Source organism: Coregonus clupeaformis, chromosome 28 (assembly GCF_020615455.1).
Source record: "Coregonus clupeaformis isolate EN_2021a chromosome 28, ASM2061545v1, whole genome shotgun sequence".
Lineage (NCBI taxonomy): Eukaryota > Metazoa > Chordata > Actinopteri > Salmoniformes > Salmonidae > Coregonus > Coregonus clupeaformis.
Window position 1 is genome coordinate 4455694 of NC_059219.1, and position 123742 is coordinate 4579435.

The 123742-nt window shown below is 45.5% G+C and overlaps 3 protein-coding genes across 5 annotated transcripts; 2 read left to right on the forward strand and 1 right to left on the reverse strand.

Moving 5' to 3' along the window:
- The first annotated feature begins 1538 nt into the window (after positions 1–1538).
- Positions 1539–104441, forward strand: LOC121542545 (protein O-mannosyl-transferase TMTC1). Of its 2 annotated transcripts, XM_041851940.1 has the most exons (19): positions 1539–1937; positions 6895–7072; positions 13373–13446; positions 13647–13823; positions 69192–69273; positions 69502–69605; positions 75789–75978; positions 82004–82125; positions 88313–88480; positions 90505–90618; positions 93668–93811; positions 96316–96424; positions 96934–97036; positions 97330–97465; positions 97636–97780; positions 98004–98141; positions 100740–100862; positions 103072–103149; positions 103295–104441. In XM_041851940.1, the coding sequence occupies exons 1-19, from the start codon at positions 1645–1647 to the stop codon at positions 103415–103417; spliced, it is 2601 nt and encodes an 866-aa protein (XP_041707874.1). In that variant the 5' UTR covers positions 1539–1644; the 3' UTR covers positions 103418–104441. The 2 variants fall into 2 exon arrangements, with proteins under 2 accessions (XP_041707874.1, XP_041707875.1); XM_041851941.1 differs by lacking the exons at positions 69192–69273; positions 69502–69605.
- Positions 48820–51388, reverse strand: LOC121542547 (E3 ubiquitin-protein ligase TRIM39-like). Its single transcript, XM_045208507.1, has 2 exons — positions 51295–51388; positions 48820–50737 (listed from the first exon to the last, which is right to left on the reverse strand). The coding sequence occupies exon 2, from the start codon at positions 50733–50735 to the stop codon at positions 49098–49100; it is 1638 nt and encodes a 545-aa protein (XP_045064442.1). The 5' UTR covers positions 50736–50737; positions 51295–51388; the 3' UTR covers positions 48820–49097.
- A 191-nt stretch (positions 104442–104632) lies between the features above and the next one.
- LOC121542308 (transmembrane protease serine 9-like) lies at positions 104633–121256 on the forward strand. 2 transcript variants are annotated; one of them, XM_041851702.1, is made up of 13 exons: positions 104633–104804; positions 104900–105001; positions 116333–116516; positions 116604–116679; positions 116792–116981; positions 117174–117313; positions 117457–117610; positions 117682–117723; positions 117923–118142; positions 118431–118588; positions 120356–120454; positions 120666–120802; positions 121050–121256. In XM_041851702.1, the coding sequence occupies exons 1-13, from the start codon at positions 104744–104746 to the stop codon at positions 121212–121214; spliced, it is 1728 nt and encodes a 575-aa protein (XP_041707636.1). In that variant the 5' UTR covers positions 104633–104743; the 3' UTR covers positions 121215–121256. The 2 variants fall into 2 exon arrangements, with proteins under 2 accessions (XP_041707636.1, XP_041707637.1); XM_041851703.1 differs by lacking the exon at positions 121050–121256 and having other exon boundaries at positions 120671–120759.
- Positions 121257–123742: the final 2486 nt, after the last annotated feature.

Sequence of the window (123742 nt, forward strand, 5' to 3'; positions counted from 1 at the left end):
CTTCTCTATTTTTAAGTGCTACATCAGTTGGAAGTCAAGTACATGTATGTATTTTTCTCCATTAGCCGTATTGTGTCAGCGGGGATGGTTATGACACTGGCTCTGGACTATCTGAGAACCGCTGTCTCTGTACTGGGATTGGATGATTCCTTCACCTATACCTCCTGCATATGAATGTAGCCCTTCGTTACTAGCCATCTTGACTGTACAGGTTTCTGTGGAGGATAGCAGCAGGAGTGTGTGGGGTTGCAGTGCCCAGCTGGTGTGCTTGTAGCAGGGCCTGCTGGATGGATGATCATCATACAACACAACAGCCGTTCCCACTGACCAGGCTGGCACTATAACTGCATTCTGCTGCTGAGGGCAAACTCAACACCAGCCTATTTAGGAATTATTAAAGTAATGCTTTGAAATCGTTTTTTTTTATGTATGGTGTTTTTGGAAAGTGTAGCTTAAACATGCAGACCTAGCAGATGTTTTTTAAATGGATTGATTTTCAGTAGGCCTAGTACAGTAGCCTACAAGGAAGTGGATGGATATTAAATATTATACTCATCATAACCTGCTATGGTCAGGTCAATATCCCACATCGTAACCATCATCATGGTTCATTGATTTATGATTATCTCTCTTGTAAACATGAGTTTATTACCAGTGTCTACACTGAGCTTACAAAACATTAGGAACACCTTCCTAATATTGAGTTGCACCCCCTTTTGCCCTCAGAAAAGCGTCAATTCATTGGGGCATGGACTACAAGGTGTCAAAAGCGTTCCACAGGGATGCTGGCCCATGTTGACTCCAATGCTTCAAACAGTTGTGTCAAGTTGGCTGGATGTCCTTTGGGTGGTAGACCATTCTTGATACACACGGGAAACTGTTGTGCATGAAAAACTCAGCAGTGTTGCAGTTCTTGACACTCTCAAACTGGTGTGCCTGGCACCTACTACCATACCCCATTCAAAGACACTTAAATCTTGTGTCTTGCCCATTCCCCTCTGAATGGCACACATTCCCCTCTTTAACCGGTTTCCTCCCCTTCATCTACACTGATTGAAGTGGATTTAACAGGCGACATCAATAAGCTTTCACCTGGATTCACCTGGTCAGTCTATATCATAGAAAGAGCAGGTGGTCCTAATGTTTTGTACACTCCGTGTATAATAACCCGCTTGGCTGGGTAAGAGTCAGTGACCTCGAGCTCGGGGTCAGAGAGACAGGGTGAATGTCTTTGTTCCTCGTCTCTCCCACTCAGACTGACAGCACACCGCCATGTCACTCTGTCACTCTATTAGCGCGTCTCCGCCCAGCCCGTCCTAGACAATCATTCGTTTATTATTGGCCTCGTCTGAAGATAAAGGTCATGTCGGTGCCATCGCAATCGGCTGAAACAGTACGCCGCGCGCTATTGATTTTCGGTCTAGGTGGTGCTAATGAATCTCTAGCTCCGGGGAGGACGGTACTGCGCCGTGCGCATGCGTCAAGAGGCGGCTTCTCCTGTCGCTGGCTGCTTCACAGTCAATCCTCGCAGCCCACAGTAGGCAACACAGTCGCTACCTGCCTGTCTAGCGGAACGGATATGGCTCCCCACTCACTCCGGCTTTTCCCCAGCCCCAAGCGGCTTGTTGCGAGGCGCGGGCCGACATGACAGTGCACGGACGAGAGAAGACTCCTGGCCCGCTCCGCCTGTCGGTCCCGTCAGAAGCGGGGAGAGGAGTGGGTCGGTATGCCGTGCTGCTGGCTCTGTGCGCGCTGTGCTACGGGAACTCTCTGCATGGGGAGTTCGTGCACGATGATGTGTGGGCTATCAGCAATAACCCCGACGTCCGGCCGGGGTCCAGCCTGCAGAACATCTTCACCAACGACTTTTGGGGCAAGAGGATGGCGGACAACACAAGCCACAAGTCCTACAGACCGTTATGCATCCTCACCTTCAAGTAAGTTCGCTCTCTCCCCTCTCCCCTAACTCTCTGTGGTTATCTTCCCAGCCAAGTCGCTGTAGTTAACTTGAACAGCTGGGTCTCGGGCGGGAATGAGAAACTATGTTGCTGAAGTTGGTGACAATGTCCAAAAATGCGCTGGCCTAGTCAGCTATCCAACCTGTGATCCCGATACAATTGATACCATGTATCGGATCTCCGAAATAGGCTGACGTCATAGGTTAGCCTACTGTGGGTTTCTTCTTGCTATGAGCTGGGTTGAGCTTGATCGATCGCCAGCGTTTATGAACGACGCACATCTGCACCTACCATAAACAAACATGTATGTAGCTTAATGGGTTATAAACAGACTGCTACCGTGGTCCGCTTGCGCAGTTAGCTAAACTTGCTGAAGCGTGCGATGAACGCTGCTCACTCGCAAGAAAAGCAGATCTTATTTGTGCTCCTTGATCTTAGAATATGCTACAGAAATTCAACTTGAACATTTCAAATAGCCTAGATTCGACATAAAGTATGTTAGCTGGCCCGGGCAGATGTTGACCGTTTTTGCCTACACACTTGTTGCTTGCTGTGGAATCCCTGAACGCGCACTCACTTTCACTTCAATGTATTTTTGGCGGATATGTTTTACGCTGCAGAACATTGATAGACCACATTTCGGGAAATGTGTGCTTCAATGTTGTTGCGTCAAGTAAACAAACAGTCGTCGTTCAAGGGAACTTTTCCAGCCAGTGTCAATTTAATGTCCGGGCAGCACACACTGGAGAGGGCGTGTCACAGGCAGCGCAATGGTACGCGGGAGGGGTCTGGCTCTAAGCGCCAGCATTAGTCAACCAGAAACATTAATAGCCTCAGATTGATGAAACACCTACTACAGACTTTTTGAAAGATGTGTTGATATGAAAACTACAAAAAATAATAGAAACGGAGCATACAGTTTTCTGTCAATTATCTAGCACAGGTGTAGGATTGATAAGATGGTGAAGTGAAGTGTTATAATAATACACTTTTCCAGCAGGTCTTTATGTAATCAGTGAGGGCCCAAAGTGCTTGGTTTTCTTCAGCAGGGCACTACAGTTGAAATATAAACAATATATAGGCGGTAGATACCCATTCTCTGCCTGGTAAAGCTTTGTGCTTTTTCTTTGCATAGGGCTGTGGACACATACACACCATCCTATGAATGGGACTTATCTATTCTAATACTTTGATTGCTTAGTAAGACATCATCTCCACTGTCAGTCTGTCGCTGTATCCTCTGACCTCTTCTCAGAGCCTGAACCGTCTGACAACCATGAGCTGCTCCTCCCCGACACCGTACGATGCGCCAGCCAGAAAATATATTTCAAAGAATTGTTTCTTTCTCAGCGCTACATTCCTCAGTGTTGAGCGTAGATATCAACATCGTCCTTTGAAGAGGGCATATTCAGAGCTGACATATTCAGAGCTGAAGACGCGAGATGCTGATTATGACAACAGAGACGTTGTCAGCTGCTGTGTGTGTGTGTGTGTGTGTGTGTGTGCTGAATCCTTAGTGCACTGGTTAGGGGGAGAGGGAAGGCTGATGTGCTGATGTTTTTAATAGGTTTCTCTCTTTGAGGAGACGGATGGAGCATCTGGTTGTGTAGCGCTCTCCTTCTGGTTCTGCAGTTGGTTAACCACACATTGCTGCCAAGCCAAGCAGCTGAATCTCAATCTACACATAGCCCAAAGCTGGCCAGATGCATTCTCTGTAGTGTGTACGCTCACGCACGAATACACATACACAAGCTACTCCTAGATGTCTGTCTGTCTCATGCCTGTAGTCTAATACTCAGTGACGGCACAGAGAGAAGGGAGGAGATGAGTTGTCAGTGTTGGTACAACAGTGTAAAGACACTCGTCATAACCTGCTGATGCCTCTGTCATATCCTCTGTCCCCTCCAATACAGCCAGGCTGCCTGGTGACAGTTACTGTGTCCTTACAGAGCTGGATACCTGTCTGTTTCAGCATTGACCAGTGTACCACTCTACCTGCACGGCTAAGCACTTCTATCTTGTATCACAATACAGGGACTATAGTGTTGTAGCTAGGCAATGGTAAAACAAATAGGACATCTATACAGTGGTGGGCCTAGTGTTTTTCCTGCTCAGGTGATGTGGTCTGGAAAACGTCCAGATCCTAGTCGTAGGCTATAAGAAAGGCCTCGTTTTTCCTGGTCAGTTCACATTGTCAGGAAATTGTCCACTGTCCAGCCTCTGGTCTCTAATTGAAATGTATTAGTCTTAATATCAGAGTGCACATCTGCCATGACTCACTGAGAAGGGCTATAACGAGATTACATCAGAGGTCTGGCTTACACATGTTCAGGGTTAATACCCTTTCCCCAGGGCATCCTACAACATCCACCATGCATGATCTATGATTTAACACAGGATATAGGAGGGGTGGAGCCTGCTTTTCATCATCACTTAATGGATTGGCCAATGGCTTATATGAGACGTCCCCATTATCGCTTATGTATGACAATCAGCTCTACAGTCTTTCCCCTATTAAAACCCATGTTATATTCTCTTCAGATTCCCTTCTGTCTAGTTTAGTTCTGTTTCAGATTCTCTAAGTCTTTCATCCTGGAAATGTATGGGTTTCTTCACATTAGGAGTCAGACTGTGTTTAATGATGAGAGAAACAGGCTGTTTTACAGAGATGGTGTAATACTGTAATTGAAATCATAATGGAGGGTTGGGATTCTTCTCTACTCTGAGACGGGGGAGGAATCGCTTAATATAATTTTGCAGGTTTTCCTACTTACAAAGCATGTAGAGGTCTGTCATTTTTATCATAGGTACACTTCAACTGTGAGAGATGGAATCTAAAACAAAAATCCAGAAAATCACATTGTATGATTTTTAAGTAATTAATTTGCATTTTATTGCATGACATAAGTATTTGATACATCAGAAAAGCAGACCTTAATATTTGGTACAGAAACCTTTGTTTGCAATTACAGAGATCATACATTTCCTGTAGGTCTTGACCAGGTTTGCACACACTGCAGCAGGGATTTTGGCCCACTCTTCCATACAGACCTTCTCCAGATCCTTCAGGTTTCAGGGCTGTCGCTGGGCAATACGGACTTTCAGCTCCCTCCAAATATTTTCTATTGGGTTCAGGTCTGGAGACTGGCTAGTCCACTCCAGGACCTTGAGATGCTTCTTACGGAGCCACTCCTTAGTTGCCCTGGCTGTGTGTTTTGGGTCGTTGTCATGCTGGAAGACCCAGCCACGACCCATCTTCAATGCTCTTACTGAGGGAAGGAGGTTGTTGGCCAAGATCTCGCGATACATGGCCCCATCCATCCTCCCCTCAATACGGTGCAGTCGTCCTGTCCCCTTTGCAGAAAAGTATCCCCAAAGAATGATGTTTCCACCTCCATGCTTCACAGTTGGGATGGTGTTCTTGGGGTTGTACTCATCCTTCTTCTTCCTCCAAACACGGCGAGTGGAGTTTAGACCAAAAAGCTCTATTTTTGCCTCATCAGACCACACGACCTTCTCCCATTCCTCCTCTGGATCATCCAGATGGTCATTGGCAAACTTCAGACGGGCCTGGACATGCGCTGGCTTGAGCAAGGGGACCTTGCGTGCGCTGCAGTATTTTAATCCAGACGGCGTAGTGTGTTACTAATGGTTTTCTTTGAGACTGTGGTCCCAGCTCTCTTCAGGTCATTGACCAGGTCCTGCTGTGTAGTTCTGGGCTGATCCCTCACCTTCCTCATGATCATTGATGCCCCACGAGGTGAGATCTTGCATGGAGCCCCAGACCGAGGGTGATTGACCGTCATCTTGAACTTCTTCCATTTTCTAATAATTGCGGCAACAGTTGTTGCCGTCTCACCAAGCTGCTTGCCTATTGTCCTGTAGCCCATCCCAGCCTTGTGCAGGTCTACAATTTTATCCCTGATGTCCTTACACAGCTCTCTGGTCTTGGCCATTGTGGAGAGGTTGGAGTCTGTTTGATTGAGTGTGTGGACAGGTGTCTTTTATACAGGTAACGAGTTCAAACAGGTGCAGTTAATACAGGTAATGAGTGGAGAACAGGAGGGCTTCTTAAAGAAAAACTAACAGGTCTGTGAGAGCCGGAATTCTTACTGGTTGGTAGGTGATCAAATACTTATGTCATGCAATAAAATGCAAATTAATTACTTAAAAATTATACAATGTGATTTTCTGGATTTTTGTTTTAGATTCCGTCTCTCACAGTTGAAGTGTACCTATGATAAAAAGTACAGACCTCTACATGCTTTGTAAGTAGGAAAACCTGCAAAATCGTCAGTGTATCAAATACTTGTTCTCCCCACTGTATATGAGGGCGTAATTACAATCTCATGGAGAAATGCTTTTATAGAACCTGAACTAATGGTTTTCAGTACCTGGGTGTGTAATGGAGATTTTAGTGTTGTGTTATAACTTTGTGTGGGTGGGAAAAATGTAATTTGAACAGTCTAATATCTACAGATATGGGATATATTATATGACATTTCCAAATTGCTTAACTCACCCTTATTACGCCATAAAAAAGCTGCTTTAGAGGGAGATCATATGTATTCCAATATACTCTGCTTCCTTCATGTGTAAAATAAATTGGGTGATTAAGGGAAGGGAATATATCCTCACCGAAAACAAAATGAATTTAATTGTATTCAATTCATGTTAGATACCCGTTCTGAATTTAATTGACTGAGGTCAAATGGAATCGACCCCAGCCGTGATTGGTCAATTGGACTGTAGTCATTGGTGATGGTGGAAACTGTAAGGGAGGGTCACAGTTCCCGAGACAGTGTGGCTGTGATACATTAGAAGCGAATGTTTCATATCCTGCAGTTTTAGTTTGTATAAGACTATTTTCTCTCTAATTATGATGGTAAAATGGTGATTACAATCCTATCTCTCTCTCTCTCTCTCTCTCTATCAGATTGAACATCCTCTTGGGTGGAATGACCCCTCTCTATTTCCATGTGGTCAATGTGTGTCTTCACTGTGCCGTGACCTGTCTGCTCATGCACACGTGTGATCGTTGCGTGTTCGACGACCCCCGTCTGGCCTTCCTCACCGCCCTCCTCTTCGCTGTGCACCCCATCCACACTGAGGCTGTGAGTATGCACACACACACACACACAACCCCCTCTAGCAGACATGACTCTTCTCAATGACTCCTCCCTCACATGTAAGACCAATGACATGGATTCCTTCACATACTGTGGAGTAACACTACCTTGTGACACATGCAGTCATCCTCTGACATGGTCATCTGGGACTAACTGTGCCTTCACATGTGAGACAAGCTCAGGGCTCTCACACACCCGTCTCACTACTGGGGAATCAGGTCCCTGTTCAATAAGTCCCGAAAGGCAACCTTCCCGTTTTCATATTACAGTTCCAGCTCCATGAATTTAGTTTTGAATGTTTGAAAAGTAGCGAGGCAAGTTTTACAATTTGGGAAATGTGTGGAGGAGAATTATAATTCATTCTCACAGGTGAAAGACTGATGTGTTAAAGTTAGAGCTCTGCAGAGGCAGTGGTTGAAACAGAGAGAGATGAAAAGGGTGAAAGAGAAACATGTGGAGAGAGCGAGGCAGAGGGGGAAGAGGAATGTATCAGACGGGGGAGAGAGCAATGGATAAAAGGAGGAGAGGGAGAGAAAGTGAGCAAGAGGGAGTTGAATGAAGAGCAGCAGGGGTGAGAGCTGTGCTATGCAGCTCTAGAGAGACAGAGAGAGAGAGAGTAGGGCTGCTCACAGTCTGTGTCTAGCATCCCAATCAGCCTTAGTCTTCTTAAGGGTTAATCCTACAGTTCCCTTCATCATTCCATCTGGCCCCAGTGTGAGCTTCAGCCCAGGCTTCATCGCCCAACCTCATCCCTAAACAATAAGCTAATCGTGGACAAACCAGCTCATAATCCCTGTCCACAGCCACTCGAATTAGTCTTTAGCTTCCTAGCTCATACCAGCACTAGCCTCCCTAGCATAGATTTTCAGGAGCTTCAGTCCCAGTCCCATTTCCACCCAGTGTCAGTCTGCTAGGCAGTCATGCAGTAAGTAGTCAGTCATTCTGAGGGCTGGAGCTGATGCTGGGGCTGTGTAGTGGCAGGTCTTTGGCAGTGTTGTGTCTCTGCAGTGAGTGACTGTGCCAGTGGTGCCAGAGCCTGATGAACTCAGTGCAGTAAACCGGTTACGTCATTAGCCAACTGGAGTTCACTTCACTTATACTGATGAGGAGGGATACACACACACACACACCCCACAATCAGACAGAGATTAAAAAGTGGCCTATCCCTCATCCTCCCTCTCTGTGAAGCTCCTGGCATCACACAGTCCCTGTCTCCCTATCCAATATGGCTGCCATAAAGATGCAGTCATTCAGTTCTGCAGCCAGTGAATGGAGGTGCTGTTCAAGGCTGAAAGCCCTCTATTCATCCCACTCTCCTCTCTTCTCAATGGTGGCTGCTGAGACAGACTGGTCAGGTCATGTGGGGATCCCACTGACCATCTGTGTGTCTCACTGTCCACTTAGGCACACACATGGTTGGCATGGCGAAGTAGATGTTGTTGGGAAAAGACAGGCCAGACTGACTAGCGTCCTGCCCAGGGGGTGTACTTCAAGCTGCCTCACACTACAGAAACAGGATGGGCCCAGGCCGTTCTGGCTTGGACAAGGCTAATTACTGACTCTACTGTACTAGGGGGTGTGTGGTGGCGTAGTATTTTACCGTAGTAGGGGTGTGTGGTGGAGTAGTACTTTACTGTATTAGGGGTGTGTGGTGGAGTAGTACTTTACTGTATTAGGGGTGTGTGGTAAGGTAGTACTTTACTGTATTAGGGGTGTGTGGTAAGGTAGTACTTTACCGTAGTAGGGGTGTGTGGTGGAGTAGTACTTTACTGTATTAGGGGTGTGTGGTGGAGTAGTACTTTACTGTATTAGGGGTGTGTGGTAAGGTAGTACTTTACTGTATTAGGGGTGTGTGGTAAGGTAGTACTTTACCGTAGTAGGGGTGTGTGGTGGAGTAGTACTTTACTGTATTAGGGGAGTGTGGTAAGGTAGTACTTTACTGTAGTAGGGGTGTGTGCGGTCAGAATAGAGTACTCAAATCCCCTCTAAGGGGACAGCATGCTCCTGAGTTCCAGTCATGAGGAACACTCTCGCCTCACGCCGTGCCTCATGCCAGGAAGGGTTGTGGGGTTATGTAGGGAGAGAGAGAGAGGGCTAATACACAAACACTCACACGTACACCTGAACACACACACACACACACACATACACACACACAAATCAGTACCAAATGTCCCATTAGACAGTTCCAGGGGGCAGGGTGTGTCTCTAAAGCACCTTCTATTAGAAACTGCTGCAGCCCTAGAGGGGTGTGGCACCGAATGTTCTAGAATGTGTGTTTCTGACTGCACGCAGGCGCGCACACACACACACAGCTGGTACTCCATGGGGTAGGACATTAAAGGTCTGATTTAGATATTTTAAGTGCGTGTTAGGGCTGGGAGTGTTTGTGAGTTTAGATATATTGTTAAAGAATGGGTGTTTCTGTCTGTCTGTCTGTCTGTGTGTGTGTGTGTGTGTACCGAGATAACACTGCTGAGTCACCTTCAGTCACAGTGGGAGGCAGGGATGGATGGAGGAAGATGAAAGGAGAGGAACAAGAGAGGTGGGAAGTGAAGGATGAAGGGCAATCGGATGAGGGGGTGGGAGAGAAGAGGAAGTTGAAAGGGATGAGAGCGAGGACAGGGAAGGGTGGAAGACTCTTCTCTTCTTCCTCATTAATTAAATATATAAGATGCTGAGCCCCTCCCCCTGCTTTACTGATGCGCTTCTACAGCACAGTTGGTTAGGAGCCTGTAGTCACTTTATCCCTACCTACATGTACAAATTACCTTGACTAACCTGTACCCCCTGTATATAGCCTGGTTGTTGTTATTTTATTGTTACTTTGTATTATTTTTTACCTTAGTTTATTTAGTAAATATCTTCTTAACTCTTTCTTGAACTGCATTGTTGGTTAAGGAATTGTAAGTAAGAAAATACAAAGTGTTGGTATTCCTGATTCCATATATGATCATGAGTCAAATAATGCCTGATGAAAGCACCATCAGGAATAATCCCAACACTTTGTATTTTCTTAAATAAAAACAAACGATTACTCAGTGATTACTCAACAACTACACTAAAATAAGTGCAAAATGCGTGTGAAATCAATATGTTACGTGAAATATGAGTGTGAAATCAATATGTAAACATGGCTCAGACATTGTATAGGCCTATGCTATAATATTTTCTAACAAAGAGAAGAATATGCGTTCCTGTGTGTCTCACATAAAGGAGGCGTGACTGTAGCATGGAAGGCTACTTCTCATTTCCCACTCCTGGTTAATGTGATTGGCTGTCACTAGCTATGTTTCCATGAACTTGTCCAGTGATATTTTTTTGTCAACATTTAGAACGTTTGCATAGAAAATAGACAATTGTCTGCTAGGGTGCGTTTCCATTTAACTATCTTGTGTCGATAAAAACAGCTGGACATAATGACGCCACACGAATTTTTTGTTGTTGTTGCAAAAACCTACAGTGTCGAATAAAATGTTTGTGGTTGTAGTGTTTCCATTACCCATTTAGGCAAAATGTGAATGAATAAATTGGTGACAGACTGTATGCCCTCCCACATATCTGTTTCATGTCTCAGGTATAACCCGCGAAAGCTAGCGTGTATAGAATGCAATCATTTACTAATATTAACCATATTCTAATAATTATCATGTGCCAACATATCGCCATGGTCCGTGCCATGGTGAAACTTGCACTACTGTAGATCTTAAATAAGTGGATGGTGAAACTTGCCAGCCAACCAGAAAAGCAACTCTGGCATTATTGAATGTCAGGACCCTTGAAGTGCAAAGATATTTTTTTTTATAGTTGGAAAAATAGGTTTTGCAAGCAGCAGGCATTTACAATTAAATGTACAGTGGAGCTTATACTTACATGATGACCTTCAAAAGTATTCGGCAATCATCATTTGTCGCAATAAAGAAAGTTAGACAAAATAAATATCCACCCTGTCAAACGAATACAAATGTTGTCGATATTTTCTGCTGTTTCCATGACACATGTCGCAAATATTGTTTTGCGTCATTGCTTTTGTCGAATAAATCTGGGCCAATGGAAACCTGCCTACTGTTAAGTAGCTCTCTGTAGCCCTGGAGGTCCATCCATCTGTAGTAAACGCAACACAGGGTGCATTGGCCAATTCATTGACAATTTCGGCTTTAGCTTGCTTATATAGAGCGGATACTACCGGTTTGCTGAAATGGGTGCGAGAGGGCGAAGTTTGTAGCGTGGCTCGAGCACTTTCACGGGGTGCTGAAATCCCCCATTCTCCTCAACATACTCTCTCTGTCCATCGCCGTTGTAATCTACTGGGAAGCCCAAATGTTACCAAACTGGAGATTTAAATGATGATGGAGAATCCTGGTTTAACGACCCCACCACTCGCCATCGTACAGCACTAGTTCCGGGCTGCGCCTTATAAAATGACAGTTTGAAATGCGCCAATTAACATTTGAATTGTGATTACAACGTGCGCATAGGTTATAGTTTTTTTTTAACGGAATAGCCTGATGTATTTTTTTTCCAGGTCAGATTTACGCAAGAGGCCTAAAACGCAGTGTAGGCCTAGTGTTTTGTAAATATATTTTGTATGTATTCATTCGGATTCACAGTGCGGACCGAACCGAGGTCCCAGTACCCTAACACCTCTACTACACACACACACACAGAGAGACATAGGTTGGCTGTCTTGCCAGTTAGATTAAAAGGTTCTGGGACCGACTGTTATATTTACCGACTCTCTGGAGGGTGGCAATCAATCTACTTCTTCCTGTCCTTCTCAGCTATTGCTATCCCCCTCCTCCTTATCCCTCCCTCCCTCTCTCCATCCCCATCTTCCTATCCTGGAGGTTTTGAGATTTATGATCTCACAACTCCTATCGGACCCTGTTCATCTCTGTCTGACTTTCTGTCTCTCTCTCTCTTCTCTGTCTCTCTCTCTCTCTCTCTCTCTCTCTCTCTCTCTCTCTGTCAATTTAAGGGCTTTATTGGCATGGGAAACACATGTTTACATTGCCAAAGCAAGTGAAATAGATAATAAACAATAACAAATTAACAGTAAACATTACACAAGTGCCAAAAGAATAAAGACATTTCAGGTGTCATATTATGTGTTGTAATGATGTGCAAATAGTTAAAGTACAAAAGGGAAAATAAATAAACATAAATATAGGTTGTATTTACAATGGTGTTTGTTCTTCACTGGTTTCCCTTTTCTTGTGGCAACAGGTCACAAATCTTGCTGCTGTGATTGCACACTGTGGTATTTCACCCAATAGATATGGGAGTTTATCAACATTTGATTTGTTTTCGAATTCTTTGTGGGTCTGTGTAATCTGAGGGAAACATGTGTCTCTAATATGGTCATACATTTGGCAGGAAGTTAGGAAGTGCAGCTTCAGTTTCCACCTCATTTTGTGGGCAGTGTGCACATAGCCTGTCTTCTCTTGAGAGCCAGGTCTGCCTTCGGCGGCCTTTCTCAATAGCAAGGCTATGCTCACTGAGTCTGTACATAGTCAAACATTTCCTTAATTTTGGGTCAGTCACAGTGGTCAGGTATTCTGCCACTGTGTACTCTCTGTTTAGGGCCAAATAGCATTATAGTTTGCTCTGTTTTTTTGTTAATTCTTTCCAATGTGTCAAGTAATTATATTCTCTCTGTCTCTCTGTCTCTCTGTCTCTCTGTCTCTCTCTGTCTCTCTCTGTCTCTCTCTGTCTCTCTCTGTCTCTCTCTGTCTCTCTCTCTCGCTCTCTCTCTCTCTCTCTCTCTCCGTCTGTCTGTGTGTGTTCTTTATCTCAGTCCCAGTTGGACATGTCAGTGTGCTCATCCGGTCTGACTAACTGCCTCACTGCAGCAGAGACTTAAAACCTGCAGACCTCACTGGAACATAACGTACCCCAGACCCAAACAGAACTGTAACACAACCTAACATATCACAACCTAATGTATTGCCACCTAACTAGGTCTCTCTCTTGGAAAATAGGCTCAAACATCAGGGCACTTTGTGGTAAATATACAGAAATGAATCTGAAGATTTTACGTAAACATGATCTCATACTGTCTCATCTCCAAACTGCCCTGAACTCCCTCTGGACCTCTGCTGACAGACTGTACCATAACACAGTGTTATGTAACATAGTTATGTGTCTCAGTGTAACCTAGCAACAGAATAGACTTCTATATGGACACCCACACTACTCTGTCACTAGTCTAGTCTACAGGTTGTCCGGGTCAGCTGAACCACAGGACTAATGTACACTCTGTGTGTGTGTGTGTGTGTGTTGCAGGTGTCTGGTATCGTGGGCAGGGCTGATGTCTTGGCCTGCATGATGTTCCTCCTGGCCTTTCTCTCCTATGTTGGGTAAGAAAACCCTAACCATTTATCTCTTTATTTCTCTCTCTCTCTCTCTCTCTCTCTCTCTCTCTCTATGGAGGACGGATTCGGTAGAGTTTTTGACACTGTGGGAGGCATTTTCTGTTTACTTAATAGCGCTCGCTCGCTCTCTTCTCTCCCTCCCCTCTCTCTCTCTCTCTCTCTCTCCCCCCCCTCTCTCTCTCCAGGAGTGTGGGTGTGTGTGGTTCTGCAGACTCTCTGCCCTCCACGGTGTCTGTGTGGGCACTGGGTGCCAGTCTGCTTCTGGGCACCTGTGCCATGCTGGTCAAGGAGACGGGCATCACCGTCTTCGGGGTGTGTGTGCTCTATGACGCCCTGGTGCTCTGCCGCAAGCCCCTCCTCTTGTAAGTCCACTCTCTGTGTGTGTGTGCGTGTGCGTGTCTGTGAGTGGGTGAGCTAAGATGGCTTGATTGCCTAAGAAGCCCTTTGTCACCTTTATCAGCTTGTGTGTGTATGAGCTGGTTATATGCAATTAGCTGTATGTGTGTGTTGGAAAGAAAACATATTTGTGTGTGTGTACCCTCCACCCAGGTCATTTCAGTATTCCTACAGACCAGGGTTCCTGTTATTCTCTCCTAACTGTTGACTGTTCTCCTAAAAACACAGTTAGACCAGCCAGTTCATTTGGTGGATCAGCCATCTAGAGAGACACAATAACGTGTGTACCGTAACAGCATGGCCAAATGTTGGTATGGGAATGTCCTGGTTTCTGCCTCTCTGGGGTGTATATTACAGAGGATTGTAACACAGTATCAGACAAAGTGAGAGACGGGTGACAACTACTGCTACATAGACAGCTTGTGTGTCTGTGAGTGTGTGTGTGTGTCTGTGAGTGTGAGTGTGAGTGTGAGTGTGAGTGTGAGTGTGAGTGTGAGTGTGAGTGTGAGTGTGAGTGTGAGTGTGTGTGTAGTCCACCCTGCCAAAGCCAGGTCCAGATGTTTTGTGGGCCTCCACCCCATGCAGTGTTGGAATGTGCTGGAATTAGTCTGTGTTCAGTGGGCTGGCCTCTGATAACGCATTAAAGGATTTTACATTGAGGGGTTATGTTTGTGTGTGTATTAGGGGGTTATGTTAGGGTAACTGCCACAGGCATCTATCATTGAGTCGTGTGGCTGCGGGACTTAAGTGTGTCTGTGTGTGTGAGAGTTTGTTTCTGAGTGTGTGTACGTCAATATCCATGTGTGTCTCTGTGTGTAAATTTACATGTTTCTTAGTATTTGAATGCTTTTTTTAGCGTTTGCTCATCACACCCCATCCTGTGACGAGACGTGACTTTAACATGAATCTGAAGACTTATCTCTAATTAACTAACTATGTTTAATTGTTACCTGATTAAATTAATAATGTAATAATTAACTCATTAGGATCTGGGGCACCACGAGAGTGGTTCTTTAAAGAGTTACCATCTCCCGAATTAAACTCTAAAAGGTCTTTACCAATCACATCTATAAAGAGTCAACTTATTAATCATAACCACATATCATATCATCATTCTCAACAGTCGTAACCTCCTTGCATCTGCAAAAACCCGAGCCTTACTTATGATTTAGTACTATACAAATTGGTTTAATTATTTATTTACGAGCTAATTAAATGGGAACACAGGATAAACATACACACTCTGCACCGGTTATTGACTGTAGAAAACAGGTCCCTAGGTGAATGACAACAACATGGCTTGTTAACAAGAAGATATGGAAAGGGAGAGAGAGAGGGACAGAGATAATAATTTGATACATTCAGAAACTACGCTTTTACAGTACCCATATACTTTGCACACGAACCGCCGCCCTCTTTGAGGAAGAAATCATGAATGTATTTACGTGGAATGTCAGGTTTGCCGTGTATCTCTCAGTGGACAGGACCGCCCTGGAAAGGGAGTTGGGCCTTCATCATTTTTCATATTTCATTCACAACGTATAGGATGGACATTTTCACATATAAAGGGGGTATACTTTCCAAGTTACAGTATTTCCTTTAAACATTTTTTAATGACATCACAAAATAACAACCCAATTGACATTAGTGTTCTATAGACCGCCTCTGACCATTCCCCACGTTCTATGTTAGAAATATTGTTCCAGTATTCGCTTTAGAACGTGTTAGAGTTTCGGCGGGAAAAGTCTGTGGAAACAAAGGCACATTCCTCTGTGGAACACTGGAGAGGGAGACCTGAATCTTCTCTCTGTGATTTACAACCGGGCGTTAGCTGTCAACCCCCCACCAGTTCCCTCCTCCCCCTCTGCGGGTGAGAGGGGGTCTGGTTGAAGTTATTCATTGCAAACCTGATCTGACCTATTTGGATCCTCACAGGACAGTCATGACACCTGCCAGAGATCTGCTGTTGGCATCGTCTCTCTCTAAGCTACGTCCTACGCCTTGTTTATGTCTTCCTCTGGATGGACACACTAATCTGATATAACCTCTTAATATGCCTGTGGAGCGTTCAAACTGTGTGTGTGCTGTGTGTGTACTGTGTGAGTGCTACCACTGAGCTGGCTGACAGACAGCCCTGGACTACAGGTCTCTCATAGAGACTCTCACCGCTAAGCCTCTGAAATAGCCTTTAGTATTGTTGTAGTATTACAACAGCTGTACTGATCTGATAGTGAATGAGTGCACCACTAACCCCTACTGTGGGCTGATGAATGGTGTATAGTACTAATGCTGCTACTTGCTTTTTGTGGCTTTGATTTTTCTCTGTTGCTCTGGACTAAAGCTGCCTGCTAAGTAGTTTGTGTTGACTTCAATGTAGACTCCTATAGCTTTAAGACACTGTTCTGTTGGCTAAGTTACAGTACAGTGTTGTCGCTTTTTCAGGAAATAGTGTTTTACTTGTTTTTTTGCGCTCTGCCATTGCGGTTCTATTCCCAACACACACACACACACACACACACACACACACACACACACGAACAGCTGTGTTGGCCTGCTGCCACAACTTCAACTCTCTCCAGCCACCAGAGAACGCCCAGAGTTATGGCCACAATCAGGCACCGTGCCTGGGCCACAACCCTGATCTCTGCCCCCTCTCCTTCATCAGCCACCAAAACCACCACTGAACAGTTATAACTCTTACACACTCACAAGCACTGCTCCTGGGCCACAGTCCCCTCTCCATCCCCTCCTTCATGTGGGGAGCTCCATACCTCCAACCACCACCCCTAGGCAGTGCAGTCTTGAGTCATACCCCAAACCAAGTACTGATCCTGGGCTTGGACTCTCTCTCATCCCCCCCAGACCAGCACCATCACTAGTACCATCTGCTACTCACCACATTACGACACATCAACCTCACCACCATCATGTGGTGTGTCTATGACATCATAACACAACACGATGGCGAGATTAATGGAGATAGAATTTGAGGGGAATGGAGAGATGAATTGGTGTGGGGGAGAGGGTAAGAGACAGAATAATGGTTGTGTGTGTGACCGTGCGTTTGTGTTCTTGGAGGGCTCATGTGAAATCCTGTCTTTGCCGTATGTTAAAGCCCCAAAGACAAGCCCAGAGCCCTATCTGAGTCCGCTGTCTCTCCACTGAGTTCTGTCTCAACCAGTGGTGACAAGAACTCTCTCTGAGGGATGGCGTGTGTGTTAGTGCAGGAGAAGGAATTTCTAATTTGACCGCATGCACAGCATATTTCTTCTCTGAAAGCCTATCTGACATAGGGCCTGTGGTCGGGAGACCTCGGACTGTGTGTGTGTGTGTGTGTGTGTGAGTGGAGCTGTGATCTGTGAATGAACCCAGCAGAAAGGGATGGAACAGAAAATAGTTTTATGTGTCTGCTATGACCTCCACAGGCCCTGTTAGAGAGCAAGTATGTGTATGGATGTGTTTCAGAAGGCATAGAGAGAGGAAGAGGAGAGGGAGAGAGTATTCAGTGAAAACACACTCTTTTCCGGCCTCTCGTCTCACTGTACTGTCTTTGATACTGGTGCCAAGGAACAGGAAATACGGATCACCTCAGGAATTCAGCAAGGAAGATCCAATAGCATTTCCAGCCAAACCCCCGCTTTTCATCTCCGTCTCCATCTCTCTCTCTCTCTCTCTCTCTCACTCTCCAATCTCTTATCCTCTTTCACTCTCTTTCTCCCCCTCTCTTTCCACCCCGCCATCTCTCTTTTTCTCTTTTCCCCCTCTCCCACTCTTCCCTCCGGTCACCCTTTGTTCTGGACTGCAGTAGCTGTCAACATGCATTAGATATGCATTGGAGATAGGTTAGTGATATGTTGGGTGCGCGTTAGATCTCTCCCCACGCCTGTCCCGTGCCTGGCTCTTTGATATGCTCGGAAGATTTAATAGATGCTGATTTAATTTGGGCCTTAATTAAACACCAACAGCTGTTAATGTATCTACAAGCTGGACTAACTGATGGAACTGATGGAGGGAGAGAGCGAGAGAGAGTGTTAGTTGAGTAGGGAGAGAGAGAGAGAGAGAGTGTTAGCTGAGGAGAGAGAGAGAGAGAGAGTGTTAGTTGAGGAGGGAGAGAGTGAGAGAGTGTTAGTTGAGGAGGGAGAGAGAGAGAGTGTGTTAGTTGAGGAGGGAGAGAGAGAGAGAGAGTGTTAGTTGCGGAGGGAGAGAGAGAGAGTGTTAGTTGAGGAGGGAGGGAGAGCGAGAGAGAGAGAGAGAGTGTTAGCTGAGGAGGGAGAGAGTGAGAGTGTTAGTTGAGGAGGGAGAGAGTGAGAGTGTTAGTTGAGGAGGGAGAGAGAGTGTTAGTTGAGGAGGGAGAGAGAGAGAGAGTAGTTGAGGAGGGAGAGAGAGAGAGAGTGTTAGTAGAGGAGGGAGAGAGAGAGAGAGAGTGTTAGTTGAGGAGGGAGAGAGAGAGAGAGTATTAGTTGAGGAGGGAGAGAGAGAGAGAGTGTTAGTTGAGGAGGGAGAGAGAGAGAGTGTAAGTTAGTTGAGGAGAGAGAGAGAGAGAGAGAGAGTGTTAGTTGAGGAGGGAGAGAGAGAGAGAGTGTGTTAGTGGAGGAGGGAGAGAGAGAGAGAGTTAGTTGAGGAGGGAGAGAGAGAGAGTGTTGATGAGGGAGAGAGAGAGAGAGGGTGTTAGTTGAGGGGGGGGGGAGAGAGTGTTAGTTGCGGAGGGAGAAAGAGAGAGGTGTGTTGAGGAGGGAGAGAGAGAGTGTTAGTTGAGGAGAGAGAGAGAGAGAGAGTGTTGAGTTGCGGAGGGAGAGAGAGAGAGTGTTAGTTGAGGAGGGAGGGAGAGAGAGAGAGAGAGAGAGAGAGAGAGAGAGTGTGTTAGCTGAGGAGGGAGAGAGTGAGAGTGTTAGTTGAGGAGGGAGAGAGTGAGAGTGTTAGTTGAGGAGGGAGAGAGTGAGAGTGTTAGTGGAGGAGGGAGAGAGAGAGAGAGTGTTTGTTGAGGAGGGAGAGAGAGAGAGAGTGTTAGTTGAGGAGGGAGAGAGAGAGAGAGTGTTAGTTGAGGAGGGAGAGGAGAGAGAGAGTGTTAGTTGAGGAGGGAGAGAGAGAGAGAGAGGTTAGTTGAGGAGGGAGAGAGAGATAGTGTTAGTTGAGGAGGGAGAGAGAGAGAGTGTGTTAGTTGAGGAGAGAGAGAGAGAGAGAGAGTGTTAGTTGAGGAGGGAGAGAGAGAGAGAGAGAGTGTTAGTTGAGGAGAGAGAGAGAGAGAGAGAGAGAGTTAGTTGAGGAGGGAGAGAGAGAGAGTGTTGAGGAGGGAGAGAGAGAGAGAGGGTGTTAGTTGAGGGGGAGAGAGAGAGAGTAAGAGTTGGTGAGGGAGAAAGAGAGAGAGTGAGTGTTGAGGGAGGAGAGAGAGAGAGTGTTAGTTGAGGAGGGAGGGAGGGAGGGAGAGAGAGAGAGAGAGTGTTAGTTGAGGAGGGAGAGAGAGTGTTAGTTGAGGAGGGGAGAGAGAGGGAGCGAGAGAGAGTGTTAGTTGAGGAGGGAGAGAGAGTGTTAGTTGGAGGGAGAGAGAGAGTGTGTTAGTTGAGGGGAGAGAGAGAGAGAGAGAGAGAGAGAGAGGGAGTTGAGGAGGGAGGGAGAGAGAGAGAGAGTTAGTTGGAGGAGGGAGGGAGAGAGAGAGAGAGTGTTAGTTGAGGAGAGAGAGAGAGAGAGAGTGTTGAGGAGGGAGAGAGAGAGAGGGTGTTAGTTGAGGAGGGGGAGAGAGAGAGTGTTAGTTGCGGAGGGAGAGAGAGAGAGTGTGTGTGTTGAGGAGGGAGAGAGAGAGTGTTAGTTGAGGAGAGAGAGAGAGAGAGTGTTAGTTGAGGAGGGAGGGAGAGAGAGAGAGCGAGAGAGAGTGTTAGTTGAGGAGGGAGAGAGAGTGTTAGTTGGAGGGAGAGAGAGAGAGTGTGTTGAGGGGAGAGAGAGAGAGAGAGAGAGAGGTAGTTGAGGAGGGAGAGAGAGAGAGAGAGAGTTAGTTGAGGAGGGAGGGAGAGAGAGAGAGAGAGTGTTAGTTGAGGAGGGAGAGAGAGAGCGAGAGAGAGTGTTAGTTGGAGGGAGAGAGAGAGAGTGTGTTGAGGGGAGAGAGAGAGAGAGAGTTTTAGTTGAGGAGAGAGAGAGAGAGAGAGAGAGAGAGAGAGAGAGAGAGAGAGAGAGAGAGAGAGAGAGAGAGAGAGAGAGAGAGAGAGAGAGAGAGAGAGAGAGAGAGAGAGAGAGAGAGAGAGAGAGAGAGAGAGAGAGAGAGAGAGAGAGAGAGAGAGAGAGAGAGAGAGAGAGAGAGAGAGAGAGAGAGAGAGAGAGAGAGAGAGAGAGAGAGAGAGAGAGAGAGAGAGAGAGATTGTTGAGGAGGGAGAGAGAGAGAGAGAGAGAGATTGTTGAGGAGGGAGAGAGAGAGAGAGTGTTAGTTGAGGAGGGAGAGATAGTTGAGGGAGGGAGAGAGAGAGAGATAGTGAGGAGGGAGAGAGAGAGAGAGAGTGTTAGTTGAGAGGAGGAGAGAGAGAGAGAGAGAGAGAGAGAGAGAGAGAGAGAGAGAGAGAGAGAGAGAGAGAGAGAGAGAGAGAGAGAGAGAGAGTGTTGAGAGGGAGAGAGAGAGAGAGTGTATGTTGAGGAGGGAGAGAGAGTAGTTGAGGAGGGAGAGAGAGAGTGTGTTAGTTGAGGAGGGAGAGAGAGAGAGAGTGTGTTAGTTGAGGAGGGAGAGAGAGAGAGTGTGTTAGTTGAGGAGGGAGAGAGAGAGAGTGTGTTAGTTGAGGAGGGAGAGAGAGAGAGAGAGAGAGAGAGAGAGAGAGAGAGAGAGAGAGAGAGAGAGAGAGAGAGAGAGAGAGAGAGAGAGAGAGAGAGAGAGAGAGAGAGAGAGAGAGAGAGAGAGAGAGAGAGAGAGAGAGAGAGAGAGAGAGAGAGAGAGAGAGATTGTTGAGGAGGGAGAGAGAGAGAGTGTTAGTTGAGGAGGGAGAGAGTGTTAGTTGAGGAGGGAGAGAGAGAGTGTGTTAGTTGAGGAGGGAGAGAGAGAGAGAGTGTGTTAGTTGAGGAGGGAGAGAGAGAGAGAGGAATATTGAGGAGGGAGAGAGAGAGAGAGTGTGTTAGTTGAGGAGGGAGAGAGAGAGAGTGTGTTAGTTGGAGGGAGAGAGAGAGAGTGTGTTGAGGGGAGAGAGAGAGAGAGTGTTGAGGAGGGAGAGAGAGAGAGTGTTAGTTGAGGAGGGAGAGAGTGTTAGTTGAGGAGGGAGAGAGAGAGAGTGTGTTAGTTGAGGAGGGAGAGAGAGAGAGTGTGTTAGTTGAGGAGGGAGAGAGAGAGAGAGAGTGTAGTTGAGGAGGGAGAGAGAGAGAGAGTGTGTTAGTTGAGGAGGGAGAGAGAGAGAGAGAGTGTTAGTTGAGGAGAGAGAGAGAGAGAGAGAGAGAGAGAGTTAGTTGAGGAGGGAGAGAGAGAGAGTGTTGAGGAGGGAGAGAGAGAGAGAGGGTGTTAGTTGAGGGGGGAGAGAGAGAGAGAGTGTTAGTTGCGGAGGGAGAGAGAGAGAGAGTGTGTGTTGAGGAGGGAGAGAGAGAGTGTTAGTTGAGGAGGGAGGGAGGGAGGAGAGAGAGAGAGAGAGTGTTAGTTGAGGAGGGAGAGAGAGTGTTAGTTGAGGAGGGAGAGAGAGGGAGCGAGAGAGAGTGTTAGTTGAGGAGGGAGAGAGAGTGTTAGTTGGAGGGAGAGAGAGAGAGTGTGTTAGTGGAGGGGAGAGAGAGAGAGAGAGAGAGAGAGAGAGAGAGAGAGAGAGGTAGTTGAGGAGGGAGGGAGAGAGAGAGAGAGTTAGTTGAGGAGGGAGGGAGAGAGAGAGAGAGAGTGTTAGTTGAGGAGAGAGAGAGAGAGAGTTGAGGAGGGAGAGAGAGAGAGGGTGTTAGTTGAGGAGGGGGAGAGAGAGAGTGTTAGTTGCGGAGGGAGAGAGAGAGAGGGTGGGGTGAGGAGGGAGAGAGAGAGTGTGTGTTGAGGAGAGAGAGAGAGAGTGTTAGTTGAGGAGGGAGGGAGAGAGAGAGAGTGAGAGAGAGTGTTAGTTGAGGAGGGAGAGAGAGTGTTAGTTGAGGAGGGAGAGAGAGTGTTAGTTGAGGAGGGAGAGAGAGGGAGCGAGAGAGAGAAAGAAGTGGAGGAGGGAGAGAGAGGTTAGTTGAGGAGGGAGAGAGAGTGTAAGTGAGGGAGAGAGAGGGAGGAGAGAGAGAGTTAGTTGAGGAGGGAGAGAGAGTGAAGTTGGAGGGAGAGAGAGAGAGTGAGTTAGTTGAGGGAGAGAGAGAGAGAGAGAGAGAGAGAGAGAGGTAGTGAGGGGGAGGGAGAGAGAGAGAGAGTGTAGTTGAGAGAGAGAGAGAGAGAGGTTGAGGAGGGAGAGAGAGAGAGGGTGTAGTCGGAGGGAGAGAGAGAGATTTTAGTTGAGGAGAGAGAGAGAGAGAGTGTTAGTGGAGGAGAGAGAGAGAAAGAGAGTTTTAGTTGAGGAGAGAGAGAGAGAGAGAGAGAGAGAGAGAGAGAGAGAGAGAGAGAGAGAGAGAGAGAGAGAGAGAGAGAGAGAGAGAGAGAGAGAGAGAGAGAGAGAGAGAGAGAGAGAGAGAGAGAGAGAGAGAGAGAGAGAGAGAGAGAGAGAGAGAGAGAGAGAGAGAGAGAGAGAGAGAGAGAGAGAGTTAGTTGAGGAGAGAGAGAGAGAGAGTGTTGAGGAGGGAGAGAGAGAGAGGGTGTTAGTTGAGGAGAGAGAGAGAGAGAGAGAGAGAGAGCGAGAGAGAGAGAGAGAGAGTTAGTTGAGGAGGGAGAGAGAGAGAGAGAGTTAGTTGAGGAGGAGAGAGAGAGAGAGAGTGTTGAGGAGGGAGAGAGAGAGAGGGTGTTAGTTGAGGAGGGGGAGAGAGAGAGTGTTAGTTGCGGAGGGAGAGAGAGAGAGAGTGTGTGTTGAGGAGGGAGCGAGAGAGTGTTAGTTGAGGAGGGAGAGAGAGAGAGAGAGTGTTAGTTGAGGAGGGAGAGAGAGAGAGAGAGAGAGTGTTAGTTGAGGAGGGAGAGAGAGAGAGAGAGAGTGTTAGTTGAGGAGGGAGAGAGAGAGAGTGTTAGTTGAGGAGGGAGAGAGAGAGAGAGAGTGTTAGTTGAGAGGGGGGAGAGAGAGAGAGAGAGTGTTAGTTGAGGAGGGAGAGAGAGAGAGAGAGAGAGTTAGTGAGGAGGGAGAGAGAGAGAGTGGTAGTTGAGGAGGAGAGAGAGAGAGAGTGTGTAAGTGAGGAGGGAGAGAGAGAGAGTGAAGTTAGTTGAGGAGGAGAGAGAGAGAGAGTGTGTTAGGTGAGGGAGGGAGAGAGAGAGAGAGAGGGTTAGTTGGAGGGAGAGAGAGAGAGAGAGAGAGTTAGTGGAGGAGGGAGAGAGAGAGAGGGTTGAGGAGGGAGAGAGAGAGAGAGGGATGTTAGCTGAGGGGGGGAGAGAGAGAGAGTGTTAGTGGAGGGAGAGAGAGAGAGAGGGGGTTGAGGAGGGGAGAGAAGAGGTAGTGGAGGAGGGAGGGAGGGAGAGAGAGAGAGAGAGTGTTAGCTGAGAAGAGAGAGAAGTGAGGAGGGAGAGAGAGTAGTTGAGGAGGGAGAGAGAGGGAGAGGGAGAGGTTAGTTGGAGGGAGAGAGAGAGAGCAAGATAGTTGAGAGAGAGAGAGAGAGAGAGAGAGAGAGAGAGAGAGAGGTAGTTGAGGAGGGAGGGAGAGAGAGAGAGTTAGTTGAGGAGGGAGGGAGAGAGAGAGAGAGAGTGTTAGTTGAGGAGAGAGAGAGAGAGAGTGTTGAGGAGGGAGAGAGAGAGAGGGTGTTAGTTGAGGAGGGGGAGAGAGAGAGTGTTAGTTGCGGAGGGAGAGAGAGAGTGTGTGTGTTGAGGAGAGAGAGAGAGAGAGTGTTAGTTGAGGAGGAGGGAGAGAGAGAGAGAAGAGGAGTAGTGGAGGAGGGAGAGAGAGGGAGTTGGAGGGAGAGAGAGAGACAGATAGTTGAGGGAGAGAGAGCGAAAGAAGAGAGGAGAGAGAGTGAGAAGTTGAGGAGGGAGAGAGAGGGACGAGAGAGAGTTAAGTAGTTGAGGAGGGAGAGAGAGGTAAGTTGAGGAGGGAGAGAGAGGGAGCGAGAGAGAGTGTTAGTTGAGGAGGGAGAGAGAGTGTTAGTTGGAGGGAGAGAGAGAGAGTGTGTTAGTTGAGGGGGAGAGAGAGAGAGAGAGAGAGAGAGAGAGAGAGAGAGAGGTAGTTGAGGAGGGAGGGAGGAGAGAGAGAGTTAGTTGAGGAGGGAGGGAGTCGAGAGAGAGAATGTTAGTTGAGGAGGGAGAGAGAGTGTTAGCTGGAGGGAGAGAGAGAGAGGGTAGTGGAGGGAGAGAGAGAGAGGTGTGTTGAGGGAGAGAGAGAGAGAGAGAGTTGGAGGGAGAGAGAGAGAGAGTTTTAGTTGAGGAGAGAGAGAGAGAGAGAGAGAGAGGAGAGAGAGAGAGAGAGAGAGAGAGTTAGTTGAGGAGGGAGAGAGAGAGAGTGTTGAGGAGGGAGAGAGAGAGAGAGTTTTAGTTGAGGAGAGAGAGAGAGAGAGAGAGAGAGAGAGAGAGAGAGAGAGAGAGAGAGAGAGAGAGAGAGAGAGAGAGAGTGATGAGGAGGGAGAGAGAGAGAGTGTTGAGGAGGGAGAGAGAGAGAGGGTGTTAGTTGAGGGGGGAGAGAGAGAGAGAGTGTAGTAGGCGGAGGGAGAGAGAGAGAGTGTGAAGTTGAGGAGGGAGAGAGAGAGTGTTAGCTGAGGAGAGAGAGAGAGAGAGTAAGAAGTTGAGGAGGGAGGGAGAGAGAGAGAGCGAGAGAGAGAGTTAGCGAGGAGGGAGAGAAGGTTAGTTGGAGGGAGAGAGAGAGAGGGTGTGAGGGGAGAGAGAGAGAGTGTTGAGGAGGGAGAGAGAGAGATTTAGTTGAGGAGAGAGAGAGAGAGAGAGAGAGAGAGAGAGAGAGAGAGAGAGAGAGAGAGAGAGAGAGAGAGAGAGAGAGAGAGAGAGAGAGAGAGAGAGAGAGAGAGAGAGAGAGAGAGAGAGAGAGAGAGAGAGAGAGAGAGAGAGAGAGAGAGAGAGAGAGAGAGTTAGTTGAGGAGGGAGGGAGAGAGAGAGAGAGAGAGAGAGTTAGTTAGTTGAGAGGGAGGGAGAGAGAGAGAGAGAGAGCTAGTTGAGGAGAGAGAGAGAGGTGAGGAGGGGGAGAGAGAGAGGAAGAGGAGGGAGAGAGAGAGAGGTGTGTGAAGGAGGGGGGAGAGAGAGAGAGGTAGTTGAGGAGAGAGAGAGAGAGAGAGTTAGTTGAGGAGGGAGGGAGAGAGAGAGGAGAGAGAGATTAGGTGAGGAGGGAGAGAGAGGTTAGCTGGAGGGAGAGAGAGAGAGTGTGTAAGTTGGAGGGAGAGAGAGAGAGTGTAAGTAGTTGAGGGAGAGAGAGAGAGAGAGAGAGAGAGGTAGATGAGGAGGGAGGGAGAGAGAGAGAGAGAGAGAGGTAGTGGAGGAGGGAGAGAGAGAGAGCGAGAGAGAGAAGAGAGAGAGAGGTAGTTGGAGGGAGAGAGAGAGAGAGAGAGAGAGAGAGAGAGAGAGAGAGAGAGAGAGAGAGAGAGAGATTGCTGAGGAGGGAGAGAGAGAGAGAAGTGAGGAGGGAGAGAAAGGTTGAGGAGGGAGAGAGAGAGTGTGTTAGTTGAGGAGGGAGAGAGAGAGAGAGTGTAAGATGAGGAGGGAGAGGAGAGAGAGAGAGAGAGAGAGAGAGAGAGAGAGAGAGAGAGAGAGGGGGAGAGGGGGGGAGAGAAGAGAGAGAGAGAGAGAGAGAGAGAGAGAGAGAGAGAGAGAGAGAGAGAGAGAGAGAGAGAGAGAGAGAGAGAGAGAGAGAGAGAGAGAGAGAGAGAGGGGGGAGAGAGAGAGAGGAAGAGGAGGGAGAGAGTGTTAGTTGAGGAGGGAGAGAGAGAGAGTAGTTGAGGAGGGAGAGAGAGAGAGAGTGGGAAGTTGAGGAGGGAGAGAGAGAGAGAGTGTAAGAAGTGAGGAGGGAGAGAGAGAGAGGTAAGAAGGAGGAGGGAGAGAGAGAGAGTGTAAAGGAGGGAGGGAGAGAGAGAGAGAGAGAGAGAGAGAGAGAGAGAGAGAGAGAGAGAGAGAGAGAGAGAGAGAGAGAGAGAGAGAGAGAGAGAGAGAGAGAGAGAGAGAGAGAGAGAGAGAGAGAGAGAGAGAGAGAGAGAGAGGAGAGAGAGAGAGAGAGAGAGAGAGAGAGAGAGAGAGAGAGAGAGAGAGAGAGAGAGAGAGAGATTGTTGAGGAGGGAGAGAGAGAGAGTGTTAGTTGAGGAGGGAGAGAGGAAGGAGGGGAGAGAGAGAGGTAAGAAGGAGGAGGGAGAGAGAGAGAGAGAGAAGTAGTTGAGGAGGGAGAGAGAGAGAGAGGGTAAGAAGTGGAGGAGGGAGAGAGAGAGAGAAATGAAGTTGAGGAGGAGAGAGAGAGAGTGTAAGATGTGAGGAGGGAGAGAGAGAGAGAGAGAGAGAGAGAGAGAGATTGTTGAGGAGGGAGAGAGAGAGAGTTAGTAGTGAAGAGAGAGGAAGTAGAGGAGGGAGAGAGAGAGAGGAAGAAGGAGGAGGGAGAGAGAGAGAGGGTTAGTGGAGGAGGGAGAGAGAGAGAGAGTGTGATAGTGGGAGGAGGGAGAGAGAGAGAGAGTGAGTAGTTGAGGAGGGAGAGAGAGAGAGAGAGGTAGTGGGAGGAGAGAGAGAGAGAGAGAGAGAGAGAGAGAGTAGTTGAGGAGGGAGAGAGAGAGAGGTTGAGGAGGGAGAGAAAGAGAGGGTGTTAGTTGAGGGGGGAGAGAGAGAGAGGAGTAGTGGCGGAGGGAGAGAGAAGAGAGGAGGAAGAGGGAGGGAGAGAGAGAGAGAAGCGAGGAGGAGGGAGGGAGAGAGAGAGGAGAGAGATAGTTGAGGAGGGAGAGAGAGTGTTATTGAGGAGGGAGAGAGAGGGAGCGAGAGAGAGTGGTAGTTGAGGAGGGAGAGAGAGGTTAGTTGGAGGGAGAGAGAGAGAGGTAAGTAGTGGAGGGAGAGAGAGAGAGAGAGAGAGAGAGAGAGAGAGAGAGAGAGAGAGGAGTTGAGGAGGGAGGGAGAGAGAGAGAGAGTGAGTGGAGGAGGGAGGGAGAGAGAGAGAGAGAGAGGTGTTGAGGAGAGAGAGAGAGAGAGTTGAGGAGGGAGAGAGAGAGAGGGTGTTAGTTGAGGAGGGGGAGAGAGAGAGGTTAGGGAGGGAGAGAGAGAGAGAGTGAGTAGGAGGGAGAGAGAGAGGAGTTGAGGAGAGAGAGAAGAGATAGAAGTGAGGAGGGAGGGAGAGAGAGAGAGGAGAGAGAGTGTTAGCTGAGAGGGAGAGAGAGGAAAGTTGAGGAGGGAGAGAGAGTGTTAGTTGAGGAGGGAGAGAGAGGGAGGGAGAGAGGTAGTTGAGGAGGGAGAGAGATAGTTGAGGAGGGAGAGAGAGTAGTGAGGAGGGAGAGAGAGGGAGGAGAGAGAGGTTAGATGAGGAGGGAGAGAGAGGAGCTGGAGGGAGAGAGAGAGAGTGAGTAGCTGAGGGGAAGAGAGAGAGAGAGAGAGAGAGAGAGAGGAAGTTGAGGAGGGAGGGAGAGAGAGAGAGAGAGAGAGAGTTAGTGAGGAGAGAGAGAGAAGAGTGTTGAGGAGGGAGAGAGAGAGAGGGTGAGGAAGGAGGGAAGGAGAGAGAGTGAGGGGGAAAGAGGAGAGAGAGAGAGAGAGAGTTTAGTGAGGAGAGAGAGAGAGAGAGAGAGAGAGAGAGAGAGAGAGAGAGAGAGAGAGAGAGAGAGAGAGAGAGAGAGAGAGAGAGAGAGAGAGAGAGAGAGAGAGAGAGAGAGAGAGAGAGAGAGAGAGAGAGAGAGAGAGTTAGTTGAGGAGAGAGAGAGAGAGAGTGTTGAGGAGGGAGAGAGAGAGAGAGTGTTAGTTGAGGAGAGAGAGAGAGAGAGAGAGAGAGAGAGAAAAAAGAGAGAGTAGTTGAGGAGGGAGAGAGAGAGAGAGAGGGGTAGTTGAGGAGAGAAGAGAGAGAGAGGTTGAGGAGGGAGAGAGAGAGAGGGTAAGTTGAGGAGGGGGAGAGAGAGAGTGTTAGCGGCGAGGGAGAGAGAGAGAGAGTGTGTGTGTGGAGGAGGGAGCGAGAGAGGAGAAGTTGAGGAGGGAGAGAGAGAGAGAGAGGTTAGTTGAGGAGGGAGAGAGAGAGAGAGAGAGAGGTTAGTTGAGGAGGGAGAGAGAGAGAGAGAGAGGAGTGGAGGAGGGAGAGAGAGAGAGAGTTAGAAGGAGGAGGGAGAGAGAGAGAGAGAGGTAGTTGAGGAGGGAGAGAGAGAGAGAGAGTGTTAGTTGAGGAGGGAGAGAGAGAGAGAGAGAGGAGAAGGAAGAGAGAGAGAGAGGTTAGTTGAGGAGGGAGAGAGAGAGAGTGTTAGTTGAGGAGGGAGAGAGAGAGAGTGTTAGTTGAGGAGGGAGAGAGAGAGAGAGTGTGTTAGTTGAGGAGGGAGAGAGAGAGAGAGAGTGTTAGTTGAGGAGAGAGAGAGAGAGAGAGAGTTAGTTGAGGAGGGAGAGAGAGAGAGTGTTGAGGAGGGAGAGAGAGAGAGAGGGTGGTAGCTGAGGGGGGAGAGAGAGAGAGGAAGTTGGGAGGGAGAGAGAGAGAGAGGTGTGTTGAGGAGGAGAGAGAGAGTGTTAGTTGAGGAGGGAGGGAGGGAGAGAGAGAGAGAGAGTGTTAAGTGGAGGAGGGAGAGAGAGAGTTGGGAGGGAGAGAGAGTAGAAGTTGAGGAGGGAGAGAGAGGGAGCGAGAGAGAGTGTTAGTTGGAGGGAGAGAGAGAGAGGTAAGTTAGTGGAGGGAGAGAGAGAGAGAGAGAGAGAGAGAGAGAGAGAGAGGGAGTTGAGGAGGGAGGGAGAGAGAGAGAGAGTTAGTTGAGGAGGGAGGGAGAGAGAGAGAGAGAGAGTTGAGGAGGAGAGAGAGAGAGAGGTTGAGGAGGGAGAGAGAGAGAGGGAGTTAGCTGAGGAGGGGGAGAGAGAGAGTGTAGTGTGGAGGAGAGAGAGGTGTGTGTAAGGAGGAGAGAGAGAGAGAGGGGAGTGGGAGGGAGGGAGAGAGAGAGAGCGAGAGAGAGGTTAGGTGAGGAGGGAGAGAGAGGTTAGTTGGAGGGAGAGAGAGAGAGTGTAGAGTTGGAGGGAGAGAGAGGTTAGTTGAGGAGGGAGAGAGAGTAAGAAGGAGGAGGGAGAGAGAGGGAGAGAGAGAGAGAGTTAGTTGAGGAGGGAGAGAGAGTGTTAGTTGAGGAGGGAGAGAGAGGGAGCGAGAGAGAGTGTTAGTTGAGGAGGGAGAGAGAGAGTTAGCTGGAGGGAGAGAGAGAGAGTGGGTAGTTGGAGGGGAGAGAGAGAGAGAGAGAGAGAGAGAGAGAGAGAGAGAGGAGTGAGGAGGGAGGGAGCGAGAGAGAGAGTTAGTTGAGGAGGGAGGGAGCGAGAGAGAGAGAGTGTTAGTTGAGGAGGGAGAGAGAGTGTTAGTTGGAGGGAGAGAGAGAGAGTGTGTTAGTTGGAGGGAGAGAGAGAGAGTGTGTTGAGGGGGAGAGAGAGAGAGAGAGAGTTGGAGGGAGAGAGAGAGAGAGTTTTAGTTGAGGAGAGAGAGAGAGAGAGAGAGAGAGAGAGAGAGAGAGAGAGAGAGAGAGAGAGAGTTAGTTGAGGAGGGAGAGAGAGAGAGTGTTGAGGAGGGAGAGAGAGAGAGAGTTTTAGTTGAGGAGAGAGAGAGAGAGAGAGAGAGAGAGAGAGAGAGAGAGAGAGAGAGAGAGAGAGAGAGAGAGAGAGAGAGTTGAGGAGGGAGAGAGAGAGAGTGTTGAGGAGGGAGAGAGAGAGAGGGTGTTAGTTGAGGGGGGGGAGAGAGAGAGAGAGTGTTAGTTGCGGAGGGAGAGAGAGAGAGTGTGTGTTGAGGAGGGAGAGAGAGAGTGTTAGTTGAGGAGAGAGAGAGAGAGAGTGTTAGTTGAGGAGGGAGGGAGAGAGAGAGAGCGAGAGAGAGTAAGAAGGAGGAGGGAGAGAGAGTGTTAGTTGGAGGGAGAGAGAGAGAGTGTGTGGAGGGGAGAGAGAGAGAGAGAGGTTGAGGAGGGAGAGAGAGAGATTTAGTTGAGGAGAGAGAGAGAGAGAGAGAGAGAGAGAGAGAGAGAGAGAGAGAGAGGAGAGAGAGAGAGAGAGAGAGAGAGAGAGAGAGAGAGAGAGAGAGAGAGAGAGAGAGAGAGAGAGAGAGAGAGAGAGAGAGAGAGAGAGAGAGAGAGAGAGAGAGAGAGAGAGAGAGAGAGAGAGAGGGAGGAGGGAGGGAGAGAGAGAGAGAGAGAGAGAGAGTTAGTTGAGGAGGGAGGGAGAGAGAGAGAGAGAGTTTAGTTGAGGAGAGAGAGAGAGTGTTGAGGAGGGGGAGAGAGAGAGAGTTAGTGGGAGGGAGAGAGAGAGAGGGTGGGAGGAGGGAGAGAGAGAGTGTTAGTTGAGGAGAGAGAGAGAGAGAGTGTTAGTTGAGGAGGGAGGGAGAGAGAGAGAGAGAGAGAGAGTGTTAGTTGAGGAGGGAGAGAGAGAGGAAGTTGGAGGGAGAGAGAGAGAGTGAGTTAGTTGGAGGGAGAGAGAGAGAGGGTGTTAGTTGAGGGGAGAGAGAGAGAGAGAGAGAGAGAGAGGGAGTTGAGGAGGGAGGGAGAGAGAGAGAGAGAGAGAGTGTTGAGGAGGGAGAGAGAGAGAGCGAGAGAGAGTGTTAGTTGAGGAGGGAGAGAGTGTTAGTTGGAGGGAGAGAGAGAGAGTGTGTTGAGGGGAGAGAGAGAGAGAGAGTGTTGAGGAGGGAGAGAGAGAGAGAGTTTTAGTTGGGAGGAAGAGAGAGAGAGAGAGAGAGAGAGAGAGAGAGAGAGAGAGAGAGAGAGAGAGAGAGAGAGAGAGAGAGAGAGTTAGTTGAGGAGGGAGAGAGAGAGAGAGTGTTAGTTGCGGAGGGAGAGAGAGAGAGTGTTAGTTGCGGAGGGAGAGAGAGAGAGTGTGTGTGTTGAGGAGGGAGAGAGAGAGAGTGTGTTAGTTGAGGGGGAGAGAGAGAGAGTGAGTTGAGGGGGGAGAGAGAGAGAGAGAGAGGTTAGTGAGGAGAGAGAGAGAGTGTTGAGGGGAGAGAGAGAGAGAGGTTGAGGGAGAGAGAGAGAGAGAGAGAGAGAGAGAGAGAGAGAGAGAGAGAGAGAGAGAGAGAGAGAGAGAGAGAGAGAGAGAGAGAGAGAGAGAGAGAGAGAGAGAGAGAGAGAGAGAGAGAGAGAGAGAGAGAGAGAGAGAGAGAGAGAGAGAGAGAGAGAGAGAGAGAGAGAGAGAGAGAGAGAGAGAGAGAGAGAGAGAGAGAGAGAGAGAGAGAGAGAGAGAGAGAGAGAGAGAGAGAGAGAGAGAGAGAGAGAGAGAGAGAGAGAGAGAGTTTGAGTTTTAAATAATCTTTATTGGGTCTGGGAGCCCACCACACAAATACTCATACAAAACCGTATTTACACATCAATTAAAAACACAACTCCAATTCCTCCTCCACAGTAACTGAACACAACAGCGTCTGAATGCCCCATATACTCATGAACAGATCAATATTGTTGACCAGTTTGTAATAGGCAAACTCAATTCTTAGTCTTGCTGCCAACATTCCTCCAGCATTCCCACCACATCCACAGACCCCTGTCCCCGAATACTGTTCTTTCGGGTCTTCCATATGGCTAATTTTGCTGCCCCTAACACAAAATTAAGCAACAAAACTACAGCTTTCTGACTAAACCTGTACTTTGGCCCCAATATGTACAGTTGGGAAGAGAAAACCTCTCCCAAGCGCTGAGAACCAGTTAGTGATCAGGTCAATCATCCCGACCAACCTGGGACACTGTAAAAACAGATGTGCCAGAGTTTCAGGTTCAGCACAGAATGGACACTCCTCCCCAACAGTAGGATCCAGGTGTACCAGATACATGTTGGTGGCTATGGCTCCATGTATTATCCTCCATTGGAGGTCAGCTGTCCTCTTATCAATAGGCAGTTTGTATAGTGTTCGCCAGCGGCCTTTGGGGAGGCACCTGGACCAAGCACACCCGCCCACCTCGTCGATTTTACCCCCTTCCAGGGAAGAGGCATGGGACACCTTTACACATGTTCTGTACATGGCCTTCTTTCCCACCTCCTTGAACTCCCCCAGCTCCGGGGTATCGAAGGAAAGCAGCATCCCCACGTCCTCCTCGAATGCCCCCGCCGCAGCACTAACAATCAGTGCAGGGAACACATAATCCAGACCCTCCTTCCACCGATCAGAGTTGGAAGTGTCAGTCACATACTGCAGATGAAGTACTGGCAAGGAATCACAGACCTCAGCGACGACCTTCCTCAGTAGGCGAGACGATCGGATCCCCGCTCTTTCTCCCAGCTCCTCCAACGACCTATTCCTGTTCCACATCAGATGACCCAGCTTAGTACATCCCACGCCTAACAGGCATGAACGTAGGCTAGCTGAACCCAGAACACGGGACTGGATGGCAGTGTTGTGAAAAAGAGGCTCTTCAAAAAGCCACATCCCTGGTGGCGTGCAGGCCTTACGGGACTTGACCAGAACTCTCCAAGCCTGCATAACAGACTCATAAATGGAGTCAGGCCAGGCAACTCACCCCCTCCAGCTTTAAGAGGAAAAGATGCTTGTCTAAGCCCAAACAGCCCGCTCTCCTCATCAATGCGTAGGCTGTGTCAACCCAGCTAGAACCGTCACTGTACAACAGTCTCTGGGCTGCTTGAAGCCGGAAAGCCATGATCCTGGAAGAAATGTCCACCAGGCCTTGCCCACCCTCGTGCAGTGGCAGGTACAGGGCTGAAGCTTTAATCCAATGTTGTCCAGACCAGAAGAAGTTGACAAGGGTCCTCTGAAGCTCTTGTATCAGACCCTTTGGTGGCTGTAAAATCATTAGTCTGTGCCACAGGGTAGAGGCAGCTAGGTTATTAGCTACCAGTACCCTTCCCCTATAAGACAGCTGGGGCAGCACCCATTTCCATCTTGACAGTCTGGCACACACTTTCTCCACTACACCCTCCCAGTTCTTTTTCTGAAAGACATCGGAGCCTAGAAAAACCCCCCAAAGTCTTCATCCCATCTCTGCCCCACTGAAGCCCCCCTGGTAACCGTGGAGCGGACCCCATCTGAAGCTGGCCTGCCCACAGCGCTTCACTCTTTCCCCAATTGACTCTAGCTGAGGAGGCCCCCTCATACACCTTTAAGGCGTCTGAGAGAACCTTAACATCCTCATCCCCTGTAATAAAAACTGTCACGTCATCTGCATACGCAGACAGTGCTATCGTGGGACCCTTCATTACACCTGGCACAGAGAAACCAGTAAGCTTCGCTCTTAAAAAGCAAAGCATTGGTTCAATCGCCAGACTGTATAACTGCCCTGAAATTGGGCATCCCTGCCTGATGCCCCCTTTGGACAGGGATGGGACAACTCAAACCACCCCCCACCTTCACCATACACGAGGCCCCAGCATACAGTAACTTCATCCAAGACAAAAACATCCCCAACCCCAAAGGCTTTCATTGTTTTAAACAAGTACTGGTGGTCCACACGATCAAAAGCCTTCTCCTGATCCAAAGAAAGTAAACCCACATTTACATCAGACAGTTTACAAATGTCCAAAACATCTCTTATTAGAAACAAGTTGTCAACAATAGAGCGATCAGGTACACAGTAGGACTGGTCCTTGTGGACCAACAATCCCAGATACTCTTTCAACCTGTTTGAGAGACATTTAGAAACAATTTTATATTCTGCACACAGCAAAGCAACAGGTCTCCAATTTTTATGAGAGCCAAATCCCCCTTTTTTGGCAACAGTGAAAGTACCGCACGTTGACAAGATACAGGAAGAGAGCCCTCATGAAAAGATTCACACACCACTTCATAAAAATCCTCCCCAATAGACCCCCAAAAGTGCTTGTAAAACTCAGATGGTAAACCATCAATGCCAGGGGCTCGGCCTGTTGAGAGCTGCATAACTGCTGTGGACAGCTCTTGCAGTGTAATGTCAGAGTCCAATGCGACTCTTTGCTCAGGTCCCAATTGAGGAAGACCGTGTAACAACTGTTCAGTACACAGAGAGTCACAATCCTCCGCCTTATAGAGGGCAGAATAGAAATCCACGGCATGTTGACGCATTTCACTGTCGTCCGTGGTCACCTTCCCATCAGGGAGACGAAGGCAGACCATCTGTTTACGTTGCAATGTCGACTGTCCTAGGTTAAAAAAAAAAGCACTAGGAGCATCCATATCCTTGAGGGAAGCGAAACGAGACCTAATCAAGGCACCCTTCACTCTTTCATGCAGAAACGACCTCAATTCATGTTTCTTGTCCTGTAAGCTCATGACTAGTCCGGGGTCATTCTGAGTGAGCAACTTCAATTCAATAGATTTAATGTTCTGCTCAAGGGCCCTGATAGTCTCTTTAACTTCAATTCGAGACAGAGCAGTATACTGTTGACAAAATAATCGTATTTGGGCCTTCCCAACCTCCCACCATTGTCTCAAGGACTCAAAATTCCCTTTGTAACCCTCCATTTTTCCCAAAACAACAAAAACCTTTCACAAAACATGACATCATGTAACAATTTAACATTAAAATACCAATAAGATGATGACCTTCGTGGACAGGACAAGTGAATATCAACAGTGACAATATGGTGATCAGAGAAACCCACAGGAGTAATGTCACACCTTCCAACCCTACTACAGTATTGCTCAGATACATACAACCTGTCTAACCTTGCTGCACTGACATGACCTTCATTAACTTTTAGCCATGTGTACTGCCTAACTTTTGCATTCCTTACTCTCCACACATCAGAAAGCTCAAACTCAGTTAATAGACCAGACAGATAAATTGCTGACCGCAGGTGAGGTTCTTCAGCGGTGCGATCAACAGTAAAATCCACTGTACAGTTCCAGTCCCCCCCTAAAACCATACACCCCTCTTGGTCACACTGTCTTAAGGTTTCCTTTATTTTATCAAAAACAACAATACGCTCTGTACCCTCATTAGGAGCATAAACATTCAAAAAAACAAACAAAAACCCCATAACATTCACCTTGACCAATAAAACCCGACCCTTGACAATCTCTGTTGTAGATACCACAGTCACCCCTAAGCCTGAAGAAAACAAGATTGCCACCCCAGCACTGAAATTAGTACCATGACTGAGTATATGCTGCCCCTCCCACCACATACCCCAGTCAGCCGCATTTTCCTCGTCACTATGTGTCTCCTGTAGGAAAACTACATTAAGCCTTTTCTGTTTTATTACTTCAATACCCAAGCCCTCTTATTCCTGTCCCTTCCTCCATTAATGTTGAGAGAACCTACCCTTAGTACCTCCATATAGAAAAGACAAAGGAAAAGCAGAAGATACCACAGAGAAACCAGACAAAGAGAATAGAACACCCTATGAGGCATAATCATCATCATTATTTAAATTTTCTCTTAACCTGACCACGTTTCCCACCACCCTTTGCTGCTGCAACAGCAGTAACAAATTTCCTCAAAGCGAAACCGCTTCTTCTCACTCAACTGGTCTAACCCCACCGTCTTCTGTAACATCACAGCTGACCTCACAAACTTATCAACATCAAAATAATCTGCCAATTTGACAGATTTCCCAAAAGTCTGATCCAGAAACCCTTTTACCTCCTCTAGATCGTAAATTGAGTCCTCACCAGCTGATACCGTATCAAGAGAGATATCCATATCCATATCCTTCTCCTGATCCTCCTCAACTGAGGCCACAGACCACTGACTCCCCTCTACCACATCCCTTTCAACACTCCCCCACTTGCACCCCATCACTCGTACCAGGCATCTCCTCCACTACCTGGGAGACTAGCCCCACCTGAACCCCATTACTCGTAGTGGGCATCTCCTCCACTACCTGGGAGACTAGCCCCACCTGAACCCCATTACTCGTAGTGGGCATCTCCTCCACTACCTGGGAGACTAGCCCCACCTGAACCCCATTACTCTTAGTGGGCATCTCCTCCACTACCTGGGAGACTAGCCCCCTGTAACCCAGCACTCATAGTGGGCATCTCCTCCACTACCTGGGGAGACTAGCCCCCTGTACCCCAGCACTCATAGTGGGCATCTCCTCCACTACCTGGGAGATGAGCTCCACATGAACCCTCTCCTGTAACCCATTACTTTTAGTGGGCATCTCCTCCACTACCTGGGAGATTAGCTCCACATGTACCCCCTCCTGTACCACAGCACTCGTACTGGGCACCTCCTCACCAGTCTGAGGAAATGGCCCTTCAGATCCATCCTTACCTTCTACAACCATTTTTTTCTGCTGCATAACATTTCCCTCTGGTACAAGTTGCACCTCTGTGCCCTCAACACGGACAACTTGTTCCTCAGCAACAGATGCGTGTGGCTGTTCTACCACTGTCAGCCCACCTCTTCCTACATCAGTGGGCCCAGGCGTTACGAGGACCACCTGCGCCCCTCCTCTGCCTTCTCCCTTTTCGGGCAAGCATGTCGCTTATGACCAACATCCCCACACTCAAAACACCGTTGACTACCCGTACTAGCATAAGCCATATACAGTCTATTGTCATACTTGACTTTAAACGATAACTCCAAAGTCTGCTCCGGTGAGTCCAAAAACATAAACACCTGTCGCCGAAACGACATTACCTGTTTCAACGCCGGGTGTTTGCAACCCAATGGGACAACCTTAATTGAACTTGCAAACTTCCCAAAGCGCAATAACTCGCGCTCCAATAGCTCATTTGGAATGAACGGCGGTACATTTGAAATCGTTACCCTTGTTGACGGAGAAAAAAGCGGCGTAACTTGAATAAACATTCCTTTAAGAAGTATGCCATGCTCAACCATACGATCAACAAGGCGCTCTTCTTTAAGAAATACCACCACCGCTTTATTCATCCGTGACGCATAAGCAACATTCTCATATCCTACCTTCTCTCCTACGGCGACCAGAACCTCTTCCACCGTGACAGTAGCTTCAGTAACACACCTAAAGCCGTGTCGAAGTGACAGGGACGGCGTCCCGATTCGGGCCGCCATCCCCACCAAAATCAGGGTAATTTCGACACGAAAAACAATATACTTAATTCTACCACAACAAAAAAATAGAAATAATAATCTTAATCATGCATAGAAGAAAAAAGGATATCACCAAGAAAAGGAAAACCCAGGATATCTAACTCTACACAACACTCGCACTTAGCACTCACTCAAACAATTCCCAGCACGCACCAAACACTCCCAGCATGCGAGAGAGAGAGAGAGAGAGAGAGAGAGAGAGAGAGAGAGAGAGAGAGAGAGAGAGAGAGAGAGAGGAGAGAGAGAGAGAGAGAGAGAGAGAGAGAGAGAGAGAGAGAGAGAGAGAGAGAGAGAGAGAGAGAGAGAGAGAGAGAGAGAGAGAGAGAGAGAGAGAGAGAGAGAGAGAGAGAGAGAGAGAGAGAGAGAGAGAGAGAGAGAGAGAGAGAGAGAGAGAGAGAGAGAGAGAGAGAGAGAGAGAGAGAGAGAGAGAGAGAGAGAGAGAGAGAGAGAGAGAGAGAGAGAGAGAGAGAGAGAGAGAGAGAGAGAGAGAGAGAGAGAAGAGATAGTTAGTTAGTTAGTTAGTTAGTTAGTTAGTTGAGGAGGGAGAGAGAGTGTTCGTTGAGGAGAGAGAGAGAGGGTGTTAGTTGAGGAGAGAGAGAGAGAGAGAGAGAGTGTTGAGGAGGGGGAGAGAGAGAGTGTTAGTTGCGGAGGGAGAGAGAGAGAGTGTGTGTGTTGAGGAGGGAGAGAGAGAGTGTTAGTTGAGGAGAGAGAGAGAGAGTGTTAGTTGAGGAGGGAGGGAGAGAGAGAGCGAGAGAGAGTGTTAGTTGAGGAGGGAGAGAGAGTGTTAGTTGGAGGGAGAGAGAGAGAGTGTGTTAGTTGGAGGGAGAGAGAGAGTGTGTTAGTTGAGGGAGAGAGAGAGAGAGAGAGAGAGGTAGTTGAGGAGGGAGGGAGAGAGAGAGAGAGAGAGAGTGTTAGTTGAGGAGGGAGAGAGAGAGAGCGAGAGAGAGTGTTAGTTGAGGAGGGAGAGAGTGTTAGTTGGAGGGAGAGAGAGAGAGTGTGTTGAGGGGAGAGAGAGAGAGAGTGTTGAGGAGGGAGAGAGAGAGAGAGTTTTAGTTGAGGAGAGAGAGAGAGAGAGAGAGAGAGAGAGAGAGAGAGAGAGAGAGTTAGTTGAGGAGGGAGGGAGAGAGAGAGAGAGAGTGTTAGTTGAGGAGAGAGAGAGAGAGTGTTGAGGAGGGGGAGAGAGAGAGTGTTAGTTGCGGAGGGAGAGAGAGAGAGTGTGTGTGTTGAGGAGGGAGAGAGAGAGTGTTAGTTGAGGAGAGAGAGAGAGAGAGTGTTAGTTGAGGAGGGAGGGAGAGAGAGAGCGAGAGAGAGTGTTAGTTGAGGAGGGAGAGAGAGTGTTAGTTGGAGGGAGAGAGAGAGAGTGTGTTAGTTGGAGGGAGAGAGAGAGAGTGTGTTAGTTGAGGGGAGAGAGAGAGAGAGAGAGAGAGAGAGAGGTAGTTGAGGAGGGAGGGAGAGAGAGAGAGAGAGAGAGAGTGTTAGTTGAGGAGGGAGAGAGAGAGAGCGAGAGAGAGTGTTAGTTGAGGAGGGAGAGAGGTTAGTTGGAGGGAGAGAGAGAGAGTGTGTTGAGGGGAGAGAGAGAGAGAGTGTTGAGGAGGGAGAGAGAGAGAGAGTTTTAGTTGAGGAGAGAGAGAGAGAGAGAGAGAGAGAGAGAGAGAGAGAGAGAGAGAGAGAGAGAGAGAGAGAGAGAGAGAGAGAGAGAGAGAGAGAGAGAGAGAGAGAGAGAGAGAGAGAGAGAGTTAGTTGAGGAGGGAGAGAGAGAGAGAGTGTTAGTTGCGGAGGGAGAGAGAGAGAGTGTAGTTGGAGGGAGAGAGAGAGAGTGTGTAGTTGAGGGAGAGAGAGAGAGTAGTTGAGGAGAGAGAGAGAGAGAGATTGAGGAGGGAGAGAGAGAGAGAGAGAGTGTTAGTTGGAGGGAGAGAGAGAGAGTGTTGAGGGAGAGAGAGAGAGAGAGTTGAGAGAGAGAGAGAGAGAGAGAGAGAGAGAGAGAGAGAGAGAGAGAGAGAGAGAGAGAGAGAGAGAGAGAGAGAGAGAGAGAGAGAGAGAGAGAGAGAGAGAGAGAGAGAGAGAGAGAGAGAGAGAGAGAGAGAGAGAGAGAGAGAGAGAGAGAGAGAGAGAGAGAGAGAGAGAGAGAGAGAGAGAGAGAGAGAGAGAGAGAGAGAGAGAGAGAGAGAGATAGAGAGAGAGATAGTAGTTAGAGTAGTTAGAGAGAGAGTTAGTTAGTTAGTTAGTATAGTTAGTTAGTTGAGGAGGGAGAGAGAGTGTTCGTTGAGGAGAGAGAGAGAGGGTGTTAGTTGAGGAGAGAGAGAGAGAGAGAGAGTGTTAGTTGGAGAGAGAGAGAGAGTTTTGAGTTTTTATAAAACCTTTATTTTATACTCAAGTGTTAACATAAATAATGGCACACTGCCTTTTCAGAAATGAAAAAAATGTAATTCCTAAATAAAATAAAAATACAAAAGAACATATACATTCAACTCATTTCATCAACAAAAAATAGTTTCCCCTCCTCCACAAAACAAACCGCTCTTTCGTAAGCCCACTTCTCCTCAAACAATGGGAGATCTTTTACAGCTGAGAAAAACTCAAAATCCACTTTTATTCTTGCTTTCACTAATCCTTTAAAAACACATCTTACATCCTGCCCATATCCCGTTTCTATCTTATGTTTCCTACTCAGAAAAATGGACATCTTAGCTTGTCCCAAAATAAAATTTAACAGTTGACATTTTCTTTTCTGATGCTTACTATATTGAAACCCCAAAATAAAAACAATGTTATTGAAAATCTCCCCTAGAGCTTTAAACAAAGACTCCAGCATTTCCAAGAGAGGTTTTATCCTCTCACACTCCATAAAACAATGAAAAATTGTTTCTCTTATATTACAAAAAGGGCATCCATCTCCAACATCTGAGTTAATAATAGATACAAAAGCATTAACTGCAATGATGCCATGCAAAACCCTCCATTGCATATCCCCAGTACCCTTTTGTAACGGTGGCTTGTACAGTGCTCTCCATGCTGGCTTTACCTTGTCATCAATGCACAATTTTACCCTCCATGGAGTGTCTTTTCTATTTTTCAATTTATCTTTATTCAAAACCTTGACACACCCCCTGTATAAGTCTTTCCCATTCACCTCATCCAAACCCACCTCTTCCAACCCTCTCAAATCCAGTAATAGCGCCTTTCTTTCTGACTCTGGGATATTTGGTGTAATCCCTAGTCTTGGAAATGAGACGTTTTCATCTTGTACATTCTTCTTGTGACTATTAAGCATACCCCACTCTTCTGCTGACATAGCCTTCCTGCAGCTTCCCAGCAGTTGTCCGACAATCCTTTCCGACCTCACCCCCAAATGTTCAGCCACCCTTCTTCCATCCATTAAGGCGGTCCCAGCCATGGCCATTAACTGTTTTAAGGTGATGATTTTGCCCTTCACCAGAATCTTGGAGAAATATGGAACAGCTGCAGTTGTACAATCCAGTCTTGCCCCGTACACCAGAGGTTCCTCCAACAGCCAATGCACTGACTCCGCTGACGTTCGTCTGGACACCTTCATAATGCTCCACACCCTAAGAAGGCCTCTGTAAAACGAAGGTACTCCCTCCCTAGAAATCTGGCTACTATCAACCAAAAATAAAGCTTTGTTTAAACCTAATCCCCCAACCTGCTGTAATACAAGACCTGCCACCCCTCTCCAAACCACATTTTCCGGTCCATAAAGCAACCTTTGAATAAACTGAAACCGGAAAGCAGCAGCCCTACTAGCAAGATGTACAAGACCTTGTCCCCCTCCTCTTTTGACAAATACAAAACACTTTGTGGAACCCAGTGATATTTATCCCAAAAAAAAATCCACAATAATTGCCTGTATCTTAGCCAGAAGGCCAGATGGTGGCTCTAAAACTGACAACCGATGCCACAGTGCAGAGGCAATCACATTGTTAACTATAATAGTGCGCCCCCCTATATGACATACGCGATAACAACCAACGCCATCTCCTCATCCTCCCTTCCACCATTTCAACCACCCCAATCCAATTTTTTTCCATTGTCCCCTCATCTCCTAGGTACACTCCAAGATACTTAAAACCTCCCTTACACCATTCCAGCCCCCTGGCAAAGCCATGATCCCTCCAGACCATTCTCCAATCTGTAAAGCACAACTTTTTTCCCAATTTACCTTTGCAGAGGATATTCCCCTAAAACGGTCAACCATTAGACTCAAACTATCCACCTCCGCTTGATTTTTCACTAAAACAACTACATCATCAGCATAGGCTGAGAGACGAATAGGAGGAATATCCTCTGAAAGGTACACCCCTTCAATGCGACTTCTAATGCTATTTAGTAGTGGCTCTATAGCAATGGCATATAACATTCCCGACATAGAACATCCCTGCCTAATACCTCTACACACTTTAAAAGGAGCACTCAAACCACCGTTAACTTTCAATACACTTTCAATGTCACCATATATCACCTTTATCATGGCAATAAAACCAGAGCTGAACCCAAACGCCTCAAAAGTGTGCCATAAGTATTGATGTTCAACTCGGTCAAATGCCTTTTCCTGATCAATTGAAATTAGACCAGCATCCAACCCAATAGCCCTAGAGACGTCCAAAAAATCACGAATCAGAGAAATGTTATCCCCTATCTGCCTGCCAGGAACACAGTAGGACTGGTCCGTATGTATTATTTGCCCCATCACCTCCCTCAGCCTGTTGGACAAAGCCTTGGACAGGATCTTATAATCAGTGCACAATAGAGCCACCGGCCTCCAGTTCTTCACCTCCCTAGGGTCACCCTTTTTGGGCAGTAGGGTGAGGACAGCCCTTCTGCAGCTTATTGGTAGTAACCCTCCGGTTAAACTATCATTAACTACTGCTAGCCAATCCTCTCCCAACATAGCCCAAAAAGACTTAAAAAAGTCAACGGGAAGCCCATCAATGCCTGGTGCCCTTCCATTTTCCATGCCTTTTAATGCAGTGTATAGCTCCTGCAAAGACAATGGTTGCTCTAGCTCAACCTGAGCTTCTGCAGCCACCTGTGGGAGCCCATCAAGGAACTGCTGTGTCACTGTTTTATCCTCTTTGTACTCACACTTGTAGAGCTCAGCATAGAACTCTACGGCCCTCTTTCTAATTTCACTAGGGCTAGTGAGCTCCTGTCCAACAGCTGATTTGAGACAATGAATAATTTTTCTTTGTCCATTCTTTTTCTCTAAACCAAAGAAAAATTTGGATGAGGCATCCATTTCAGAGATTCCCTGAAACTTACTTCTCACCAATGCCCCCTGTGCTCTGATACCCAGCAGGTCTGCCAATGTAGCTTTTTTCCTCTTGAGGGCCTGAGTATGGCCTCGATCTCCTGTGGTCTCAACCAACGTCATGAGCTCCACTATTTCAGTCTCTAGGGCTTTCATTGATTTGGTGATATCCCTGGTGACATTCCTTGTGTATTGATTACATAATTGTTGAATCTGGATTTTCCCTATATCCCACCACTGTTGAAGGGATACAAAACTGGCCTTTTGAGACCTCCACCTCTCCCAGAAAAAACTAAAACATTTCCTGAAGTGAGCATCACTCAATAAAGTTATATTAAAATGCCAATATGCGCTTTTGGGTTTTACATCGTTAATGAACACCACCTCTGTTATTAAACAATGATCAGAAAATCCCACTGGGGTTATCACACTTGATTTACAGACCTGAGATTGATGCTCAAAACAATAAAACCTATCTAACCTGGCCATAGAGATGGTGTTCTCTCTCACATGCGCCCAGGTGTACTGTCTCGTGCCTCCATGTTGACTCCGCCAAATATCACACAGTTCATGTGTTACAATGAGGCGTTTTAAAAAAGTTCTTGAGGCTATATGAGGTTCTTTGTGATTTCTATCTAAATCACTGACTGTACAGTTAAAATCCCCAGCAATGAATAAATAATCTTCATTATTACATTTCTCAATAGTATTTGATAATGTCTCTAAAAAACATACCCTCTCAACCGCCACCACTGGGGCATATACATTTATCAGACACATAGTGATGTTTTCATACCTTGCTCTAACTTTTAATAACCTCCCCTCAACTACCTCTTCAACCTCATATGACAAAGGCAAAAACCCTTTTGAGAACAAGATGGCCACACCCCCACTTTTTGAGTCTTTATGACTACACACCACTGTCCCCCCACTCCTGTTGCCACGTAACTTCATTTTCCAAATTACTATGCGTTTCTTGTAGAAAATTTATGTCACTTCCCTTTCCCCTAATTAACTCATACACTATGGCTCTTTTTTTAACGTCTCTTGCCCCATTTACGTTTAAAGAAGAAATCTTAAAACTGCTCATGGATGAAAAAAAAATACAGAGGAAGACACAGAAACCACATCTCTTTACAGAGTTAAGGCTGCGACTGAACTCTTTCATTTTCTTTAGAATTTGCATCACTTATCACTCTCGTGACCACTTTCTTGAGTCTAGCAATTTCAGGGCTTGTCAAACCTCCCCCTGTTATTTTTGACATCAGAAACTTTGCTGATTCAATAAACAATTCACTTTCAGGGAAAAAATCTGTTACATTATAATCCTGCATATATTTCTTCCCTTTTGTCAACTTCAGAAATTGACGTACTTTCTCAATCCCATACCTCCCTTCCACCCCATTTATCTCACTATTTTGTTGTGACGCATCAGATGACTCACTCTCGCTATCCTCCCCAGAAGAAAACTCCACCATCTCTACAACCTGTTTATCTTCAACTGATTTATCAATCTCTACCTTCTTCTTGGAATTAGACCCTTCACCACCCCTTACATTCTTCCTCTTACTCCTCGGTACTTTGAAAACAGCTGCTTCCTTTTCCATTATTTCAATCTCCTCCTGACCTCCACTTTCATTTTCCAGCACCACCTCAGCAACAGCAGTCGCAATCTCACCGACCTTTTCCCCTCCTTCTTTGTTCTGATCTACCACCATTGTCCCCGTATCCACACTGCCTTCCTCTCCTACTTTTCCTACCACATCTGCCCACCTCCTCCCATCCCCAGCACCCGCACCCTTAGCATGTTCATCCCTTCGCGGTGGTGCATTAGGTGCACCAGCACTAGAGCTGCTACCTGAATCTGCGCGCTCATTCTCGGGACAATTACGCACCAAATGCCCCTCTCTTCCACAGCCAAAGCATTTCATTGATTCAGTAGAAGCGTAGAAGACATAATCAAATCCATCAATCTTAAAACTGAATGCTAAAGTCAGTTCATCAATGTCCTTTTTTAAAATCATATGCACTTGTCTCCTATGAGACACGACATGTTTCAGCAACGGAGATTTGCATCCAAAAAGAACCTTCTTTATTGTTGATACAATTTGACCATGACGAGATAACTCTCGCTCCAACACTTCATCTCTAACAAATGGTGGCACGTTAGAAAGTATAACTTTCTTCGCCGGATTCATAAGCGGAAATACCGGCGTCTGCGTCTCCCGCAACACAACACCACTCTCAACTATCTTATTCACCTTTTCTATGGAATCTAAAAATATCACTACAGCGCTATTCATCCTTGAGGCTGATTTGATGCTATCATACCCAATAATAGCACCCACTGCCAAGCTACATTCTTCCACTGAACACCCGGCCGCAGCAGGAATCTTTACTCCATGTCGCCGACTAAGTTTTTCAAACTCCAAACTTCCGCGAGTGGCCATTGCAACCAGCCTCACCCGCTGGTTGTGCCCTCGCGAAAAATAACCTCAACAATCCCACCACCCCTATACGTGCTTAGTGATAGTTAGACAAGATAACCTTAAAACAACTAAACTAATCAATATAAATATATACACACCAAAACCCAATAGAGTGAAAAAAAATCCAGTCGCTCTCACACTCACTCCTGCTTCACGACTCACTCCCAGCATGCACTCCAACGAGAGAGAGAGAGAGAGAGAGAGAGAGAGAGAGAGACTGTGAGACTGTGTGTGTGCACTGTGTCTCCTCTCTGTAATGAGAGCCCATGGGCCACAGCACTCTGGCCTGTTTGGAGACCTGTCAGTGATAAGCAATGTGAGCGGTGGGAAATCCTGCTCATGGAGAGGTGCTTGCTCACCACTCCGGCGCTCCACGTCCTTTCCAACCGCTCCACTAAAAACCGCTCCGCGCTCACAGGAGAAAAAAAACTGACGCCACAAATTCGCTCCATTCATTAAAATCACAATTTAACCAATACCTATCTATTTTTTGTGGCTACTTGGACCTGCCATTTGGTTTTGAAGTATTGAAACAAAACCATATGGTTGGATTGAAATGTAGGCTATTTTAATAAACATGAAAAGGTGAATGTAAGAAGTGCTCATCATTTCAAATAGGCTACATGTCATATTAAACAGCATATAAACACTCTAAATAGGTCAGGAGCCAGACAGGGAGCCTAAGAAGGAACGGAATTACTCAGGCTGTATTATTTCTATTATTTCAAGGCTATAGCCTACAAAGAAATACATTGTGAAGCATTTGCGAGTGCGACACACTAGGCTGGTAGGGAGTCAGGGACATTAAGCGCTCAGCATTTAAATAACATTTTGTTGTATTAAATCACTATAGTCTATAAATTGCGCATAGCCTATAGGCTGTGACTTAGAATTAAATCCAAAATAAACGAAAAATGCCTTATTAGGCTCAGTGCCTTTGAATTCATTTTTAGAAACACGAGTTTGACCAGTTTGTGGCTTCAGGCTCTGCGCTTGCAGAGCCACTGGGGATAAAAGGTTTTTAGGCAAAATAAACCAATCAAAACGGAAAGCTCCTTGAAAGTGGGAATATGCCAAGCCTATTGGGCCAAAATCAATTATGCCTATTGTATAGAACAAAAATGAACGAGATCTGATTTTTTGTTTATGAATACTTTTTCTACAATGACACACTTAGTTATCTACCCACCTCGTTCCTTCCTTTTAGCATGTGCACGTAGTAAGTACACATCATACTTTCGGGATATGTGTCTTTTCAGATTCCACAATGATTCCTTAGTTGTGGACACTACATCACCACACTCCCTCTCTTGCTCTTGGTCCTCATTTTTGTAAGTCACCTTGATTTAGCACCTGTGTGTTTTATCAGTTTCTTTATGAAAATATTTAGCGAACTCCATGACAGTAGCTAAAGCAAGGGGCTATTGCAGCACACAAGTAGACTAAACATGCATGCTGGGCCGGGGATGCCCTGAGCTCGTGAAGTGAGCGAAATTGGAGTGGGCGAGAAGGACGCCAGCCTTTGGGAATCTCGCTCTGCGCTCCAGTCAAATTGGGCACTCTTCGCTCCGCTCCAGTTCTGCTCACAAACTCTGGTGATAAGCGGTCCGGAACTGTGATTTAACAACGTGACAATGGAGGGAGAGAAAGAGAATGAGGGGCGAGAGAAAGAAAGGAGGAAAGTAAAGGGAGCGTGCAACAGAGAGGAGGCACAGAGAGTGATGGAAAAGAGAGAAGAGAGAGAAAGAAAGGCTGAGAGAGTGAGTGAGAGAGCGACAGAGGGTATGAGAGAGAGAAAGATGAAGAGAGTAAGAGAATGTCAGAGTGATAGCCATCACGTCCTTCTCCTGTGTATCTGGCCCAGTGGGGTGTGAGGGCCTGTTTCTGGATGGATGATTGCCCTGCATTGTCATTCAATTAGCCCCAGGGACCCAACACATGTGCCAGCCCGCCAGCCCCACAAACACACAGGGCAGGGGCCTGAACACTAATTGGGAGATTGTTTTGTAAATGTCTCATCAAAAAGATGTGTGGTGATTGTTGTGAGCTTTTTTTCTCCTGCCTAATTTGTTTGGCACCCGTTTATCGCCGGCCCACGCAGCTGGAGACAACCAATCAGATGGGTTTACAGAGGTTTTAACCCCTTCCTGTCTGGGTAGAGAGCACAGTATTTTACATTTGACATTTTAGTAATTTAGCAGACGCTCTTATCCAGAGCGACTTACATGAGCAATTAGGGTTAAGTGCCTTGCTCAAGGGCACATCGACAGATTGTTCACCTAGTCGGCTCGGGGATTAGAACCAGCGACCTTTCGGTTACTGGCACAACGCTCTTAACCACTAAGCTACCTGCCGCCCCCATTTTACACTACAGTTGCAGTATATTTATCATACTGCATGCTCTTATTCCAAGCAACCTTATATACTGTATATGCTTTCTAAAAGTGCCCTGCATATGGAAATACAGAACTCCTATTACAGTGATCACATCTGTGCAGGGGCATTTGATCACTATAAGTGGTTGACCACTATAACCACATTCGCTATACTATATGAGTGTACTATATGTTTAATACAGTGCCATTTGAAACACAGCCGGAGCCAGTGTTATTATGAGCCGTGTCTCTGCCCTGTGAGTTAGCCCTCCTCCAGCTCCATTAGGTCTGTGTTAGCTCTGCCAGATAATGTCATCTCCTCCAGGCATGTTTACAGATGGCTAGGAGATATGAGGGGCCCATCACACTGGGTAATGTGTTTCTGACTGGGGCCCTCTGCTTTAAAAACATTCAGACAGAGAGAGCTGGGTTCCAGAGGAGGTTTGTGACGGAGGAGTGTGTGTGTGTGTGTGTGTTGTACGGTATGAGTGAAAGCATATGGCTGACCAGAGAGTTCAACTCTGAGTAGATCTCTCCATAACCCTGCATACCTACACAACTTAACGCAAGTTAGAGTGTGTGTGTGGGTTGTATGTGTGTGTATCTGCTGTATTTATGATTGTGTGTGTTTGATTGGAGACCGTGTCCCTCATTCTTCAGGGGAGGACCAGAACTGTCAGTTGAGTTTCTTGTTAGGATTGATCTCTGTCGCTTTCTGTAGGAGGTGTTCTGCTCCCCCTGCCTTGCTTGTTCTTCTAAAGATACCTCTAATTGACAGAGAAACACACACAATTTCTATTGTGACACATTTTCTCTCTCTCTGTGCAATGGCCTCAGAGGAATCTTTGAAGTCAGTGCATGTGCAATTCCATTCCTTACTAGATTTGTGTGTATTGGGTATATGTTGTGAAATTGTTAGATATTACTTGTTAGATATTACTGCACTGTCGGAGCTAGAAGCACAAGCATTTTGCTACACCCGCAATAACATCTGCTAAACACGTTTATGTGACAAATAAAATTTTATTTGATTTGATGTGGTACAATTATCCCAAGCGATTTTGTTGGTGTGTTTTTACTGTTTTTATGTGTATGTCTTTTCAAAGTTGGTTTTGAAAAGTCGATGATGACAAGACAGAGTATCAAGAAGTCCCTGAAGGTTGTGTGTCCTTGTGTAAATGTGTGTTGGGAGATATGTTTTTTTTATGTTTCTGTGAGTTCTTTTGAGATAAAATACTTTGAAGATTCTGTTTACTCAGACAGAACCCTTTGAAACTTCTAGAACGTGAAGAAGCTTCTGAAGAGAGTCTGTCTTTACCCATGAAATGGAGCACTGGAGCTAATAGTGTGTGTATGTTTTTGTGTGTGTGTGTGTGTGTGTGTGTGCTTGCGTGCGCTGCTGGGTAGCTTTCATGACTCGTTAGGCCATCAGGGCATGTCTAATTGGGAGATCTGCTAAGTGTTTTCCGTAGTCAAATATGGGGATTGACTTGAACAGTTTACACACTGACCTCTGGTTAATCCTATAGTGTGTGTGTGTGAGAGAGAGAGTGTGTTTATGTGCATGCCTGTTTGTGTTTGAGTGTGTTTTATTCAAAGGCTAACTCAGCTCTAATGCTTTTTAAACGCACCTGAACATTTGACACATCACCCTCTTAATCTTTAATGTCCATGCCTCCACTGTCTTTTGCCAATACAATGTTGAACAAAGACATGAAATATGTGTAGTAAACATCTTTATTAGCAGTAAAGATGGATTGTTTTGTCCCAGCAAACATTTTGAAGGAAACACATTTATATTGCAGGCATTGACATCTATTCTCGCTAACCACTGTTACAGTTTACTGACAGTGTAACAGAGGGACAAGGAGGTTGAGAGGGTTTGAGAGTGTTATTTGATTGCAAGGATATAAATGGAAAGTTAAATTATTCACTTTTTGATGTGACTTGACTTAATATAGGCTACTGATTTGTAAATGTTAATGTATGATACGTTACCAAAAATAGGTCCCGTTCCAACAATACATCTCAGAGACTTGTTTATCAGTCTGTGTGATTGACAGGAGAGATGATCAGAGGGGTAGAGTTTTTACCACCATCATTAAGACAGGGGTTCAAGAGTGGATAGAGTTTCTCAGTGAAGGTACAGCCAGTGAAAGAGTAGATATGAGACCTGGCCTCCACATCATAAAAGGAGACCTGACCCTCCTCATAATCCACAAACACCCCCACCTTCTGGAGCTTCTCTCTCAGGTGGAGCAGGACACTGGGCTCAGCATGAGCCTCGTATTCTCCATTCCTCAGCCACAGAGTCCAGTATCCATCCTCAGAGCTCAGTGTGATCTGCCCCTTCCTGTTGACAGACTCTCTGGCCACTCCTAAAATCCACTTAGTCTTTCCCTTGACCATCACCTCATAGTAAAATCTACCTAAAGAGAAGCCCTCCTTTCCAAGGACACAATTAGATATATCAAACCTCTTTGTGTTGTCAGGAAGATTCTTTCTTGTGTCTCCATGCCACAGATGTTTCCCATCTTCAGACAGGATAAGTTTGGGATGTGCTGTATCAGGGTCCAGAGTCACATCCACTGCAAACTGCTGAATCCTCTTCAGTTTGACTTCAGGCAGCTTCTCCATCTCTTTATTCAGTGTCTCCTCCAGCTGAGACACAGCTCTCCTCACGGTCCCCACACACAGATCACTGTGAACACTGATCTCAGACCAGTCTCTGATGGGTGGAGGGGTGCAGAGGGATGGGAAGCTCTGGAGGAGGTGGAGGTGGTCCTCAGTGTGTGAGAGCTGCTCCAGCTCAGTGCTTCTCCTCTTTAGCTCAGTGATTTCCTGCTCCAGCTCTTTAATGAGCCCTTCAGCCTGCCTCTCTGCTATTTTCTGCTTCTCCTCAATCACCTCAATGAGCTCAGCCTGGCTTCTCTCAATGGAGCGCACCAGATCAGTGAATACCTGTATACTGTCTGATATCTCTCTCTCTGTATCTCTCTTGCTGAGATCTACTGATTGTTTGATCTCCTGAACCTTCTGCAGTCGCTCCTGGATCTTCTGCTGCACTTCTGCCTCAGTCTTCCCCAACTGAGCCATCTTCTCTCCATACTCTTCCTCTAGAGGGACAGTGTCATGAGTCGTGTGGTCTGTTTTAAAGCACAAGACACAAAGACACATCTGTTCAGTCCTACAGAACAGCTCCAGGAGTCTGTCATGATTCTTACACATCCTGTCTTCCAGGTTCTCCACAGGGATGATCAGCTTATGTCTCTTTAAGGCTGCAACTCTCTGATGAGGCTCCAGGTGAGTCTCACAGTAAGAGGTCTGACACATCAGACAGGACTTCAGGGCCTTGAGCTTCATCCCAGTGCAGATGTCACAAAGGACTTCTTGGGCTTTGGCTTGGCGTTGGTCTGGGCTTCTGGTAGCTTTCGCTTGAACTGACTTCCTGAACTGAGCAGCCATCTCAGAAATGAAAGTATTTATGCAAAGCTTGGGCCTCCTGTAGAATTTCTCCTTACACATTGGACACTGGCACAGGTCATTGCTATCCCAGTACTGTCTGATACAGGCCTTGCAGAAGTTGTGTCCACATGGAGTGGTGACTGGCTCAGTGTACACATCCAGACAGATAGAGCACAGGAACTGCTCTTCAGACAGGAGACTGCTGGAGGTGGCCATATCTAGACAGAAACCAGAGGTGAAACAAAGAAAGAATTTTCTGATATCTGTCAGCTCTCGATTGTTTCAGCTTTAGAGTTGTCAACATGGCCTTATGGGATGATATTAACCAAACCTAATACATGGTTTAAACATAGAAATCAGTAGTTTTACACAAGAGAGTTTTTAAAGAAGCAATCTGCAGTAGCTTCAGTCAGATTTGGACTTATAAATGAATGATATGTACCAATTGATTCTTGAAGAATATAACTTATAAATACGTCATGAGCTTAGTTCAACTGTCCTTCCCCATCAGAACCCAAAATATAAGCTTGTTTTACTCCAATGTTTGTAAACAAAGTAAATGTAAACAAATACTGTATAGCCTCAAAACATGGTTAAAACTATAATTTTTATATCATGAATGTTCAGTCTCAACTATCATCATTGTCTTATGGGATAATATTAACTAAACGTAATACATGGTTTTATTATAGAAAGCCGTTTGACAAAATATAGCTTAACATACTAAAGATAAGAAAGTTTAAATTCACCTATCCATGTAAATCGCTCTACTCACCTGTGTCTATGTGAGTATCAGTGCTGTCTCTTCTTTCTGTTTGTGATATCAAATCTAGCCTGGAGACGCTGAAGTTGTTTAAGAGAGAGTTTGAGATACACAGTATGTCTCTCTACTTTACTTTAGTTTCAGTTCAATAAAGTGATGTTGAAATGCTCCTCCCCTGATTCTGCCATGTGCTTTTCTCTTCCGGGAACAGAGTTAACCCTTTGCATGGTTGAACTCTCGCTCAGTTCTCTTAGACCAAAGGTACAATCATAATAACCGCTTGAAATCTTTAAAAGATAAATGTATTCAGCATAATTATTCAGCCATAAACTATGTAGTGATGACAAACATTGTTGATGCATTATTTTACCATCTCAAGTCAACCAAGACAGAGTGACATCAAGAGGACAGTTTAAACAGGGCTGTTCTCATCATTTTCGCCGGTCTAGATAGGAAATACCATGATCACCAAAGTGGTTTTTGTGTTGTTATTTTCACTGGTGTATTTTTTGTTTCTGAAGAGCAATTGTAAGTTTGACACGGTGTCACAGTTTCGGCCGAGGCTGCCTCTCTTCCTTGCTCGGGCAGGCTTCGGCGGTCGTCGTCTCCGGAGTACTAGCTGCCACCATTGCATGTTTCGATGTTCGTTTGGTTTTGTCTTGATGTTGTACACCTGTTATCGTTTAGCGTTCATTAGTTGTCCTATAAGTTCTCGTTGTTTGTCATGTGTTGTGTGTGATTGCGCTACTGTTGGTTGTCTGTGCTTCGTTGTTTTCCTCCTCTGTTTGGGAGGGCTCTCGCACATGTTAGTGCGCATTTTGTTTTACGCCTGTGTGCGTATTTTCTCGCCTCCGGGCTTTCTGGCTCGTGTTCTAAGTGATTGTTCACTAAAGTCTTTTGGACTAAGTTTCTGCGTCCTGCGCCTGATTCCTGCACCACACCCACCTACAGCACCCTCTGACACGCGGTTTGTTCTGCTGTTAAACAAATAACTCTCTTCTTAAGATGACCTTAAAGTAAAATTACATTACTAAGCTCCTTCCTTCGGTGTTTACTGCACTGTAAGGTTAAAGTTCTCTTACACTGTTTTTATTTTTTATTGTTTTTCAACCATCATTGCTTTGACCTCTTAATAACTGTATTCCACATGGAGATGAGCTGTAGACAGACTGTTATTAATGAACACATGGTATTCAGTTCCTACCTCTGCTTATTTATTATCTGTTCTCAAACATGCACCCCAACTCTCTCTACATGACTAACTGATATGTATTCAGTGGAAAGGATCTCCTCTTCCTCTTTTCCATTCACCACAGAATATCTGTTAGCATAACAGTATATACAAAGTGATGCATCATCCACTTAAGCTTTGGAGTGTATATGACCCCATTGTCTTTCGCCTATGGAGTGTCGAATATAGTGGACATACGAATAATCAAAGTCGTGCAACTTTTATCACTGTTTTTATTCAGGTTTATTTCATTTGATAGTTTTACTTTTCAGTAAATAGAATGAATTATTTGTAAGGTGAAGACAGAGATCAGAGTAGGGCTGACCCCATTTAGTCGACTGGCCGATTGTTTGGTCGATAGGCTGTTGGACCGAGATTTCTTTAGGTGAGCAGTAGCAAAAATAATAATAATTTCATGGTGTACAAGACACCTGTCTGATTTGCGCCTGTCTGAGTGGACTGATCAATTGTGGAGGCCGTGGGGATGGCACAGTCTATCACTAAGACGTGCTACTGAAATTGTATATGGTTATATTACGTAGGAACAATGGTGCAACACGAATAACAATAATATAATTTTATAGCAAATGCGCTTTCTCCCGCGTTGGATAGCTGCCGCTGTCCGCGGTTCTGAAACATCAGTGCATTGTTGCTATGTGCATAATAGCAAAGTTAACCAGCATATTGTTGTTGAGGGCAATGCTGTGGAGGCAGCAGCGGAGTTAGGAGACGAGAAAACAGCCCTTGCCTTTAATTGTCTGAGAAAAGTGAGGAGAGGGGAAACCCCAACTTAATTAGGTCTATAATCAATAGCCTGGCTTTATCCATATATATCTACAGAAATAAGACAGATCCTGCTTCTGTTTGAGTGTTTGTGTAATAGCCTACTAATTCTGTGAGCACCAAGCCTCCGTGAGCACCAACCACAACATGTCGGATAAACAATTTCACAAATTCGGCTGTTTTTAATCTTTACTATGATGTAATAAAAGCTTTAAACATTTTTCCGTTAGATCAGCCTCTCTGGTATTACTTAATTTATTTAGTGTTGTTTACACTGTTTCAAATAGTCAGAAAAAGTATATTTATAATAATAACTCTCCTTCTTATTGTTATTATTATTATTATGATCATTAAGTCGTCCAGGTCCTGAGGCAGCAAAGCAACCATCACACCACCACCACCATGCTTGACCTTTTGGTATGATGTTCTTACTGTGGAATGCAGAGTTTGGTTTTCGCCAGGCATTACTGGAACCATGTCGTCCAAAAAGTTATAATTTTGAATCATCTGTCCATAGAACATTCTTCCAAGAGTCTTGATGATCATCCAGGTGCTTTTTGGCAAACTTGAGTCAACTTTTTGGATGAGATGGGTCCCATTATGCCTGGCGAAAACCAAACACTGTATTCCACAGTAAGAACATCATACCAAAGGTCAAGCGTGGTGGTATTGGTGGTGTGATGGTTTGGGGATGCTTTGCTGCCTCAGGACCTGGACGACTTGCCTTAATAGAAGGAACCATGAATTCGGCTCTGTATCAGAGAATTCTACAGGAGAATGTCAGACCATCCGTCTGTGAGCTGAAGCTGAAGCGCAGCTGGGTCATGCAGCAAGACAATGATCCAAAACACACAATCAAGTCTACATGAAAATTGCTAAAAAGCAACAAATTGGAAGTTTTGGAATGGCCTAGTCAAAGTCCAGACCTAATCCCAATTGAGATGTTGTGGCAGGACTTGAAACGAGCAGTTCATGCTTGAAAACCCACACGTCACTGAGTTAAAGCAGTTCTGCATGGAAGAGTGGGCCAAAATTCCTCCACAGCGACGTGAGAGACTGATCAACAACTACAGGAAGCATTTGGTTGGAGTCATTGCAGCTAAAGGTGGCACAACCAGTTATTGAGTGTAAGGGGGCAATTACTTTTTTCACACGGGAATTGGGTGTTGCATAACTTTGTTTATGAAATAAATATGTAATTGTTGTGTTATTTGTTCACTTATGTTCCCTTTATCTAATATTAGGTTTTGGTTGAAAATCTGATAACATTCAGAATCACAAATATGCAAAAGTAGAGAAAATTAGAAAGGGGGCAAATACTTTTTCATAGCACTGTACATTTTGTCATTTTACCAAAGAGAATTTAACCCAATTACTGTAGCTACTCTAAATTAAGAAACATCCTAGAGTTGGTCTTTACTTGAAATCTCTTTACTCACCTGTTTGTGTGTGCGATCGTGGCTATTTTCTTTGTTCCTTCTGTCCTAAATTATTAAAAGTTGATCAAGTTTAGCGTTTTAAGAGATTTCCAAAGAGTTTGAGATACTGTAGTATGCTCCAGTACACAATATACTGTATGTCTCTCCACTGAAGTTTCACTGAGTAAAATTATGTCTACAGTACAATTTCTGCCTCACATAATATTACTATGCACTTTGGAACAGTAAGGAGGATGGAGTTAACCCTTTATATGGATGAACTCTCTCTCAAGTGCCCTTAGACACTTCAGAGACAAAAATTAACAAACGTTAAATGATAAGAATAGCTTGGAATCTGTTAAAACATGACATGTACCTTTTTATAAGATTGAGATGTTTTTTTCTCTAGTGTTCAACTTTAAAGTTTTCCTTCAAAATGTGCATTACCAGTCCTCCCTGTACGATATTGCTGTATCATTTTTACTGCACTGTAATGTTTAAAGGGGTGTTATTAGATTTTATGAAAGGGGTCCAGAGAAAGCTGCAATATGATATATGTGATCTGTCTATGAATTGTCATTAGGTTATTGGTTTGTTGTGTATTGTAAAAATGTCCCCTCTCTTTTTGTATTCCCTCCCTCCATCCCCTTCACTGTAAACTGAGTCTGTATGTGGGTGACTGAATGAAAGGTGGATGGATAGGGACTGGTGGTGCCTGCTGAGTGATGGAGCTGCCATCTCTCTGTTACTCTATTAATATTAGATGACTGTGCTGTCACTTTGCCTGCCCAGCTGTTCACACAACAACACACCTGGGCAGAGATAGAGACCCCACTCTCATCAAATCTTAATGATCTTGAGTATGTGTGTAAGTGTGGATATGCCTTTTGAGACAATGTTCTGTGACTCAGCACAATTGTGTGTGTGTGTGAGAGTGAGAGTGTTTTCATAGCTCAGCGGAGCATCTGCTCAATGTATCTTCTGGACGTTCCTAATTAGCAACTAGGGAGCCTGTGTGTACATAGCTCAATGATTTATGAATATGAGTATATCTCCCTCTGCACTCCCCTCCTTCCTTATCTTCCTATGCCTCTTCCTCTCTGCTCTCCTTTCTTAGGGGCGTACTGTGGTTTAACCACTCTATGGAGCCCAGTTGTTTGTTACTTCAGTGGTGACCGTAATACTATAACTAACACACACACACCTTTCAGTGTACCCAAACCAGACCATGAGTGGCTTAGAGTTCTCTGGGCAGTGAGGTTTCATTGGTCGTTGATTAGAGATGATGGTTCACTCTGGCAGATAATTGAATTGTCATTTGGCCTCTTGTTTTAGAGAGAGCCTGGGCCAAGTCAAATAAAGCCAGTAGGCTCATTTCAAAACAATGAGGCCAAACATAATTGACTTTAACACACTGACTAGGCCTCGTTATTGACTGATTAGAACAGAGTGTGTGGTCTTACAGTAATGCTTTTACTCCTGGTGTAGACATTCAGTAAACCTATAACTCTACCTCAACACCTTCACTTTGCTGATCTCAGATTTGACTTGTAATCCTGCCAACTCAGCCTCAAGTTCAATGCTCAAACATTTTTCTCTGCTGTACAACCACACAATGTACAGGAAGTTCAGTTATTGAGTGTCTGTGTCTGTGTGTTATTCAGTTTGTGCAATACAGGAGTGTTTGCATACATATGATTTTGGAATGGTTGATCACAGCCTCTGTGCCTCTATCTTTGGCTGATCTACGGTGCCTTCATAAAGTATTCACACCCCTTGACCTTTTCAAAATGTTTGTTGTGTTACAGCCTGAATTTAGAATGGATTAATTGAGATTTTGTGTCACTGGCTTACACACAATACCCCATAAATTCAAAGTGGAATTATCTTTTTAGACATTTTTACTAATTAACAAAAAATGAAAAGCTGAAATGTCTTGAGTCAATAAATATTGAATCCCTTTGTTATGGCAAGCCTAAATAAGTTCTGGAGTGAAAATGTGCTTACAACATCACATAATAAGTTGCATGGACTCACTCTGTGTGTAATAATAGTGTTTTAACATGATTTTTGAATGACTACCTCCTCACTATACCCCACACATACAATTATCTGTAAGGTCCCTTAGTCGAGCATTGAATTTCAAACACAGATTCAACCACAAAGACCAGGGTGGTTTTCCAATGCCTCGCAAAGAATGGCACCTATTGATGGGTAAAAAAAACACACAAAAAAACAGACATTGAATATCCCTTTGAGCATGATGAAGTTATGAATTACACTTTGGATGGTGTATCAATACACCCAGTCACTACAAAAATACAGGCGTCCTCCCTAACTCAGTTGCCAGAGAGGAAGGAAACTGCTCGGGGATTTCACCATGCGGCCAATGTTGACTTTAAAACAGTTACAGAGTTTATTGGCTGTGATAGGAGAAAACTGAGGATGGATCAACAACATTTTAGTTACTCCACAATACTAACCTAAATGACAGAGTGAAAAGATGGAAGTCTGTACAGAATAAAAATATTCCAAAACAAGTGAACTTCCCAAAATTTGGCAAAGGAATTAACTTTATGTCCTGAATACAAGGCGTTATGTTTGGGGCAAATCCAACACAACACATCACTGAGTTACCACGCTTCATATTTTCAAGCATAGTGGTGGTTGCATCATGTTATGGGTATGCCTGTCATTGGCAAGGACTAGGGAGTTTTTATTATGATAAAAAATTAACGGAATAGGCTAAATCCTAGAGGAAAACTTGGTTCAGTCTGCTTTCCAACAGACACTGGGAGACAAATTCACCTTTCAGCAGGACAATAACCTAAAATAGAAGACCAAATATACACTGGAGTTGCTTACCAAGATGACATTGAATGTTCCTGAGTGGCCGAGTTACAGTTTTGACTTAAATCGGCTTGAAAATCTGAAAATGGCTGTCTAGCAATGATTAACAACCAACTTGACAGAGCTTGAAGAATTAAAAAAATAATAATTAGCAAATATTGTACAATCCAGGTGTGCAAAGCTCTTCCAGACTTACCCAGAAAGACTCACAGCTGTAATCGCTGCCAAATGTGATTTTAACATGTATCGAATAGGGGTGTGAATAAATAAATTTCTGTAATTATTTATTTGTATTAAATTTTGAATTCAGGCTGTAACACAACAAAATGTGGAATAAATCAAGTGGTATGAATACTTTCTGAAGACACTGTACTGATCCTATTGGCCAGGGCTGAGGCTCTGTAGCAGACCAGAATGCCTCTCTTTCATTCCCACACAGCTGATTGGCTGGTCTGTCGCAGGTGGGGGTGTGTGTGTGGGCAGGTGTAGTGGGAGGGTTAGTGTTGAAGCGTACATCAAGTTCACATGCGCAACTGTCGACTGGTACGAATGGTGTGTGCTCGGAAAGCTGAGCACCTGTGTGTTTTTGTGTGTTGGGTGTACAGTGCGTATACATATGCTGAGCTTCTAGATTCCCATGACAACCTCTCCCCGTCTCTTTTTCTTTCATTTATTCCTCCTTTCTTTTCTGGTCCACCACTTCACTTCCCTGGTGGTTTCTATCTTCTCCTGGTGGATGAGCTGACTGTCCATTTCTCCTGCATAAGTCGTATCCCAGAGAGAGAACACACTGCAGGAAAACCCTCTGCTGCTCCATGTCAAGGAATCTGTTATCTCCTTTAGGACAGGCACGCTGAACGCGCGCGCGCGCGTGTGTGTGTGTGTGTGTGTGGGATTTTATGCATGTCTGTCAGTGTGTGTGTGTTTGTCTTCATTCGTGTGTGTGTTGTGACGTCACGAGAGGCTACACAGCTTTCAGCGGGATTGCTCAAGTAGTGCAAGGAGACAAGGTTCAAACAAAACAAGGATTTTATTATAGGTCTTGGGAAATTAACGAAATATAACAAAATTCTGTTCTCTTGTGGCTCTTTAAGGGTTAACAGTTCAGGGATGTCTCTTCCACATCCAAAATCATAATTCTCACTCGCTCAGATAACTTTTCCCCAGCCTTACTGTAGTCCACGTTGCAGCTAGTGGCCAACCCAGCAAAAAGTCCTTCCAAATGTCTCTCACGTATTTCCACAGGGGCATATATCCAAAGGTGAGTATTTCCCAAAGGTAAGTATCTCCAAATCCTTATATTCCTCATGGAAGTGGACGTGCAGCACTCTTGTCCTCCAGAGAGCCCAGCTTGGAGACTGTGTCTCTTCCCTTCCCAAACCTTCAGCTCATCAGCTCCTCATTTGTTTCAGCTGCGTGGGAAGATTGGCCATAGAGGGGTGGAGTTCCCGACCATACCAGCAGATGGAGCCATAGCTGTCTGGGTTTGCAGCCACCTCAGGGGGGATGTAACGTCCCTCCAGGACACAGCCTCTCGTGACATCACACATCCCCCTCCTCGGGACCGACGTCCTCGTCGGGGTAAAGGCAGCGAAGAAGGCATCACGCCGGGAGAGGGCGTCCGCATTGCCGTGGTGCTTGCCAGACTGCTCTCTCTTCAACTCCTCCAACTCTAGGACCAGGGACTCAGCCTCCTGTTGTCTCTCCTTGAGTTTCTTACTGAACGCATCAGCCTTGGTTTTAGCAGAGTTTAGCTTCTGTTGAGCAGCTTTCAGTTCCTTCTCTCTCTCTGCCTCCGCATTCTTCATCTTGTTCTCCAACACCTTGTACTTCTCCTCTGCCTTCTTCTGGACCTCCTTACTACTGCGCAGGGTCTCCTCACACTCCTCGATGGTCCTGCGCAGCCTCTCCAGCTCCTCCTGTTGCTTAGGAAGGAGCTCTGTTGGAGTTTAGCCTGGAGGATATCTAACTCTTCTGTCTTCATGTCTAACTGTTGCTTTAACAAACGATACCTCTCAGCGGTCCCCTTCAGACCAGACAGTTCTTTGTCCAGATTCTGTAGCTCCGTCTCTGTGTCGGTCTGGGCACCTGCCATCCCTATCAGAGCCCGGGCGGGAGTGAGTAACTCGGAGGATTGCACCGGAGCCTTCCCAGGATGAGTCTTGCCTCTCCGTTTCCGAGGTACTCGGGTTATCCTCTCCTGAGACTCTCTCTCCAGAGTGGGTAAAAGGCTGGGCAGTCTCGTCCAATTAGGACAGGGACGGGGAGGGAATCAACCACCCCCGCCGTCGTGTGTATGGTTCCCCGTGTGCTGGTCATTGTAAGTTCAGTAATGGGGTATTCTCTGGTGTCCCCATGGACACAGGAAACTGGGAGGACTTTCCCGGGGTCAGACACGTTGGGCCCACCAAATCCTTACGCACCAGGGTGGCCCGGCTACCAGAATCCAGTAAGGCCTCCACATCATGGTGATTCACAGTTACCGGGCAGGTGGGGGTCGATCTGGGCCGCCATCTACGACTCCCAAGAGCGAGGCAAAACGGTGTGTGGGTGCTGAGCTGGAGGACTCGCAGTGGGCATAGGTTCATCGGCTGGTTTCCCACACTGCCAGGAGATATGTCCCATCTCCCCACACCGGTAACACTGTCGAGTTTCCCCTCCTGGTGTACTCTTCTTGGACCCGCCTGGTTTCTGGCTCCCCCTGGAGCCGGGATAAGTCCTGACGTGGCTGGGTTCGAGACCTTGGGGGTCCTTTGGACGGGTTCTTCCCATTTGTGGTGGGGCCGCACTCCTGGGGTCTTTTCGGGAAGCATTCAGCATCTCCGCTGTGGCCTGGTACTTTTCCACAGCTTCCACGGTCAGATCAGCCGTGGTCAAGGCCTGTTGACTGATGAACCGTTTTGCCTCATAAGGCAGGGGCGCGTAGGTAACGATCCACCACAACGGCCTCCACCACCGCCGCTGCTGTATTCCTCTGCGGATCCAGCCATTTCCTTGCGATTCGGACAAGTTCATGCATCTGCGCCCGAGGAGGTTGGTCTGGTTGGAAGGTCCAGCTGTGAAAGCGCTGGGCCATACCAAACTTTGTGAGTCCATATCTGCTGAGGATCTCAGACTTCAGGGCATCATAGTCAGTAACCTGGTCAGGGCCCAGGTCCCGGACAGCATTCAGCGATTCCCCGGTTAGAAAGGGGGGCTAACAGACCAACCCACTGTTGCTTGGGCCAGGCTTCCCTAGTGGCCGTGGCCTCAAATGCATGCAGGTATGCCTCAATGTCATCGGTAGCTCCCATCTTAGATATAAAGTCACTTGCCTTTATTGGGCGGGTATTTTGGACCACCCTCTGTCTCTGCAACTGCAATTCCTCTGCCTTCAGAAGGTTGGCTTTCTTTTGCTCCTCCAAGAGAGCCACGTTTGCTTGCATCTGGGCTTGCTGGCCAGCAACAAGGGCTTTCAATATGTCCTCCATTTCAGTCGGCGGGGAGCCTACGGCCAACTTGGAAAACTGGGTGATCAAACCTTCGGTATCCTCCTCTGACATGCACTATTAATGCTTGAGCGTGCCCGTATTCTCCACCATCTGTGACGTCACGAGAGGCTACACAGCTTTCAGCGGGATTGCTCAAGTAGTGCAAGGAGACAAGGTTCAAACAAAACAAGGATTTTATTATAGGTCTTGGGAAATTAACGAAATATAACAAAATTCTGTTCTCTTGTGGCTCTTTAAGGGTTAACAGTTCAGGGATGTCTCTTCCACATCCAAAATCATAATTCTCACTCGCTCAGATAACTTTTCCCCAGCCTTACTGTAGTCCACGTTGCAGCTAGTGGCCAACCCAGCAAAAAAGTCCTTCCAAATGTCTCTCACGTATTTCCACAGGGGCATATATCCAAAGGTGAGTATTTCCCAAAGGTAAGTATCTCCAAATCCTTATATTCCTCATGGAAGTGGACGTGCAGCACTCTTGTCCTCCAGAGAGCCCAGCTTGGAGACTGTGTCTCTTCCCTTCCCAAACCTTCAGCTCATCAGCTCCTCATTTGTTTCAGCTGCGTGGGAAGATTGGCCATAGAGGGGTGGAGTTCCCGACCATACCAGCAGATGGAGCCATAGCTGTCTGGGTTTGCAGCCACCTCAGGGGGATGTAACGTCCCTCCAGGACACAGCCTCTCGTGACATCACAGTGTCTTTGTACATCCGTGTGTGTGGTGTGTCATTATTAATCTCTGTGTGTGTGTGTGTGTGTGTGTGTCCGTGCGCACATTTGTGTGTGTGTGGGTGTGTGTACATCTTGGACCGTGGAGGCTGCAGAGTTACTAATGAAGGGGCTGTTCTCAGCACTGGGCCGCAGTATTAATAACCAGCAGACAGAAATAGAGCTGAATACCATTAACATGCTAATACAATCAGCATGGAGCCCTGTCCATTCCCCTACCAGGCTATTAACTACCACTCCGTTACCACACTGCCACTCTGTAGAACATCATTATCCTACCTATAGAGTACTGTGTGTGTGTATGTTTCTTGTTAAAGCTGTTAGTATAGATGTGAAATGATGGAGATGATAACATAAGTGGGTTAGGCACTTACCCTAATTGCTCATGTAAGTCGCTCTGGATAAGAGCGTCTGCTAAATGACTAAAATGTAAATGTAATGTTGGTAAAGGAGAAACTGAGTGAACCTTGCAGTGTGAGGGGGAGTGTGTTCAGATGATTGCCTACCTGCTATACCTTATAGGATGTAAGAGACATGCTGTTATTAGAGACATTATAGAGGGAAGTTAGAGTTACACGATCACATAACACCACTTACTGGGACTGCCTACATGGATTCTGTAAGTAGAACTCATGCCTGAGTGAGATGATTGCAAAAGCATAGAGTATATAGGACCCCCACCCCCAAGAGATCTGCTGGTGATATAGAAAGGGAAACAGACGAGGAGGGGTCTTATGCTTTAGCTATCAACTCAAGTCCCTGAGTTCTATCTATGGTAGACATACTGAATGCACAGATGGGAACATATTTGTCAGTTGAATTCATGGGTGACCATTTCCTGAATGTTCTAGTCTTTTGGTTTTCCTGGCACGTTCCTCCGCCTTCCTATTCCTAAAGAGGACTAGAGAGGGGCTGACCCTGGCCCTCAACACCATCACCATCCTCTGCATTACAATTTCTCTTTCTCTCTCTGTCTCTGTCTCTATCGATCTCTCTGTCTCTGTCTCTGTCTCTGTCTTTCTTGCTCTGTCTCTCTCTCGCTCTCTCTCAATTTAATTCAATTCGCTTTATTTGCATTACGTAACAATGTACATATTGCCAAAGCTTACTTTGGAGATTTACAATATTAACATAATTAAAATAATAATAATCAATATTGTCAATGGGACAACAGTAGCAACAATAATCAAGGGTGAAAATAACCATACATTGAACAATAACAATAAGCATAGAGGACATGTGCAGGTTGGTCTGTCAATCTCTCTCTCTCTCTCTCTCTCTCTCTCTCTCTCTCTCTCTCTCTCTCTCTCTCTCTCTCTCTCTCTCTCTCTCTCTCTCTCTCTCTCTCTAACATCTAATTCCATATTGCCATGAAATGCGGGGAGCTTTCCAGTGGCTTATGGACAGAAGTGAATTAATGCGGACATCAGACTGATGTGAAAAGCGTTTTGTTTTTAAATCCCAGGGTGAACGAGGTGAAGGGGAATGGTAAATATATTCCTGCACTCTTTCCCCCTGCGTATTATCTCAGAGCTGTGATGGGCTGTCATTGTTAGAATCCTGCAGCCACACAATGGAGCACATAGTAACCCTCTCCCTATGACAGAACCTCCTCACTGGGAGGAAACTGCCTAAATCAGAGCCAACATTGAGCCCAATGTCCTAATGAGCGTGAAGCAGCAGGCTCAGCATAGCAGGGCTCATTCAGAGAACCCATTTCCTGGTCTTGCGTGATTTTGAGCTGTGTGCCTTTTGACATGAGACGTGCACTAAGCGGTGTTAATTTCAGTTTAGCAGGCTAGCTCTGAATGTACGCTGATTGGTCAATAATGGAACTGATTAGCAGTAGAGCGCTGAGTGTGCTATTATGAATTGGATTTGTGTGTGTGTGTGTTTAGTTACACTACAGCATTCACTTCCAGCCCCCGTGAGGAACTGGAGTGATTAAAAAACAGCAAAGCAAGAAGTTTCTTAGTAAACAGGCTGATTGTGAGATTGAGGCTAAGCTGAGGGAATATGGGAGAGATGTGTGCAGAGAGTTGATAGGTAAGCAAGGTGTGTGCGCATGTGTGTTTGTGTGTGTTTCTCTGTGTATGATAAACGACTGGTCAGCATTGGCAGTCAAGCCTATGGCAGACCTCATGTCTCACACACACACACACACACACACACACACACACACACACACACACACACACACACACACACACACACAGTCTTGTACAGCTAACCTTGTGGGGACACACAATTCAGTCCCATTCAAAATCCTATTTTCCCTAAACGTAACCCTAAACCGTACTCTTACCCTAACCTTAACCCAAAAACCTAACCCTAGCTCCTAACCCTAAACCTAACGCTAAACCTAACCCTAACCTTAACCTTAACCCAAAAACCATAACCCTAAACCTAACCCTAGCTCCTAACCCTAAAACTAACCCTAGCTCCTAACCCTAACCCTTAACGTAATTCTAACCCTAACACTAATTCTAACCTTAACCTTAACCCCCTAGAAATAGCATTTGACTTCGTGGGACTAACAAAATGTCCCCAGTTGGTCAAATGTTTGTTCGTTTACTATTCTTGTGGGTGGTCCCCACAAGAATAGTTAAACACGTCCACACACACACACACACACACACACACACACACACACACACACACACACACACACACACACACACACACACACACACACACACATACACATACACACACACACACACACACACACACACACACACACACACACACACACACACACACACACACACACACACACACACACACACACACACACACACACACACACAGTAAAACACACATAGTAAAACACACTCAATTTTGTATTTCTGTAAGGATGCCCAATCCTAATCTTTCTCTTGGGGATGATATCATTCTGACTTTGACCCCTTCTAGCAGAGGGATGAGTGTTTCGGGTACTGCTGCAGTTATTTCTGTGCTCCACTGCTCTCAAAGCCCTGCAACCTAATCTTGATTATGAAATAATGAACATGGGGGGGGGAAACCCTGACTGAATCACATAACGAGAGTGTTTTAAAGCAGCGGCAACAGAGGAGATTGTTTGGCAGGACATCTCCTGCAGGATTTGAACAAAGGAAACATTCATCATGGATTTAAAAGCTCTCGTATTACTGTCCCCACTTCTCCAATCCCCCTCTCCTCTCCTCCTCTCTTCCTCCCTTCAGGATAGTCTGCTCTGTCACTGCTCAATAATTCAGCATCCAAACCACACTGCTTTGCTGTACTATCCCTTTCTTGAAGGATAAAAGTGGTCCCTTGGGTGAGTGAGACTGTGTGTATGGGTTTCACACACTCCTTCTCTTCTCTGCTCTATCGCGTTCTGTTCCTCCTTCACTCCAAAGCTATTTTGTAGTGTGTTTGTGTACTCCCTATCCAGCTGCCTATCTTTTTCCTTCTACTCCTTGACAAGTGGTATAACGTATACTCCTAAGGTACATTGAGGACTCTGGTTGACTGTCAGGTTACCAAACACTGGTATGACCTCACACCATTGATACAACACCTAACACTGCATGACACATGTCTTTCCTTTCTCCACCAAAGCTTCTTACAGTACTTCCTTTCCTTCTGTCCAGTTAATAAACCGTGAGCCTAAATGAGCGCTGTGGGTTGGGCCAGCCCAGCGGGGGGTGGTTGCCGTAGCGCCCAGCCTCTGATCTCCCTTTCTGTTTGAACTCAGCGCTGTAGTATAATGAAGTAAAGAACACATCACTTATTCAACACAGAGAAGCGGCAGGAATGTAGATGCATGACTGCTGTACAAATAGCACCTAGTCTGTGTCAGCCAACGCCCCCGGACCAGGGACAGACTGAGAGATGGTGTGTGATGCTTTTCCCAGGGACAGACTGAGAGATGGTGTGTGTATGTGTGTGATGCTTTTCCCAGGGACAGTGCCTTTTTTCTATGTGTGCTAAATAATCGTGTGTGTAAAAGCGTCTGAATGTATGTGCATGTGTGTATGCACCTGTGTGTGTGTGTGCCTGTCATCCGTGTGTGTGTGTGTGTGTGTGTGTGTGTGTGTGTGCGTCTGTGCTGAACAGGCACAGGGGGACGGTGTGTTTAGATATGTTACAGAGGCTACTACATCTACTGTGTCCTTTCCTGGAAGCAGTGCAGCAGGGTCCAATCAGATGACCTTATACAGTTTCACTGGACTCCTGTTCTATTGTGTTTGTGTTATGGGATTATTTATTTATGCCCCACTTGAGGAGAATAGCCTGGGAGATGATTGTGTTTCTGTAGACAGTGGGGGGGGGGGGGTGCAGGAACTACTCTCTGTAGTGAAGGAATGGGATGGGGCGGGGAAGACATAAGGGAGCAGACACAGGGAAGCGGTACCAAGAGATTAACACACACACACACACACATTGCATGATGCGACAAAGGCCTGCCTGTATTGGCCTCTTCTTGACTGTAGCTGGGTGAGCGGCCCTTCACAGTACATCACACCACACCACACCACAGGAACAGAAGTCCCTACGGCCCATTTGACCCAGAGGAGACCTGAGGTGTGAGGCAGGGCATACGCTGGGGACCACTTTGTCCAGTCGCCCCTGAGAAGGAGAGTGTGCCAACCAAGCCAACACACACACGTCATCAACCATGAATGCTGCATGCTTGCCCTCTCTTATACGCAAACACACACCTCCCTCGTGCAGGGCTGTCATCTAAGATAGCCCTGTGTAGAATCTAATCCATTGTAACATGAGACCGTGTAAAGTGCCAGGGTATCATCATGTCTACTGGGGATTAACAGGAGTAGGTACACACACGCACACGCACACACACACACACACACACACACACACACACACACACACACACACACACACACACACACACACACACACACACACGCACACGCACACGCACACATGCATGCAAAGAGGCATAACACATTCCTTTTTGCTGTGTGTGGAAAACAGAACTCAGACCTGTATGTATGCGTGTGACAGAACATAATTCTTCCCTCTGTACCTTAAACACAGTGTGGTTGGTTTGAAGGTCAGTATGAAGGTAATGAGGCGCTGCCATTGATCCAGAACTCCTGTACAGAACACTGGGGGGCATAAATAACAGTGGCACGTGGGGACGACAGACTGAATGGCTAGGGAGGAGGAAGAGGAAATACCACATCCGAGCAGGATAATTACAAAAATGACTGGAAAGGAAAGGGGATAGCTAGTCTGTTGTACAACTGAATGCATTCAACTGAAATGTGTCTTTCGCATTTAACCCTCTGAATCAGGGGGGGGGGGGCTGCCTTAATCCACTTCATCGGTTACCGTGGAGCAGTTGGTGGGGGTTAACTGCCTTGCTCAAAGGCAGCTCGGGGTTTCGACCTTTCAGTTACTGGCCCAACGCTCTTAAACGCTAGGCTACCTGCCGCCTGGAGCATAATGTGTTGTGAATGAACTGTTATTCACCCAGCAGAGAGTAGCTATACAGTGACGGTTATTTATGTTATTCAGTCCTTAGGGTTTTGGAGGGTTTTTCCACTGCAAGCCCATGTGTGTGTTTCATATAGAGACGTGTGTGTGTTGTCTGTCTAAGTTTCCATGGTGTGTAACTGATCCCTGGTGTATAATGTCTAAGACAGTGAGACAATACACGCACACACTCATGCACTCACACACACACTGCATCACTAAGCAGTGTGAGGAAGGTCACTCCTAGCTCCAACTCTACTCTCAAACAATTGACCCAATCTCAATTTCTCTCCCCACCACCCCCTCCACCCCCAAACTACCCCCCTAGCCCCCCCTCTTCATTCATCCCTCCCTGTAACCACGGTCACAGTTGTCATGACAAATTAACATCCTGTTGTGTGGATGCGTGGCGACGTCTTGCCCATCAGGCCTTTGGGGAGAGGGAGAGGCCCAGGGCTGAGAACGCAACAATACCTGTCTGTGTATGTGTGTGTCTGTGTGTGTGTCTGTCTGTGTGTGTGTGTGTGTGTGTGTGTATGTGTGTGTGTGTGTTTGTTTGTTTGTTTGTTTGTTATCTCATTCCTCTACACAGCGTGAAATCTGTCTTTTCAGCGGAGCTCAAATCCGTAATGTTTCCCAAGGTCGACATGTCTCTTTACGTTCCGTGCTGGGAATTCTGTCTGTGTGAGCGTCACCGACTCTCTGAATCTCCTGCCCCCTTTCTCTATCTGCTTTCCCTTCTCGCTCTTTCTTTTTCTCTCTCTCTTTCTCTCTCTCTTTCTCCCCCCCCCCCTCTTTCTCTCCTCTTGTCTCTGTCTGTGTACCTCTGTTATATAATTAAGCAATAAAGCCAGAGGGGGTGTGGTATATGGCCAATATACCACGGCTAAGGGCTGTTCTTATGCAACGCAATGCGGAGTGCCTGGATATAGCACTTTATAAGACATTACATACTCTTCCCCTCTCTCTTTTCTCCACCTCCCTTCTCCTTTCCTTTCCTCTCATCCTCCTCTGTCCTACCACCCCCCATCTTTTGTAGAGAGATATCAGCTCTACCCTTTATGGATTTTCAATGCCACTAGTGAGTGTACATGTACTTTAATGTACTGAATAAATAAATGGATTGGTGGATTGGTGAACAAGTAAACCGATGAAACTAAACATGCCATTAACCCTGGTGGAGGATTACTATAGGTCAGTTCTCTGACCCAAATACTATAGGTCAGTTCTCTGACCCAAATACTATAGGTCAGTTCTCTGACCCAAATAATATAGGTCAGTTCTCTGACCCAAATACTATAGGTCAGTTCTCTGACCCCAATACTATAGGTCAGTTCTCTGACCCAAATACTATAGGTCAGTTCTCTGACCCAAATACTATAGGTCAGTTCTCTGACCCAAATACTATAGGTCAGTTTTCTGACCCAAATACTATAGGTCAGTTTTCTGACCCAAATACTATAGGTCAGTTTTCTGACCCAAATACTATAGGTCAGTTCTCTGACCCAAATACTATAGGTCAGTTATCTGACCCAAATACTATAGGTCAGTTTTCTGACCCAAATACTATAGGTCAGTTTTCTGACCCAAATACTATAGGTCAGTTCTCTGACCCAAATACTATAGGTCAGTTCTCTGACCCAAATACTATAGGTCAGTTTTCTGACCCAAATACTATAGGTCAGTTTTCTGACCCAAATACTATAGGTCAGTTTTCTGACCTAAATACTATAGGTCAGTTCTCTGACCCAAATACTATAGGTCAGTTCTCTGACCCAAATACTATAGGTCAGTTTTCTGACCCAAATACTATAGGTCAGTTTTCTGACCCAAATACTATAGGTCAGTTTTCTGACCCAAATACTATAGGTCAGTTCTCTGACCCTAATACTATAGGTCAGTTTTCTGACCTTTCATCTCTCTGTGTTGTTGTGTTCCAGGCACCTCTCCAGCTCCAAGATGAAGGATCTTCTCAGAATCTCTGTCCCCTTCCTCAAACGAGCATGTGCTGTCTCTCTCTATGTGAGTATCAACCACAACCATGCAACTAAGACTATGTCTATATCTCAGTACGCATCTTTGTGGTATAGTAATCATGCTGAATGTGTAGGTTCAAGCACAAGTTTGATGTTAGGTTTTGATACATTGCACTGTTAAGTTTGTATTTGTAAATGTAGGTCTAGTTTTGGGTGTGGATGTAATCTGCTGCTTTAATAGTATCGTCCTGCGGTTCACTCCTCCCTCCTGTAGGTGGCGGTCATCATGTCCTTCAGGTTGTGGCTGATGGGCGGCTCCATGCCTCTCTTCTCTGAGCAGGACAACCCAGCCTCCTTCTCTCCTCACCTGCTCACCAGGTTATTCTTAGCCCTAACACAGACACGTTAAATCCATTTCAGTGCTAAAACGCTAAGATACTGTATTCAGTCATATTCAGTCTTATTTCCTGCTGCTCTGCTACATGTAACCACCATATTAAAAGTTGTATAAAAGAGTATGAACATAAATAGACTCACAAATAGACCCAAACATCAGCCTCTCTCCCTGGGTCTGCCTCCTACCCGCTTCCCCAGCTTCACGGCCTACCCCAGGGCTGTAGGCCTCAGAGTGCGCAAGCCATAGTGCTCTGGTCCCTATCTGCAGTGGCAGACACTGTAGCTGTCATTAGCTCTTGCAAGGCCACCTGGGAAATGTAATCCTAAAGTCTTCATACCCTACATCCAATCCTTCTTTCCCTCCTTCCCTTCTTTCTTCCTGGCATTGTTTCAAGGATGCTCTTGTCATTGAGAAAGGAGAATGTCAGTCTTAGTGTTAAAAACCTTTCCATTCAGCCAGCTATCTATCCATCAGTCAGTGTCCTCCATTATGTTTTAATGAAGAGATGCATCTCCTAGTGAATACTGAGGATTAAGACTAACCTTGAAGATTGTGTTTGTCCTTTTGATACTGAGAATCAGTCAGATATGGATATGTGTGTATGAGAAGTGTGTGTCATCCTTGCTGCGTGTGTGTGTGTGTGTGTGTGTGAAGAGTGTGTATCGTCCTTGGTGTGTGTGGTCTGTGTTTATCCATTCCCCCTCCATCTGTGGTGATGCAGTAGTGATTATCCATCATGTCAGCGGTTCTCTGCCAATCCATTTAGAATTCATCACAGCAGCCTCCCTTCTGTCATTAATCTCCCTGTGTGTGTGTGTGGGAGTAAGAGTGTGTGTGTGTGTGTGTGTGTGTGTGTGTGTGAGGTTGTGTGTCTGTCTGTCTGTCTGTCTGTGTGTGTAGGTGCTTGAGTGATTTATTTGAATAAACAAGCGGACTGCAGTTACAGCTTCATATTACAGATTTATCAACCGCGGGTGACTGCGGAAGTAGCTGTGTGTTTGTGTGCGAGTGTGTGTGTGTAGGTGCTTAAGTGATTTATTTGAATAAAGATGCGGACTACAGTCACAGCTTCATATTACAGATTTATCAACCATGGGTGACTGGAGAAGTAGCTGTTTACTATATGAATTATATGCAACAGTCTAGCCCAGCCTGGTTAATGGCACCTTTGTGTGTGTGTGTGCGTGCGTGCTTTGGAGTTTTTATCTTCAACTAACCATGTTGCAGACCAGTGACATTTCTGTTGATTTAGCATTTGCTATTCCTCTCTCGTTTCTCATAAAGGTCAGGTGTGTTTGTGTGTGATTGTCTAGTTGTGTGTGTGATTGTCTAGTTGTGTGTGTGATTGTCTAGTTGTGTGTGTGTGTGTGATTGTCTAGTTGAGTGTGTGCATCAAATTCAATGCTGAAAGCTTTTTGAGAATGTTGAGTGTCGTACTGCAACTCACATTCTAATCCATTAAACATCAAGTGCCATTGTCTGTGATTGCCTGTTTCTGTGTGTGCATGTATTTACCTGTGTGTGTGTTTGCCCATGAGCATGCCTGTGTGTGTGACTGTGTGTGAGGGTGTGTGTGTGACTGTATTTCAAGGTATTTGTCTATCTGGTGTGTCAGTGTCCTCTGCGTGGTGTGGAGTGCTCTCCTCACATCATGGCTGTGTGAGCCTGTAAGGCTGTGAAGCTAAGTGGTTTGACACCTGAATTCAGGACTCTTGATCAGGGAGAACATGACGGCACACAGGAGACAGAGGAGACACAGCTACAGCCCTCAAACCTCCCATCACAAACCTGTCAGCAACTGCTATTCATTTTCTCAATTATTCTTTCTCTCTGTCTCGATGTCTCTCTTTCGGTGGCTGTTTCTCTCACTTTCTCTCTCTCTCTCTTTCTTGATTACGCTGCCTGTTGCTTCAATATATCCCCATAATCTTCCTTCCTCATGATGCCATCTATTTTGTGAAGTGCACCAGTCCCTCCTGCAGCAAAGCACCCCTACAGCATGATGCTGCCACCCCCGTGCTTCACGGCTGGGATGGTGTTCTTCGGCTTGCAAGCCTTCCCCTTTTTCCTCCAAACATAACGATGGTCATTACGGCCAAACAGTTCTATTTTTGTTTCATCAGACCAGAGGACATTTCTCCAAAAAGTACGATCTCTGTCCCCATGTGCAGTTGCAAACCGTAGTCTGTCTTTTTTATGGCGGTTTTGGAGCAGTGGCTTCTTCCTTGCTGAGCGGCCTTTCAGGTTATGTCGATATAGGACTCGTTTTACTGTGGATATAGATAATTTTGTACCTGTTTCCTCCAATATCTTCACAAGGTCCTTTGCTGTTGTTCTGGGATTGATTTGCACTTTTCGCACCAAAGTACATTCATCTCTAGGAGACAGAGCGCGTCTCCTTCCTGAGCGGTATGACGGCTGCATGGTCCCATGGTGTTTATACTTGCGTACTAGTGTTTGTACGTGGTACTTTCAGGCGTTTTGAAATTGCTCCCAAGGATGAACCAGACTTGTGGAGGTCTACCATTTTTTTTCTTGGCTGATTTCTTTTGACTTTCCCATGATGTCAAGCAAAGAGGCCCTGAGTTTGAAGGTAGGCCTTGAAATACATCCACAGGTACACCTCCAATTGACTCAAATGATGTCAATTAGCCTATCAGAAGCTTCTAAATCATTTTCTGGAATTTTCCAAGCTGTTTAAAGGCACAGGCAACTTGTGACTCACTGGAATTGTGATACAGTGAATTATAAGTGAAATAATCTGTCTGTAAACAATTGTTGGAAAAATTACTTGTGTCATGCACAAAGTAGATGTCCTAACTGACTTGCCAAAACTATAGTTTGTTAACAAGAAATTTGTGGAGTGGTTGAAAAACGAGTTTTAATGACTCCAACCTAAGTGTATGTAAACTTCCGACTTCAACTGTACGTCCCGTTCCAGTCTGATCATGACAGTTGGTGAGCATACTCCTCCATGTTAAACTCTCTGGCTCTGTCTGTCGCCAAGTCTGGGGGAGTGTGTGTGTGCGTGTGTGCGATCCTGTGTGTCTGTCTGTCTGTCTGTCTGTGTCTATCTGTATGTCTTTCTCTCCAATAGCCAGCCTGACTGGATGTGATGAGGTGATTTCGAAGGAGTCAGACGCAGGAGGGTAAATCACAGAATAACAGGATTTATTCTGAAACACAGAGTTACGCAGTAATGCGTCAAAACACTCCAGTGCGCAAAACAGGCGCACTGGAAAATACAAGGCACACAGGGAATTATCCCGGTGATACAAAATACACGGAGCTCCACCGAGCTTCTCTATCCTCCACAATAAACAATCACACACAAAGACAAGAGGGCAGAGGGAACACTTATACAGGTACTGATGAGGGGATATGAACCAGGTGTGTGTAATAAACAAGACAACAAATGGAATGATGAGATGAGGAGTGGCAGTGGCTAGAAGGCCGGTGACGACGAACGCCGAAGCCTGCTTGAACAAGGAGAGGAGGCAGCTTCGGAGGAAGTCGTGACACTGAATGGCAAAAACAGAAAGAGATAGTTGATATTCTGTACATCCATTGCACATATCTAGCCACCTATTCAACAGGGATTTCTCCTCAATCTATTATAGCACTAGGTTAGGTGAAGCTGTCAATAGATCACTTCATGCCGTCCCCCGGCGTTAATGTTCCTCCATAAATCGATGATATACCAGCAGTTCATATTCACTCTGCATCCCCTCTCAAATCAACAGGCGATCTGAACCCGCCTGTCCAAATCAATGGAGAATTGAGTTTCCCCATCTATTCTATGGAAAGCTTGTTTCGCTGCAGAGAGAGAATCAATGTGTAATCTATGCATATCTCTGAAGCTGCTGCTCTTCTGAGTGGGAGGAGAATACTGATAGGGTATCACAGTGGGATATCACAGTGTTCTCATGTGCTCATGCACTTCTGACCAGAGATAGGGCTGGGTGCCATTTGGATGCAGAAACACACACCCGCTAATTATTTGCATGGGGGGGCGTGTGTGTGTTTCTGCCCATGAGTGTTTGTGTGGGTGTTAGGATTCATTTTCTTCAGTGCACTGAAGCACACAAATATGCCTTTTCCCGTTTGCAGTCTTGTCTAATTAAAGTTTCATTTCACTTCAAGTCATATCGACTATGTGTCCATTTTGAAGAGTTTTGTCCTACAGTACACCATCCCAAATACCGAACTCACTAACTAATCTCCAATCATAGCTTCAGCTACAGAGCAGTTCGTACAGAACCATTCCTTACAGCTCTGTGTTTGTTGTTCCAGTTAGTCCTTGAGTAGAGAAACGGCCACCCACTCAGACTGGAGCTAAAGCCTTTCCATTTCTATTAGAGAAACCAGCGGTTATCTGTTGTAAAAGATAAGGGACTGTAATGGAGAGTCATTTAGTGATTTGACAGAGCTGGCTAATGGTGTTTGTTTGTGTGTGTGCGTGTGTCCGTGCGTGTGTCCGTGCGTGTGCGCATGATTATACATGCGTGCATTTGTGTCCTCTATTGCTTCCCGCTGAGCTTGCCTGTGTGTGTGTGTGACTGTATTTATGTGTGTGTGTGAGTGTATTTCAAGGTATTTGTCTATCAGGTGTGTCAGTGTCCTCTGCGCTGAGTGGTGTGGAGTGCTCTCCTCACATCATGGCTGTGTGAGCCTGTAAGGCTGTTAGCTGGGTGATTTGACACCTGAATTCAGGACTCTTGATCAGGGTGAACGTGCCGGAACACAGGAGACAGAGGAGACACCCTCAAACCTCCCATCACAAACCTGTCAGCAACTGCTATTCATTTTCTCAATTATTCTTTCTCTCTGTCTCAATGTCTTTCTCTCTCTCCGCTCTCCCTCTTTCTTGATGGCTCTCTCGCAAGAGCTGTTTCTCTCTCTCTCTGTCACTCTCTGTTTCTTGATTACTCTCCCTCTCTCTCTTTCACTCCCTCTCTCTCATTTTCTTTCTCTATTTCTCATCTATACATCACTTTCCTCTCTCCCTTTACGCCTCCCTCACTCCCTCCCTGCACTGTCTTTTCCTTTCTGGTAGGAAATGCTGTGCATGTTGTGCTTAGTGGGGATAGAGGGGGTTGTGGGTAGTGGGGGAATTTAATCTATGTGTGTGAGCGTGTGTGTGTGTGTGTGTGTGTGTGTGTGTGTTTCTGCACGTAAGCGTTTGTGTGGGTGTCAGGATTCATTTTTATCAATGCACTGAAGCACAAAAATATGCCCTTAACCATTCACATTTTTGTCTAATCAAAGTTTCATTTCACTTCAAGTCACATCGACTATGCGTCCATTTGAAGAGTTTAGTCTTACAGTACACCACCCCAAATACTTAACTCACTAACTCATCTCCAATCATAGCTTCAGCTACAGAGCAGTTCGTCCATTCCTTACAGCTCTGTGTTTGTTGTTCCAGTTAGTCCTTGAGAAACGGCCACCCACTCAGACTGGAGCTAAAGCCTTTCCATTTCTATTAGAGGAACCAGCTTATCTGTTCTAAAGGATAAAGGACAGTCATTGACAGTAATGGAGAGTCATTTAATGATTCAGCAGAGTGTGTGTGTGTCTGTGTCCTCTATCGCTTCCCGCTCCCCTCTCTCTGTTTTCTTTCATTATTCGTTCTCCTCTCTCAGCCACCAATCCTTTCACTTTGCTCTCCTCCCCCGCTCCTCCCATCTCCTCCCTCTCTTCTCTCTCTCCTGCTCAGTCAAGCAGACTCCTCTTTCCTCTCTTTCAGTCCTTGGCCATGTAATGGTCTCAGATAGCTCCCCCAGTGTGACAGAATCAATTGCACAGCCACTCGGACGCAGGCCAAGCCAGCATCCCAAATGGCACCCTATGCCCTTTATAGTGCAGTACTTTTGACCAGGGCCCATAGAGCTCTGATCAAAAGTAGTGCACTAGAGGCAATAGGGTGCCATTTGGGATACATTCCATATCCATACTCACAGAGGGCATGATGACCAACAGAACAGGAACTGGATGTTCTTTCATGGCTGTTTGCAGTAAACAACATAGAGTGTGATTGAATACAGTGTGATTCAACTTCCTGTAAATGTAATGTAAGAATGTGACCAATAGTTAACATTTGAACCCTCTCTCTCCTTCTATCTGTCTCTTTTCTTTCTTCTTCTCTTGTCTTCTCCCTCTAGGTTCCTGACCTACTGTTACCTGTTGGCGTTCAACGCGTGGCTGCTGCTGTCTCCCGTGGTGCTGTGTTATGACTGGCAGGTGGGCAGTATACCCCTGGTGGAGTCACTGTGGGACATACGCAACGTCGCCGCCCTGCTGCTGGGAGTGGTCATGGTCGCCCTGTGTCTGCACTGTGTCATGTCGTTACAGGTGAGATGGACATGGAGATTAGGTGGGATGTTAGCATATACATACACCCCCGCCCCCCTCCTTTTGCCCCCAAAACAGCCTCAATTCATTGGGGCATGGACTCTACAAGTTGTTGAAAGCGTTCCACAGGGATTCTGTCCCATGTTGACTCCAATGCTTCCCACAGTTGTGTCAAGTTGGCTGGATGTCCTTTGGGTGGTGGACCATTCTTGATACACACGGAAAACTGTTGTGTCAAGTGTGAAAAACTTTGCAGCGTTGCAGTTCTTGACACAAACCGGTGCGCCTGGCACCTACTACCATACCCCATTCAAAGGCACTTAAATATTTTGTCTTGCCCATTCACCCTCTGAATGGCACACATACACAATCCATGTCTCAATTGTCTCTAGGCTTAAAAACCCTCATTTAACCTGTCTCCTCCCCTTCATCTACACTGATTTGAAGTGGATTTAACAAGTGACATCAATAAGGGATCATAGCTTTCACCTGGATTCACCTGGGCAAGTGTTCTTAATGTTTTGTACACTCACTGTATTGCTTATATCTGTCTAGTATTTTGCTGTCTACATTAGAGGCTAGAGGTTTCTGAACTAGGCCTGGTTTTACACACTGCTATGAAAACTCTCACCTTCTAATCACACCACACTCTGTTAGAGGAGTTGATCAAACTCTCACACATGATTTGCCCAACCCACACCATGAACATACAGTACACACTTTCTCTGCGTTGCCGTGGTGACAGGCAGTGTTTAGAGAAGGATACTTATTATGTGTGAAAAGTGTGTGTACTAGGTGTGATCATGCCAGGTGGGTATTGGCTATGCTCACACATAACACCCTCGTCTTAGTGCATCCACACTCCCTTCTTCTCCCTCCCTCCTTCTCTCTCTGCACTGACATTAACTCAATCGAAAAGCCTTATTCAATCAAGCCTGCTTGTCAAAAGCATAATTCATCCTTTTTGAATAGACACTTAGTCTTTGGTCCCCACCCCACTCAGACAGAGGGAGAGATGTCTCTGCTGCTATTGTCAGCTGTCAACACTGAATGGCATTTGTGAAATTGATCTCTTTACCCTGCTTGTCCTTCCCATAGTTTGCGTCGGTATAATTGTTTTAAGCTGAAAGAATTGTGAAAGCTCTTGCTCTCTTCCTGTAGTTTGGTAGGTCACTTTTCTCAATATGCTGATCTTCTTGTAGAAGATGAAGTAAAACTGGGCGGCAGGTAGCCTTAGCAGTTAAGAGCGTTGGGCCAGCAACCGAAAGGTGGCTGGTTCGAATCCCCAAACCGACTAGATAAAAAAATCTAGCAATTAGGCACTTCACCCTAATTGCTCCTGTAAGTACTATTTCTCAATTCACTTTACCCTTAACATGGCCTCAACCCCAGTCATCCAGAACAGCCCACTCAAACAGAGTTCTGTGATCATGTGTGAGTGATGGGAACAGGAAGCGTATTGAAAGGGAGTCAGGTGTGTGTGCGTGCGTGTGCGTGCCAGAGCAAGATGAGGAAAGACAAATGCAAGTGAGGAAAAGCTAGATAGATGGAGTACGAAAGAGAGGGAGAGTAAAAGAGAGTGGAAAGAGCGTGAGCATGAAAACTTTTCCATTAGCAGGGAAGTGAGGTAATTAGATTAACATTTAATTGGCCAGCCCCTGCTGGGTGGGTACAAGATTACTGTAGGAGAAGCATCACTGACTCATACTCTACAATACAGGAATGGTTTTCTGCTGTCCACTAATCAGAAAGGGGTAAACTCATTAGGCTGGTTAGTGTCATTGGTTGTTAAGACAAGTTATCACTGCTTTGATGGTTTTATTTTGAGAGAGAGAGAGATGTAAAGTAATATGCAGTACAGGGTCATTCATCTTCTGATGAGAGGGGAGTCGTACAATGATGGAGGGTTCATATTACTAGAAATTCCATCTTTCTCACACCTGTTTCTTCCTTTACTGCTTTCTTTCTCTTTCTCTCCCTATTTCGATCTTCTCTTTTTCTCTCTTTCCCCCTTTCTCCCCTGTCTCTCTCCCCTGTCTCTCTCCCCTGTCTCTCTCCCCCTGTCTCTCTCCCCTGTCTCTCTCCCCTGTCTCTCTCCCCTGTCTCTCTCCCCTGTCCCTCTCCCCTGTCTCTCTCCCCTGTCTCTCTCCCCTGTCTCTCTCCCCCTGTCTCTCTCCCCTGTCTCTCTCCCCTGTCTCTCTCCCCTGTCTCTCTCCCCCTGTCTCTCTCCCCTGTCTCTCTCCCCTGTCTCTCTCCCCCGTCTCTCTCCCCTGTCTCTCTCCCCTGTCTCTCTCCCCTGTCTCTCTCCCCCTGTCTCTCTCCCCTGTCTCTCTCCCTGTCTCTCTCCCCTGTCTCTCTCCCCCTGTCTCTCTCCCCCTGTCTTTCTCCCCCTGTCTTTCTCCCCCTGTCTCTCTCCCCTGTCTCTCTCCCCTGTCTCTCTCTCTGACATATCACTTTGCTCTGTCTGTTTTGCTGAGGTTTGCGTGCGGCTAGGTTATTGATAAATGATGAGTGTAATCGCTTTCTCACTTCCTCGCTCTCTGCCTCTCCCTTTGTCTCTCGCTCTCTCTCTCTCCCTCTTTCCCGCCACACTCCCAACCTGCTACAAAGGCCCCTGGGAGATGTCCCATAGCCCTTAACCTTGACCTAAGGAAGTGATTGAAGCATTTAAAGCCCGGTCTGTGGGCGCGTTCCAGGCCGGCTACATTGCAGTTTCCTACTAGATCACACAACGACTGGATGAATGCAGCCCATGCTGCCATTGCTTGATGTGGGCATTGTGACTGCTATATACAGTAGTTTGTGTGCAACATGGTCAACCACTTCCATGGTCGGTCACTTCCTACTTATATCCCTGACCATTGACACGGGGGGGATTGAGTTCCCTTTTTTGTCGTTACATCATCAGCGAAGGCATACGGTATAGCAAACTCATGGAACCAACTGCTGCCTGAGAGGAACAAGTACGTGAGATGGCAGGGAAAGCCTGAGAGGAACAAGTACGGGAGCGGGCAGGGAATGCCTGAGAAGAACAAGTACGTGAGAGGGCAGGGAAAGTCTGAGAGGAACAAGTACGTGAGATGGCAGGGAAAGCCTGAGAGGAACAAGTACGGGAGCGGGCAGGGAATGCCTGAGAAGAACAAGTACGTGAGAGGGCAGGGAATGCCTGAGAGGAACAAGTACGTGAGAGGGCAGGGAAAGTCTGAGAGGAACAAGTACGGGAGCAGGCAGGGAATGCCTGAGAGGAACAAGTACGTGAGAGGGCAGGGAAAGTCTGAGAGGAACAAGTACGTGAGATGGCAGGGAAAGCCTGAGAGGAACAAGTACGGGAGCGGGCAGGGAATGCCTGAGAAGAACAAGTACGTGAGAGGGCAGGGAAAGCCTGAGAGGAACAAGTACGTGAGCGGGCAGGGAATGCCTGAGAGGAACAAGTACGTGAGAGGGCAGGGAAAACCTGAGAGGAACAAGTACGTGAGAGGGCAGGGAAAGTCTGAGAGGAACAAGTACGGGAGCAGGCAGGGAATGCCTGAGAGGAACAAGTACGTGAGAGGGCAGGGAAAGTCTGAGAGGAACAAGTACGTGAGATGGCAGGGAAAGCCTGAGAGGAACAAGTACGGGAGCGGGCAGGGAATGCCTGAGAAGAACAAGTACGTGAGAGGGCAGGGAAAGCCTGAGAGGAACAAGTACGTGAGCGGGCAGGGAATGCCTGAGAGGAACAAGTACGTGAGAGGGCAGGGAAAACCTGAGAGGAACAAGTACGTGAGAGGGCAGGGAAAACCTGAGAGGAATAAGTATGTGAGCGGGCAGGGAATGCCTGAGAGGAACAAGTACGTGAGAGGGCAGGGAAAACCTGAGAGGAACAAGTACGTGAGAGGGCAGGGAAAACCTGAGAGGAATAAGTATGTGAGCGGGCAGGGAATGCCTGAGAGGAACAAGTATGTGAGAGGGCAGGGAAAGCCTGAGAGGAACAAGTATGTGAGAGGGCAGGGAAAGACAACTCCTTACAGTGTTTGTTGGTTAATTTGCTCTATTTACTGTTCGAAATGAAGGGTCGGATCCCATTATCTATCTATCTGTCTGTCTGTCTGTCTGTCTGTCTGTCTGTCTGTCTGTCTGTCTGTCTGTCTCTCTGTCTCGCGCGTGTACATGTACGCACGTGCATGTGTGTGTCCTAGCCATCTGTTGGCCTGGCAGGGCTGGTGAGTGTGTGTGTGGGCTGGGACATATGTCAGTGGGCCAGTTCTGAAGGGTTCTACTGGGAAGGACTAACGGATGTGATTCCAGAACCAGAGGGGACTGATCTGGGAGGGATGCCATGCTGCTGACCACCCAGAATAGTCCTCTGGAGCACTGGGCTATAGCACCAAATATTCCTCTATACCAGGGATGAGAGAAGAGGAGAAAGGAAAGGAGGGATGGTGGAAAGGGAAGAAAAGAGGAGAGGAGGGAAGAGAGAGGAGTAGAGTGAAATGGACAGGAAACTAGAGGACATTTGAAATGGAAAGGAAAGAGTTGACAAGACAGTAGAGAACTGAGGAGATGAGTGGTAAAAGCTGGCGAAAAGAGATAGAGAGATTGACAGGGCGGAAGAGATGAACAGATGATAGGGAGCACGGATCAGGAGAGGAGGAGGAGGAGGAGGATGGAGGGAGCAAGGTTGTGTGCAAGGTTAAAGCAGCTGTATCACCGCCTGACAAATTGTGACAGACGTTGTACAGGCGCCCACTGCCGTCACCATGGTAACGGAGAAGCGGTTGAGCCCTTGCTCTCTTCTACACTTCTCAACTCAGCCAAGCAGAGTTAAGACATACAAGGAGGATAGGAGAAGAAGAAGAAGAAGAAGAAGAAGAAGAAGAAGAAGAAGAAGAAGAAGAAGGTTAGATGACTGAGAGTGGAAGATAGAGAGAAAAGGAGCTGACAGAGAGGATGAGATAGGGCTGCAATTTATTTATTATTGATTCCTACAGTTCACCCAAGTGTGTTGCTCTAAATCGCAAATAAAATCATAAAAATTGCAGAGAGAGAGACTCTGACTGACTGACCAACCGACCGGACGTCCCCTGAGGGGGCTGTGTTGGAATGACATACAATCAACAACCCAACCTCCCCCATCCATTCACTAGTCCACTCCACTGCCTACTGTATGGGATCCCACTGCTTACACCAGCACGGTTGAATGGGAGAGAGGGGGAGAGTGTGTGTGCTTGTGTTAATTACTGTATGATCCTATCTATGGCATAATGTCTAGCCCCCAGTGTGTGTGTGTGTGTGTGCTTCAATGCGTGTGTGTCTGCCGTATGTGTGTATGTAGGTCTGTAGTTGACAAGTGTGTGATCCTATCTGTGTGTGGCATGCAGAGTGTGGCATGTAGAGTCTGTACCGCGGTGTTTAGGCGGTTGACAGGAGAATGAGGCATGGATTGGACCGGCAACTTAATCAAGACGCTGCGACATTGTAACTGTAATTTAACGAGGGAATCAACGCCATTACTGAGGATATAGTCATTAGACCAATTAGCTTCTGTTTGTTATAATAACTACGCCGGCTATGTTCAGATTGGAAAAATACAGAGGGATTTTTTTACACTTATTAAAAATGAATAGCTTAGATGCAGAGTTGATATAAAATGAATTAACTGTGTTTAATGATGTACTCAATCGGAGTCGGCTAGAATATTTCAGAGCATCAGTCAGATATGCTCAGTAATTGAGTGTGTTGAGTGCGAACGGCAGAAATGTGACATGTAAAATGAATGCCATTTCTATATTTCCACTGCTGTTTGAAATGGGCATGCTTAAATGCACATCATGTAGTCAAACACTGTACAGTATGTGTGCTACTGCAAACAAGATGAAGGCAACGGGCGAAATGATTAAATGTGGGAATTTTAGGCTCTGGTTTTCTTATGGATGTGCTAACCGCTCACACTTTCTCTCTCCCCCCATTGCTTTCTCTCCCTCTCTCTCTTTCCCTCCCCCCTCTCACTCTCCCTGCATCTCGCCCCCCTCTCTCTGTCTCTCTGTAGAGGTTGGAGAGTAGGGAGGTGTTGGTGGGGGTGTTGTTCCTAGTCTTTCCCTTCATCCCGGCCAGTAACGTCTTCTTCAGGGTGGGCTTCGTGGTGGCAGAGAGGGTCCTCTACATGCCCAGGTGGGTCGTGTGTGTGTTTGTGTGTTATTGTAGGTAATGTGTGTGTTGTGTGTTATTGTGTGTGTTGTGTGTTATTGTAGGTAATGTGTGTGTTTTCCCACCTCTAAACCGCTCTGGGTTTGGATGGTTTTTAATTAGATAGCTGGTGTAATTATCCTGTGTGCAGTAGTGTGTAGACTAGCTTGGTTGCTCTTAATGCATGTGTGTGTGTGTGTGTGTGTGTGTGTGTGTGTGTGTGTGTGTTTTAGGACTGACCCCATTTAGTTGACTGGTCGATTGTTTGGTTGATAGGCTGTTGGTCAACCAAGTTTTTTTTAGTCGAGCAGTGGCAAATATATAAAAAATGTATGGCACACGAGACACCTGTCTGATTCACGCCTGTCTGAGTGGACTGATCCATTGCGGAGGCCGTGGGGGTGGCACACCATTATCACCAGTAGGACATTTACCGTTAATTCCCATCATTTCTAATTACAATGTTTGTTACGGTAAGTTCTGTTAATGCATTCAATATATTATTATTACAGTCTTACCATTGTCATTGTAGGAGTGGACACGTTGTTTGCAGAGTGCACAACCTAGGTTACACTTGTGAGAAAAAAGTTTATTTCATTCCATTTACGAGTTGTCAATTTATTCATTGTCTTTTGTTTGGAGCGCTCCTGTCAATCTTGAGTAAGGACACACACCTGATTACGCATAGAACTAGGCTACCTGGCCTGCGCGCAAATGTAGGCTTATAAATGTACCCATTTGGGGATCTGATACTATTTCTCACCATCACTGTGGAGCTTCTCAAAGTAACTTTTTCTTCGCCTCAAAACAGCAAGTAAACGAAGTCTGTTTTTACATCTATTGAGAATGACAATAGTTCCTCAACGTAGCCTATTTGAAAAATCTTTCCAGCTCTCTCCCTTTAGATATCCACTTGGCATGACAGGAAAAAAATATGGAATGCTCTGATCCAGTGGAAACGTCATAAAATAGGCCCACCTGATTACTTCTTATCCCTTGCGCAAATAGCCTACAGCTGTGTCTGTCCAGAGCTCACTGGCACGGGAAACTCTGAGGGCCCAGAATATTTTATACAATGTTGCAAGTTTGCTAGCAGGAGCTGCTTCGGGCCAGGGCCAGACCAAATTAATAGTTGATACAATGTTTCAAGTTCCTTGCAGACAGGCCGTGCGTAGTCAATGTGATTTATAGGATATTTATTTTTATCAGGATATTTTCTATCTACGGGCTGCAATGTTTTTATTTGTTGGCTTTATGTAGGCTATTTTTACATAATGGCAATATAATTTACTTTTAGATTTGTGTCATTTTCATTTAGCTAGAATTTTGATTACCCACATGACATTGATTTTGAGATATGAAGACTTCATTATAAATTAAATTAAACTGTTCCACGAAAATGTGCGTATGAAAATCATAACTGGCACGCAGATCAGTAGAAATGGTACGATAACTTGGCACTCCAAATGGAAAAGGTTGCCGACCGCTGGTGTAGCCTATTACCGGCAACTTCAGCAGCGTAACGGCTGCGAAGGCCAGAAACAGTGGGCAGCAGGGGGAGCAGCTTTTTTCTCTGGTTAGGCTATATTGATCTCTGGCTCCCTCTTTAGTAATTTGTATGTCATCGTTTTTAATCGCAGTGCTTAAAGCATCAGACAAGCTCAGTAGCCTACATATAATTTAGTTGATTTTATTCAAACATAGGGTGTGCCTATAAAAATACACTTAAAAAATGTAAACCAATCGATTGGTCGAAAGAACAGACGAATCTCGGGCGACCACGTTTTTTTTTTGTCAGGGACAGCCCTAGTGTGTTTATGTGGGCGAGAGTTTACAAGAGTGTGTACGAGTGAGTGATTGAACATATGGAGAGAGCATCGCACCGCACGCACACAGACACACACACACACACACACACACACACACACACACACACAAGGTTATTGTCTTTATTTTCTGCTGTGCTTCACACTTCAGTCAAGGGCCTCTCTTGTACGTCCTTGTAGTGGATCCTATAAAGTGCTCTCTCTCTCCTCTCCTCTCTCTGCTCTCTCCATCAGTCTGTTCTCTCCCGCTGCCTTGCATCACTCTAAGGGCTCTTCCTCCTTCAGTGCATTCAAGGGCTTCCCAGATAATATTTATCTATTTATTTTTCCTGATGCTGGTATCTTATAAGAAAATCATATTCTGTTTGTCTGTCAATGCTCTCTCTCTCTCTTCTTCTCCTTCTCTCTCACTCTCTCTACTTTCCATTTTCCATTTCCCTTTCACACGGCCTACCCCCATCTCTCTCTGCTAATCCGGTCCCTGTGTGTGTATATGTGTGTCTGTGTGGGTCTGTGTGTGTGCATGCGTGCTTGTTAGCGTGTGTGTGTGTGTGTGTGTGTGTGTGTGTGTGTGTGTGTGTGTGTGTGTGTGTGTAAAGGTATCCTGAAAATTACTCCATGGCCGTAGGGGCCTGGAACCCTGATCAGGCTCAGATGGGCCCTTCGGGGCCTCTGTCCTTTAAACACATGCGTGTGCACATGCATGCACGCACACACACAGACACACACATTCACTCCTGCAGGTTGAGAGTTTAGAGTGTATAGCCTGGAGGAAGCCTTGGGGAGCAGAGCTGTGTAAAATCCGCTCACTTCATCTCTCTCCACTCACTTAACCTCCTGCATGTATAATGACAGAATAAAGTGTCAACAGACGCTTCTCAAATATGTATATGATCTGCCTCAACGTATTTCCCAGTGCTGTGATAGGAGGACTAAGGGAATGAAACTGCTACTGTACTGTGGGAGAGTTGATCAAACAGAAAACATGCAACTGTTTTCCAATGTGTATGTGTTGTATCATTTCATGCAGGTATATGTACTGTACAGTACAGTATATGTCTGTTATTACAGCCTCAGTGTACTAACCAGCACAGTGGGATACTTGTCAACGAGGCAGAGGGCATGCTGGGATTGATTTAAAGTGAAGGGAACATGAGACGGTGCTAAAGAGAGATCCCTCATCTCTGCCTCGTTGACAAGTATCCCACTTGTATTACCTGTTAGGCTAATAACTAAATGTAGTCTAGACACATGGCTGTGCACAGGGTTTTTACTTACATCTAAATATAGTTTTAGGGAGGTTTATGCTCATACAATAGGTTTTTTCCTGCTATATATCCCCATTTAACCTCCTCCTACCCCCTTCCTTCCTTTTCCACTCAAATTCTTCTAATTCCCCCTCCCTCCATCCCTCGCTCGCTCCCTCGCCTCCTCCCTCTCTCCATCCCTCTAACTATTAATTCTGCTAATCTTTCCTTGCTCGGGTCTACAGGGGACTTATACTCCCTGAGTCATCTGCGTAGCTGAGCGCAGGATTAGTAGTGATTTCCATGCAGACAGGTTCCCCTTCCCAGGCTTTAATATCGCCCACGCACTGCTCGACACTCGGCCGCTAAATGAATTCCACCCCAGCCTAAGGTATTAGAGATACATCGCTAACCCGCTGCAAATGCAAAAGGCTACTGAGATTGTGTGTGACAGAGAGAAATTGCAATTATGTGAGCTTGCATTTGAGTGTGTGTGTTTGCGTGAGAGAGAGGTGTGTGATTGCAATTGTGATTGTGGCTAGAAAGACATAATGTGGATAGGTGTGGGTCTATGAGAATGTATTGGAAGAGATTGGAATCTTGTGTAATAGCACATTTCCACTAACCTTTTTCACTTTGCCGCGCCTGCAGAGAAAAGCTTTGTGTTTGCTTTTCAAATAAACATTTGCCAGGTTCTCAGTTAGCATTCTGTGTGTTGTTAATTGATTTTCTCCGATGCTGTATACCTTCCTTTTGTCTGGCTTTCTGACGAACGCGCTAGCCGAACTTTTTAACGAGGTCCCAAGCGTACTAAGGCGTCTCCGGGGAAACGGAGTTCCGCTCCGTGTGTTTTTTTGAGAGCCTTCCGCTGCCTGCAATCACACAACCTTTTTACTGCACAACAGAGCAAGAGAGAATGCTGGAACGTTATCATGGCAGGCAGGCTTGGTGTGTGTGTGTGTGTGTGTGTGTGTATCTGGCAGGGTTATACAACTGACAGAGGCGCAGGCGTTTCAGCTGAATCCAGTGGCGGTGCTTTTCAGAGAGAGGAGAATTAGCGCAGGGTAATCTCATTCATGGTAATGCTGATTCACTCAGTTTACGGTCTGCTGTCTGAGATCACCGTCACAGTGCCTGCTCACACACACACACACACCGTTAAACACTGTGTCATTCTGAGACTGCACTTCTCTCATATGTCACACACTTTGTTTCACACAGGCCTCAAGACTTATTATGCATGTGCACGCATACCACACCACACACACACACACACACACACACACACACACACACACACACACACACACACACACACAGTACCCAGATGGGAGTTGTGCAGTGTGTGTGTGCCTGCATGCAAGCGTGTGTGTGTTTGTGTGCGTATGTGTGTTTTATGTGTGTGTGTGTGTGTGTGTGCCCACCCCCCTGTGTATTATCAACCAGACCCCATGTAGTTTTCTGCTTAGTGAATTCCAGCGTGTGATGTCGAGGTCGCATCCCCACTTAGGCTGGCATTCATCCCTGTCTGCCCACCCAGGGCTCTGATTGGTGGGTTGGGCCGCGCCGTGCGCCAGGACAAATATTAGCACTGGCTAGGCCGTTAGCTCTGACAGCAGAATGTCTAGAGTATGAGTGATGGCTGCCGGGACTGTATGGGTGCTCTCTCGCTTCTCTCTCTCTCTCTCTCTCTCTCTCTCTCTCTTTCTCTTCTTTCTTTCTTTCTTTCTTTCTTTCTTTCTTTCTTTCTTTCTTTCTTTCTTTTTTTTTTTCTTTCTTTCTTCCTCTTTTTTTTTTCTACCTCTCTTCTTTTTTTTTTTCTTTCTCTCCCCCTGTATCGCTCTCTCCCCCGTCTCCCCCCGTCTGTCTATCATCGTCTCATTCTATCACACCTGTATTTTTAACACTATATTTTCTGCCTCCTTTCTGTTTTCAACCTGTTCTCACATTCTGTCTCTCTCTCTCTAAAGCTGATTTTCCTCAGTGTTACTTTCTCAGAAAATCTCCTGGTTTCATTGTGTCCACCCACTCTCCTTCCTTCTGTCTGGGTTTGTAGTGGAAACTGTGCAATGGTGTGGAAGGAATGAGAGAGCCCTGTTTGCCCTGTGCTAACACACACACACACACACACACACACACACACAGGGGTGTGAGATAGCGTTGGTGTGGGAGATGGGGTTTGTTCAGTCTTAGGTGTGTGTGTGTGTTTGGGGAGGTAGGGTATTGTAAGAGATCTAGGAAGGAAGCAGCCAAATGTTATATTTCCTGTGAAAAAACTGGGTACTGGGGGATTGGAGAGGGGGGATTCTTGGATAGACTTCTAGGACTTCTTGAACTCCTATTCTGGATAACTGAAAAGCACTTCATTTTCTTGGGTGTGTGTACATGCACATTGTTGTGTTTGTGTGACAACTGGCTGGCCTGCTTTTCTCTGTGTGTGTGTGTGTGTGTGTGTGTGTGCACGTTCATTGGTGTGTGCATGCATCATGTGTGTGTGTATGCCGTGCTGTTAAAGCCATCAGACTCCTCCCACTAAGGGAGCGGCTCATCACGCTATGTTTACCTCTCCACGGCGACCAGAGACGTCTTAACCATAAACAGGAAGTGTATGAGCGGCCAATGAGAGCTTCCTGTTCTAGAGAGGGGCTACTACGTGTGGTTTTCTTATTGAATCATGATCAGGGAAAACACTAGAGAAACACATTGGTCTCAGAGTAGTGAATGTCTTAGAGAGTAGGATAGAAAGTCTTATTAATGTGTGTACTCACTCTGCAGCACTAGGCTGGAGATGATTGAGTGAGAAATAATTGACAGACATCACTCTTTCTCTCTCTCCATCCCCTTCATTTCGGCTCCACTCCTCTGCTTTCTCTTTCTTCTCTCCTTCCCTGCACTACATCTCTCGCTTCCCCCTCTTTACTTCTACCACTTTCCCTGCCTCCCCTCCTCACTCATACCTTTCTCCACCTTCTCTCCTTCCCCCCACTCCTCTCTCCCTCATCTTCACCCTCTTCTTCTCTCTGACCCTTCTCCCCATCTTTCTTCACTCCCCTCTCCCTCTCTCTCTCCTTTACCCCCTCCCCCTCCCTCCTCCCCCAGTATGGGTTACTGTATCCTGGTGGCCCATGGCCTGGGGAGGTTGTGTTCTGTGGTGGGTCGCTGGGGCACCACGGCCCTGACCGTCTCCACGCTGCTGCTCCTCCTGCTCTTCTCCTGGAAGACCGTTCAGCAGAACCACATCTGGCTGTCCCGGGAGGCCCTCTTCAGGTCAGTGGTATGGGGTGAGAGGTGGGTGGGGTGTGTGTGTGTGTGTGTGTGTGTGTGTGTGTCAGGCCCTGATTAATGTAATGGCTTGAGTTATTCATCACCAGTAGCACATTAGAGAGGCTCGCTCTTTCCACACACATTTTCTCTCCCTCTCTCCTACCATTTACCCTTCCTCTCTCCTTCCTTCCACACTCTCTCATTTCCATGTTGTTTTACAAGCCAGATTAATGGGTGTGAATATAAAGCTGTTTATTAGAACATGGCAAGGTCAAATTACATGCTAACCATGCACACACACACACACACACATACACACGGGTGCACGCATGCACACTCCCTGACCCCATCTATATGTCCTCAGCGGACGTTATCGCTCTCCCAGACTCGGCCGCATGCTGTTTATCGATCCGTTTATCTGTCCATTCCTCTTTCTGTCTCGCTAACAGATAAGGACAGGCTGCTAAGACACCTCATTTCATCCTACCTCCATCCCTCCATCTCTCATTCTGTGCTCTATGTTCGGCAGGTGTTCAGGACGCACTAGTACCAAACACACGTTAGTTTGCAATTTCATCATGTAAAAACTGGTGCACAGGTATTTTCCAGCCCTAACGCCAGGTTAGGCAATTGACTTGTCTAACATCAGCTAGCTTGCACTGAGGTGGGAGGGGTGGCAATATTTGAGGTGTGTCCTTAAAAACAAGCCCAAAAGGGGCAATTTCATGCAGTGCAAAAGGGACGCTTTAAGACCCACCAAAAGCAGGTCTTAACTATAATGCAGTCGGTATTGGCATGGATTTTGAGAGAGGAAGCGCAGCCTATCCAGCCATGGCACAGTTCCTTTTGTGCCGGTGAATCTCGTAGTTAGAAACGATTGGTTTCCCTCCAAAACCAAGCATAGCCTCCTCTTAATCAAGGCTGGTTTAGCAGCATCTCATAGGTGTGTCTGTTCATCCTGGCCATTAGCCAAATAGCCTATGATTAAAGGGGTTTTAAATGGTCTACTGAGAGTGCTTTGAAATATTTGCGAGATTTTAGCCCTCATGCTTTTCATTATTCATAATTCACATAACTGCATAATTCATTTTGCTTGTTCGAGTAGGTTATCCATCCCCATTTTCAAAGAGCGGCCCTCGTCCGCTTACCAAAGACACGCTCCTTCAAACTATTCAGTCCTCCTATAATGCCATATCAACGGCAGATTTCTTTGAGACTCTGCCTCGCACATAGGCAACGCTACAATTGACAGAAGCCTCGTATTTCGTATAGACGTGCAAATGTTATGCGTAAATACATTTATTTTGGCCTACGTGTGCAAACAGTGCATTGGAACGAGAGAAGCGATTTATGATATCATGTTTCTGACCCCATCCTATGTAGAAATATTGTTGATGTTTTAAAAAACAGATAGCTTATTTTCCATGTCATATGATTAAAAACCAAGCCCTCCATAGGCTACCCTTGGCCTAGGCTACTAACGTAGGCTGGTTCAACGGCAATACATCGTCTTTTTTTATCCTTGCATTGCAAAGCAGCCTATCCATAAAAGGTGTTTAAATGGTCTATTTGTCAGAGTGCCTTGAATTAAAACTATACTGCACATCCTAAAACATTCACACATATGACTACATGCATACTTCATTTCATTTGTTCAAGTATCCATCCCCATCTCCAAACAGCGCCTCTCATCCGGTTACCAAAGACGCGCTTCTCCAAACATATTTCAATTATTCAGTCCTATAATGCAGTATCAACGGTAGGCCTAGGCTATATTTTGCTTATTGAGAACGTGCCTCACACAAACAATACAATTTACAGGAGCCTAGTATTTTTTATTTGAGGAGAAGTGTGATGTGGAAAAACATGTAGGCTCGTTGAAGCCAATCATAACAATGTTGACTGTCAACACTCCAAACATATTGAGCCAACACTGGATTTTCACCTCTGAAGTTTGAGCAAGTGTGTGAGCGCAAGCACACATCTGCTTCTCCTGCTTATTCCTCATCCTCTCTCTCTCTTTACAGGTCTGGCATCCAGACGTTGCCTCACAACGCCAAGGTTCACTACAACTACGCCAACTTCCTGAAAGACAGAGGGCGCCACCAGGAGGCCATCCACCACTACAAAACTGCTCTCAGGTCAGTTATAGTGTCCATAATGTCAGCGCTTCTGCTGTTTACACCACTACAAATCTGCTCTAGTGTCAGTAAGAAAGTAAAACTACAGTAATATGAGGGGGTTTAGGTATTCCATCCTGATCACCATGTCAATGGGACACAGTCCCTCCAAACCACGGTCATTCCTCGACCACAATAACACCATCAGCTTTCAACGTTCAGGGATACGGTCATTCTGCCAAAACCACAGTCTAGGTTCTCAGAGCATGTTTGGAACCTTAGGTGACCTCACTCGCTCCAGGACCTGAAAATAAAGAATTTAAGTTAGTCAAAATTACGGTTGAGGTAAGAAAACCCACTGAGAAACAGTGAGAAACCCCGTTGAGAGTTTGCGTTCATGAAACGGCTAGGTAGGTCTCAATGGAGAACAGTTCAGCCCTTCGCTCATGCACCATGTGTCCTTATTGTGTGAGTTCAGGACAAAGAGAGGAGATTTTTCTTAATATGGCATGTTGTCCCTATAATGTCTAGACTATACCTCCAGGCCTAAGTAACGAGAATTCATTAATTGAAGTATGAGACGCGTTATTGATTGTCTTTGGTTGATTGTCCGCCCACTCAATTAATTACAAAACGCTATTTTATTAAATCAGGAGGAACTCTGTTTGCTGCACATAAATTCATAAAGGCACACACATACACACACACACACACACTAGAGCGCATATTCTCAAGCATGTAATGGTCTTGTCTCAGCTCGATGCTTGCACCCCATTAATCTCAGTGAGTCACAAACACACAGCACTGTACCTAATGAAAGAGGGGATCCATTTGTTCTGCCTGTCACTGGCAATGGCTCCTATAGACCCAGAGGGCTATATATTTATCCCCCCTCCTACAGACCCAGAGGGCTATATATTTATCCCCCCTCCTACAGACCCAGAGGGCTATATATTTATCCCCCCTCCTACAGACCCAGAGGGCTATATATATATCCCCCCTCCTACAGACCCAGAGGACTATATATTTATCCCCCCTCCTACAGACACAGAGGGCTATATATATATCCCCCCTCCTACAGACCCAGAGGGCTATATATATATTTATCCCCCCTCCTACAGACCCAGAGGGCTATATATTTATCCCCCCTCCTACAGACCCAGAGGGCTATATATATATTTATCCCCTCTCCTACAGACCCAGAGGGCTATATATTTATCCCCCCTCCTACAGACCCAGAGGGCTATATATATATTTATCCCCCCTCCTACAGACCCAGATGGCTATATATTTATCCCCTCTCCTACAGACCTAGAGGGCTATATATTTTTTCCCCCTCCTACAGACCTAGAGGGCTATAAATTCCCCCCTCCTACAGACCCAGAGGGCTATATATTTTCCCCCCCTCCTACAGACCCAGAGGGCTATATATTTATCCCCCCTCCTACAGACCCAGAGGGCTATATATTTATCCCCCCTCCTACAGACCCAGAGGGCTATATATTTATCCCCCCTCCTACAGACCCAGAGGGCTATATAATTATCCTCCTCCTACAGACCCAGAGGGCTATATATTTTCCCCCCCTCCTACAGACCCAGAGGGCTATATAATTATCCCCAGTCCAGCTTTCCCTTTTTCCCGTCCCCCTACCCTCCTCCCTTCTTCTTGAGTCATAACTGATGATCCTTACTGTGCTCTGTTTATGAGTGGTTGTGCGTGTGAATGTTTGTTTGTTTCAGTCATCAGTATTTGACTGACAGGAGCAAGGAAATCGTGTGTGTCTTCTACTACTGTATCTGAGTCTCTATTCTCTCCCCATCCTCCTCCTCCCCCCCACCCACCCACCCACCCCCATCATTCTGGACAAGTGCGAGTCAATTGGGCCCTAGCTCAAAAACCCAATATTAGCATGAATTACATGAACAAGAAACACAACATTACAAATATTACCAAGATGTGAGATAATTTACTTGTTCTCTTAAATACTAGATAGCTTTGAAAAAGTGACAGGACATAGGTAGAAGGGATTGCGTGACGATTAACCTAGCAACTGCGTGACGCAGCATGACAACGTGAACGTGATTGGTCTACAGTCTGCTGGGCGAGGCATTGTACGTTACTCCATTCATTGGCCAATGACATTACCATCTCCTCATTTCTTAAAGTATTTCTGGAATAGGGTGCCTTTTTTTCAGACACTGAGAAAGTTTAACCCCCGGGCACTTTACCTCCACTTCAAATGATTTTCTTAGCTCATTTTTCTTGTTTTTCATTTAGGCTAAAGGGTGATAAAATAGAGAAGCGATGTTGTTACCCTGGAGTCGTGGGTTTTACTGCATTCATTAGAGGTTGTTTTTATTCGTTTGTTTTTCAGGTTTAAGTGTTCTGGTAATCCTGCTTAGACATTAGATTGGGTGATGGTGTGTGTCGTGATCAATAGTGTGCTTACGGCAGAGTGCGTGCCACTAAGTCCACACTGTTGTCTTTCTAGGAATTTTCACACTGAAAGGCGATGTAAACTGTGACTCATTAGCCAATGGAAAGGAGGTTGCCGTAGCATCGTTTCACCTCTTGCCCCGGTGTTGTGATGGGTGTGTCTCATAGTTATGGCACTAATAATACAAATGGATTGCAATTACTTGTCATATTTTACCCAATCCTTTCAAAAAGCACTTAATGCTCTTTAAGGGTGTTTCATGCCTTATTCGGACACTCTAGAATGATTGATTTACAGAAGCCATTTTGTGTACGATAACCGTTATCAGGATAGCAACCACTTATCCTAATGACAGTATCATGGGTGTCATGTCGTCTTCTTGTAGTGGTATGGGGTCATCTAAAGATACATGAGAAGGGTCACATGTCCCCAAAGTGCTAAATTGCTTCCTATCATCATCACTAATTTCAAGGACCAGACCAATCCAGCCCTTTCAACAATTAGCGGTCATCACAAAATGTGATGGAGGAAGAATGTTTTCTTACAGATTGGAACTTAAAGATACTCTTCTGTTTTTCCTTCTCCTCTCCTCCCTTCTTCCTCCTCCCTTCCCCCTCCTCTACCCTCTCCAGGTTGTACCCTCGCCATGCCAGTGCCATGAACAACCTGGGTACTCTGACACGCCACCCAGAGGATGCTGAGCACTACTACAGAACAGCCCTGGACACCAACCCCCAGCACAACAGAGCCCTGTTCAACCTGGGAAACCTGCTTAAGTAGGATACATGCACATACACACACATGTATGCATTCATGCATGTGAACAGACATGCATACACACACACACACACACACACACATAGTGCATGCACTCAGAGATCTCAGCACAATGCTGGCACCACATTCATTTGTACACACAGATGCACGAACACACACACACTTTCCCTGCAGCTCACATACAGTGAGGGAAAAAAAGTATTTGATCCCCTGCTGATTTTGTACGTTTGCCCACTGACAAAGAAATTATCAGTCTATAATTTTAATGGTAGGTTTATTTGAACAGTGAGAGACAGAATAACAACAAAAAAATCCAGAAAAACGCATGGCAAAAACATTATAAATTGATTTGCATTTAAATGTATTTGACCCCCTCTCAATCAGAAAGATTTCTGGCTCCCAGGTGTCTTTTATACAGGTAACGAGCTGAGATTAGGAGTACACTCTTAAAAGGAGTGCTCCTAATCTCAATTTGTTACCTGTATAAAAGACACCTGTCCACAGAAGCAATCAATCAATCAGATTCCAAACACTCCACCATGGCCAAGACCAAAGAGCTCTCCAAGGATGTCAGGGACAAGATTGTAGACCTACACAAGGCTGGAATGGGCTACAAGACCATCGCCAAGCAGCTTGGTGAGAAGGTGACAACAGTTGGTGCGATTATTCGCAAATGGTAGAAACACAAAAGCACTGTCAATCTCCCTCGGCCTGGGGCTCCATGCAAGATCTCACCTCGTGGAGTTGTAATGATCATGAGAACGTTGAGGAATCAGCCCAGAACTACACGGGAGGATCTTGTCAATGTTCTCAAGGCAGCTGGGACAATAGTCACCAAGAAAACAATTGGTAACACACTACGCCGTGAAGGACTGTAATCCTGCAGCGCCCGCAAGGTCCCCCTGCTCTGAAGTTTGCCAATGAACATCAGAATGATTCAGAGGAGAACTCTTTGGCATCAACTCAACTCGCCGTGTTTGGAGGAGGAGGAATGCTGCCTATGACCCCAAGAACACCATCCCAACCGTCAAACATGGAGGTGGAAACATTATGCTTTGGGGGTGTTTTTCTGCTAAGGTGACAAGACAACTTCACAGCATCAAAGGGACGATGGACGGGGCCATGTACCATCAGAACTTGGGTGAGAACCATCTTTCCTCAGCCAGGGCATTGAAAATGGGTCGTGGATGGGTATACCAGCATGACAATGACCCAAAACACACGGCCAAGGCAACAAAGGAGTGGCTCAAGAAGAAGCACATTAAGGTCCTGGAGTGGCTTAGCCAGTCTCCAGACCTTAATCCCATAGAAAATCTGTGGAGGGAGCTGAAGGTTCGAGTTGCCAAACGTCAGCCTCGAAACCTTAATGACTTGGAGAAGAGGAGTGGAACAAAATCCCTCCTGAGATGTGTGCAAACCTGGTGGCCAACTACAAGAAACGTCTGACCTATGTGATTGTCAACAAGGGTTTTGCCACCAAGTACAAAGTAATGTTTTGCAGAGGGGTCAAATACTTATTTCCCTCACTAAAATGCAAATCAATTTATAACATTTTTGACATGCGTTTTTCAGGATTTTTTTGTTGTTATTCTGTCTCTCACTGTTCAAATAAACATACAATTAAAATTATAGACTGATCATGTCTTTGTCAGTGGCCAAACGTACAAAATCAGCAGGGGATCAAATACTTTTTTCCCTCACTGTAACGAGTGACACACAGCGCCCTACCTGAGGATGAATGGCTTACATTAGCGGAATGCTCTGTCTGTTCTCTCACACAGTCATAGCACTGAGGGGAAATAGTTTGGACACGCAGTGGCGAGACGTTCTGCTAGTTGTTCATTAGGGCTGTGGCTGTGTGTCACATCATCGATACTGCTCTACTCTGCTCATCCCTGTCACTCTGGCAGGAGGCTGATTGGACAAATATTTGTTTAACACAGAGATAAACAGAGCACTCATGAAATCACTGGGTTGACACAAAGAGGAGGGTCTGAGGGGGGCTCGTTAGATAAACAAAACACTTTCATACAGACACACACAGACATACGCGCACACACCGGCTCGGATACGCCAGGACAGCAGACTTGGCGGTTAGTTGGGACAGTGGGAGATAGATGTATTCTGTTACTGTTTGTTTACTGTCTGCATGATAGCCCCCACCTCCTCTATTCTCATTGATGGGAGTGTAAAGTGTTTGTAGTACACACACACACACACACACACAGCAGCATTCCTGCTAGCTCTAATGGAGAAACACAAATCAACTTCATTATTGCGCTACAGATCCATCAGGTCTATATTTTCAATTACGACCTGTGAACATACAGCCTCAGGCCTAGAGACAGACCCAACATCGATTCCCATTACTCCTGCTGGACCTAGCACCGTTTCCAGGTCATCTACTGTATTGATACACAGCGGGGGGTTGTGTGTGTGTGTCAGCAGAAAACGGACACAACATAGCCATATGATGATGTTGACGATGATTATGTTATTTCAGGTCCCAAGGGAAGAAGGAAGAGGCAGAGGCTCTGTTGAGAGACTCCATTCGGTTCGGTACACACTTCGCTGACGCCTACTCCAGTCTAGCATCACTTTATGCAGAGCAGGTAACACACACGTACATGCACACACACACACACACACACACACACACACACACACACACACACACACACACACACACACACACACACACACACATGCTTTGCAGGTAATACACATGGTTGGTCTATGCACTGGTTGCATACACACACACAAAAATACACACATTCTCTCACGCACATACTTAGTATGCACTCACTCACACACTTCTGTAAGAGCATGTTAGGCAATGTGAGTTCTGCTATCTCTACCATTCCCATTCCCCCCTTTCCATGGATTCAGAATTCAATTAAAATTTGCTGTAGATCGTTAATCTTGCTCCCGGGAACTCCAGTCAGTGCGCCATTTATTTTGGCTTGTTCAATTAAACACACTCACTGACTCCCTAACCTTCTATTACCGCAGGCTCTCTATAACCTTATCTCAGCATAGCCACAATTTCACACATGACATCAGCTCATATTCAATAATTCAATATAACCATTTTATTGATATCATATTCTTTTTTTTATAGAAGCGGTTTGCGGAGGCCAATGACATCTATCTGCAAGGCATAGAGAGCTGCCCAGACAGCTCGGACCTGCATAATAACTACGGAGTGTTTCTGGTTGATACCGGTGAGTTCAGTAGGGTGGATAGGAGAGGAGAGTGTTGATCTGTTTGCAAATAAAGTTTTAGCTTACCACTCTCTCTCTCTCTCTCTCTCTCTCTCTCTCTCTCTCTCTCTCTCTCTCTCTCTCTCTCTCTCTCTCTCTCTCTCTCTCTCTCTCTCTCTCTCTCTCTCTCTCTCTCTCTCTCTCTGTCTCTCTCTGTCTCTCTCGCGCTCTCTCTCTCTCTCTCTCTCTCTCTCTCGCTCTCTCTCTCTGTGTCTCTGTCTCTGTCTCTGTCTCTCTCACTCTTCTCTCATTAGGAGAAGGGGCGCTGGCGGCAGCCCACTACCAGCATGCCGTGCGTCTCAAGCCGGCGCACTACGTCGCAATGGTGAACTTGGGCCGCCTCCTTCGCTCCTCCAATGAGAACAAAGAGGCGGAGTCTTGGTACAAAAAGTGAGTTAAGAGGTTTTGGGAATATGGAAGAGATTCAGAGGTCGAACGAGAGCAACACTAGCCATGTGCCCATTGTCCAGAGAAGAGAGTCATGGGTGGCGCTATCCTGTTTGACCTTGTATGAGGTCTTGTTGACCTTCCATTGACTCCTCCTTGACCTTTGACCCCAGGGCCCTGCTGGTGACAAGGAAGGTGGACATCCTGACGCCACTAGGGGCGCTGTACTACAACACAGGACGCTATGAGGAGGCTCTGCAGGTGTACCGCGAGGCGGCTACGCTACAGCCAGACAGCACCGATATCTGGCTGGCTCTGGTGAGTCACAACACACACACGGGCATGCATGCAGGCACGCACACAGACGCAGGCACACACACATGCACACATGCAGGCACACACACACCACATGCTGTAGTCATACCAGGACAGCACCAATAGATGTCTGGCCCTGAATTGCACTCTCCCTTTCTCCCTCTCCCTCCCTCTCCCTCCCTCTCTCTCCCCCTCCCTCCTTCCCTCCCTCCCTCTCTCTACTTAGGCACAAGTGTTAGCCATGGCGGGCCGCTCTAAAGAGGCAGAGAAGATGACTCTGGGCATCATATCTAAGCAGGGGAGCTGCATCGAGTGTTACCGCCTACTGTCTGCCATCCACAGCAAACGAGGCAACTACACAGAGGTGTGTGTGTTTGCGTGTGCGTGCATGCATGCACGTGTGTTGTTGGGGCTGTGGTGTCTGCATTTGAAAGAAGGAACGGGACTGAGAAAGAATAAGAGGAATAGCGAGAGGGATGGGTGAAGGACAGAGACAGTCAAGAAAAACAGAACAAACCGTATCACCTCAGGGTCAGCAACAGTGATCACCGCGGAAACAACGGTTGCCATGGAAACCATCACATCTAGATTCTGTCACCTCCGAGTCTCACAGGATCACATCCCCATCTGTTCACACTGATCCTCCATCCTTCACTTCATTCACTTTATCTCTCCATCCTGATTACATTCTCCTCCTTCTCCTCCACCATCCCTTGTTCCATCCCTACGTCTCTGGGGGCTCATCTGTAGACACACTAACAGAATGGATGTAATCTCTGTGGGTGTGTCCCAAATGGCACCTTAATCCCTGTGTAGTGCACTACGTATATGGAATAGCGTGCCATTTGAGACTTAGCCTCGCTGCTAAAAATAGTATTTCCTTCCTAAAATAACACAGAGGTGGTGTGGGGGGCTGACTAGAGCAGCAAACTTTTTTGTGCCAGGGACCGGCAAGGTATGGCCTTTTTCCTCTGGGGACCGCTTGGATATAAAGAATATTGACAATCGCTTTTTTATACAGAACACCAATTTTTCGATGCATTTTCTCTATTATATTTACTACCCTAACACCAGTGGAGGCTGCTGAGGGGAGAACGGCTCATAATAATGGCTGGAATGGAGCAAATGGAATGGCATCAAACACCTGGAAACCATGTTTGATGTATTTGATACCATTCCACTGATTCCACTCCAGTCATTACCACAAGCCCGTTCTCCCCAATTAAGGTGCCACCAACCGCCGGTGCCTAACACATAGAATTTGTTTAGGATAGTAATAACATAGTCCATCAAGCTATTTGATTCTCTATTTTAGGACACCTGGTAGTATCATCAAAAAAATCATATATATATATATTGATGAAAATGTTGAATTTGGCCTTACTGCCATTATCTCAATAAACATAATTACACACAAAGATATGCCAAATCAGGGAGGCCACACTTCAATCTGAAAGATTTATGGTATGTAGTCACTAAAATGCTTGAGAAAGGTATTGGGAAGAAGATCTGCATTGCTTTCAAATGCGATTTTGTCACAGTCCGTTCTAACGTGTCCTGCGCCGCTTGTGAGCGCCGTAGAGGGAAACAGCAGGCACGTCCGCCTTCCTGAGAGTCATGGCTTTCGGTGATAGGGTCATAATAGCTAATAGCTCCAACCGTTCAAAAGTTAGAGCCGAACTTGTAGTGGGGAAAAGGAAAGTGCTCTGTTTGTCACAACTGCATTTATCGGAGATCGGAGGTTACTTGCGTAACCATGGTGCTATGAACTAAGCGCCACATTTAGTAGATTGAGACGAATCCAGTGCAATCAGTAGGGCTTTTTCAGGCATTCCTCCATGGACTGGAGCCGGTCCTCGGACCTGGGTTTGAGAAAGGCTGGCCAAGAGGACGTTTATTTTCTCTCAGCCTCTCAGACAGAAGACAGAGTGAATATTACACCGTCCTCCCTATGGAAAGTCTTGGTGTGTTTTTGTCTAGTGTCTATAATAATAATAATAATAATATGCCATTTAGCAGACACTTTTATCCAAAGCGACTTAGTCTACAAAGTCTACATACTAACTCACCAGGGATACTGCTACGCTTCCAGATATTACTACGCTTCCAGATCTCTCGATATCCCCTTAATGGGGGTTCTATACATGCTTTTTTCCCTCTCTCTCTGTCAAAGGGAAGGGAAAATAGAAGCTATTGATGATATTTCTGTCATCTAAAGGATGAGACTTCTCTCTCCCAGAGGCAAAAGTAAATTACATTAAATGCCTCTCTCTTCCTTGTCCTTTTTTATCCCCTTCAGACTCTCTCTCTCTCTCTCTCTCTCTCTCTCTCTCTCTCTTTAAATCTCTCTCTCTCTCTCTCTTTAAATCTCTCTGACTGCCTTTCCTATGCTCATCAGCCAGTGAATGAGAGCCCGGCAGTAAACGACTAGTCTGTCTCGTTCTCTCTCCCTCTCTCTCTCAGCAGCACCACAGAACACTGTCATGGTGAATTTCCACTGAGGATTGACCCTGGTGTTTTACCAAAAAGCCTCAGACTTTTGTGTTTCCAGCTCCATGGCCCGGCACCTGGGACTCACTGGACCATGGACCTGCTCTGACTTGAGGCCAAGGCAAGGCCACTGGGGCTTTTAGGTTGAAATGACATAGCAATGGCTAACTGTGAACATGGGTTCACCTTCTCACAAAGCAACTGTTTTGATTATGCAGAGGTTGTTGATTCTTCTCTTCACAAGTCCTCACTCTCAGCCCTAACTATGGAAGTATATCCCTAGCTATGGAAGGGTGTATACTCTAGTGTAACACTGGTGTTACAGTCGAAAACAGCATTAATGTCATGGTTGCGCTTCACTCATTAAAACTCTCTAAAACTGGCTCGACACGCGTCTCATCAGGATCACAGTGTGTGTGTGTGTAAACCTCTGTCTGTAAATGTGTACTAATTCTCTCCTCTCTTCCTCCAGGCTCTGGATGCTCTAGACAAGGCCCTACAGCAGAACCCCGTAGACATGTCTGTCAGGGCAGAGCTTCACTTCTCCAAGGGCAACCAGCTCAGAGAGATGAACCAGCTGGACAGAGCCTTCGAGGTACAGGAGTCTCCACACACACACACACACACACACACACACACACACACACACACACACACACACACACACACTCCTTACTCTGCATACTTTCTGCATACTGCTCTCTCTTCTCCCTCCAGACTCCCTCTCTCCTCATCCACTAACATTTCAACCTCTCCAACCTCCACCTAATTAAATTTGTCTCCTGCTTGATGCCCTCCTCTCTCTCCCTCCTCAACATTACACCCTCCTCTCTCTCCCTCCTCACCATCATACCCCTCTCTCTCCCTCCTCACCATCAGACCCCTCTCTCTCCCTCCTCACCATCAGACCCCTCTCTCTCCATCCTCACCATCAGACCCCTCTCTTTCCCTCCTCACCATCAGACCTCACTCTCCCTCCTCACCATCAGACCTCTCTCTCTCCCTCCTCACCATCAGACCTCTCTCTCCCTCCTCACCATCAGACCTCTCTCTCCCTCCTCACCATCAGACCTCTCTCTCCCTCCTCACCATCAGACCCCTCTCTCTCCCTCCTCACCATCAGACCTCTCTCTCCCTCCTCACCATCAGACCCCTCTCTCTCCCTCCTCACCTTTAGACCTCTCTCTCCCTCCTCACCATCAGACCTCTCTCTCTCCCTCCTCACCATCAGACCTCTCTCTCCCTCCTCACCATCAGACCTCTCTCTCCCTCCTCACCATCAGACCTCTCTCTCCCTCCTCACCATCAGACCTCTCTCTCCCTCCTCACCATCAGACCTCTCTCTCTCCCTCCTCACCATCAGACCTCTCTCTCCCTCCTCACCATCAGACCTCTCTCTCTCCCTCCTCACCATCAGACCTCTCTCTCCCTTTCCCTTCTCTTTTCTTTTCTCCTTTCTCCTCGGGGAATAACTTTAGAAGCTCCTATCACCTCAAACTGTACCTCTTACAAAACGAGACCACTAATTGACTCGTATATCCCAACCTCCCCAAAAGCAACTATGAATAAAGAACATCACTTAATTTGAGGCATATTCCCTAAAAACAACCAGATTTGCATCTCCTGCATGAAGTATATTATCTGCAGGGGTTTCAAAAGCGCCAGATTCTTTTTTTCTCCTGTTCAAGCAGACACACTTGAGAGAGAGAGAAGAGATACAAAGTCTGCAAATAAAATCACATCAAACAGCGTTCCAGGCCTTTCGCTGCCTTGATCTCCACCCCATCTCTCCCCGGGAAAATACGCTGATACTGTCACTAAATTAACACCATATCTCCTCCGCTATCTGCATCAACAAATAAGCCCATTTTCCCCCAACCACACTTCTCACAAGAGAGAGTGTGTGGCCTAAGATAAACTTAATTCTCTTCCCTCTGTCTTTCTTTCAATGTTTCCTCTTGTGCCCATCTCTCTCTGCTGATACAGCAGGTCTCTCTTTCCACTCACTCGTGATCTCTCGCTCTCTCTCTCTTTACTTACAGAGCAAGTCTCTCCGTTTTTCCACTCCCTCTCTCGCTCTCCCTTTCCACTCTCTCACTCCCTTTCTCTCCCTCCATCTCTCCCTCTTTCTTCAGAGTTCAGGTAGTCAACAAAGGACTGCTATGTTGAACAGTTTATTCTCAGGGTTTCCTTCTGAGATAAACTCAGCTCTCTCAGATAAACTGGCTCTCTCAGCAGGGCTTGGCTGGGCGCCAGGGCTCCAGCTCTTGTTTGGGTGTTGTTCCCCTTCTAAGAAAAGGCACAAAAGGCCAATTGAGATAATGCGGGCGTCGGGTGTGGTGGTTGACAATATTGAAGCGGATCCATTGTCTGCTTGCTGTATTTTGATAGCAAGCTCTATGGTTTCAGGATGTTTGGTATTCAAAGACATAAAACATGTTGAGTTGATTAAAGTTGATTAAAGTTTCAGTAATCTTTGTGGCATTTACCCCTGTGTCACTTTTATTCCGATTGAGGCATCAGTCTTAACCCAATCAACTTTGAATGCACTTTGGATGAAAATGTTTGTTTTTCTAATTGTGTATCTGTCGGGGCTTGGAATCCAGCACAGTAAGGGCAACACATTTTCATTCTAGTTTTGTTGCCAGTGACTTGATTGAGTAATTTTGACCATTCTCTTTAGATGGACATACCCAGACTGAAAACATATTCACTTTATAGTCGGAGCGTAAGAACCCTACTGTCATCTAGTGATCGTTGGTTGTAACTACTTTATATGAATGTATGCGTGTTCTTCATTACAGAGCTACAAGCTGGCAGTGGAACTAAAACCTGACCAATCGCAGGCTTGGATGAACATGGGAGGAATTCAACATATCAAGGTACTATGACTACACAGTAGAGTTCGTTTGCATAAGTCAAAAGCCATTCACAAGCCATCAAGTCTTTGTTTATACCGGAATTGCATATCAAGCATTATGGCAAAGGATGAGAGCTGATAAATGTCTGTATTTTGATCCACTGCAGGGAGACTATGCAGCAGCCAGGCAGTACTACCAGAGGGCCCTGATCCTAACCCCTGGCTCCAAGCTGCTGAAGGAGAACCTGGCCAAACTGGAGCGGCTGGAGAGGAGGCTGACCGGGCCCTAGACTAACCCAGAGACACAGCACTATCCTGGGCATGAGTTGGGGACCAAGGACCCTGGATGCCCCAACAGTAGGGTTAAAAAAAGACCTGGTTTTAAAGTCAACCTACCTGGTTGATGATGTGAGATTATGGTGAACACGACAGGGGTGCAGGGTATGGAAGCAGACTGTGGGTGATGGAGCTTCCAGAGGAGCGTGAGGCTGGTTAAGCCTGTGATGGGAGTCACATTCTGGGGAAGCAGATGGAGAGAGGACCCTAAGGAGTGGAGATGGAGATTCAGTCAGCAGCACTTCAAACTGGAGCGGACTGGATCAGCCCTCTGGACCTCTTTAAGACAGTACCACGAGCTCCACACATCGCCCAGCCTGAAAAAGCTTCAAACAAACTGATCTGCTTTTTAAAATGTTTTGTTTTATTTGCTTTCGTATTTAATTTCATGTTAAATCCTGTTTTAGTGATCACTACCCTACTCTCCTCTGCTTATGAGCTAAACCCATGTTGAGATTTTGAAATGTATTGGGTGTCATGTTCACATTAAAAGCTCCAACAATATCATTCTAGCTGGGAGACAAATGACATTTTGCCAACATGAAGGATAGTTTGCTGAAGTCACTGTGGATCCATGCTTAGGTTTGGGCTTGCCTCCACTCAATTGTGGCCCCTGGAACCCCTTAGCCTGAGCTTGTCTGGGATACATAAGCCCTGTAATAAGACAACAAGGTAGCAGTGTGCTCCATGAACACATTGACAACATGTGCTTTTAACCTCAAGCTATGGCAGAGCCTCTGAGAAGCAAGCAACTTCTGGTCTATGTAGCCTTCTACAAGTACAAGTAAGCTAGTGTCCTGCAGCTAACTGACCCTCTGATCCACTCAACATTTCTGATGCTGTGTATTATTTGTTGCTGTTGATGTTGCTATGATGATTGTGAATGAATATTTTATGTGGAATGTACAATGGGATAAAGATGAACTGACTAGTGCAATGACAGATTGATTTGCACCATAAAAATAAATATATGTTTTATTAACTGGTGTCGGCTCTGAGTGCTGTGAGGTGTCTGAGAAATAGAAGTTGCCCTATTATTGTGAATGAGAGAAAGTCATATGAAATGGGTCTATACTGCCCTCATCTGGCCTAGTGGGTACATTACATGTTAAGGAATCTAATTAGGTGTTGATAGTGGCAGGTGCAGTGTGGGAGAGCTGATGAGCGCTTGAAAGTAGAAAGGCACATTGTCAAGTGTCTTTGTGGCATTTACCCCTGTGTCACTTTTATTCCGATTGGGGCATCAGGCTTAACCCAATCAACTTTTCAATGCACTTTGGATGAAAATGTTTGTTTTTCTAATTGTGTATCTGTCTCTGTTGGGGCTTGGAATCCAGCACGGTAAGGGCAACACATTGATTTTCATTTTAGTTTTGTTCCAAGTGACTTGATTGAGTAAATATTGAAGATTTTGTGATTTTTGCCATTCTCTTTAGATGTACAAAACCAGACTGAAATTGTACAGAATCTTGGAAACGGTGCATTGAACGGAACAGAAGATGAAAATGCAACCCTCACCAGTGGATTTCAATTTGATGGTATGGAAGAAAACGTTTAACAGTGAATCATAAAACAATCGAGGTGAGGGCGTTGGAAATACTTTTTGGCGGTTGATCTGCCTTTGTTCTGTGGGTGGCACTGTGCTCTTTTTAAAGGATGGGTCCCAATCTCTAAAGGCCCTAGGATCCATTGGAACAGGGGTGGTCTGCCTGTCACTGGGACGACAACCCAACATGGGGTGGGGGGGAGGTTTTAGCGGGTGAAATAGTGAAGGACAATTGGAGGTTTACTTATTGGCAATGCAAATATCATGGTACAGCTATATGGACACTCAATGATTATGGTACCTTTTAATGGGAAGTTTACAAACATATTATGATAAATAGAATTTAAACTTGTATCTCATTATGGTGAAACGCATATAGCCAGTTATAATTGTAATGGCTTAGCAGATCTATTGTTTAAAGGAAACAAATTCAACAATTTTAGATGAAGTTGTGTGGAAAAGGGACTGGGGGGGAATATACTTCTCACATGGGCAAAGAAACTCAAAAGGGGTGATGAGATTAATTAACAATTTTCATCCGAATGTGCAAATTGTCCAAACAGATCCGCAAATTAGATGGATTATTTTAAATATGTTATTGGACCATAAACGAATTTGGCTCATTAATCTATATGGTCGAAATAATGATGATCCACGCTAATTTGAAAAATATATATAATTAATCAAGCCTACAAGCAATACAATACTCTATTATTATGGTGGGAGATTATAATACGGTTTTAAATACCTCAATGGACCGTAAAATAAATCCCACTACAAACTATCACCCTCATGCACTTAAGGAAATCACGAATATCATCGCTATATTAGAACTAGAGGATATATGGAGGCTTAAATATCCTGAGCTAGTGAGATATACATGTCGGAGGCTCAATCAAGCGAGTCGGCTTGACTACTTTCTTATGTCATTCTTGCTGGCACCAAAATATAAAGTGTTGATAGGGGACAGAATGCGGTCGGACCATCAAATAATTGGCATATACATTACTCTTATAGAATTTCCACGTGGGCGAGGATATTGGAAATGTAATCAAGGCCTATTGGATGATAACTTGTTTTTAACCAGGACATAATCATTTATAACTTACTTTTTCCGACATAACATAGATACATCAGATCCTCTTATTGTATGGGATACATTTAAATGTGCCTTTTAGAGGCCATGCAATTCAGTACTCATCTTGAAAACAAATGCAATTTAGGTCAAAAGAGTTCGTATTAACAAAGGAAATAGGACTAACAGTACAGATAAATGGCAATAAAAACTGTAACAGAGGCACAGAATAAGTTAGAGGAAAAAATAAATGGAGGAACTTATTCAATAAAGATCAAGTGTAATATATATTTTTTAATAAAGCGAACTGGATGGAATATGGGGGAAAATGCACTAAATTATTTTGTAATCTTCAACATAGAAATGCTACCAAAAATAATTTACTAAAACTTGTTACAAATGAGTCACCCACGATTCAGGAAATTATATTTTGAAAGAGGAAGCAAAGTACTTTATGCATATGTTTTCGTTTCAGTCTCCTCCATCTCCACTAACCGAAGTTAGATGTATGGATTTTTTTCTATAATAATGTAAAATGAATAGCTGTACAGAAAGACCCATGTGAAGGCCAAATTACAGAGGAGGAACTTCTTGATGCAATTAAAGCCTTTAAGTCCGGGAAAACTCCAGGGCAGGATGGCATACATGTTGAGATATACCAAACCTTTTTTGATGTACTCAGAGGACACTTATTAGCATGTTTTAGCCACTCCTATTAAAAATGGTAGATTATCATACTCAACAAGGTCTGATTTCATTATTACTGAAACAAGACACAAGTGGTAAATATAAAAGTCCATTTAAAGAAAATGGAGGCCCCTCACACTTCAGTGTTGTGATGCAAAATGCCTAGCACATAGAATTAAAAAGGTATTGTCGGATATTATTCATCCTAATCAGACAGGTTTTTTTTACATGGACTATACATTGGAGATAATACACTGCTCAAAAAAATAAAGGGAACACTTAAACAACACAATGTAACTCCAAGTCAATCACACTTCTGTGAAATCAAACTGTCCACTTAGGAAGCAACACTGATTGACAATACATTTCACATGCTGTTGTGCAAATGGAATAGACAACAGGTGGAAATTATAGGCAATTAGCAAGACACCCCCAATAAAGGACTTGTTCTGCAGGTGGTGACCACAGACCACTTCTCAGTTCCTATGCTTCCTGGCTGATGTTTTGGTCACTTTTGAATGCTGGCAGTGCTTTCACTCTAGTGGTAGCATGAAACGGAGTCTACAACCCACACAAGTGGCTCAGGTAGTGCAGCTCATCCAGGATGGTACATCAATGCGAGCTGTGGCAAAAAGGTTTGCTGTGTCTGTCAGCGACGTGTCCAGAGCATGGAGGCGCTACCAGGAGACAGGCCAGTACATCAGGAGACATGGAGGAGGCCGTAGGAGGGCAACAACCCAGCAGCAGGACCGCTACCTCCGCCTTTGTGCAAGGAGGAGCAGGAGGAGCACTGCCAGAGCCCTGCAAAATGACCTCCAGCAGGCCACACTTTCTTTACATTTTAGTCATTTAGCAGACGCTCTTATCCAGAGCAACTTACAGTTAGTGAGTGCATACATTATTATTATTTTTTTATTTAAAAAATTATACTGGCCCCCCATGGGAAACGAACCCACAACCCTGGCATTGCAAACGCCATGCTCTACCAACTGAGCTACATCCCTGCCGGCCATTCCCTCCCCTACCCTGGACGACGCTGGGCCAATTGTGCGCCGCCCCAAATGTGCATGTGTCTGCTCAAACGGTCAGAAACAGACTCCATGAGGGTGGTATGAGGGCCCGACGTCCACAGGTGGGGGTTGTGCTTACAGCCCAACACCGTGCAGGACGTTTGGCATTTGCCAGAGAACACCAAGATTGGCAAATTCGCCACTGGCGCCCTGTGCTCTTCACCGATGAAAGCAGGTTCACACTGAACACGTGACAGACGTGACAGAGTCTGGAGACGCCGTGGAGAACGTTCTGCTGCCTGCAACATCCTCCAGCATGACCGGTTTGGCGGTGGGTCAGTCATGGTGTGGGGTGGCATTTCTTTGGGGGGCCGCACAGCCCTCCATGTGCTCACCAGAGGTAGCCTGACTGCCATTAGGTACCAAGATGAGATCCTCAGACCCCTTGTGAGACCATATGCTGGTGCGGTTGGCCCTGGGTTCCTCCTAATGCAAGACAATGCTAGACCTCATGTGGCTGGAGTGTGTCAGCAGTTCCTGCAAGAGGAAGGCATTGATGCTATGGACTGGCCTGCCCATTCCCCAGACCTGAATCCAATTGAGCACATCTGGGACATCATGTCTCGCTCCATCCACCAACGCCACGTTACGCCACGTTGCACCACAGACTGTCCAGGAGTTGGCGGATGCTTTAGTCCAGGTCTGGGAGGAGATCCCTCAGGAGACCATCCGCCACCTCATCAGGAGCATGCCCAGGCGTTGTAGGGAGGTCATACAGGCACGTGGAGGCCACACACACTACTGAGCCTCATTTTGACTTTTTTTAAGGACATTACATCAAAGTTGGATCAGCCTGTAGTGTGGTTTTCCACTTTAATGTTGAGTGTGACTCCAAATCCAGACCTCCATGGGTTGATAAATTTGATTTCCATTGATAATGTTTGTGTGATTTTGTTGTCAGCACATTCAACTATGTAAAGAAAAAAGTATTTAATAAGATTATTTCATTCATTCAGATCTAGGATGTGTTATTTTAGTGTTCCCTTAATTTTTTTGAGCAGTGTATAAGACAAGGACTGGAAACAATAGAACACTATGAAAAATCAGGGAAACCAGGCCTAGTATTCATAGCTGACTTTGAAAAGGTTTTTGATAAAGTAGGAATGGAATTTATATATAAATGGCTGGAATATTTCAATTTTGGAGAATCTCTTATACAATGGGTTAAAGTTCTGTATAGTAACCCTAGGTGTAAAATAGTAAATAATGGCTACTTCTCAGAAAGTATTAAACTGTCGGAGTAAAATACATTTTTCCACTGTCGGCATATCTATTTATGGCCATCGAAATGTTAGCTATTAAAATCAGATCCAACAATAATATCAAGGGGCTAGAAATCAAGGGCTTAAAAACAAAGGTGTCATTGTACTTTGATGATTAATCTATTCTTTTAAATCAACAATTTGGATCCCTCCACAGCCTCATATAGGATCTAGATAATTGTTCTAACCTCTCTGAATTACAACCAAATTATGGTAAGTGTACTTACTATATTACGTATTGGATCAGTAAAAAATACAACTTTTACATTACTGTGTAGTTTACCAATAAAATGGTCTGAATGGTGATGTGGACATACTCGGTATTCATATCCCGAAATAAATAAATGATCTCGCTACAATACATTTTAATAGAAAGTTAGCAAAAACAGATAAGATCATGATACCATGGAAAGGAAAATATCTACAGTACCAGTCAAAAGTTTGGACACACCTACTCATTCCAGGGCTTTCTTTATTTTTACTATCTTCTACATTGTAGAATAATAGTGAAGACATCAAAACTATGAAATAATACACATGGAATCATGTAGTAACCAAAAAAGTGTTAAACAAATCAAAATATATTTTAGATTTGAGATTCTTCAAAGTAGCCACCCTTTGCCTTGATGACAGCTTTGCACACTCTTGGCATTCTCTCAACCAGCTTCATGAGGTAGTCACCTGAAATGCACTTTTAACAGGTGTGCGTTGTTAAAAATGAAATGTCTTTCCTTCTTAATGCGTTTGAGCCAATCAGTTGTGTTGTGACAAGGTAGGGGTGGTATACAGAAGATGGCCCTATTTGGTAAAATACCAAGTCCATATTATGGCAAGAACAGCTCAAATAAGCAAAGAGAAAGGACAGTCCATCATTACTTTAAGACATAATGGTCAGTCAATCCAGAACATTTCAAGAACTTTGAAAGTTTATTCAAGTGCAGTCACAAACATCATCAAGCGCTATGATGAAACTGGCTATCATGAGGACCGCCACAGGAAAGGAAGACCCAGAGGTTCCTCTGCTGCAGAGGATAAGTTCCTTAGAGTTAACTGCACCTCAGAAATTGTAGCCCAAATAAATGCTCCACAGAGTTCAAGTAACAGACACATCTCAACATCAACTGTTCAGAGGAGACTGTGTGAATCAGACCTTCATGGTCGAATTGCTGCAAAGAAACCAGTTCTAAAGGACACCAATAATAAGAGACTTGCTTGGGCCAAGAAACACGAGCAATGGACATTGGACCGGTGGAAATCTGTCCATTGGTCTGATGAGTCCAATTTGAGATTTTTGGTTCCAAACGCTGTGTCTTTGTGAGAAACAGAGTAGGTGAACGGATGATCTCCGTATGTGTGGGTCCCACCGAGAAGCATGGAGGAGGAGGTGTGATGGTGTGGGGGTGCTGGTGACACTCTCAGTGATTTATTTAGAATTCAAGGCACACTTAACCAGCATGGCTAACACAGCATTCTGCAGCGATACGCCATCCCATCTGGTTTGCGCTTAGTCTGACATCTTTTTTTTAAAAACAGGACAATGACCCATCACTCCTCCAGACAGGGCTCTTTGACCAAGAAGGAGAGTGATTGAGTGCTGCGTCAGATGACCTGGCCTCCACAATCACCCGACCTCAAACCCAAATGAGATGGTTTGGGATGAGTTGGATCGCAGAGTGAAGGAAAAGCAGCCAACAAGTGCTCAGCATATGTGGGAACTCCTTCAAGACTGTTGGAAAAGCATTCCAGGTGAAGCTGGTTGAGAGAATGCCAAGAGTGTGCAAATCTGTCAAGGCAAAGGGTGGCTGGTTTGAAGAATCAGAAATATATTTTGATTTGTTTAACACTTTCTTTGGTTACTACATGATTTCATATGTGTTATTTCATCATTTTTATGTCCTCACTATTATTCTACAATATAGAAAATAGTAAAAATAAAGAAACCCTTGAAAGAGTAGATGTGTCCAAACTAGCGACTTGTTTTTTTAAAATTATATGAGCAAAAAATATTCATGTTTATTTGGAACGGCAAGCCAGACAAAATTAAACGGGCCTATTTATATAATGAGTATGAATTCGGTGGGCAGAAATTTATTAAATATTAAAGCATTACACCTCCCACTAAAGGTTTCAGTAATACAAAAGTTATACTTAAATCAGAACTGGTTCTCTAGCAGATTAGTAAGAATGTCTCACCCCTTGTTCAAGAATGGCATTTTTCCCTTTATTCAGATTATAACCTCTCACTTTCGATTATTTGAAAAAAAGTCATCTCCAAAATATTGCTTTTTTAAAAACAAGCCATAGAAAGTTGGTTGCAATTTCAGTTTAATCCTCCAGAAAAGACAGAACAAATAATACAACCAATATTATGATTAAACTCAAATATACCAATTGATAAAATAACCCATTATTTTTTTAAATAAAAATAAATAACAAATTGTATCATCTTTGTTAATGATATCATAAATAGGACTTTAGATTTTTCAAAGTAGCCTCCCTTTGCCTTGATGACAGCTTTGCACACTCTTGGCATTCTCTCAACCAGCTTCATGAGGAATGCTTTTCCAACAGTCTTGAAGGAGTTCTCACATATGCTGAGCACTTGTTGGCTGTGTTTCCTTCACTCTGCGGTCCAACTCATCCCAAACCATCTCAATTGGGATGAGGTCGGGTGATTGTGGAGGCCAGGTTATCTGATGCAGCACTCAATCACACTCCTTCTTGGTCAAATAGCCCTTACACAGCCTTGGTGTGTTTTTGGTCATTGTCCTGTTGAAAAACAAATGATAGTCCCAGATGGGGTTGCCATGCTTGTTAAGTGTGCCTTGAATTCTAAATAAATCACAGACAGTGTCACCAGCAAAGCACCCCCACACCATCACACCACCTCCTCCTTGCTTCATGGTGGGAACCACACATGCGGAGATCATCCGTTCACCTACTCTGTGTCTCAAAGACATGGCGGTTGGAACCAAAAATCAAAAATTTGGACTCCTCAGACCAAAGGACAAATTTCCACCGGTCTAATGTCCATTGCTCGTGTTTCTTGGCCCAAGCAAATCTCTTCTTCTTATTGGTGTCCTGTAGTAGTGGTTTATTTGCAGCAATTCGACCATGAAGACCGAGTGGCACAGTGGTCTAAGGCACTGCATCGCTGTGCCACTAGAGATCCTGGTTCGAATCCAGGCTCTGTCGTAGCCGGCCGCGACCGGGAGACCCATGGGGCGGCGCACAATTGGCCAAGCGTCGTCCAGGGTAGGGGAGGGAATGGCTGGCAGGGATGTAGCTCAGTTGGTAGAGCATGGCGTTTGCAACGCCAGGGTTGTGGGTTCGATTCCCATGGGGGGGGCAGTATGGAAAAAATATTAAAAAAAACTAACAAAAATAATGTATGCACTCACTAACTGTAAGTCGCTCTGGATAAGAGCATCTGCTAAAAGACTAAAATGTAAATGTAATGAAGGCCTGATTCACGCAGTCTCCTCTGAATTGTTGATGTGTCTGTTACTTGAACTCTGTGAAGCATTTATTTGGGCTGCAATCTGAGGTGCAGTTAACTCTAATGAACTTACCCTCTGCAGCAGAGGTAACTCTGGGTCTTCCTTTCCTGTGGCAGTCCTCATGAGAGCCAGTTTCATCATAGTGCTTGATGGTTTTTTGGTTACTACATAATTCCATATGTGTTATTTCATAGTTTTGATATTTTCATTATTCTACAATGTAGAAAATAGTAAAAATAAAGAAGTTCTAAAACGTTTGACCGGTAGAGTGTATGTACAGTGAGGGAAAAAAGTATTTGATCCCCTGCTGATTTTGTACGTTTTCCCATGATCAGTCTATAATTTTAATGGTAGGTTTATTTGAACAGTGAGAGACAGAATAACAACAAAAAAATTCAGAAAAACGCATGTCAAAAATGTTATAAATTGATTTAGCATTTTAATGAGGGAAATGAGTATTTGACCCCTCTGCAAAACAGTACTTAGTACTTGTTGGCAAAACCCTTGTTGGCAATCACAGAGGTCAGACGTTTCTTGCAGTTGGCCACCAAGTTTGCACACATCTCAGGAGGGATTTTGTTCCACTCCTCTTTGTAGATCTTCTCCAAGTCATTAAGGTTTCGAGGCTGACGTTTGGCAACTCGAACCTTCAGCTCCCTCCACAGATTTTCTATGGGATTAAGGTCTGGAGACTGGCTAGGCCACTCCAGGACCTTAATGTGCTTCTTGTTGAGCCAGTCCTTTGTTGCCTTGGCCGTGTGTTTTGGGTCATTGTCATGCTGGAATACCCATCCACGACCCATTTTCAATGCCCTGGCTGAGGGAAGGAGGTTCTCACCCAAGATTTGACGGTACATGGCCCCGTCCATCGTCCCTTTGATGTGGTGAAGTTGTCCTGTCCCCTTAGCAGAAAAACACCCCCAAAGCATAATGTTTCCACCTCCATGTTTGACAGTGGGGATGTTGTTCTTGGGGTCATAGGCAGCATTCCTCCTCCTCCAAACACGGCGAGTTGAGTTGATGCCAAAGAGCTCGATTTTGGTCTCATCTGACCACAACACTTTCACCCAGTTTTCCTCTGAATCATTCAGATGTTCATTGGCAAACTTTAGACGGCCCTGTATATGTGCTTTCTTGAGCAGGGGGACCTTGCGGGCGCTGCAGGATTTCAGTCCTTCACGGCGTAGTGTGTTAACAATTGTTTTCTTGGTGACTATGGTCCCAGCTGCCTTGAGATCATTGACAAGATCCTCCCGTGTAGTTCTGGGCTGATTCCGCACCGTTCTCATGATCATTGCAACTCCATGAGGTGAGATCTTGCATGGAGCCCCAGGGCCGAGGGAGATTGACAGTTCTTTTGTGTTTCTTCCATTTGTGAATAATCGCACCAACTGTTGTCACCTTCTCACCAAGCTGCTTGGCGATGGTCTTGTAGCCCATTCCAGCCTTGTGTAGGTCTACAATCTTGTTCCTGACATCCTTGGAGAGTTCTTTGGTCTTGGCCATGGTGGAGAGTTTGGAATCTGATTGATTAATTGGTTCTGTGGACAGGTGTCTTTTTATACAGCTAACAAGCAGAGATTAGAAGCACTCCCTTTAAGAGTGTGCTCCTAATCTCAGCTCGTTACCTGTATTAAAGACACCTGGGAGCCAGAAATCTTTCTGATTGAGGGGGGGTCAAATACTTATTTCCCTCATTAAAATGCAAATCAATTTATAACATTTTTGACATGTGTTTTTCTGTATTTTTGTTGTTATTCTGTCTCTCACTGTTCAAATAAACCTACCATTAAAATGATAGACTGATCATTTCTTTGTCAGTGGGCAAACGTACAAAATCAGCAGGGGATCAAATACTTTTTTCCCTCATTGTATGTATCAATCATCCCAGCTCTGCAGATTTTGCTGCGAAGAGACACGATAATTTGTTTTGGTACTGTCCATATGTAGCTTGTTTTTGGTCGCAGGTTCAGGAATGGCTGAAGAATTGCAACATTTACCTGGAGCTTACTCTGCAAATAGCACTGCTGGGTAAATCGATCAATACTATAATGCTTTTAGCAAAAAAAGGTATCTTTAGTTTACAATCTGTAGAAACTAAGAATAGAAAGGTTCAGAACTTTTGTGAAACATCACAACACAGTTGAAAAATAATTGCAAATAGAAATCAAAACTGGATGGTGTTAGAGATAGATGGGAGGGGTTGAGTGGAGCTGAAGGGTGGGACTAAAAACAACGAGATAACTCATGTAAAGTATACTGTGTCCGTAAAATGTATATAGGTTCAGAACTTTTTTGAACCGCACAGTTAAAAATATATGGCAAATATAACTCAAACCTGGGTGGTCTTCAGAGATAGATGGGAGGGGTTAAGGGTAGCTGAAGGATGGGATTAAAAACAAACAAAACGTAACTATTGTAAAATACATTGTGTCCATAAAATGTACAGTGGCTTGCGAAAGAATTCACCCCCTTGGCATTTTTCCTATTTTGTTGCCTTACAACCTGGAATTAAAATTGATTTTTTTTTTTGGGGGGTTGTATCATTTGATTTACACAACATGCCTACCACTTTGAAGATGCAAAATATATTTTTTTTGTGAAACAAACATGAAATAAGACAAAAACAAGAGCGTGCATAACTATTCAATTTTTAAACAAGTTATTGTTTTCGCTTCACCAATTTTGACTATTTTGTGTATGTCCATTACATGAAATCCACATAAAAATCCATTTAAATTACAGGTTGTAATGCCACAAAATAGGAAAAACGCCAAGGGGGATGAATACTTTTGCAAGGTACTGTATATAGTATGTATAAGATGGAAGTAGAAGCCTAAGTGTTGTTGTCCATTAGTTTACTCCAATTAGGGGAGGAGTGGTACAGTTAGGGGAAAATAATCAAGGGAAATATATTTTAAAAAGAAAAAAAATCAGGGATTGGAAATGAAAACAATTATATTGATGGAAGCTACAATCTATCAGCAATATTAAAGCTGATCTACCTCAAAAAATAAAATTTTAAAAAGTGACACGTTGCTCAGTACAATGTTTCTTACTTTGACCTGTAGAAGCTGATCAGATAGTGAAGCAGTATGTAATGTAGCCAGAATAGACAGGCTTCCTGTTTAGATTAAGACACCGCGGAGCAGGCACGAGATATATTTCTCCGGGGGAGTACCTCAATCCAGGGATGACAAATGCGTTGTACTCTGAATTGTCCCATTATCCCAAGTATTACACAGAGAAGATTGAACGACTGCTAGTTTTTTTGTGAACTGCAGTTTTCGTCCTCATGCTAGCTAGTAGTAGCCATTATGGAATGGCACGTCCCGTTGAACAACAAAGGAGCTGATTGGCTGACATTGCCATTCCAAAATGGCTGCTGTGGCTACTGAGAATTCGGAGTACAATGCATTTCTTATCCCTGGGTTGAGGTGCATTTTTCTAAGCATTATCTCCCGCCGGCGTCTTAATCTAAATTGGAAGTTTGTCCGACCCCAGTGCAGCTATAAGCAAGCGTAGGGTCGGAATCTATTCTGCCTATATGTAATGCACACGATGATATACACAAACACTGGTAGCATCAGCCCTACTGGCAAGACCAGACATGCACTGCTATACTAAGCTACTTAAAACTAAGGCCTCCCACACATTTCCTGATGTAGTGAGTAACCTGTCCCTGCACACCCATGAAGAAACCTCTAACCTCCGGGAGCTTTGTTGCAGATCTGGCAGGGGTTCGGTCATTCACGACAGAGCAGGAGATGGAGGTGAGGATCATTGGTGGTGTGGAGGCCTGGGCCCACTCGTGGCCATGGCAGGTATCCCTCCGCTTTACCACCATGCCAGCCTGTGGCGGTGCCATCATCGCCCCTCAGTGGGTTCTCACTGCCACACACTGCTTCAAACAGTGAGTAGTTCTGGAAGTTCAAGTAACAATAAATCGAGTAGATGTATAGCTAGAGAAATCAAAGTAATTATGGATGGTGTTTTACAGGTATAACAAAGTGGATTTCTGGACTGTGATGGCGGGAAAACATGACCTTGAGAATCCTAATGAAGAATGTCAACAGGTGGGATGCACACACGGACGGACTACATTCAAGTCATTAAACAGACTTTTTTCTGTTGTTATTCTGCATTGACATTTCAACTGTTAAGGCACACATTTACTTTTGTTTTCAGTTGGTTGGAGTCTCTAAAATAGTCACCCACAAGGATTACAACCGCATTACAAAGATGCATGACATTGCCCTGGTGAAGCTAAAGACCCCGCTGATATTCAACCAGTGTGTGAGACCCATAGAGATATGGATGAGGCCAATCGAACCCAAAAAACAATGCACAGTGACCGGCTGGGGTACCACCAGAGAGAGTCAGTAGATTTCCTACATTTCTTTTTGAAGTTTAGTTGCCTTTTTCATCTCTTTATAAGAAAGGTCAGACGGGCTCTTCTGGGGTCATAACTGACATTAAATCATAATTGATCATCCACAGTGAGGATGGTCCTGTTACATGTTTTCCCCTCGTGAACTTTCTCCCCCCTCCTACTCTTCTACTCTCTCAGACGGGCCTCGTGCCAACAGACTCCAGGAGGTGAATGTGACCTGTCTATCCCAAGAGGACTGTAACAAGTTCTACCATGGTGTAGTTCAGCCCACCATGTTCTGTGCTGGAGACCCTGAAGGAGGTGTAGACGCCTGCCAGGTAGTGACCTCAAACACTGACAATGCTTTCAAGTATTTATACCTCTCATTGTATTCTACTTTCATATTAAAAGTCAGTGTGTGTTCTATTCTAAGTATTTTCCCATCTGTTATCCTTGTCTTGTGACGTGGTTGTTCCTGCAGGGTGACTCAGGTGGACCTCTGTCCTGCTATACAGGGTCCAGGTATGAGTTGGCTGGAGTGGTTAGCTGGGGAGTGGGCTGTGGTAGAGCCCAAAGGCCTGGAGTCTATACTAAAGTACAGGTCTACCTAGACTGGATCAATGAATTAATTAAAGGTAAGTACACACTTCAAGCCCAACCCTAGAGAAATACTTCATTTTAAAAAATGATATTTTATTTTTAACAGGTGAAAAGGCGATTTCAGGTGATGGTGGTACTGTAGCTAAAGGTAGGTTATGTCAGTGCACAATTATTTAGCTACCTGAAATAAACTTTTAGGGGGAAAAAATGAATGTATGATTAAATGTAATCTTACTGCCAGCACATATTTTATTTTCTTGATCAAAACATGGCATTATCAAAACAGAGGATAATATTTAGTTTGACCACTAACCCTCTTGTACCCTCCCTCTCTTCCTGTCTCCCAGAGAGTTGTGGTCAGAGTGAGATATTGACCTGCCGGCTGGACTCCCGCCCAGCAGGGGTGTATGTGACCTTGGAGGGTGAGGTGCGGGTGGGGAGTGTGACAGAGGCGTGCGCCAACTCCTGGCCCTGGCAGGTCAGTCTGCAGTCCAAAGGGAGACATTACTGCAGTGGGACCCTGATCCACCACCACTGGGTCCTGGCACCGCAACACTGCCACTGCAAGTGAGTTAGTCACCAAGTACCGACACAGGACACACACTATTGTCTGTTATCTAACCGCTACATGATTGTTCATTTTCTTCTAGTATTACTTTCTATATCTCTCTGTCTTGATGCTTCATTCATTCAGTGGAGTCAATCACCCACCTTCACATTCTTTCATCACACACTTAGTATTGCTCTCTAAAACAGCCCTTGGAATGTCAGTGAGGGTAGGTCAGCTACTGTAGTTCTTGTTCACCAGTCCTATTTCACACAATCAGTGTCCGTCTATTCTCTCCTGTCTTTCAGACCTACAGTTGACACAGTGGTTCTGGGAGGTCACGACCTAAGGTTCATGTCTGCCCAGACCATCCTGGTGGAAGAGGTGTTCAGCCACCCCCACGACGGAACCTTCCCTCCGACATCTGACCTCACACTCATCAAGCTCAGTGTTCCAGCTCGATTCGGTAACAAACTCTAACTCTTCCAGTATGGGTTACTTTACCTCACTGATCTGATTGTATTGCTTGAATGGTTTATCTGGCTTTACAGGACCGTTAACTTGGCTTGCAGGCCAATTAAAGCATGTGACATACAGTGAGGGGAAAAAAGTATTTGATCCCCTGCTGATTTTGTACGTTTGCCCACCGACAAAGACATGATCAGTCTATAATTTTAATGGTAGGTTTATTTGAACAGTGAGAGACAGAATAACAACAACAAAAATCCAGAAAAACGCATGTCAAAAATGTTATAAATTGATTTGCATTCTAATGAGGGAAATAAGTATTTGACCCCTCTGCAAAACATGACTTAGTACTTGGTGGCAAAACCCTTGTTGGCAATCAGAGGTAAGAAGTTTCTTGTAGTTGGCCACCAGGTTTGCACACATCTCAGGAGGGATTTTGTCCCACTCCTCTTTGCAGATCTTCTCGAAGTCATTAAGGTTTTGAAACTGACGTTTGGCAACTCGAACCTTCAGCTCCCTCCACAGATTTTCTATGGGATTAAGGTCTGGAGACTGGCTAGGCCACTCCAGGACCTTAATGTGCTTCTTCTTGAGCCACTCCTTTGTTGCCTTGGCCGTGTGTTTTGGGTCATTGTCATGCTGGAATACCCATCCACGACCCATTTTCAATGGCCTGGCTGAGGGAAGGAGGTTCTCACCCAAGATTTGACGGTACATGGCCCCGTCCATCGTCCCTTTGATGCGGTGAAGTTGTCCTGTCCCCTTAGCAGAAAAACACCCCCAAAGCATAATGTTTCCACCTCCATGTTTGTCGGTGGGGATGGTGTTCATGGGGTCATAGGCAGCATTCCTCCTCCTCCAAACACGGCGAGTTGAGTTGATGCCAAAGAGCTCGATTTTGGTCTCGTCTGACCACAACACTTCACCCAGTTCTCCTCTGAATCATTCAGATGTTCATTGGCAAACTTCAGACGGCCTGTATATGTGCTTTCTTGAGCAGGGGGACCTTGCGTGCGCTGCAGGATTTCAGTCCTTCACGGCGTAGTGTGTTAACAATTGTTTTCTTGATGACTATGGTCCCAGCTGCCTTGAGATCATTGACAAAATCCTCCCGTGTAGTTCTGGGCTGATTCCTCACCGTTCTCATAATCATTGCAACTCCACGAGGTGAGATCTTGCATGGAGCCCCAGGGCCGAGGGAGATTGACAGTTCTTTTGTGTTTCTTCCATTTGCGAATAATCGCACCAACTGTTGTCACCTTCTCACCAAGCTGGTCTTGTAGCCCATTCCAGCCTTGTGTAGGTCTACAATCTTGGCCCTGACATCCTTGGAGAGCTCTTTGGTCTTGGCCATGGTGGAGAGTTTGGAATCTGATTGATTGATTGCTTCTGTGGACAGGTGTCTTTTATACAGGTAACAAGCTGAGATTAGGAGCACTCCCTTTAAGAGTGTGCTCCTAATCTCAGCTCGTTACCTGTATAAAAGACACCTGGGAGCCAGAAATCTTTCTGATTGAGGGGGAGTCAAATACTTATTTCCCTCATTAAAATGCAAATCAATTTATAACATTTTTGACATGTGTTTTTCTGTATTCTTTTGTTGTTATTCTGTCTCTCACTGTTCAAATAAACCTACCATTTAAAATTATAGAATGATAATTTCTTTGTCAGTGGGCAAACGTACAAAATCAGCAGGGGATCAAATACTTTTTTCCCTCACTGTATCTAGGATGCTTATTCTGGTGGTCTTCTGATGTGTCCCTAGATGACACAGTGTCTCCAGTTTGCCTCCCACATGAGGATGTGAAGCTGGATGACAGCTGGTCCTGTGTGACAACAGGCTGGGGATCCAGCAACTCGGCACGTATGTACAGCAATATAACTCTACATTCATGACCATAAGTTCTCATGTGATGTTGGTGGCCGGTTTATCACTGAGGAACCGAATGGACTCCTCCTGGATCCATAGTGTTTCATCGGTCTTGCTCTTACACAGTATCATAAATAGGCAACAGCCTTCTCTATTATAAATATATAATCTTATCACTTGCTTATCATGTGCTCTCTCCGCATAGCGAAGGTTAGCAGATCCACCCTGCACCAGGCCAGGCTAGGGCTGGTCAACAGGACCACTTGTAGAGAGAGCTGGGGAGAGGACCTCATCACAGACACTCAGCTGTGTACAGACCCAGCCGGCTCTGTCTCCTGCATGGTAAGTATAGTGAGATAGTTACCTCTATAGTGTACTCATGAAGACATTTTTTTTTGGATCAATGAATGGTTTCGAACTAACAGTACTGATGTGAATTAGTGGTCTTCATAAAAATGCCCAAGAATGAGGAATGATTCTAAGTTTCACAACATTGTGCTATAGTAACATTGTTTTTCTGTGTTTAACATTAGTGTAAGTTATCATTCTTTCAACAACAACAAAAAGTATTATTTCTTCCTATCTATAGGGGGACTCTGGTGCTCCACTCCTCTGCCAGAAAATAAAGGGGGTCTTCTTCCTCTTTGGGGTGGTCACATGGGGCAGCCCGAGCTGTGACCTCAGCACACCAGCAGTCTTCTCCCGACTATCAGCTTATCGTTCCTGGATCACGAATATAACCGCTGACATCTGACTTTGTTTCACATTATAACAGAATAAACAATGACTTTTTTGATCCAGTGTTCATTTTGAGACTTGTGTAAGGCAAAGGCACACTGACACAGTGTATAATGCAATCACAATGAGATGTTCCAATAGGTTTGAGAAGAATGTGAAGCACACACAAAGCTGACTATTGTCACATACTGTATGTCTGGTTGCATAGGGTTTGTCATAGAGATCCGTTTACTCTAATCTTGTAACTTATTTATTTTTTCAGTTGGTGTAAACAATGATTGAAATATATTGCACATATGATTTTATACATTCAAATATAAAATAGAAATATATATTTTTAAAGGAGGTAGGAGTGCACAAAACATTATGAACACTTGTTCTTTCCATGACAGACTGACCAGGTGAAAGCTCTGATCCCTTTTTGATGTAACTTGTTAAATCCACCAATCAGTGTAGATGAAGGGGGGGAGACTGGTTAAATAATTATTTTTTTAAGCCTTGAGACATGGATTGTGTATGTGTGCCATTCAGAGGGTGAATGGGCAAGACAAAATATTGAAATGCCTTTGAACATGGTATGGTAGTAGGTGCCAGGTGCACCGGTTAGTGTCAAGAACTGCAACACTGCTGGGTTTTTCATGCGCTACAGTTTCCTGTGTGTATCAAGAATGGTCCACCATCCAAAGTACATCCAGCCAACTTGACACAACTGTGGAAAGCACTGGAGTCAACATGGGCCAGCATCCCTGTGGAACGCTTTCGACACCTTGTAGCATCCATGACCTGACAAATTGAGGGGAGGGGGTGCAACTCAATAGTAGAAAGGTGTTCTTTACACTGTGTATATGCCCATACAAAAATATGAAATACTTTGAAATAACACTTTCATAACAAAACATTAAAAACAACATGATCTGTTTAAACACAGTCATGGGACAGACGTTCAACCTTCTGCTCTGTTTATCTGGCCTATAATCTTACACAAGGTTCCATTTTTATCACAATCAACATGTCAATATTAGCCTACCTATAAAAGCCTGAATGGTATGCTTGGAAAAACTGCCAGTGCCACTGTAAGATAATGCTGATGTATCATTCAAACAGGAGCTGCACAATTTAAAAATGTCAGGACTCTTGGCCTTGGGTTGACCTGGAATAACCCCATCCTCCCTGTCTAGACAGCCAGCTGCCACAACACAACCATTAGGAAATGTCAGATTTACACACATTATTTATTTGAATGAAGATTACAAAATGTTTGTAGGCTACAGTAACCAATGACCCGATACAAAGATCATTATTTTTTATTTTTGTGTAGGCTATATGTTTTTTTAAATTAGCTTTCGTTCATAGAGTTGTATAGTGGACTCTAGTGCCCAAAAGCTTGTTCTAGAATTGGCAGTGCTGTTGAGGACTTTCCCCATTTTTAAGTAGTCAACTGAGCGGGACTTTCTATGGGTTAAGGAAGAATCACATAATTCCATCCAGGTCATCAGGGGATCAGCCAATGAATTATACTCCTGAGAAAACACTCCATAACTGCAGGTGGCAGCAAATTGTCAACCAAGGCTTTATACCTGTTCAAACAACACATGGCCCTTTCAGTTTGTTTACCAACTCATAGAAGTAGTAGAAGAAGTACATTGACTACTTCAAAATGGAGATACATGGCCTCAATGGAGATGCCCGTGCGCTCACAGAAACCATAGTGGGACAAATACAACGTTGCAATTTCTATACAACTCTATTATTTCGTTTCAAAAGGGCGTGTGGATAAACGCATGATAAATGTCATGTTAATTGACTGCTATTATCTCATAGAACAAAACGTATAAGATATCCTTTGCCTGTGTTAACCTCAGACCACAGTATGAGTCATAAAACCTAGCGGTCAAACAAGGAAATGGTTCCAATCGTTTTTCCACCATTCATTTTTCCCATAGGGGATTTTAGAAACACTTAAAATAAGGGCTGTGTTTCATGTAGGCTTACCCTGGTGTGACGTTTTGATAACCGCGTAAATCTCTTTAGGACAAGGTGACTTTTATCAATATATTTGCCTGTATTTACCCCCTAAAAATGAAATGCCATTTTAGCTGCTAATGTGGCTATCATAAAGAACTACAAATGCCATGATGATCTGGAAGAGACTGCCGAATCGATGCAAAGGTAAGAATCTCTGGATTAACTATCTAATGTAAACTAAATTTGGTAATTAATAAATTGTCTTAATTTCTTTAAATTGACAATTCTGTGAACTGTCTTGTGCACGTTTTAAATTGACACAATACCTTTTAGGAAAGGTGTCAGCTAGAGATGACGAAAGGAACTTGAGGGATTTGTAGTCTTGCATGATGTCTACTTTGATACTAATTAGCATTTTCAAATCTGAGGGGAATAATAATATAATAATATGCTATTTAGCAGACGCTTTTATCCAAAGCGATTTACAGTCATGCGTGCATACATTTTTGTGTATGGGTGGTCCCGGGGATCAAACCCACTACCTTGGCATTACAAGCACCGTGCTCTACCAGCTGAGCT

Excerpts from the sequence above, each read along its gene's own strand:
- LOC121542545 (XM_041851940.1), top strand. The coding sequence starts at position 1,645 with ATGACAGTGCACGGACGAGAGAAGACTCCTGGCCCGCTCCGCCTGTCG. Across the intron at positions 13,447-13,646 it reads GCCTTTCTCTCCTATGTTGG|GAGTGTGGGTGTGTGTGGTT; the intron begins GTAAGAAAACCC and ends CTCTCTCTCCAG. Across the intron at positions 75,979-82,003 it reads ACTGTGTCATGTCGTTACAG|AGGTTGGAGAGTAGGGAGGT; the intron begins GTGAGATGGACA and ends GTCTCTCTGTAG.
- LOC121542547 (XM_045208507.1), bottom strand. The coding sequence starts at position 50,735 with ATGGCCACCTCCAGCAGTCTCCTGTCTGAAGAGCAGTTCCTGTGCTCT.
- LOC121542308 (XM_041851702.1), top strand. The coding sequence starts at position 104,744 with ATGAAAATGTTTGTTTTTCTAATTGTGTATCTGTCTCTGTTGGGGCTT. Across the intron at positions 116,680-116,791 it reads CTAATGAAGAATGTCAACAG|TTGGTTGGAGTCTCTAAAAT; the intron begins GTGGGATGCACA and ends TTTTGTTTTCAG. Across the intron at positions 117,724-117,922 it reads TGGTGGTACTGTAGCTAAAG|AGAGTTGTGGTCAGAGTGAG; the intron begins GTAGGTTATGTC and ends CCTGTCTCCCAG.